Source organism: Trichomycterus rosablanca, chromosome 9 (genome assembly GCF_030014385.1).
Source record: "Trichomycterus rosablanca isolate fTriRos1 chromosome 9, fTriRos1.hap1, whole genome shotgun sequence".
Lineage (NCBI taxonomy): Eukaryota > Metazoa > Chordata > Actinopteri > Siluriformes > Trichomycteridae > Trichomycterus > Trichomycterus rosablanca.
The window spans coordinates 32,879,144-32,991,189 of record NC_085996.1 but is presented as its reverse complement, the minus strand read 5'-3'; the positions used below and the strand labels follow the sequence as shown (position 1 = coordinate 32,991,189).

Below are 112,046 nucleotides of genomic sequence, written 5' to 3'. Positions count from 1 at the left end.
ATTATTTTATCTAGGCATCATCTAGCTTATCTATTGCGGTCATCGCTAAAGGAGCCATTTCTTTTCGGGACCCGGTGATGTTGTAACAGGAAAAAGCGGGATTTGGTGGAAAGAGGGGCGGTGTGCCACAAGAAACAAGCCTTAGATCATTTAGCAAGGTAAACTGATTTAAAATCTCTGCAGCTTTATGATCTTCACGATTAAACCTCCCTTTTGCTGTACCAAGTTCTGATGGCTGTTATTTTCTGGTTGAAATTGTTGAAATATGATAGGATCAGGATGTAGCCAGGACATGTACGTAGTACACTGCAAGGTCACATATTATATTTTACCTTAAGGATTGAAATGTTTACTGCGTTTGTACTTATAATTCGTGGAATAATGTTAGATACATTGCCTATATGCCAATCAATTATGCTTTTGTATTCCCTTTCACACCATGGCTATGATGATTTCATTCATAGGTTTGGTTGGTGTTTTTAAAGACAGTGCATCATTTTTTTTTATATCTAGCGATTTATAGCATAAGCAGATATTTAAAATCTCATAATTTTGCTTGTATGCATGCATGCCTATATGAATCGTGTACCTATCCTAGTAAACCAGTAGTTTCCAACTGGTCTTGCCTCAGAACCCACATTTGTCTATCAGCAGTGCGGTGTAGATTTCTGACTATTTCTTCTGTAGACTACCTGATGGGAAAAGCCACTCAGGCATGAAAAAGTCAAGATGCTGCTGGATGTGCTGGGTATTGGTATCTGGGCTGACCTAAAACACTATTAATATGGGATCTGATTTTCCAGTCAATCCAATAATATATTTTATGCTGTGATATTGACTGGTATGGCATCGATCATCTAACTGAATGTAGGAGACTAACAATCTTAAATGTTTTCTTGCATTACTTGCCAGCCTGGTTACTGTGAGGATGTCAGTATTAAATCATTATCAGTATCGTCTGATAGTCAGCAGCTATAATAATCACATGAAAATAGAAATATTGGATGGAGACATTAATAATAGTCATATTTGTGTACTAAATAACATTCACTTACCAAAGTTTACACACACTTGTAAGGGACATGTATGTCATGAAAGTCTTTGAAAGGATTTATGTGATTTTGGAAACTATTAATTTGCTGTGAGTGGATATTTCTTTGTCTTTTACAATTGACAAATCCCTTTTATTATTTTGGTGGTGTAAAAAGTATGTTTTAAAGCCATGCGACAATGTTGAATGTACAGCTATAAAGTTCATTATGCCTTTAACATTATGCTTTTTTGAACAACTTATAGAGAACGCTCAGTTTGTATGACTTCAGTATCCAATGCCTGAGTATTGGTATGGTATCAAGTATACAGGGCTGTAATACCAGAGTCTTACAGAAAAAAGGAGGAATGGGATAGATAGATCCAAATTAGTCATTGCAGGCAGTGCTTATGTATTATTTTTTAGATTCTTTAAACTCATTGTAAATAATACTTTAACTTTTTGACTGATGAAGATAATCATTGATGATGCTGCTGATGATAATTCTTTCATTTCATTTTCATAAACCATTTTATCCTGGTTATGTTTGCATTGGGTCTGATTCCAACCAGAATCAATGGGTGGATGTCCTTGATAGGGCTTCGGCTATTTCTCTCCTCAGCCACTCATGTCTGTGTAGATGCTCAGCCAGCCGATAGCACTGCTGAAATTCAAACCAGGATCTCAGCAGTGGTAGGCTAGCATAACAGACTGCTGTGCCACCCATCATGGTGATGATGATTGTTATTATTGCCAATGCAGACTAATGCAATATTTAATAACTATATGGAAAGAACTTTATAGTTCATGTGGAACTTTACAGTCAGCTAGTGTGAACTGAATAAGACTGGATCTGTATGATCTGGTTTCTCTTTCTAGTAAGGATGTAAACTTCAAAACATACTCTGTACCTGTATGTGACCCAGTTTGGTGGGACAGGTTAAGTGGTGAATGTTCTCTTTGTGTCTGTGTGTTTTTTGAGTACTTCACCTTCCTTTCAACTTCCAAAAACATGCAGTAGGTGAACTGGCTGCTTTAAACTACTCTTAGGTATGAATAAGTAAGTGAATTTGTGAATTTTGTTCTGAGATGGGATGTATTCATGTGGAACCATTCCACTCTAACAGGATAAAACAGTTAATGTAAATGAAGGAAAATTAATAAAACCACTATTTTAAACTATGTTAACTCATTAGCTATTTGTAATGGTTTTACAAACTGCTGTAAAAAAAACTTGTACAAAAGACCCAGAATATTAAAGTTATTTATGCAAGATAATGTTCTAATTGTTCATTAATATATTATACTCTGCCATCCCAGTGTAAAGAGTGTATGAATGAACTATCAGTTCTCGACAGAGAGAAAGTTTAAATGCACGTGTTCATCAAAAAGTCCTGAGACACAGCAGGTAGAATGAATACATAGGTTTATTTAATTTAATTGACCTGATTTTAGTGAGTGTTAATGTGCCAGTATTTATCAGTACCGGAATGAATGACAATTTATAAGAAAAAATAGCCTTCAAAACCTGGCAGCTATTTTTCCTGTCAGTGAAAGCCCACTGTGGCCAGTGTGTCTAACTTTTCCCTTTAAATCTTTTATGTTTATCTGTTAGTCAGCAGCTGGATGGCATCAGTCAATAGACACATTCTTACACTTAGAATCAATGGTTGGACCCTTTATCTTTTAGCTCAGGGGTAACCACAAAGGAAGGGATTCTGTCGGAACCTTTCTTTCCCATCTGATAATCCAAAACGTCACACTGCTACAGTTAAAAACCTGATCTCAGATGACCTGCTACACGATAATATGGCTCTATGACAAGACACTTGCAGGAGAATCAGGTTCTTTTCAATACTTCTGACATAATTCATTTTTAAATGAGCAGTTTGTCAAATGATCAATTTGATCAGTAATCTTACATTGTCAGACAATGTAAAGATTAATGGTATGAGGCAGACGTTTCTTTTTTTCTCCAGATTTTCATTTCTTTATTCTCTTTGTGTGAAGATATTCATCCGTTCTGAAAGGCACTCATGTTTGGAATGTTCTGTTTCTGTAAAAGAAAAATTCCTGGAGATTTCTTTCTGCTGTTCTTTTCACATTTGATGTTTTTTTCCTCTGGGATAAAAAAAACAACTCTGTGAGCAATTCGATGCAGTTGTACAGTGGGGGGTAATAGCAGCTCCTCTTCTTCTCAGCAAGCAGCCAGGAGCAATGCCAGCCGATGCAGCCAGCTGGTTGGCATGCAGTACAGCGGCAGTTGGTTAATAAAGTGGCACAGGCAATTGAAGGGCATTTAACGTGCTAAAAGAATGTCACAATCAGCTTACTGAACAATTATGTTACAGGTCAGATGATGTGAGAAGAAATGTCACAGTTCATATTATGTGAAATTATCTAGTCCGCTTCAAAGAAACATGAACCACTAACTAGGGCAAGGTTTCAAATTTTATTTTTATTTCTTTGTCAGGTTTAGTATGCCTTGATTAGTTTATATTAGTTCATTTTTATAGATATTTTGGTTGTTTTTTTTCTTTAATTAACCTTTAATTGTTTTATTTTGGCAGCAAAGTGACACAGCTGGTTGAGTGGGGGTACACAGAAACATGAGTCCTGGTGAAGTGGGTTTTGATCCTCCTTTACAGTGTGTCCACATGGGTTTTCTGGGCACTTTAGTTTCCTTTCACCTCCCAAAAATATACAGATGGTGGATTGGCTAATCTAAATTACAAGGGTAGCGAAAAATGTGAGTGAGTAAATGGGTATGTCTGTGCTGTCCTGTGATTTACTGGCACCCTATTTATTGGTTTAGGGTGTGTTATTGCCTGGATTTTAATGGGGCCTAATGCAAAGTACTGACACAAATGGGCCTTGATGCAGTAAAAAATTGGAATTAAGAATGCGTTGTGAGTAACTAATAGTGCTTTTCTATATTAGTATGTTTGTATGATATAATATCTTTGGCAGCTTTGTAGCAACAGTTTGGGAAAGGCCCACTCCTGTTACAGCACCACAGGATGAGGTCAATAAAAACATTTTGACGTGTTCAGTGTGGAGGAACTTTACTGGCCTAAACTGAGCCTGGAGCTCCATTAAACATTTTAGATGAATGGAAATGTTGATTGATGAATGGAAATGTTGACTGCGAACCAAGCCTCTTTGTCCAACATTAGTACCTGACCTCACACCAGCTTGTTTGACTGAATGGGTACAAGGTGATCTATAATAACTTTGGTAAGAGCGGGATGTTTTTATCCTAATCTAAACCTGTTTAGAGTTTAGCCCTCCAAAATGTATTATTATACTGTTCTGATGTTGTGAAATAATCTCTGATAGATGACAAGTGTTGGCTGGATAGCTCTCTTGCAAGGCCTATCTTCCACCTTAATAACGTTACATTTAGCCAGATTGTCTTTTTTAACAGCACAGTGATCACAGTGATAAGTCGCTCATGATCGTTATCATGATGCATGAGAGTTATTGTCTCAGCTCCAAACTCTTAGTCAAGCTGAGATACTCTGGGCATGTGTGAACCTTGTAAAAGGCTAATTTTCTTTCAGCGCATCTCATGTAGTTAGATATTCAGATTTGAGAGATTATTTTCACATCACACATCAGGAGGATTCACACATCAGAAGGCTTTGCACATCAGGAGTGACAAAACCTCTGCATCTTCTGGAACTGTTACAGAACAGGGATTAAAATGGTTATTTAAAAAAACAAATATCTGAACCCATCTTTATTTTTAAAAAATTTAGTCACAGAATAATTATTCAGTACTGAATATCAGTCCTGGGGCTTTGTTGCTGGAAATGCTAAATCAGTACTAAACTGGATTTTTCCAGATTTTTCCGGCTGATACACTGATAAAGCATTAGATGTGCACAAACATGAAATATATAGTTCACATGTACACAAAGTGTGCAGTTGTCATGACTTGGATGGTGACAATTATTGTATAAAAAAAGTAGAAAGGCAATATGATGACAGAACTAGACTGCCACGTATCTAGTGTTTAGTAGCCACGTTGGCAAAATTGTAAGCACTTTTGTCAGTTCTTTTTAAGATAAATGTAACAAAAACATTAAGTGAGTTATCATGTGTCTCATATTAGGAAGAATAAGAAAATTGTCCTTTGAACTTTTTTACTAGTTTTACAATAACATAATAGTGTTCAATTACTTTTTTAACTGGTCTAAATTAAAATTGGCAAATAAATGTTTAGTAGGTTAATGTCTGTTCCACCCACTAACAGTTATTTATTTAAATTAAATATTATTTTGATACATTTATTAGAATAGCCTAATCTAATATCACATACATGCAGGAGACCATTAAAAAAACCTAAGTAAATGAGTGAAGACAATGAAGTGCTCTGTGACATTAATGCATTTTAAGTAGGCCAAGTTGACCTTGATTTTGTATCAAGCTGTTTAAAGTAAAAGGAAAGTAACTTTTCATGAAATACATTATTTGGACACAGATGGTGGCACCTTTATTTACAACGACTGATCAGCTGGCAGCGCTCGGGTGGCGCAGCGGTCTATTTTGTTAGCCCACCACCAATAAGATCCGGGATCTAATCTTGGCAGGTGCTATCGGTTGGCCGGGTATTAACAAACAGGTTTGGTGCCCTGTGCAGGGTGTGTTCCTGCTTTTGAAAATTATGTCACACGCTATGGCCTTTGCTGTTACCTGAACATAATCTGAATAATCATCTGTGAGAGATTTTGGACCGGCATATTAGACAGTATTAGCTACCATCATTAAAATTCAGACTGAGGAAGTATCTTTTAAATAAATGTGTTCTATACCTTATGCCAGGGCACATTAATACTGTTCTGGTCATTTACAGAAACCCAGCACAACATATGTTGTATTTTTCTCTTGACATTGTTTAGCCTCTACAGGCATTTGTTATGGTACCACTGTGAACTGGCCTTACTGTTTCATTAAAAGGAAACAGCTTTAAAAATGACTTGTTCATGAATTAAAACTAATACGGCACATCTGAGAATACATTAAAATGCAAATTTTAAGCAAGTAGTCAGATTTGCAATATGAAATCCCTGCTTAAAAATATCTATGGTTTTATTTAAGACCTGCAATGTAATCCACATAATCCAACTATAAACGTATTTATTAATACTGAATGTCATATGCTTGTCAAGGTTGCATCCCTGTATGAGATGTAAGAGTCATTAAATAAACACTAGATCTTTTGTTTTTGTCAGAAACTTTAGCAGGCGGCTGTAAAGCACAATGAAAACAGAACGGTGCCGTGCTCCTAATGTGGCACCTGCACTCATCCCTTCTTTTATCTCCACATGATCTGGAAACACCAACCTCATTTTAATGAGTAACTCGATGACTAGTGGAGTCTTTTATTTCATTTTACACCAAGATGAATGCAAAATCATAATCAAATCAAATTCTGCATGAGAGCAGCTGGTGTTCTAGTATACACTGCTGTTCTCCACTTTCTCATTTATTTTTCTGTTTTTGCATATTTTTCACAATAGTTTCAGATGTTTTATCAAAATGTAATATAGAACCTCAGCCAACCTCAGTAAACACACAAAGTACAGTTTTAATTGATCAGTAAATTTACTGGAGAACATTTATGTATCACCAGTTGGCCTGTGTAAGAGGTAATTTTTGTAAAAGGTAATTGCACAGCTTAGTTACTTAGTTAACTGGGGGCCATTATCTCCGATGTTTTTCAGGTGTTGCCACAGCGTATCTGGTGCGCAGTGCAGTTTTCATTGAGGCTTGGAACTGGCACTGAGAGAACACGTTTTTTATTTAAGGTTATATGGGTGTTGGATAACCTTTTTGCATAAATGAAATGGTTATTTAAACGTATTTTGTGTTTCCTCATGTTCTTGTCTTATATTAAGTTTGAGAATCTGAAGACTTTTTGTAACACTTCAGAGGTTTTAACAAGTTTGTGTTCATAAAATGACATGGGACATTAAGTCCCTGCAAAAATGGTAAATCCTTCACCAATCCTGGCCTTATCTCATAAATAAGTAAAGAATATCTTTGCATATTTTTGTTCCAGCTCAGCTATGCTCTATTTATTTTAAATGCAACACTGAGAAATTTCTTCTCTTGCTTTTTTCACAGGTGTTGTTACAACAATAAACCAAATGGAGACCTTATTCATTTATTTGGTGGTCATAATAATGGCAATAAAAGCCCAGAAGATCCAAATATGCCCCAAAAGATGTATTTGCCAAGTGCTGTCCCCTAATTTAGCCACCTTATGTGATAAAAAGGGGCTGCTTTTTGTCCCACTCAACATTGACAGACACACAGTCGAACTTCGACTAGGCGACAATTTTATCACAACCATTAAACGCAAAGACTTTGGCAACATGACCAGGCTTGTAGATCTGACACTCTCCCGGAACACGATAGGTTCTATTGTACCCCACGCTTTCAATGACCTGGAGAACCTGCGAGCCCTGCACTTGGACAGCAACCGCCTGACACGAATCACAAACGACACATTTAGCGGCATGTCTAAGCTTCATCATCTAATTCTAAACAACAACCAGCTGACATACATCCACATAGGAGCCTTTAATGATCTCCTTGCTCTTGAAGAACTTGACCTTTCCTACAACAATCTAGAAAGTGCCCCCTGGGTGGCTATCCAGCTTATGACCAGCCTGCATACTTTAAGTCTGGATCACAACATGATTGAGTATATACCAGAGGGGACATTTTCAGGCCTCATGAAGCTCAAGCGCCTAGATGTCACATCCAACAAGCTCCAGAAACTCCCACCAGATCCAGTCTTCCACCGTGCAGGTGTTTTGGCCACATCAGGTGTTCTTGGTCCAACATCATTTGCCCTGAGTTTTGGTGGGAACCCATTGCGCTGTAACTGTGAGTTGCTGTGGTTGAGGCGTCTGCGGCGGGAGGACGACCTCGAGACCTGCGCTGCTCCACAGCACCTTGCTGGTCGGTACTTCTGGACTGTGTCTGAGGAAGAGTTCCTGTGTGAGCCACCCCTCATTACACGTTACTCCCAAGAGACACGTGCACTAGAGGGCCAACAAGTTACGCTGCGCTGCAAAGCCCGAGGTGATCCAGATCCAATTATTCATTGGATTGCTCCTGATGGAAGACTGGTCTCCAACTCAACCCGAACAGTGGTGCACAATGATGGGACACTAGATATCCTTATCAGCACAGTGAAAGACTCTGGGTCATTTACCTGCGTAGCATCCAACCCTTCCGGTGAGGCTCAGCAGACTGTTCATCTGCAAATCACCAAACTGCCACATTTCAGTAACGACACAAGCTTGGTACAGGAACCCGACCCTGGCTCCTCAGACATTGCTACATCCACCAGGACAGGTGGGGAAGGAGGATCTGCTATTGGAAGCACAAAATCTGGACAGGAAAAACGGGTGCTGGTGTCTGAAATCACGTCCTCCTCAGCGCTGGTCAAATTTAACCTGCAACGGAAGATTCCAGGGATTCGGATGTTTCAGATCCAGTACAATGGAACGTATGATGATTCTCTAGTTTACAGGTAAGACAAAAAATGTTCCACATATTTTATGCATTGACATACATACACCGATCAGCCATAACATTAAAACCACCTCCTTGTTTCTATACTTACTGTCCATTTTATCAGCTCCACTTACCATATAGGAGCACTTTGTAGTTCTACAATTACTGACTGTAGTCCATCTGTTTCTCTGCATGCTTTGTTAGCCCTCTTTCATGCTGTTTTTTAATGGTCAGGACTCTCCCAGGACCACTTCAGAGCAGGTATTATTTGGGTGGGGGATCATTCTCAGCACTGCAGTGACACTGACATGGTGGTGGTGTGTTAGTGTGTGTTGTGCTGGTAGGAGTGGATAAGACACAGCAGTGCTGATGGAGTTTTTAAACACTCCACTTTCACTGCTGGACTGAGAATAGTCCACCAACCAAAAATATCCAGCCAACAGCTCCCTGTGGGCAGCGTCCTGTGACCACTGATGAAGGTCTAGAAGATGACCAACTCAAACAGCATCAATAGATGAGCGATCGTCTTTGACTTTACATCTACAAGGTGGACCATCTAGGTAGGAGTGTCTAATAAAGTGGACATTGAGTGGACACGGTATTTAAAAACTCCAGCAGCACTGCTGTGTCTGATCCACTCTTACCAGCACAACACACACTAACACACCACCACCATGTCATTGTCACTGCAGTGCTGAGAATCATCCACCACCTACATAATGCCTGCTCTGTAGTGGTCCTGTGGGGGTCTTGCAGAATTGCAGAACTTCAAAATGCTTCTATTTGATAAATGGAGCTGATAAAATGGACAGTGAGTGTAGAAACAAGGAGGTGGTTTTAATGTTATGGCTGATCGGTGTAAATCTATTTATTTTAATGTATTCATTTATTATTTGCTTTTTAATTCTTCTGTTTTAGTCATGTTTTATGCAGCCTTGTAATAATTTAAGCACCAGGGATAAACTACATCCAGATTTAGTAAGATTTAAAAACAAACAAAAACATACAAATATGTATGTACAACCTGGTAGTACATGTAGTGAAATTGAGCTTGTAAAAAATTATTTTCTTCCAATAAGCCATTAATAAATACAATTTTTTTGTAAATGCGCAACTGAAAAACCTCCTCTGTTACAAAAGCCTCACATATGTGCTATTATGGCAAAATGTGGAGTTGGAGGAAACAGTAAGGCGGGAAAATAAATCACTGAAAGGCAATTACAGGGCATAAAATGTAACAAATGGGGGATCCAACATTGGTAAATATGTGAAACAAGTTTCTTTTTCTGTGGGCAGAAAACTATATAAACAAATTCATATTGTGTGGAAGTGGGACTTCAGAAATGTGTCTAAATTGTACTGATTCTACTCTGTTTGTTAAGTATAAACCCAGCACTGTATATTCCATATTGTATAATCAAAACCAGAACTCATGACCCGTAACGTGGGACAGAAAAACTGAATTTTACCTCTGCTGTTTATTTATTCACATTTTAAACACCTCATTCCTTCAGTACTTTCAGTATATTATATTATTTAAATTTTAGTTGCATGTTCTCCCTGTGTCTGTGTGGGTTTCCTCCCACAGTCCAAAAACATGCAGTCAGGTTAATTGGAGACACTGAATTGCCCTATAGGTGAATGAGTGTGTGTGTGTGATGTATCCATTAATAACCATATTATCAAGAAATAAAAACATGATGTTTAATTGCTTTATTACCCGAAATACCGCAGTGGTAAATTGCGCTAACCCACTACTGCTGGAATCCCCAGAGGTGCTATCAGCTGGTCGGGCAGACCTACTGCAACCCATGAAATTACCCCAAATAGTCCACAGATGTAAAGTGGTTCATAAAAGATTATTTGGCTGTTTCATGGATTTGAGGTTTATCTTCTCCAGCTGGGAGCTGCTGTGTTATAGACCAGTGCCATTTTATTAGCAGATGGATTGCACAACATCAGATGAATAAACTGTAGATGCTGGAATACTGCTAATTTCCAACAATAATATGTCTTTACAGGATGATTCCACCAACCAACCAAAACATCCTGGTCAACAACTTGGCAGCTGGGACGTTTTACGACCTCTGTGTGCTTGCAATTTACGATGATGCGATGACCGCTCTGACGGCTACCCGCGTGGTGGGTTGTGTTCACTTTTCCACTGAACCTCAGTACCTTCGATGCCACTTCATGCAATCTCAGTTCCTCGGAGGAACCATTGTTGTCATCATTGGCGGCATAATCGTGGCCTCAGTCCTGTCCTTCATCATCTTCCTTATCGTACGTTATCGAGTGTGCAACCAGGATGGAGAGGACAAAAGGGTGGAGCTTGGAGAAATCCGCGCTCAGTCAAGAAACGAGCAGCTGCAGGTCTGCGGCATCATTAAGTCCATGTCTAAGCAGGTTCTGGGGGTGGAAATGGACGCTTGTCGTAAGGTTTCCCCACAGATGGAGACAGGGGGGCCCATGTCAGCACCCACACCTGGGCCTCGATCCTCCAAACCTGCCCTTCCTGACTGCACTGTTACTACCTCTGCTGCCAGTCACAGCTGGCATCCTGCCTCCCCCAACACTCGCCGCACCACACATGCTGCCTCTCATAAACCTGCAGTCGCCCACAAAGCAGACCAGATCAGCGTGGACCTAGACAACTCCAACAAAAACAACTCGGCCAAGGTGCGCCCCAAATCTGCACAAATCCGGTCCTATAATACTATGGTGACGCCCGTGTCCAGGAGGGCACAGATTGACTCTTCACACTATATGACTGTTCCAGTGGGGTGTATAAGAGTGAGCCGGAGGCACTCTCTGAATGTAGACTCCTCCAAGCAGCCCAGCTATGGGAGTGTCCAGCAGCAGATTGGCAGCCTTCGATCTAAACGTAGCCTGTCAATGAGCGGTGGAGATCTGCCCCAGCTGGAAAGTTTAGCCAAGATCCATGGGAAAGGATCACTGTCCAGGTCAGAGTGGGTTCTGGAAAGCACACTATAATGCAGCTTTTTATAACCTTATTACAATGGTTTTTGGTAGACTTACGGACCATTTTATGATTAGAGATCAGACTGCAGACTTTTTTAAAGTATTCAGTTTCTGTCTTGGATGTGGCTCTCTTGCACAGTATGAAAAATGGTAACATAACAGACTGATAAATGGATTTTAAATACAAACATAATAGCATTTTCTGCATATATTAAAATAATGAAATCGATAATGTATATTACTTTGTTATATGGAGTAATCCGCACAGTACATCCTGTACAAACATGTTGCGTTGTGTAAAATAAAATGTGAAAATCCCCTTTTGTTTTTATCTTATATTTAAATGAGTATGCTTACCAGTGTAATTAATTTGCCAGTTTGTGGACTATGTATCAACCCTAGCTGTGAACAGGGGTAAACACCTTATACATTTAAAAACTAACTAACCAATCAAGATAATTCTCTACTTTGCTTGCTCACCTATGCTGTGATTGCCTGGACATAATTAACTATGCTAAAAATGTAGCATAAGGTAATCCATCTGCTGATATGCTATTAACAAATATGCACTACATGGCCAAATGTTTGTGAACGCATGACCATAAGCTAGTTGAAAACCAGTCCAAAACCATTGGCATTAATTTAGAATTGGCCCCTTTTTGTAGCCATATTAGCCTCCACAGCACTCAGTGACAGCAATGCCAAAATTCAAGTCCAAATAGAAAGCTGGTAGTAAACACAAAATCTGTTTGTACCAAGTGTCCAGACTACTAATTTGTCCACCCCTGGTAAATAAATGAGTGTGTGTGTGTGTGGCTGCCCTTCTTTAGACCGCCCAGTCTTTCCAGGATTTGCTCCCAACCCATGGCAACTCTAATCATAATGAAGCATTAACTGGATTAATTTGTATTAAATATAAACAGGATTTGTTATCAGTTTGTAGATCAACCCTGTAATCATTGTTTTTCTGTTATTGTGACCAATCAGTGGTTTGGCCAGATCAGTGTGATGTTTCTGGTCTAGTAATTATTAATGAAAAAAATCTAATACACAAACACATCACACTGGCTACACTGCAAGATCAAGTGTTCAGAATTTGAATGTGTATTTAGGCTGTTTATACACTTTTTTATTTTACTAAATATGTTGTTATTTTATACAATTGATTCTAAACGTGTTAACAATGGGTGAGGCTGAAACACCGGAGCCCAATATTTAAATGGCCACATACTTCTGGCCATATGGCATATCATTAGTTTAATGTGGTCTGCACCTGACATTAGATTAATAGATTGCTCTTCTGAACTGAAATGATGCACAAAGGACAACAGTCTATCTGACCAGATTTTTAACCTTTTGTTTACTGGGTACTTTACTGGGTAGTACCTACAGAGCAAACAGAGAAAAAAAATGATTACAAATCAGATTCCTTCCCACGCAGTAACAACACTAGCTCTGAACAGGTCTACCACAAATCAGATGAGTTCCTGCCAAAACCAGAAATCCTGGAGCAAATCTATCACCTTTAAATTTCATTCCTGCGTAGTGCATCATTGTCTGTGCAGTCAATATGACGAGAAGTTTGTTGTTTGCGATTGCTGCTCTCTGTTCATGGAAGTTTTACACAACAACAATATGAGTTTTTTTTTTTCATCTCTAGTGGGAACTGTTATTTACAAACTAAAAAAGAAGCATACCGTTTCACAAAGGTGGACATAATGCACATATAACTGGTTGCACCACCTTTAGCACCACTGACTAAATTTTTTTTTATTATTTGATGTTTGGGGCGGCACGGTGGCTCAGTGGTTAGCACTGTCGCCTCACAGCAAGAAGGTCCTGGGTTCGATCCCCAGGTGGGGAGGTCCGGGTCCTTTCTGTGTGGAGTTTGCATGTTCTCCCTGTGTCTGTGTGGGTTTCCTCTGGGAGCTCCGGTTTCCTCCCACAGTCCAAAAACGTGCAGTCAGGTTAATTGGAGACACTGAATTGCCCTATAGGTGAATAGGTGTATGTGTGTGTGTGTGTCTGCCCTGCGATGGACTGGCACCCCGTCCAGGGTGTTGCTGTGTGCCTTGCACCCATTGAAAGGCTGGGATAGGCTTCAGCACCCCCCTGCGACCCTAATTGGATAAGCGGTTAAGACAGTGAGTGAGTGAGTGAGTTTTGATGTTTGTTCTTTACATCACTGTGGACAAATTTTAGCCCACTTTTCTTTGCAGAACTGTTTCTAATCTGATACCTTGCTAGATTTTCAGGCTGGAACTACTTTTGGTAGAGGCACGTATAAAATATGACATACAGGAGCAGCTTGTCTGTGGCCACCACCTGCAAAACCATTCCCTTATTGAGGGTTGTCTTACTGTTGCCTCTTCAGTTTAGCTGTTGTCACTTCCTTTTGCACCAAAGCAGGTAAAATTGATTCACTGTCGCTTATGCTCCCTAATTGGACAGATTGATCTGGTGATGATTAAGTGTACTCTTGATTTTTTGTGCAGTGTATATACAGTATATATATATACAGTGTATCACGAAAGTGAGTACACCCCTCACATTTCTGCAAATATTTCATTATATCTTTTCATGGGACAACACTATAGACATGAAACTTGGATATAACTAAGAGTAGTCAGTGTACAACTTGTATAGCAGTGTAGATTTACTGTCTTCTGAAAATAACTCAACACACAGCCATTAATGTCTAAATAGCTGGCAACATAAGTGAGTACACCCCACAGTGAACATGTCCAAATTGTGCCTAAAGTGTCAATATTTTGTGTGACCACCATTATTATCACTGCCTTAACTCTCCTGGGCATGGAATTCACCAGAGCTGCACAGGTTGCTACTGGAATCCTCTTCCACTCCTCCGTGATGACATCACGGAGCTGGTGGATGTTAGACACCTTAAACTCCTCCACCTTCCACTTGAGGATGCGCCACAGGTGCTCAATTGGGTTTAGTCCATCACCTTTACCTTCAGCTTCCTCAGCAAGGCAGTTGTCATCTTGGAGGTTGTGTTTGGGGTCGTTATCCTGTTGGAAAACTGCCATGAGGCCCAGTTTTCGAAGGGAGGGGATCATGCTCTGTTTCAGAATGTCACAGTACATGTTGGAATTCATGTTTCCCTCAATGAACTGCAGCTCCCCAGTGCCAGCAACACTCATGCAGCCCAAGACCATGATGCTACCACCACCATGCTTGACTGTAGGCAAGATACAGTTGTCTTGGTACTTCTCACCAGGGCGCCGCCACACATGCTGGACACCATCTGAGCCAAACAAGTTTATCTTGGTCTCGTCAGACCACAGGGCATTCCAGTAATCCATGTTCTTGGACTGCTTGTCTTCAGCAAACTGTTTGCTGGCTTTCTTGTGCGTCAGCTTCCTTCTGGGATGACGACCATGCAGACCGAGTTGATGCAGTGTGCGGCGTATGGTCTGAGCACTGACAGGCTGACCTCCCACGTCTTCAACCTCTGCAGCAATGCTGGCAGCACTCATGTGTCTATTTTTTAAAGCCAACCTCTGGATATGACGCCGAACACGTGGACTCAACTTCTTTGGTCGACCCTGGCGAAGCCTGTTCCGAGTGGAACCTGTCCTGGAAAACCGCTGTATGACCTTGGCCACCATGCTGTAGCTCAGTTTCAGGGTGTTAGCAATCTTCTTATAGCCCAGGCCATCTTTGTGGAGAGCAACAATTATATTTCTCACATCCTCAGAGAGTTCTTTGCCATGAGGTGCCATGTTGAATATCCAGTGGCCAGTATGAGAGAATTGTACCCAAAACACCAAATTTAACAGCCCTGCTCCCCATTTACACCTGGGACCTTGACACATGGCACCAGGGAGGGACAACGACACATTTGGGCACAATTTGGACATGTTCACTGTGGGGTGTACTCACTTATGTTGCCAGCTATTTAGACATTAATGGCTGTGTGTTGAGTTATTTTCAGAAGACAGTAAATCTACACTGCTATACAAGCTGTACACTGACTACTCTAAGTTATATCCAAGTTTCATGTCTATAGTGTTGTCCCATGAAAAGATATAATGAAATATTTGCAGAAATGTGAGGGGTGTACTCACTTTCGTGATACACTGTATATATACAGTATATATATATGAGGCACTAGATCAATTGCAGGATCAGGATAAAACTACAGCCCAAATTTGGTATGCTTGCCAGAGCGCATTTCCCCTGTCAAAACCTACATAAGCGGTGCAATTGGGCAGAAAATCTCATTTCAATTTTCTAGTCGTTTTCTACTCAGTCATATAAAGTCTGTCAGTTCTGCAATATCATTTCGTATTTACAGTTCTGGTGTCCTATTACAAGCCTTATGTTATGTGTCTGTCACATGACCCTGGGCAGGTCCTGAGTTTACAGATTACAAGACAGGCATCAATATGTCCTACTGTCTAACAAAGAGGTGATCAGAAAACTGCTGTGTGAGTCAATACTCTTTCATTTTCCTTATGTTTCTTTGCTTGGGTGGAGGTAATATTTTTATGGCTGAATAAGCCTGCAGCGGTGAAAGCTGTGCTGTAATTATTTTTAGAAGTGTTAATCTTCAGTTCCCTCAGCAGCACAGAGTAGAAGAGAGGATCTCTCACAAGCCTAGGCTCTCCGAGGTCTTCTGTTTGTTCAAAGAAATGGCAAAAAAGCTATGAAAGAGGCCATTCTAGTCCCAGGAGACTCTGCTTCCCTCCCCTTTCCACCAGCTCTAATGCTTGTACAAGCAGCCGTTAAATTTCACACCAGCAAACGAGTCTGCATCCACTATTGCTCAGATTACTGAGCTTCATATTATTAACAAACTGTTCTTAAGACAAATTGGTTTTATAATTGCAGTGATTAGCTTTAACACCCAAAAAAGGTTGTGTATTGCTTTTTATGTACATGTAACAATTAGGAGTGTTAATTTTAAAGAGACCAAGTGTAGCAAATGCCTATCATTAGACAAATGCTACCAGTGAAAGTGGTTTTGAACAGATTAGAGTTGTTAAAATGAGTTGCTGAAAGCCGTGATGTCAATTAAGAATTGATTAATCCATGAACATGAGGAGAGCTAGGTCATTGTTCTTTCTGCTCATTATCAGTATTAAAATGCTGGAAAGTTTTACCGTGGCTCAAATGAGTCCCGTAAGGGCATATAAATTAAAGATGAGTATTGGGGCAAGAGCATCTCTTGAGATCTGACAAGGAGATCCTTAGCTTTTAGCCTATGATTCAGTCAGCTGCAGATAAACAGAGCTCGCCCTGTTTGCAAAGGGTCAGTAATTACTGCTCCTGCCATATGGTGTGCTGCCATTTCAGCACTGTTCTACCAAGCCAAGGTAATGAGAACTTCACGTTAATTATCCTCATATAGGAGTCAACCATTTGGGACATCTCACCTAAATGCTGTCTGTGTTAATTTTCTTCATCTTTGTTTGTTACATTTAGGGGCTATATTAAATGGGTGAACTTCACTGACATCACTGCGACACAAAGTGTTGTATTTGTGCTGCATAGCACCAGTATTCAAGGTTCAATCCTGACCTGCACTTAATGTCTGTGTGCATGTTTATAATGTGTGATATGGGTTTCTTCCAGGCATCAGATTTATTTTGCACCTCTTTAAAACATGCTGGTAGAGCTGTGGAGAAGTATGTATATGGGTACTGGCATTTTAGAAGCAAAAAATGTATTTTTAAAACAAGGTATAATACAACCGGGCATTAATTATATATTAATTAAAGTAACAAAATTACTTCACCTAAAATGTTTACAGATGGTGCAAAATAAAAGTAATGGTGTAAAATGAAGTAATCAGGTTTGTAATAGGTCTAAAGGCTACATGGAAAGGCAGGTAAGCAATAAATAGGGCACTTATTTATTTACCCATGTAGTTACTAACTCACTTACCTAGCTACTTAAACCTAGCGGTCAGTTAAATTAAATGACCCACTTATTGGCATGTTGTTGGAAGATAAAAGAAAACCAATTAAAATGGGGGAAAAACTGACCGAAGACAAGAATCAAACCCAGGTCCCCAGAACCCTGAAGCTGTGTAGCACCCATGCTACCTGCTGTGTCACCATGCCACTCCCTTGGAGGGGGGCTCATAGCTTGGTAAGCTTTATGTTGAATGAAGCTTTAGTTAAAACTTTTATGTAATATGTCAATAACATGCCATTTGGCTTGCAAAGCTTTCAAACACTCAATCATTTTACTCTATGATACTGTACATGAAGCCTTTAAACATAATCATATGGTTATTTGTCTAACATATAAAGAGCACAGACTTTGTGTTTTCTAAATTATTCATTTTCCAATTAAATGTATTTAATAACAAAAGAAAAGAAATGGTTTTGACGTGTCTGATGATACGTCAAAGAACTAGACTCTGAGTACCTTTGGAGGGGGATTACAAACAGATTTGTAATATAATATATGCAAAGGCAATTTCAGGCATATGCATTATTAATGTAGGAAAATGTGCACTGAATGAACATCCTTGTTAATTTTGAATGTGATTACTCCTTCTGGGTAAGTGCTGTCCTGAATACAGTTGAGTAATTGCAATTGTAAATCCTAAAGAACACTCAAGATTAGACTAACATGGCCTGCCATGCAACCTGCGCAAAGCATTTCAAACACAATGTCATATCTAATGCATGAATTGATTTGCAAAAACATCAGGCCTTAGGGCTGACTTGTCATTTCCTCAAGTTGAATAAAGGGAAAACAGATGTGCTGATTTAGGTCCTGAAAATGTTGCCAGAGATTTAAGGAAGGATCTTTGTTTACTGGATTCAAGAATACATCCATATTAAAAAAAATGTGGGCATCATTTTTAATTCTCAATTAAATTTCATAATGCATATAAACAAGCTGGTACAGATATGTTATTTTTAAGTGAGAAATATTGCTAAAATGTAGAAAATGCCTTCCTTTCATCATACAGGAAAATATTTATGCTTTATATCACTGTGTTTAGATTACTGGAATGCTTTATTTACATGTTTTAGTCAGGGAGCTATGACACAGGTCCAAGTGATCCAAAATGCTGCAGCTCGCATTCTAACAAGGACCAAAAGAAGGGAGCATATTACATCAGTACTGGCATCACTGCATTGGACACCTGAGGCTTTTAGGGTACATTTGAAGATATTGGTCTTAACATATTAGGTGGTGCATGTAGATGGTTTGGAAGTTATTTGTTCCATATTTTACAGCTAAGGCAGTGAGGTCCTCCAGCCAAGGTTAAGTGAAAATAGGGGCAATTGTGGGCAATTCCACTAAGTGGATATGAAAGGGTAATTGTGCTTTTGCGGTTTGTGCTCCTAAGATATGGAATAGTTCGCCCTTGGATATTAGACTCACTGGGTCTAACAAGCTCTTTAAAATAAGCCTTAAGACACATCTGTATGCATTAGCCATTATGGATGGACACATCTACTTTTTTTGCTATTGTTTGTGATTTGTATTATGCTTATTACATTTTATTGTTGGAAGCACTTTGTAGTGTATCTTTGACAATGTGATATAAATAAATCTTTACTTATTACAACAGGTCAGACATAATAAGGTAATAATGCAAGGTCTAATCCCAGGTCCTCAAAAACCTGAAGTTGTGTAGCGCTCACAGATTAATACATCCAAAACCATTACATTCACATAAACTTAGTCCCCATTGCTGCTCTTACAGAATCCCCTTTCCTAGAAAGACTTTCTACGAGATGTTGGAAACTGTCTATGGGGATTCAGGTTTATTCTAAACACAACATTACTAGTGCAGTATGACACAAAAGTAGGGCAGTAAGGCCTGTCTCCAGTCCGCAAAACCATTTTCCTTGGATGATGCATTTTGCAGGGGCATTTTTGAGCTGAAAAGGTATTTTCTGCTGCCATAAGTGGAAGTACATATTTTTCCTGAATTTCTGTCTATGCTGTAATAGATTATTATTTTTTTCTTGAACAAACTTCACACTTGGCACTATGCATCAGACACCTAGCATCTGCCAAACTCCAAATTCCACTGCAAGACATCATCTAACAAAATCCTAAAAAAACTTCAGTATATCCAGAATTCAGCTGCTCGCCTCCTTACTCATACTCGCTCCCGTGATCATATTACACCTGTTCTACAAAAACTTCATTGGCTTCCCGTTGCTCAACGCATTCAATTCAAAATTCTTCTATTCACTCACAAAGCTCTCCATAATCAGGCCCCATCCTACCTCACCGACCTGCTCCATCAGCACATTCCCTCCCGTAGCCTTCGCTCTTCTGAGGCTAACCTACTGTCCATACCCTCTAGGACCAAGCACCGGACCTGGGGTGACAGGGCCTTTTCCATAGCTGCTCCATCTTTATGGAATGCTCTCCCCAAACACCTACGAGATTGTCCTGACCTGTCCAAATTCAAGTCACTTCTCAAAACTCATCTATTCAGAGTGGCATTTAACTTGTAACAACACAAAATAAATGCTTTTATTTTTGCTATTCTTTTTAATAGTTTTTATACTTAGATCACGACAGAAATGTGAAGTCCTAGATCCTAAAACTTGTAAAGTTTTCAGTTTCCTGATTGCATGTAAATCTGTCCTGTTTCTGTCTAATTTTAAGAAATTGTTCTATATTTGTTGTTCTCTCTCATAATTTAGCTAATTTTTAATGAACTGTCTTATGCTGCTCTCTTTGTTTTTATCTTAATTATTCTTGATGTTGATGTACTATTTTGATTTTGTACTATGATTTGTATGGTGTATGTACGTATTTGTTTTGATTATTTGTCTTATGTAAAGCGTCTTTGAGTATCTTGAAAAGCGCTATATAAATAAAATGTATTATTATTATTATTATTATTCACTTACACATTCAATCAGTTACTCACACCTTGCCTGGTTTGATATGCAACTAAATCTACAGTGCTGTAAAAAGTATTTGCTTTTCTTTGTTCTTTTTATTGATCTCCACTTTAAAACCCTTAAATTATCATTCAAATTATTAAAGATAAAAAAATATTCAAAACCTATATCACACATGTAAAAAAGTAATCCCCCGTCCTCCCCGACTAAAAAAATTACTAACTGGTTGTGCCACCCATGGTAGTAAGAACTGCAATCATATGTTTGCAATAACTTAAATCTTTTACATCACTGTGGAGAAATGTTGGCACACTCTTCTTTGAGGAATTGTTTTAATTTGGCTACACTGGAGAGGTTTCGAGCCTCTTTAACATCTTACCACAGAATCTCAATCAGATTTAAGTCAGGACTTTGTCTTAGCCACTCCCAAACCACAATTTAGATTCTTTTAAGCTATTCATAGGTAAACGGATTGTTGTCCTGCTGCATAACTGAACTAAGCTAACCAGGATTTTCTGATAGAAAGCAAAATTCATGGTTCCAGGCTTAGGTCCTACAGAAGCAAAGCAGTACCAGACCATCACACAACCACCACCATGTTTAATTGTTGGTGTGATATTCCTATGGTGGAATGCCATTTTAGCTTTACGCCAGATGAAATAGGACTCATGTCTTCCAAATGTTTTACCTTTGTAGCAATAGGAGAATTGTAGCTATGAATTGTTGCTCTGTTCAGGGTGTATTCCTGCCCTGTGCATAGTGTTTTGACATGGAGTAAGACCCACTTGTCTATATGTCTATATGTGTTATTACAGAACTATATAATTAAGAACAGTATAATGAAATACACTGCCTGGCCAAAAAAAAGGTCACACACTCTAATATTTCGTTGGACCGCCTTTAGCTTTGATTACGGCACACATTCGCTGTGGCATCGTTTCCACAAGCTTCTGCATTGTCACAACGTTTATTTCTGTCCAGAGTTGCATTAATTTCCCCCAAGATCTTGTACTGATGATGGGACCTTTGGACCACTGCGCAAAGTCTTTTCCAGCACATCCCAAAGATTCTCAATGGGGTTCAGGTCTGGACTCTGTGGTGTCCAATCCATGTGTGAAAATGATGTCTCACGCTCCCTGAACCACTTTTTCACAATTTGAGCCCGATGAATCCTGGCATTGTCATCTTGAAATATGCCCGTGCCATCAGGGAAGAAAAAATCCATTTATGAAATAACCTGGTCGTTCAGTATATTCAGGTAGTCAGCTGACCTCATTCTTTGGGCACATAACGTTGCTGAACCTAGACCTGACCAACTGCAGCAGCCCCAGATCATAGCACTGCCCCCACAGGCTTGTACGGTAGGCACTAGGCATGATGGGTGCATCACTTCACCGCCTCTCTTCTTACCCTGATGCGCCCATCACTCTGGAACAGGGTAAATCTGGACTCATCAGACCACATGACCTTCTTCCATTGCTCCAGAGTCCAATCTTTATGCTCCCTAGCAAATTGAAGCCATTTTTGCCGGTTAGCCTCACTGACAAGTGGTGTTCTTAAGGCTACACAGCTGTTTAGTCCCAATCTCTTGAGTTCCCTTCGCATTGTGCGTGTGGAAATGCTCTTACTTTCACCATTAAACATTTCCCTGAGTTCTACTGGAGTTTTTCTACCATTTGATTTCAGCAAACGTTTAAGTGATCGCCGATCACGATCATTCAAGATTTTTTTCCGACCACATTCCTTCCTCGAAGATGTTTCCCTCCCCCCAGTGTCCTTCCACTTTTTAATAATGCGCTGGACAGTTCTTAACCCAATTTTAGTAGCATCAGCAATGTCCTTAGATGTTTTCTCTGCTTGATGCATGCTAATAATTTGACCCTTCTGAAACAGATTAACATCTTTTCCATGACCACAGGATGTGTCTTTCGACATGGTTGTTTAACAAATGAGAAGCTACTCACTGCATCAGTTAGGGTTAAATAACTTGTTGCCAGCTGAAACATAATCACCCATGCAGTAATTATCCAATGGGAGGCTCTTACCTATTTGCTCAGTTAAATCCAGGTGGTGACCTTTTTTTTGGCCAGGCAGTGTATAATTGTATTGTATAAAAGCAATCAGCTAAAATTAAATCATGAAAGGGTTTTTTTTATTCATTTTTTACTTTGGACTTAAGGTTTGCTATTTTAAAATTGTATTCTGACATTTGAAATGCATGATGATTAACACAAGTGGCAGTAATTTATATAATTATAATTATGATAATTATCAGCTTCTGGTGCATTTTTATAGGGTTGGCATTGAAAGTGAATACAGATACAATAAAGTAAATTAGAAGCCTTGGCATCCACACGTGTTAAAGCCAAGTGCTAAAGGACATAGAAACATCCATCAATGTGATAATCAATCATGACTACATACATGCTGTTCCGCACCCTCACCACCTCCATGGTTTTCAAGGGGATGTGTATGCAGCCCTTCATGACTCAGTTACCTTGGCAACATATTTCTGCATAAATATATGTGAAATACAAGCATTGCTTGCTGCAAAGACACATAGGATACATGCTGTCCAGAGTGTCTTTCCTTAATCATATCACCTGTTGTAATGTCAGACACCCACAGAATGAAGTGAGTGGTGCAACATAATTTTATTCAAAGTCCCATTAAATGAAATATTCAGTTACGCTAAAAGATTAATGCAGCTATTATGAATAGACTAAACAACAGAACAAACCTGCTATTAATGTACGAAGGCAAACAAACAGCTCTGCCAAAACCTACTTTTCTATTTCATTACAGTGACAAATCGCAGTGGCACATGCTCAAAAACATGATGAAGCGGGCGGGTGATTTGGCTTGAGGGGAAACGCTTAACAATCAGCCAGAAAAACATCTACGTTTCAGGTGCATACAGCAGGCGGGAGGCATGACTGATGGCAACTGCATAATAAGCAGTGCATTTGCTCTCCAATGCCTTGGTCAACTGCAACATCCAGCTGCCCTAATGGACGCTACAGGACTGAACAAATGCATGAGCTGTCACGTTGAGTTTTCTTTTAGTGCAGAATTGCAAATTCCACCCACGTGTAACACACTAACATGTTTTTCCCCTGCACAAGATATTCCCTGTTGGCACTTCTTAAAAGACATAATAGGACATTTGTGATGCAGTTGGTTACACATCTGAGCTTCAATGTCAGAATTTTAAAACTTAGTTCCACAGCACTGAACTAATCTGACAGGACTTCATGTTTTGTTTGTTTTGTTTTTTAGGATTTTAAAATCATGTTTTACACTTTGGTTCCATTTTTGACAGGACAGGTAGTCACACAAGATTCATCAGTTGAAGTTCAATATCAAACACAGTCACGGGCAATTTTGTATTTCCAATTTACACATCTTTGTACTGTAGGAGGTAACCAGAGCTCCCAAGGGAAACCCACACAGACACAGGGAAAACATGCAAACTCCACATGGGAAGGACCTGCATCACTCCACCTGGAATTCAAACCCAGGACCTTCTTGCTGTGAGGACATTAAAAAAGCTATTTGCAAATAATTAGGTGCATAAACGAATATAAACTTTCTCCTGGTACACTTGTATTTATCTATCTAGTCAGGTGGTCAATCTGTGTGGTTATCTCTCAGGCATAATGACTGAAAACAAAAGAAGCTCAGTAAAGAATACCAAGAATCAATATCATGGGTACACCACAAACCCAAATTAATGGGATCATTGTGGGCTTTTCTTTTAATAAAATTCAACAAATGACAAACTGCTCTGCATATATTGACCTTAATGTCAGGCAGTTTAATTAAGAGTCTTCACTGACAATAAGTTTATCAATAAGAGCTTGTAAAGATACGCTCAATGTTGCTTTTACAAACAATAGAACGTGCATTGCTTTTTCTTTAGTAAAGAATGTCCTAATTAGGGTCTTGGAGAATGTAAAACCTGTCCATAAATACTAACTCAAAATGGGAAACCAATCATGACATGGTTCCATGGTTCCAGTCCATCACATGGCATTAAACCCTCCCCACATTCACTCATTCCAACTTTCTGGAGTATCCAGAATAAACTACATGAAAACATTAAGGACATGGACTGCTGTCTTAATGCTACAACAGTATTCAAGTTTAGGAAGACCTTTCCTTGATCAGCATCTCAGTGCCTCCATTTAAGAAAGGTCCATTAGGAAGTATTTGTATAAAAGTACACACATGACCTACATTATGACCTGACCTCAGTCCCATCCAGCATCCTTGGACTAATTGAAGTGGTGGCAGTGCGCCAATGTTAATGCTCAATCCCAGCAGACATATTCCAAAATCTAGTAGAAAGCTTTCCTCTAAGTAAAAGTGATGTAGTTTGGGTCCAAAGATCAGGTGTCCATAAATTTAAAATCAGTATTTCACTCAAATCCCATAGTGAAACCATGTTTCATGAGATGAGAGCGTAAGGATGATATAATGAGCACTTTATTAATCCCGAGGTGCTCTGTCTGAATGACCTTCCAGTCACAATTTGCACACAGCTAGGACTTTATGAGCTATTGTCAAAACCCATGTGACTAGTTCAAGTGCTGCTAATAAGAAAATCTGTGTCTGGTTATAGTATAAAGAATAGTGGAAGAGTTTCTCTGTGTAAAAATGTATTCTATGTACAGTATTATTATTACTTATTTAAAAATATCATAAACGAATGATTGCTATTAATGTTCTGAAATGCTGTTTTTAGAAGGGGCACAGTATTATGCTTTGTTTATATTCTTTTTTTATATATATTTTCTTTATGCATTTTCTCCCCTTTTTCTCCCTTTTAGCATGTCCAGTTGCCCGACTGCGTCATGCTTTCTCTCCACCAATGCCGATCCCTGCTCTGATTGAGAAGAACGAAGCTAACCCATGCCCCCTCCGACATGTGGGCAGCATGCCGTATGCATCTTATCACCTACACTTTGACGAGTGCAGCTCAGCACTGTGTACGGAGAGACACACACTGAGAGCACTCTTTTCTCATCTCTGTGCAGGCGCCATCAATCAGCCAGCAGAGGTCATAATTGCACCAGTCATGAGAGAGACCCCATCCGGCTTAGTGCTGCCCATATCTGAACAACAGGCCAATTGTTGTTCATGTGGCCGCTCAGCCTAGCCTAGATTGATACGATGTATTCGAGATCCCAGCTCTGGTTCCAGCATGTGTTTTTAATCACTGTGCCACCTGAGCGTCCCTTTATTTATATTCTTTCAATGAATCATAATAGTGGGTCATATTGACAGACAACGAATCAATAATACTCAAAGACATTAATCAGGAGTGGCAGCACTGTCGCCTGACCGCAAGAAGGGCATGGGTTCAATTTCCTGGCTGGGCAGAGTCCCTTTCTAAGTGACGTTTGCATGTTCTCCCTGTGTCTGCATGGGTTTTTTTTCCCAGATGCTGTGGTTTCCTCCAAATACATAGTCAGGCCAGTTCAAGTTACTAAAATCTGCCCTAAGTGTGTGTGAGTGTTTGCCCTGTGATGGACTGGCAACCTGTCTCAGTTGTTTCCTGCCTTTCATCAAATGAGTCAGACCCACTGCAAGCCTGACCAAGATAATGTAGTGTTAAATCAGACAATGAATGAATGAATGGTTAGTCAAGCTGGATGTTACCACAGTGAGCTTTCTGTTCATATCAAATAGCAGTTTGTAAACACACTGAAACACAAAGGCATTTATCATGTGAGTCAGACTAAAATGACACAGAAAACAGCAGCAGCCAGACCATCATTAAAATAAACACTAAGACGACAGATGTTTCATAAATACATGGAATACTTTTCTCTTTGTCTGTATATAAGCAGGGCAGCACTCACCTCTTACCTCATAATATAACCACAAGAGGTCAGCACATGTTTCTAATCAGTCAGAAATCAAATCCAAAGTCATTATAAAACAACTGAAGACAAATGAACTGATTTGGAGCATTGGTGCAGTTGCATTTACCTGAATGTCTATTCAGGCATATTAATACCTCATAAGATGTTTAATCTTTAGTTCATATTAAGTGACATTCTGCCTCAACCAGCAACAAATACCTGTCCATTATTATTTCTTTATTTAATAAATGAATCATTTAGCCAAGGCTGAAGAAAGTATGTAAACATCTTTGCTCACAGCAAAAAGACAAACCAAAGCATAAAAGCAAAAGACTCACAGAAATTTCAAGGACTTGCTAAACCATCTGGTTATTAACCGAAAGCACAATAGTCTAAATATTTTGATGTGTTTTGACTATATTATAAATTAAGCATGTCTCCAATTTTCCTTTCAACTTAATAATTACCAATTCCCCTATTGCAATTTTCTTGCCACTCCTACGGAGAATATCTGAGACTACCACACGCCCCCTCTAAAATGTGTGCAGCTGCCAGCTCCATCTTTTCACATATTAGTGGTGGAGAGTCACAGAGGGCCACATCTCATACAGAAACGCTATACACTCAGCAAACTGTCCATCACTACTGCAGGTGCCTCACTACAGGCACTAGAATTCACAAATGTACTGTGGAAATGAAATCCTGTCAACCCTCCTCTATTAGGCACAGCCTATTATGCCTGTTTGGACACCTGGCCAGGTTGACAACACTGGCTGGGATTTGAACTCCAGGGATGTGAGATCTAGCACATTAGACCACTGAGCAACCCAAGTGTTACATTTTAGCACAAATTTAAAAAAGGACTGTTTATGCAAAGATGCATGGAATGGCCAGAAAAACATCCGACTTATACTGTTGGTCTGGTCAGCAGTTCCTAACACTACCACTCCCATCAGCTACTACTAATATACATCGATCAGCCATAACATTAAAACCACCTCCTTGTTTCTACACTCATTGTATATTTTTATCAGCTTCACTTACCATATAGAAGCACTTTGTAGATCTACAGTCACTGACTGTAGTCCATCTGTTTCTCTGCATGCTTTGTTAGCCCCCTTTCATGCTATTCTATTAATGGTCAGGACTCTCCCAGGACCACTACAGAGCAGGTATTATTTGGGTGGTGGATCATTCTCAGCACTGTAGTGACACCGACATGGTGGTGGTGTGTTAGTGTGTGTTGTGCTGGTATGAGTGGATAAGACTGACAGAGTTTTTAAACATCTCACTGTCACTGCTGGATGAGAACAGTCCACCAACCAAAAATATCCAGCCAACAGCTCCCTGTGGGCAGCGTCCTGTGACCACTGATGAAGGTCTAGAAGATGACCAACTCAAACATCAGCAATAGATGAGCGATCATCTCTGACTTTACATCTACAAGGTGGACCAACTAGGTAAGAGTGTCTAATAAAATGGACAGTGAGTGGACACTGCATTTAAAAACTCCAGCAGCACTGCTAGGTCTGATCCACCCATACCAGCACAACACACACTAACACACCACCACCATGTCATTGTCACTGCAGTGCTGAGAATAATCCACTGCCTAAATAATACCTGCTCTGTGGGGGTCCCGACTCCTTGTTTCTACAGTGAGTGTAGAAACAAGGAGGTGGTTTTAATGTTATGGCTGATCAGTGTAAAATTTCCCTTTTTCCCAAAATGTTTAACAATGTCTCTGGAAAAGCAGTGCATCTCTTACATCATCGCACAGTGTACTCTTGGTCTCTTAGTAATACATTTTATGAAAACCAGCCAAATGACCTCTGCCTGTAGACATTATTTATCTTAGCGGGAATTTAAGTACAGCCAGATGTGAAGTTGTTTTGTGTTCCAGCATGGAACAGAAAAACTAGTAAAAACTGTGTTCAGGCAAAATGTTTGAATGAACGATTCATTTTGGCTGCTATAATATTCAATTTGGCAGTTTTTTTTTTTTTTTACACAAAATGCCCTTCCAGACACAACCCTCCAATTTTTCAAGGCTTGGGACCTGCCCTAAGTGTGTACCTACATGTGCCCAATCCTAATGTCTAGGATTAAGTAACACCATGCACCTTCTCTATTTGTAAGTTCAGCCCATGATTTAATACCCAGAATTCAGTCACCAGCTTACAGTTGTGAGTAAAGGCAGAAAGCAATTTAATTTTAAAGGGTTCACAAACTTTCTTTAAACCAGTATGGCTATGCTTCAACAGAACTGTCAATGATTTACATCTAGCAGGCAGACAGGCACAAAATTATGGGATTTTGTTTTTAATTGTATACTGAAATACATGGTGTAAATATTAACAAAGAACACTTCAAGGCTGAAGCCTTCACAATACATAAACAAAGGAAATGAGCTCACACTCTGATTTATTTGGAGACATGTTTTAACAGATTGCTTTAAAGGTGAATTAATGCATCTATGCTACAGGATGTGAAACTATGTGACAAATGACAAAAGCAAACTAATGCTTTAAAGCAGTACACACTTGCAATCACACTGCCATTCTGTTCTACACAATTTTCTTAACAGCCTTCCAGTACACTTCTACACACGTTTTCAATGGTTAGAATACAACCAAAACCAAATAAAATAGAAAATATAACATTTTTACATAAAATACTTTTAAAGTATCATCTTACAGTAAGTAGTATCAACCCTTTAATGAACAACACATCCTTAGCAAAACCTTAAACCCTCATACATTCAAACATAAGTGTACAATATGCACACTAAGAAAAATACAAAATTAAAACCTTTGTCTGTGGTGAAATTTAGTACTTATGAAAAGAAATGGAGCATATATCCAATATTTTTGCTCACCATTGTGGTAAAAAGCAGTGTCTACAGATGAGTGTCGAGAAGTTCCATCATTTAACAGGCTTCATTAAGCCGTCGCAACGTGGATGGTCAGCTGGGCCGGACACGGCTGGGCTCTGCTCCTCAGTAAAGGCCACACACTTATCAGGCTTATTTAAGGATACAGGGGTTCCCAATAATTTACTTTTACAGTATACCCTAATTCAGCTCTTTAAGTCCATTGGGGTCTTTTACCCCCCACTCTTTAGAAGAACCACAGAGGAGCGGAGTTCATGCCTCCGGTGTTAAGATGCTGACACGTTGAGGTTGAGTTCAGGAAAAAGAAAAACAGAACACGGGAGCTCACTGGTTGTTTTTGGCTTTTGCATGTGTAAGGATGTGGGACTTGAGGTTGGTAGACTGAGCAAACTTTTTATTGCAGCCGTCGAATGGACAGACGTACGGGCGGTCCCCGGTGTGAATTCGCACATGTGTGCGGAGGTTAAAGTCCAGAGAGAAGCGTTTTCCACAGCCTTCAAACGTACACTAGTCAGGAGAAATAAAAATAGGATTTAATGCTATATTATATATGCTATATTAACAAATGGTAATAATAGAAAGTGTTTAACCGATAGACTATTCAACCCCCCTCCCAAAAAAACGATATTAAGGTGAAGTGTATCAATCTGAATGAAAATGTACAACAGCAAGTCTCAGTAAACAGAGAAAAACAATTTATTAATACAGAATTTGACTTTTTTTTTTTTTTAGTTTAAATTTTTTTTTTTTAATCTAGTCCATGTGCACTAGTATTCAACCCTCAGCGTCAGTTCCACCCTCAGTAGAACATCTTTTTATCTTGATAACCTCTAATAAGCGATTTCGGTAAGTGCTAGCAAGCTTTTTAGACCTCTCTTGTGGAATCTTTACCCGTTCTTCTCGTGCAAAAGCTTTCAGCTCATTGAGGTTTGATTGCTTTTGTGCTGCAACTGCTTTCTTTAAATCCCACTAAAGATTTTCTATGGGATTTAAATCTGGAGACTGATAAGACCACTCCAGGATACTCCAGGACTGATTCATGACTTGGAAGTGTGCTTAGGATATTACCAAAATTTAATTTTATCACTAAAGGCAGAACCATTCCTTTTCAAAATGCATTGGTATTTCTGTGCATCTATGATGCCAGTCACATGCTCAAGATTGCCAGTTCCTTGACTGGGAGGATAGTATTCTTCTGGTCATAAACACAGATGAATCGCTGATCCATATGAAAAACAGCTTTGATTTCAGCTTTGATTGGTCACTCCATAATATTGTGTTAGGAACATTTCCAGATTCCTTCTGGTGTATTCCCGTCAATTCTTTCTGTGCTCCTTGGTCAAAAGTGGCATGAATCATCATAGGGTCTGGCCATGATTTAATTGATATTCTTATGGTTGCCACTAACACATTAGTACCAACCTTTGACAGGTCATTCAGTAAGTCTAAACTTATTTTACCTGACACAGTAAAATTATCTTCTTGCTCCGCTTTTGTGACAGTTTCTTAGTTTTCACCATGATTGCAACACATCTTGAAGCCATCATTAAGTGGTGTTTACATAACATCACATCATTTAGGTTCAAATGGTTTAATCATGTTGTAACCCAACTTTAGGACATAAAAATATACATTAGCAGTAGGTTTTAAGATCAGCACTATTATGTAGGGGATGAATATCTGTAACATGGAAGTATAAACAAAATGTCCTGCTACTCTAAAATATATAATTTATTTGCTTTGTTTATTTGCTGTGCATGTAAATGAGAATTCATTTAAAACAAAATGTAGATCTGCAGAGAAGTTTAGAATTATAAATTCTTATTTTCTTTGGGGACTTGAATATTTCTTATTGCAACTTAATATGGTACTAAATTACTTTCAGGCTTTTCGTTTGTTGCACCCATATTTAAAAGCTACAGTAATGGTTGTCTGGAGTCTGTATGTATAAAATCTCCCTTTCCTTCATTATGCATTTTTATTTCTTTCACAAAGCAGCAGTCGTGCTTCAATTGAGGGTAATCTGCAATGTTTTGTGATGCTTTAAAGCACAGCTCTAATGACCCATCTCTATCACAGAATAAAGGATTTAACAAAGCTTCTACCAGTAGACACAATTTTACCATCAAACTGTCTAAATGATCACATCTCCCAGCCCCACCTGAGTCATTTACTTGTTTGATGGGGCTTGTTAGGTAGATGAGAACAAAAGATTTGTGCTATGAAGCAGAAACCTTTAAAAGCCCCAAATGCATATTCAGCAGGTATTCCACTATCATTTTACCACCACTTTATCCTGGTCAGGGTCGGTCAGACTTCCCCGGAATCACTGGGTGAAACGCAGAAACACAACCCAAACAGGACGCCAATCCATCACAGGGGCTCAGCTACCCTCTCCCCAGACATACCAAACATCCCTCTATGTAGACCCCCCGGATGATATCACCACTGGGGATTTGAACTCAGATCCCAGTGGAAGTGGGTTAGCGCAATTTACATTTGTGTCACCCGACAAAAAGGTTTGTTTAACAAGAAGTCACAGCTATTGGTTCATTCCAAGTTTTTTGTGATGGAACTGACAGACTGATTAAATCATTATCAATCTCTCCTAGCAATTTCTTTATAAATTCTATAATTTATAAAATATCATGGTACACACTAAACACATTCTCTTACACTATTTCTGTTTGTAACCAGTCCACCTTGTGCAAGTTTTTGAATGGAAAAAATAAGAAAAGAAACTCATGCAGGCATTGGAAGAATGTACAAAACTTCCCAGCCAGTGACTAAAAGCAAGAATAAATAAAACCTTAGTGTAGCACCTAATCATTAAAATCTCTAACTGGGGGCAAGAGACAAAGCAATGTATACAAATGCATACAAATGATCGATATCATTTATTGGTTATTTCCATCTAAGTGTTACACACACATGGTAGATTTTAGTATTTGCTATTGTTGCTGGTTGCTAGCCTATAACAAATTAGGAATTGCTTAGCTAGTTGTTAAGCTATGCATTAATCATAGAGCTCTGAACACGGTTACCCGGGACGATAAATCAATCACTTTGCTGAGTGTTTGAATGAGAACGTTAGTACAAAACAAAAAGTAAAAACCATGTGGAACTAGGCTGGACTTACTGCAAGAATGTGGACTTAATCAAAAAAGTAAAGCCAACACTTGGACTACCTGACATCATCAATGTTCATGCGAAAAACCCTGACCTGATCTCGTCACTATGTATCACGTTAATAATATTTTATTTATTTTTTTATTTACAGATTTTCACCCTGCACTTCATATCCCTGAGCAAATATTGTGTTTACCACTAATTTCACCCTAAAATAGTCAAATAGATTTCCAGGTTTAAAATGTGTCTCTAGTAAAAGTGTTTAAGTAAATGGTTGTTCTAACCTGGAAAGGCTTTTCCCCAGTGTGAACAAGTTGATGGCGCTTTAGTTTTGAACTCTCCACAAAGGCTTTTCCACATTCAGCGCACACGTGAACTCTCGGCCCGTGAGTGTGGAGGTGCTTCCTCATCGCAGAGTTATCCCTGAACATCTTAGTGCAACCCTGCAGTAAACAGAAACCAGTTTATTTCAAGAACCTTCCAATAAAACAAGTAAAAATACATTTGCCCAGAGATTTTGGCTTGAAAAACTGAAATAAAAATTATTAAGACCATTTATTCACTGCTTTGTATAAGCCCTTTTGGCAACAATTAAAGCTGCATGTCTTCTTTAATAAACACAGGTGAAAAGTCAAGGGGTCTGAAATTTTTTTTAATTATCTGTATAAATTGTAAGTTACTATTCCAAAAAGCCTGTATTAAAAGACCAGATGAAAGACCTGAGCTAGATTCATTAATCTACTTACTTTGTGGGGACAAGCTATCGTCCTAGGTGCATCATCCTCCTTGACCTTCCGTGGTTTCATTCTGAAAAAATAAAACAAATTAGAGCTAAATAACAAAACTACAAACAATACATAGCAATGCACATACAAGCAAAACTTCATTTTACATCCACGTGTACACAAACGTCAGGATTCACTACATGCAAAGTGCAAACTTTGACCATGACACACCACCAATTTCCCCTTCAAATAGCTTAGCCCCTTATAGACCCATTATTGATTACACAAGCTGTGAGACCAGTGTGTTAACAATGTGTCATAAGTTCCTATCTTACCGTACTGTGCTGCGACCAACATGGCCGCCACTGTTACTGTAAGAACCAAGAAAGACCGCCAATTAATAATTGGTAAATCAAAATGTGAAAAATGCCTACAGGGAATTAATCTCAACTAACTGTGAGGTGCACTCCCTGTAAACATTGTATCCAGAATTAGCAGTGCATTACAGACATCCTGCAGTGTCTCTGTACCAATTTTCCATTTACTCAAAGATTTAGTTTTGCACTGTTCACATAATTTAAACATCATATGCACTGATGAGCCAGATCATTAGGACCGCCTGCCTAGTATTCTGTCAGAAAAGATCAGTGACATTGGTCTGAGGAGGGACAAGCCATGAATCACTAACACGTTATTTGGTAGCCACGACGTGATTTCAGAGGACACGAGGGCTAGATTGTCTGGTACTGTTTAAAATATGGGCTACTGTCACTCAAACTGGTGAGACCAGGATGCACTGTAGGACGATTCACCTTGCAATGTACAGACGTTAAAGAACCTGCTCGTAATGTCCTGGTACAACATGATACAGGACTCCTCCAGACTCATTCTAGTGTAGTCCATGTCTCTGAGTGAGAGCGTTTCTGACAGCATATGAGGCAGGTGGTCCTAATGTTTGGGCTCATCAGTGTTAACGGGTCTACATATACCATACATAATATACATACATATAACGTTTCATGTATCATTTGAATGTTGTTTACACTGTTTTTGAGATCAGCTTGACTATCTTTGGATAAGTAAAAGAAATCAACTAGGAATTCTGCAAGGTACAAATGGAAGCACATTTCTAATGGAAGGTTACCTGAGCAATTAACAAGGACTAATGCAATCAGAGTGCACTCTACACTCAGCACGGCTAATATATGGACACCACATCAAATGATTGCATTCAATAGTACAGCTACACTTATTACACTCTTATAGGTGTATAAAATCATTTTTACAAAATAAATTATCTGCTTCAAAATTGCAGCCACTGTATAGACAAGGAAATTTCCTCTGTCAGCATGAGCATGCCCCTGTGCACAAATGAGTGATGAGTAACTTTTAAAAACAAAAAGGTGTGCAATGTACACATATACACTGATGAAAGTGGTCTTATCCATGATAGCACTGTTCCTATCCACACTACATTAATTTATTTTACCACTGCCATGTGACTGTTTCCTCTTGTCTGATTAGATAAGCATGTTGGTGATTAGCCTTACCTGGCAAACTCTGCCAGCTGTTTAGGGTCAGAGAGGTCGATGCCAGGTATGCCACCAGGAGGAAGCTTCTTTCCAGTCATGTATTCAGAATAATCTGGAGGAGAGTTCTCTCCAATAATCTGCTCCTCAATCACCGTTTCATGGTCAATGTCCTTTTTGTCATCTGAAAAATAAAACTACATTTAAAAAAAAAATAATAATAAAATAATAAAAAACCCACATAATATTTAGGATACACAAATTGTTCACACACATACCAACATAAATATTTATAATGTATTACAATTCAAAATGAAGCTCAAGGACCAAATATGTGACTGGAATGTGTTTACTTTGTTTAAAAATCCTATTAATTATTAACAGGAGAATGTTTAATCCACATTTGTCCAATGTCAAAAAGGAAACTGTATTTACAGACATAAAAAAACCTGACACCATCTTCTACTGTGCTCACCACAAGCCTACATCTACAGGCCAGATGAATTTCTGAAACAACTGCCATGGATGGATCAAATAAAATCGGTACTCTTTGGCCATACTTGGGAGCAAAATGGCAACATTTATATATTTAAAAAAAATAAATAAAAAAAAACACGCAACCATTCGGACAGCAGACAGTGTTTTTCCGGTGTTTTCATTATATTTTGTAAAATTCAATATTACAGTGTCCCCAAAGAAGGTGCAGAGGAAGCACAGTGGTGAGAAAATTAATAAATCACTATTTGTTGTTGTATAATTACTCCTGCCAGTAGCTGTCACTGTGTATCAGACAGAGGGGACAGTGAGTGAGAGAGAAGAAGGAAGTCGGCTCAGTAAAGTATTCTTTCTTTCGTGCAATTACAAAATACAACATTATTGAAATAAAGAAGTAAATAATAGAGAAATATGAGAGTTATTGTTTCTGGTAGGTACATTTTATAAAAAAGAAAGGAATATATTACAGTGTAAGGTACAGCACACGTACTGTACTGTAATGTGATGTTTTATGTACAGCACTACTGTGTATTGTTGTTTATTATTGTTTATTACAGTAATGACTATTCTATAATTTAAGATTAAGTATATTAAGTATATTAAATATACTTGTATTCATAACAAAAAAGACCATTTAAGACATTAGAAAGGTTAGGTAAGGGGGTGGTCTGGGAGGTCTGGCACGGATTAATTATATTTACATAATTTCTTATGGGAAAAATAGGTTTAACTAACGAACATTACAGACAGACAGACGAACAGACAAGGGTCCACTGTATTTAGCACATGGTTGGTCTGATTATGCTTCAGGAGTGTGTGGCAGCCAACTGCCCAAAAACATGACAAGTAGATAGAAGAATGGATTCCACTAAATATTTACAAATTCTGCAAGCAAATGACAGTCAAGAAACTAAAAAGAAGCTTCCTCTACAACTGGGCAATGTTCTGGAAGATAACTCAATGTGAACTTTTGAAATACTTCTCACATGTGCATACAAGACAAATGAGGAATATTTAGTAGTAAGAATGTATAAAAATTATTTAAACTTCTAGATGGCTACAAAAAGCATTTGCAAGCCTCAATATCTTCCAAATGAGGTATTACTGACTAAGTAAGATGTGTTTTAATACTAATTAATTTTATTTCAGCAAATGAAAGTCATTATTTCATTATTAAACAATTGTATTTTAGTGTTTGCAGCAAAGGTTGAGTTTATGTTTTGGAGAAAAAAAAAATCATGATTTGGCCAGAGGTGCAAAAACATTATATAGACTGATTAATGTATGTTTCTTTAGTAATTAGTCAGTCAATCTTATCTGGGAGTTAATGAACAGGCATGTGGAGTATGCAGCATTATTTTAAACTAAATGTTTAAGTGCTAAAAAAAAACACAAACGTTTAAATAAAACGTCTGCACGTTAAATAGTGATTAAGAAGCAAGAACATATTTTGTGGAAAAACTGACTGTAAACTGGTTTAGAGCATAAACGTGTCAGAAAAATTCGAAAAATATATTAACTAGTAAATAAATTAAATATAAACCTGAAACTTGGTTATTCAATATACTGTACAAGAACGCACACACTTCACAACAGCTGTTGTTGCTAATTTAGCTAGCTTACCATATATGGTACTTAAGCTAGCTAGCTACAAGCTAATGGTAAATACAAATTGAAGAAAGACCTAATACGATATTTTTATTTGTGGTACAATTTAAAACATGATTTCATGTTTTCTAAAATGTTAATATTAGAGATATAATGTTAAGGACGTTTAAAACGAGTGCGTATTACTATGAAAGCTTAGCTCCGAGCTAAGGGCCTAGCTTGTAGCCGAGCAGCGCGGCAGCTACACTCAACGGCCGACAGACCATCGCCATGTTTACGGTCCGCCATACTGGAGTCGGGGAACATGGCGGCGCCCAGCAACACCTAAAACATGGCTTCCTTTCAAAACAAAAACATTCAGCTCTAACTAGGTGCATGTTTGCTATCAGAAGTGTGAGAATATCTAAAGGAACGGGTGATTATTCGGTAATGGGTGCAGATGCAACCAGACAACGCCCGTCTGCTTCTGCTCCCATTGGCATTCCAGGATAGAACACACAAACAAGCTGCATAGATAAATTAAGATAAATGAACCGTCCACATTCAAACATACCTGATGCCCACATCGTCACTGAAAATTCTCCCTCCAGTGTTTTGATCTGAACCTGTTTCTGCTCCCATTTCCTCCCTGTACCCTCAGAGCCGCTCAGGTAGCTCTTTTTAGCCGCTTTCTTCCCGCTGCTTGTGCTCCTCTTCACCCGCCCTACAGAGCTCTTCCCCGCTACAGTCACCAGAGTCTGTCCGATATAGTCCTCATCCACCCCCGGTGCCTGGACCGGGATCAGAATCTGATCCTCAAAGCTATCATCCGCCCGCAGATCATCTCCTCCGACCACCTCCTCCCGGGTCTGCACCAGAATCACCTCCTGATGGTGGTGGTGGTGGTGGACCTGATCTGTATCTAAAGGCTGTAAAGCAATCATGGGCTGTTCATCATCATCATCATCATCATCATCATCCTCGTCCTCGTCCTCGTCCTCGTCCTCCTCATCATCCTCGTCCTCATCAGTCCCGACCACTGTGGTCTCTATGCTCTCCACCTCGATCTCATGCAGCTCCACGATCTCAGTCGGCATCTCCGAGCCGTCCGTCTCTATATACAGCGTCTCCCCGGATGCCATGTTAAAGTCCGCCAGCTTGCTTGCTTTCATGCGCTCACATACACACAGAGCTGGTTGCCCCACAAACACACAACACACCCCCTCAGTGAAAGGAAACGACGGCCGCCCTCCCTCTTCCCCTCTCCACCTCTCCACGCGAATACAAATAACTCCACTTCTCCGTCTTCTCCTCCCGGCTCCAGATCACGCTCCACTTTCACTTCTCGCGAGAATACGTTAGCAGAAGAGAACAGACCCGTTTCCACGCACATCTGTGCATTCATTTTTTACGGACTGCTTATTACTGGTCGGGGTCGCAGCGGGTCTGGCGTAATCCAGAAAAAAAGTGGAATACACTCTGGACAAGGTGCCAATCCAGGGCACGTTTACATTTCTTTGTTCCTTAATTACCTTCCGTATTAATAAAGTTTGTCTGTCTGTCTGTCTGTCTGTCTGTCTATCTATCTGTCTGTTTATCTATCTATCTATCTATCTATCTATCTATCTATCTATCTATCTATCTATATATCTATCTATATATCTATCTATCTATCTATCTATCTATCTGCATGCCTATCTATCTATCTATCTATCTATCTATCTATCTATCTATCTATCTATCTATCTATCTATCTATATATCTGCATGCCTATCTATCTATCTATCTATCTATCTATCTATCTATCTATCTATCTATCTATCTATCTATCTATCTATCTATCTATCTGCATGCCTATCTATCTATCTATCTATCTATCTATCTATCTATCTATCTATCTATCTATATATCTATCTATCTATCTATCTGCATGCCTATCTATCTATCTATCTATCTATCTATCTATCTATCTATCTATCTATCTATCTATCTATCTATCTATCTATCTATCTATCTATCTATCTATCTATCTATCTATCTATCTATCTATCTAGGGCCAGTGATAGCTCAGTGGTTAAGGTACTGGACTAGTAAACAGAAGGTTGCCGGTTCAAGCCCTGCCACCACCAAGTTGCCACTGTTGGGTCCCTGAGCAAGGCCCTTAACCCTCAGTTGCTCATTGTGTAAGTCGCTTTGGATAAAAGTGTCTGCTAAAAATGTAAATCTATCTACATAATTATTTACACTCAGTGGCAGTTGAGTTGCCTTTCTGCTTTTTTACCATACACCAGAGTACACAGAGAATAAAAATTTGGAAAACGTTCTTTTAAATGTAGTTACATTTTCAACAACCACTGGTCAGTGGGCTCAGTTTTGGTGCCAAACTTGGTTCAAATCCAACACTGGGCTTTAGCCATGGGAACTGAGGGTACTACTAACTGATGCAGTTTTGCAAGTGTTTTTTGTCTATGCTTGCTAAATACAAAACTTCACCTCTTCCTGGTGCATCATACATTCTACCTGGACTTTTCAAAGCCACCTTGTTATATAGCAGGTGCAGAATTAGGCCATTGTTCGGCAGCATCTGTCTCTCTGAAATCCCAATATACGTACACCCTAGTGGCAAGAAAATATGTGGCAAAGAAACCATACACAATATCCAAGGAATTAACGAGGTTAATTAACGGTTCATTTATTTTCTGAATCACTTTTTCCTTCTAGCTTGTCTTTTAAGTAATGTTTAAATGAGCATGTTTTACTTAATAATTTAGCATATTTTGTGCATAGTATAGCCTCATTTTTACAAATGGTGACAAGTTTGAACCACTTTCTTTAGCCCTCCTTATATTGATGAGTCAATGCTCTTCCAGTTTTTTCAATGCATGACAGTGTGCTGACATTTTTGTTTCAACAAGGTAGATAGAAATAATGTAGAGAAGTTTTGCATACAATACAATTACAGTCTAATAATACTGGAAGTGTTTGATTCAACCTTTGCTAATATTTGCAAATACTGTGTACAAACAGCAGATCAGGGTAGTGGGAGCTGTTTCAGTACTTTTTCACAAAGAAAGTAATAATACCACCTCATTTAGTCAAGACATTTCACGGTTTTATTTTAATGTATTTGAAATGTAGTGTAGATCTTTTTTTCCAAACAAGGAAGCACTTGATCAAAAAAGGAAATAAACAACAGCTCACTGTATCAATGAAGCCAATAAACATTTTATTAACAACATGATCACAAATACTCTGGTGTACTGGTGTTTTCTTTCTTTTTCTTTCATATGAACATAATATTAAAAGCCACAGTTTGTCACCTGTCCCTCTTGTTAGGTTCCATATTGGTTTGAAAATCTTCCTGTCAGTGGTTACACATCTGTGCTGCTGAGAGGATTTTGAAAATATTCTTACAAAACCACGGTGAGAAATAAACTGGTATTGTATATTAACTTAAACCAAGCAAAAATAAGGGACAAAAATACAAAACATCAATATTTTAAGATGCACAATGATCACTGTCATTATTATTACTTATTTTTTCATTTTCATCAACTGCTTTATCCTAGTCAGGGTCGCAGCGAGTCCGATTCCACCGGGAAACACTGTGCCCAAGGCAGAAACACCTTGGAGATGGCACCAGTCTATCGCAAGGCTTCGGCCATCCTTCCTCCTCAGACATATCTTGTTTGTGCTGATGTCCGGCTGGCCAATAGCCAAACCTGGATCTCAGCAATGGTGGGATGGTGTAGTAGACTGCTGTGCCACCAGGGCACCTATGTTATTATTATAAGTAGTGGTATCTTATTACAACTTGCATAAACATTACTGCCACACCATTACCTTTAAAAATAATAATAATAATAATAATACAAAAAGGAAAAACAAATCATAAAACAATTTCTGTTAAAGACTTTAAAAAGACAGTCTGCCAAATATTTTTAAACCAGGTAAAGAAATCAGTGCAGGTGTCCTTTATTCTTTTTTCATCTGAGGGTTAACACAACGTAGCCTTCATGTTGGAGCAATTTAATCAGTTTGCTTTAACATGGCGGGAACACTGTTTGGCTCCATCCCTCTTCAGCTACAACAGTTCCTGTCACGGGTCGGGTCTCAGAAAAGAGGGATCACATGGGTTGTGGAGATTATGTCGTACTAATTCTACTAAGTTCATTTCTAATGGCTGGGAAATAAAATAAAATACATGTTACAAAATGATTCATGATTTATTTAAAACATATTGTTTTGTTTACAGAATTCTTAGTCTAATTATGGAATTATTTTTATTTATAAAGACTGAACATACCATTAATGATTTCATCCTTCACCTTGTGCAATTCACGAACAACTTCTTCCAAAATTTCCTATAAATGCAGGTAAACAGCAAATATGTTTATTAATAATAACTTTCAGAGTTAATAACTTTTATAGTAAACAAATGTTTTACTAGCATCAGCGTAAAAATCTTTTTCATTAGGCTAAAATCCTACCTGTTTCATCCTGTCCAAGTCTAAGGCATCTGAGTCACCGCCACTGCCCACTGGTCGAACCCTAAAAACACCACAAAATTATAATCTATTACACATTTCCCTGCAAGCTTTTTACTACAGTAAAGCTGCAATCTATGAATTTAAGATGTTGTAAAAGTGCATTATTATTATTATATTGTTGTTTTAATTATTATTAGTCATTTCATTTAAATGTTTTACCAATACTCTATCCTGGTTAGGGTCATGGCAAGTCTGCAGTAACAAACTCAAACAAAACACCACTCTGCAGATATAGCCAAATGTTTGTATGTAGACACCTAACTGACTAATAGCCAAACCCCTGGATTCCACAGCAGTAGTGGGTTAGCGTAATTTACCACTGTGCCACCCGAGCACGCTATTATTATTATTTTATTAATACAGTAAAACACACACAGACTTCTCACAATACAGTGATAATAATAATAATAATAATCATATTCTTCAAAAACCACTTCATCATGATCTGGATCGTGGTAGGTCCATCATAGCCTGGAAAAGCTGGACAAGGTGCTTATTCAACTTACTCATTTACTTTCTCACATCTAGGGGCAGTCACCAATTCACCATTATTATTATTGTTATTATTATTACTTACTTTTTAAAATTTAACTTAACAAATCAAATAAAACCAAAAACAAAGAAATGCTAAATATTTTTGTGGAATAAATTAAACTTTTTATTAGGGGCGTAACTACCGGGGGGCAGGTGCACTGGGGTCCCCATTGGCTGCACTCGCCAAGTCTTTATTATTGTATTACAATATTTTCCTTAAGTAAAATATTAAAATAACAGAATACATGTATCTACAGCATTTATATATACATGAAATTTGTTGAGGTGGCCCATGAGCTCCTAGTTACGCCACTGTTTTTCATTGTTATATATTTATATATAAACTATTTTTATGTAATATGTTAGATGATTTAATTAAAGAAAACAGTTGAGAAATTACCAGGCATAGCTAAGTGCTAGTAATTAATTGTTGATAACTGAAAGCTGATGGTGGTAACTGATGGTTAGGTTTACAAACAAATTAAATGTTTTGTAATTGCTTTTATTTCTGCTGATAATCACTGGCACTTAAAAGCCTATTGCTCCTTTTAAAACATTAACGCTCAAAACACATGATATACTAGATATAAGAAATCAAGTAAGAGTTAGTAAGGGCGTCTGAATCTGTCAGAATCTTACCTGGATACTAGTGATGATCTCTCAGCAGAGTTGGCTCGATCCCATGGCTTTTTTGCACCATCTACAGGTCAGAACAGAAAGTGCACGTTACAGGTTACATCGCAGTGTGCTGTGTCACATCCCCAGAAAAAACTGAGTTACAATAATATAAGTTCTTTCACTTATTAATTTGATTTATCGTGATGTCACGGTGGGTCCAAATACAAGTACATTATGTAATGAAATAGTTACTGAAAATTAGCCTAAAACCGGCTTGGAATGCCAACTGGAATGCCAATAACAAAATAATTTATAATACTCATTAAAATGTAGTGTGCTAATGTTGTACATACCTAAGGCATTCTGTCCTCTAGACATGGGTGAGGAATCATCCTAAAAATTCAATAATAGAATTAGCCATTTATCCTGCTACATGCAATGCAAAATAAAAGCGACAGAAACAGAAATAAAACTTCTATTATTGGTAATTATGGTTGCTTAGTTTATAGTTGTCACAAAAACATAGCAGTACTTACACTGTCTCCATCTCTTTCAGACTGATTTGCAGCTTTCCGTCTGATAAAGAAAGTGAAATAATGATTATTATTGCCAAAGCTGATTATTTAGCAGTTTTACAAACACTAGCTTTTCTAAAAAAAAATGTGGTTTTGCTTTTTTTGTTTTTGAAATCGTCATAGCTGACCTTCTCGCCAGGAGTGCATTCATCTCCTCCATCAGACCACCGCTGCCTCCACTCGACCGATTGGCATCGTTTTTGGCTCCAGGTGCTGCACTTTCCTCAGACTGTAAATACATGATTTAGTCAGAAAAGAGGCTACATGCATGCAGACTTGACTAAATGAAAGTCCATAAACCTAACATCTGCTCATTTTGTACATCTTAGTTTAGAACAAGCAGTTTTACAATGATGAAGCGTTTGATCTTACAGAATGACTATGTTGTGCATTAGAATATTGCATGGAAACACAGAAAAAACAGCCTCAGTGGAGAGAACAAAGTGCACTTGAGTGCAGCTACAGTGGGGCCAAAAAGTATTTAGTCAGTCACTGATTGTGCAGGTTCTCCTACTTAGAATGATGAGAGAGGTCTGTAATTTTCATCATAGAGAGACAAACTATGAGAGACAAAATGAGAAAACAAAAATCCAGGAAATCACATTGTAGGATTTTTAAAGAATTTATTTGTAAATTATGGTGGAAAATAAGTATTTGGTCACCCACAAACAAGCAAGATTTCTGGCTCTCACAGACCTGTAACTTCTTCTTTAAGAAGCTCTTCTGTCCTCCACTCGTTACCTGTATTAATGGCACCTGTTTCACCTCGTTATCTGTATAAAAGACACCTGTTCACAGCCTCAAACAGTTAGACTCCAAACTCAACCATGGCCAAGACCAAAGAGCTGTCGAAGGACACCAGGAAGAAAATTGTAGACCTGCACCAGGCTGGGAAGAGTGAATCTACTATAGGCAAGCAGGTTGGTGTGAATAAATCAACTGTGGGAGCAACTGTAAGAAAATGGAAGACATACAAGACCATTGATAATCTCCCTCAATCTGGGGCCCCACGCAAGATTTCATCCCGTGGGGTCAAAATGATCATGAGAACGGTGAGCAAAAATCCCAGAACTACACGGAGGGACCTGATGAATGACCTGCAGAGAGCTGGGACCAAAGTAACAAAGGTACCATCAGTAACACACTGTGCCGAGAGGGACTCAAATCCTGCAGTGCCAGGCGTGTCCCCCTGCTTAAGCCAGTACATGTCCAGGCCCGTCTGAAGTTTGCCAGAGAGCATATGGATGATCCAGAAGAGGATTGGGAGAATATCATGTGTTCAGATGAAACCAAAATGGAACTTTTTGGTAAAAACTCAACTCGTCGTGTTTGGAGGAAGAAGAAGAACCCAAGAACACCATATCTACTGTGAAGCATGGGGGTGGAAACATCATGCTTTGGGGCTGTTTTTCTGCAAAGGGGACAGGACGACTGATCCGTGTTAAGGGAAGAATGAACGGGGCCATGTATCACGAGATTTTAAGCCAAAACCTCCTTCCATCAGTGAGAGAATTGAAGATGGAACGTGGCTGGGTCTTCCAGCATGACAATGATCCCAAACACACCGCTCGGGCAACGAAGGAGTGGCTCCGTAAAAAGCATTTCAAGGTCCTGGAGTGGCCTAGCCAGTCTCCAGACCTCAACCCCATAGAAAATTTGTGGAGTCCGTGTTGCCCAGCGACAGCTCCAAAACATCACTGCTCTAGAGGAGATCTGCATGGAGGAATGGGCCAAAATACCAGCTACAGTGTGTTTGACCTCTGTCATTGCCAACAAAGGTTATGTTACAAAGTATTGAGTTGAACTTTTGTATTTGACCAAATACTTATTTTCCACCATAATTTACAAATAAATTCTTAAAAAATCCTATAATGTGATTTCCTGGATTTTTTTTTTTCATTTTGTCTCTAATAGTTGAAGTGTACCTATGATGAAAATGACAGACCTCTCTCATCTTTCTAAGTAGGAGAACTTGCACAGTCAGTGGCTGACTAAATACTTTTTGGCCCCACTGTACACCAGTTACTCAGTCCGCAAGCGAGTTACAACCCAAATGCTCACAAGAGAACAAGACTGGAGAACCAGGCAAACTGGTACTGTCAAAAAACACAAAATGCTTCCTGCCACCAATAGAAAACTCAAGAACATAAAGGATGCCCATGACAACTACACACAGGAATGCCTCCACTGACTTTCAGTCAAGCATCAAAATATATGCTTTTTGCAGCAAGACTTGCAAATATAATATAATATAATATTTATAAATCATAATTTGTTTTAATGTATCACAATAAACAACAAAGACATCAAAGTTCAAACCCACCCTTTGCACTCGCCGCAGTTTGGCTCCAGCAATCATCGCGGCAAGCCCGGTGGGTGCTTGTGCTTCCTCGTGATGATGGTGACCCCCATAACCCCCTCCACCCAGAGGTAATGGGGGTGGAGGAGGTGGAGGAGCGCCTGCCGAGGGAGGTGGAGGTCCAGGTGGTGCAGGAGGAGGAGGCGGTGGTGGACACTGCCCTCCCATTGACATGGCGGGTTGTGCTACACTTGGAGGTGCCACTGAGAGCACCACAGGGTGTCCCTGAAATGGGGAACCTGCCAAGAGAAAAAAATAGGAGACAGATGGTAAAGCAAAGAAAGAAAACAAAAGAATATGAGAGAAAAATGCACTCCTCGTGCACTATTATATTACTTTGTGATCGTTTTTAACTGTGAGAGATTTTCTACCTGAGTTGGATGTCCGTCGCTCTCTCTCAATATGTGCCTGCATTTGTTGCTGCTGCTGTTGTTGCTGTTGTTGCATCTCCATCTGCCTGCAAAGTTACACACAGAGCAGAGCACAGAATGCACATTATAATAAAGAATAAAGATCATTACAGTGGAATTACTGTCATGAAATCAGACCTCAGCATTAAGAAGAAACACTGGGATGGAACATGCTCCTGACATTGACTTTCCAGTTGCCTCATATTTGTCAAACATAAAAAGAATGATGTAGTTTTACATATTTTGTGTAAGAAATGTGTGGATCAGCAGTTGTTTTTATAGAAAAGGTTTATCAGTATGGTAGACACTGTCCAGAGAACAACTAAAATTTAAGTCATAAAGGAGTTCAAAACATGTCAGGCATTTGGTCTTATTACAGAACAGATGTTAAGAAGAATACTAGACCATCTTATAGGTAGCAAACTTCCCTTACAGCACAGTCCATCATAAAAATCAAGAAATTTTTAAATTACAGCCACACTGCCTGGGAATCTAATTGACTTACAAACTTTTAGGCCAATAACTAAAGAGGCTTTTGTGACAGCAAAACTCAGGGGCTATGACTGAAGGCAGTGTTCACCAATCAGCCATTTCAACATACAAGTTAAAGAATTAAACATTCATTCATTCATTTATTTTTTTATTCATTCATTTATTTTTTTATTCATTCATTCATTCATTCATTCATTCATTCATTCATTCATTCATTTTTTCATTCATTGTCTGTTTTACCACTGGTTTATCCTGGTCAGGACAGACTGCTTTATCAAGTTAAGGAAATATAAATGAAAATAATCAAGAAGAAAACCACTGGTTGTAGGTTGTTCAGGTGGCACGAACAACAGTAAATTTCACTAGCCTAATAACATTGGGATCCATGGTTCAAATCCTCAGCATTGTTATTGGCTGGTTGAGCATCTAAATACAGACATGTTTGGCTATGTGTTGTTACATTGTGCTCAGTGATTCCAATGAAACTGGAGAACTCTGACCAGGGTAAACAGCTGGTAAAATTTGGCTGGCTTTAGGATAAGGCTAAACTTTAACATCAAAAATAATTTACTTTGCTTGTTATAGGATAACTTTTATTATTTATTGTTTTATATGAAAAAATACATGTAATTTATTTGGGGTATGTATGACTTGGTAAACTAATAATTGGTAGACAAAAGATGGTACTAAAGATTGTTGATTGTTATTATTTTTTCAAGAAATACAGTTGTCTTCCTTTCAGTCTTTACTGAAAAAATTCTGTTTTAAAAATGAATGTTTAAATTGATTAAACAAAGGTTGTGACTATGATTCATGTAAAGTAGGGTGTAAAGCTTTTAAAGAGTAATGTATCAAGGACACTGCCAACATTATTAAACAGTCGTTTTTGCAATCAGTTTTAAACAGATGTTATTTTGTATCATACCCCCTGAGGCCCTTACTAAATCATTTTTCTAACAACTGAGATGATAAAAATAGAGACATGGAATTTTCCAGTTACACGCTGCTACTGCTAAAAAGATGACACAGCAGACTTTGTGGAAATATGCCACATCTTAGATCTACATCTTTGCGCTGTCATCATGTTTTCTATTTTGGTGCTTCTGTGTTGTAGCCAAGGAACTAATAATCAAGTCTCAGTCAAGACAAAACTCAGCGATTCTCAACTCCAAGGTCATGTTTATAATAAATTTTTATTATACATTTTATGGATTTGAACATCGTAAAACTGACATACAAAATGAGAAAATGTTTTCATACATATGCACACAAAAAATGACACTCAGGTGCATTTATACAGTGGGGCCAAAAAGTATTTAGTCAGTCACTGATTGTGCAAGTTCTCCTACTTAGAAAGATGAGAGAGGTCTGTAATTTTCATCATAGGTACACTTCAACTATGAGAGACAAAATGAAAAAACAATGAAATCACATTGTAGGATTTTTAAAGAATTTATTTGTAAATTATGGTGGAAAATAAGTATTTGGTCAATAACAAAAGTTCAACTCAATACTTTGTAACATAACCTTTGTTGGCAATGACAGAGGTCAAACGTTTCCTGTAAGTCTTCACCAGGTTTGCACACACTGTAGCTGGTATTTTGGCCCATTCCTCCATGCAGATCTCCTCTAGAGCAGTGATGTTTTGGGGCTGTCGCTGGGCAACACGGACTCCACAAATTTTCTATGGGGTTGAGGTCTATAGACTGGCTAGGCCACTCCAGGACCTTGAAATGCTTTTCATGGAGCCACTCCTTCGTTGCCCGAGCGGTGTGTTTGGGATCATTGTCATGCTGGAAAACCCAGCCACGTTCCATCTTCAATGCTCTCACTGATGGAAGGAGGTTTTGGCTTAAAATCTCACGATACATGGTCCCGTTCATTCTTCCCTTAACACGGATCAGTCGTCCTGTCCCCTTTGCAGAAAAACAGCCCCAAAGCATGATGTTTCCACCCCCATGCTTCACAGTAGGTATGGTGTTCTTGGGTTCTTCTTCTTCCTCCAAACACGACAAGTTGAGTTTTTACCAAAAAGTTCAATTTTGGTTTCATCTGAACACATGATATTCTCCCAATCCTCTTCTGGATCATCCATAAGCTCTCTGGCAAACCTCAGACGGGCCTGGACATGTACTGGCTTAAGCAGGGGGACACGCCTGGCACTGCAGGATTTGAGTCCCTCTCGGTGTAGTGTGTTACTGATGGTAGCCTTTGTTACTTTGGTCCCAGCTCTCTGCAGGTCATTCATCAGGTCCCTCCGTGTAGTTCTGGGATATTTTGCTCACCGTTCTCATGATCATTTTGACCCCAAGGGATCGAGGGAGATTATCAATGGTCTTGTATGTCTTCCATTTTCTTACATTGCTCCCACAGTTGATTTATTCACACCAACCTGCTTGCCTATAGTAGATTCACTCTTCCCAGCCTGGTGCAGGTCTACAATTTTCTTCCTGGTGTCCTTCGACAGCTCTTTGGTCTTGGCCATGGTTGACTGTTTGAGGCTGTGGACAGGTGTCTTTTATACAGATAACGATGTCAAACAGGTGCCATTAATACAGGTAACGAGTGGAGGACAGAAGAGCTTCTTAAAGAAGAAGTTACAGGTCTGTGAGAGCCAGAAATCTTGCTTGTTTGTGGGTGACCAAATACTTATTTTCCACCATAATTTACAAATAAATTCTTTAAAAATACTACAATGTGATTTCCTGGATTTTTTTTCTCATTTTGTCTCTCATAGTTGAAGTGTACCTATGATGAAATTACAGACCTCTCTCATCTTTCTAAGTAGGAGAACTTGTACAATCAGTGGCTGACTAAATACTTTTTGGCCCCACTGTATGTGCCAGTGCACAAGTGTGTTTATGCATGCTTCATTTGTTTTGCTCAGTCAGTGACTTTTAATCAGTAATATTATTTAATAAGTAACTAAATACACTCAGTATATTGTGTATTAAAGAGAATATACAAATGTCTCCATAAATACTCCACTCCCACCTTCTTAAAAAAACTCAATCATCAATTATTCATCATTTTATACGCTATTGAAACAAAAACATCTTGATTTACAACTGAACATAATCGTAACAGGCCCAGCTTCTGTTTAGCATAGCAGGGGGAGCAGATGACATTATCATGCCTACCTGCCATGAAGGCACAGATCTTTTTTTTAGAACCTGTTTGGAACGCCGGTGGACTGACTAGCTGGACCGTTAGTGAGAACTAGTTTTAGTTCTCTTTCATTTGCCCATTCACTCTTTTCTGGAGGTTTGATTTCAGATTCCCTTCAATACGTTTGATAGTTTCTTTTATTTTAGCCACCTTTTACCTTTGTCATATTTTTTTTGTGGTGTTTAGCTCTTTAGCTACAGTATTGTTCTTCCTTGGTTAAGCATCCTGCATAATCAGTTATTTGCTCAAAACCTTCCAGGTGCGGGGCTCTATCTAGCACCTATATACAGTGATGCTGATGTAAATCCAGAGACATTGTTTGTGAACACACTAGGACTTTACAATTAAGCGTATTTTATTTGTGATTAATTGGCTTGCTCAATGTTTTATAACATTATAACATTATATAACATTAACGTTAAGTTAATTAAACACATTAAATTAATTAATAAAACTAGAGAGCAGTCTTACTCTGATTTCAAGAACTACATACATACATTCAAACATACAGTACATACATAAAATATTATAGACTTATAAGGTTCACCAAGGGGGGAAAGGCTGCTTTCTGTGTATTTAAAACCAATGTTAAAATTATATATGAAATAATATAAAGCTGTGATGGACTGGCAACCTGAATGAATGTTTCTAAACTGCCTGAATAATTGTAATACTCGTTATTATGTGTAGCAAAATAATCTTTAGCCGTCATTGTGCAGCCATTAACACTGACCATATTTGTAGATGGTAATGTCTCTTAATTTGCATTAATCGTGATATTTGGCCCCACAGAAGTCTTACACAGGGATAAAGCACTAAGCCTTTTAAGTTTAATTTTACCTCCTTTGCACCTCCAGTTCTTCTGAGGTGGGGCCGTTCTGTACTTGCCGCTGAACTATTGGACCTGAATAAAGATAAAAGAAAGAGAATTGTGATCACTGCAGTTTGTTGTGTAGAAGAAAAAAATAGACATCACAGCAAGTCCTTTGTGTCTTGTTATGAAGAAAGAATGCCAACCATAACAATTAGGCTTGGCATTTAAAGCAAAACATGATAAAACAGAATGATTAAAACAATGTGATCAAAGCGGTGCTTATATGAGACAATAAGAAAACAGCATCTGAAAAACACAAAGCTAAACTGGTTTGATCACATTTCTTCTGTTAGTGATGTTATAAACATATCTTCACTCCACTACACATTCTAAATGAAAACACTGCCCTACTAAATGGCCAACAACTTTTGATACTATTGTTGTGGTAAGAAAACATGATCCATTTAGTAGTTTATCTTCTAACCGAGTCAGAATTCTTCCTTTAATTAACAGTTTAATTACCATCTTAACTTCAGAACAAATATAATTTTAAGTTTAAATGAAAAACATTTAGTGTGCTTGACAAACATCCATGCACAATATTTTCAACCCCCAGCCTCAGTACTTGGGAAACATCCATGCCTATAACATTTCATTTTCTAGTATTAGTTATTTTTGTCTTTGATATAATTACACTTTCATTTAATACAAATTAAGAAAATTGCAGATAATTTTTGTACTTAAAAATTATAGTACAACAGCCGCTCAGGTTGCGCAGCACACCAGATCCGAGATTTTGAATACATCATATCGAATCTCAGCTCTGCCATCTGGCTGGGCTGGGCGGCTGCATGATCAACGATTGGCTATTGTTCATAGGGTAGGACAAGCCGGATACGGACTCCTCATAACTGAGCAAATTATGACCTCTGCTGGCTGATTGATGGCGTCTGCACAGACTCGAGGAATAATGCTGATCAGGGTGTGGCTCTCGGTGCACAAAGCTGATCGGCATATGAGCTCGCCTCATGCAGGTAAAAAGATACAGTCGGCTACTGCACACGTGTCGGGGTCAGCACCAGTAAAGAGGAAGCATTACGCAATTGGGTATAAATTGGACGCGCTAAAATCTGGAGGAAAATGGGGAAGTGCATTAAAAAAAAATTATGGTACAACAAAGAAGTATCAGCTTTCTAATAACATCTATGATATTGGAAGTCATGTTAAGGGTCTTAACAGACTTTTGGCAATACAGTTGTGGTTAATAATATATTTTTTGCAAATCTAAAAATCTATTTTTAAAATTATTTCTAGATTAAAGAAGAATATTTTCAATTAAACATGTTTTGTTTATAAAATAAACTTTTCACATCAACACATAAAACAATGGAACCTGATCTGACCTCTCAGTACTCAATATCACCAATTACAAACTCACTTTCATTATGACAAATGCAAGCATGTGCTACATACTGTACTGTCTATAGCTTAAGAAGTTTGATTTCTTTAACACAGACAGAACAGAAACATTATGTAAACAGAGCTGCTACCAGCATGTTAATGTGATCTAATTATATTTTCATTATCTTTTTCACTTCCAAATTATTCAGGTGTGTTAACCATTCTTTAAATGTTTCAGTTCAAAAACCTGCTAGGTGCAATTAAAGCATGGCACAAAATTATACTTATAGCATATATTGTTAATTTATTTAACAATAATGCAAGACATAATGCAAGACATACACCTATACGATTATTAATAAAATATACATATGATATCATTGCTGCTGTTTGCTAATAAAACTGCTTATTTTTTCCTGGACAACTGTTGTACTAGGCAGTGTAGATTGTCCTATATTAGTTCCAGAATAATAAATATATATCCTACACAGAATGCCTCTCGCCATCAAAACTCAACAGCCACGATCCATCAGTACACATCATTCTGCTACACTGTCAGGACCAGAGAAATGGGGATGTAGAGGTAGAAAAGAAGAGCAGTACCTACAGGACATCTTGAAGAAGAAAATCCGACCTTGACAAATACAGAGACAACCGCAGATCAACTCACTGCTGATCATAGTGTACTTGGGTCCTTCATCCCTTCTCTTTCTCTTTTCTTTTCTCCTTCTTTTCCTCTCTGGGTCCCTACTCTTCTCCCTGCAGGTTTCCTGTTTCTCGGTGGGGTAACCTCACACCAGCAGTGTAGCAGCAGTGTAGCAGCAGGGTAGTGAACCCTGACTGGTTCATGTTTCTCTGAGCCTCTTACTTATATCTTTAGAATATATACCTATCTTAAATTATATCTTTTCTTTCATGAAAAACCACTTGCAGCACAAATGGAGGTCAACCTGGACAGGGCACCAACCCATTACAGATCATGCAAACTCCACACAGAAAGGACCCGGACCGCCCAACCCAGGGTCGAACCCAGGACCTTCTTGCTGTGAGGCGACAGTGCTACCCACTTAGCCACCGTGCCGCCCCCATGTGCTTTTAAAGGGAGGTGAAAATTGTATCTCCAGCCCTGTATATATTCAAAAAGAGACAGGCAACCTGGAAAGAATAGCAGGAACTTGGTTTCTCTCTATTCAATGTTCATGACCTGATTTCCAAAAAGGACAAATTTGGATAACCTTGAGAATACGCTACATACAGAAATCAGCATGTGTTCCTATCTTTCTAAAATGTATTACACCCTATTGCATATTGCACCCTAATTATTCATAATTATTCTCTTACAGCTCTTACAAGTGTCTTTCTTCTGTCTTTAGATCTTTGTCTTCATTTTTATCTTTTATTCTGTTCTAACAAGAGAAAGAAAAAAAGTCATGCAGAGTCTAGTACAGAGCCCAGGGGAGCACTCCTCCAAGCACTCAGTTTAATTAAGATTAGCTCTGTACTGGGAAAACACTCCTCCGTTAATAACTTAGAAGGGCCACCTCCAATTTATCTCTATACAGCCTCACTGTGGCTGTCGTCCTTATTACTGTCATTAACTGGTATTAAATTTGGAAGAAGTGTGAAAATAAACATGACAAATAGCAGGTGCCTGAGGCTCTGTCCTCATAAATATGATTATTTTTGAAATGTAGTTTCCCTTCTTCTTAATGTCACCCCATAAGCATTTTTGAGAATATCTTCAGCTATGCACAAGTGAGGTGCCAAGGAAACGCTGACATGAGCATGCCAGCCCAACACGCAGTAATACATCAGATTTAATTAAAAACATCTGAAGATCATTACAATCATGCAAACTGGGCAAAATATAAACATCTAGGTGGAGTAATACTGAGTGTGGTACATTGTAAAGATTATATCTGAAGTGTACAAGGTAAATATGTTCAAATATAAACATGAAATTAAACACAGAATTAGAGAGCACAAAATATCATTCAGTGGCCTGTCTGTTTGTTTAGCTGCATTCTCATTACTTACCAAACAGCAATAGGGGTACACAAAGTCATGCCATTATATCAGCAATTTTAAAAAGGTGTGGGCACTGGTAGGTCAGTGGCTAAAGTACTGGACTAATAATCAGAAGGCTGCCAGTTCAAGCCCCCCCACTGCCACGCTGCCACTGTTAGGCCCTTGAGGAAGGCCCTTGACCCTCAATTGCTTGAATTGTATTGTCATAACTGCAAATCGCTTTCAATAAAAGCATCTCTGCCATAAATGTAAATGTGTATTTTATTTATGCTTACAAAAACATTTTTCATGTCTGTAAAGATGCCCGAACATCCAACAGCACTGCTGATACTCAGACTGATGATAATAAATGTAATACCTAATTTTTAGGAACATTACTGTTCAACCCTGTATAATACAGTATAATACACCGATCAGCCATAACATTAAAACCACCTCCTTGTTTCTATACACATTGTCCATTTGATCAGCTCCACTTACCATATAGAAGCACTTTGTAGTTCTACAATTACTGACTGTAGTCCATCTGTTTCTCTATATGCTTTATTAGCCCCCTTTCATGCTCTTCATCAATGGTCAGGACCACCACAGAGCAGGTATTATTTAGGTGGTGGATTATTCTCAGCACTGCAGTGACACTGACATGGTGGTGGTGTGTTAGTGTGTGTTGTGCTGGCATGAGTGGATAAGACACAGCAGCGCTGCTGGAGTTTTTAAAAACCTCATTGTCACTGCTGGACTGAGAATAGTCCACCAACCAAAAATATATCCAGCCAACAGAGCTCCCCGTGGGCAGCATCCTGTGACCACTGATGAAGGTCTAAAAGAAGACCAACTCAAACAGCAGCAATAGATGAGCGATCGTCTTTGACTTTACATCTACAAGGTGGACCAACTAGGTCGGAGTGTCTAATAGAGTGGACAGTGAGTGGACATGGTATTTAAAAACTCCAGCAGCACTGCTGTGTCTGATCCACTCATACCAGCACAACACACACTAACAAACCACCACCATGTCATTGTCACTGCAGTGCTGAGAATGATCCACCACCTAAATAATACCTGCTCTGTGGTGGTCCTGTAGGGGTCCTGGCCATTGAAGAACAGAGTAAAAGCAGGTTAAAAAGTATGTAGAGAAACAGATGGACTACAGTCAGTAATTGTAGAACTACAAAGTGCTTCTATATGGTAAGTGGAGCTGATAAAATGGACAGTGAGTGTAGAAACAAGGAGATGGTTTTAATGTTTTGGCTGATCAGTGTATCTTTATTCAAACCTTTTAATTCTCTCTTTTATACACAACAAACCTTCATGTTTTGATGTTTTTTTCTAAAATTAGTTCACTAATACCACATGTAATGTAGTTTACAATGGCTGCTATTTGAGGGCCCTGTGATTCCCAGGTGGCTGTGTAGGCTCAATGCCCAGACTAAGGGTTAGTAGGCATGTATGTATTGCTCTGCATTAAACTGCAGATCTACACAAGTATTTGCTGGGATAATAGCATTCAACTATTTATAGGGAAGAGAAGTTCTCCAGTATTTTTAAGGTAAAAGATGATTCAGTTTGAACATCCCAATGTACACAGAGAAGCATTACAAATTATTATAAAACCATCCCAGAAGAGTTGAGGCTGTTATAGCTGCAATGGAGGAAAGGGGACAATTTCATATTTATGCCCATGGTTTTGGAATGGAATTTCCAACAAACTTATGTTTAGGTGTCCACATAATTTCAGCCATATAGTGTCTTTATGTGAACGTGACACGTTTCATTTCTGGGAAGATTATGTAAGGTCACATAATTCCAACTGATTATGTAAGAAAACAAGTGGGATTTATTGCATGTGTGTAATGTGCAGTGCGTGTGCTCAGGTAATCCTCAAGGACTAGACCTACGTCATTCTTTAAATGACCATTGAGCCCCCCGAAATAGGTAATGGAAAGATTGAATAAAAGTTAAGTCTTAATACATGAACATTTTGACCAGTGTAGTACCACTGGATATAACAATTTTTTGCCTCCTCCAGACCACCCATTACCAATGACCATAATCAATAAGATCACTGATTACTCAGACTTAATTGTTACTATATGTCTATATTCTAATTAATGACATTAAATACTTATGATGAAGGGATGCTCATGTTGTCATGCTTTACACCATGCAAGCTCACCTCCATCCTGGGTGCTGAGTACATTAAGGGCAAAGAGCATGGCATTGGAGAAAGTTGTGGCCTCCTCCTTACTGGCAAAGTTGAGTCCGTATACCTGCCGGGCATCACGCCATTGGTGAAACGTAGGAGTAGCCTGGTTGTACTTCAGCCCCTTTACAATAGAGTAGTTAATAACGACCTGGAAGAAAATTATTGAGAAATATTAGTGCCGTTTCAGTATTCAGTAAGTAGCAGATGCTATGTGTAACATGGCAGAAGCCGTCAAAAGAGCTGCTCCGTGTTAGGAGTCATGTTCCTCTACATTGCCTAGTTGGTCTAGCAGATGGGGTTAGAGATCTCAGTTGCATGTTATCTGTCGCTCTTTCCTGATTGACAGTCACCTGTACTTCATAAGTATTAATTTGCTTCAGGTAGAAGGTTTACTACATATCCCGGCCTCTCTCTGTCTTCTTCACTAGCGCCTTGGCAGACTTGCATTTCTTTAAAACTGTGATGCCAAACTGCTTGAGCATTCTGTTTTTTTCCTGAGTTGAATTCACCTGAAAACCATGGTTATGTGCAGGGGAAGTGCGAACTAATCTGGTAGGGGTTCCACTCTCATATTGCAGGTTCAACGTTCCCTGTCTTTTCTGTGTTGTAACAGCCAGAGTAGCCTATCATATTGCACCATTTAGTTGTCATTTCTCTGTTGTCTATTTTCTATACACTTTCTCTGATGGGGGTTGTGGAAGTTTATGACAATAGGCAAATAGACCTACAGAGTTTTATTAATGCACCTTTTTATGAGGCACTAACCTGCTGGTCTTGTAGTTTGACCCCCACCACACGGAAGGTGTTGTTGGCAGTGTTGTGGTAGATGTTAATGCGGCTAAAGCCTTGTTGTCCTGGTTTGATTGGCACCCATTTCTTGCTAGTGTCATCATAGACCATGACTGAGGCACGGGCCTGGCATATGCTCTGCTCACTGCAACACAAATAAGCAGACAAGAAAGTCAGAACATTTACTAAAGATGCTTCAACCATTCAATGTAATGAGTTCACCCTGATGTAATTCCCAGCTTCCTTGCAAAACTGAAAGTCCAAAAGAGAATGATTAGCCTTGCACTCAGTATGGTATTTTGTTTCCTCAAGCCATAACTAAAGCTGGTCAACCACCCAGACTGGATTTAATGAACACATTAAGTCACCCATTGACTACATCTGACATCTGAATGGCCACCATGCTGGTATTCCTCTGCATGATTTTTAATCAACTTATCTAAGAAACTAATTCATCCATAATTAAAAATGCAAAGAATAAAATGTACCTGTCATTGTTGCTTGAGTGCTACCTTTATTGGTACACCTTTTGAACCTGTCGGAACTGTCCACAAATAGTAAAGATCTTTCATTAACATTAATTAAAATTAATTACAGTTCAAATGTCTATGTCTAGAAAACCACGGCATTTGTACAAAAAGGGCATTAAGGGGACTCCCTTGCATAGAGTGGAAATTAAACTTAAAAGAGATAAAGGGAATATTATAAAAAGATAAATGGTAATGGGTGACAGGGAAAGAGATTTGAGCACTAATATGAGCTTTCACTAAAAACACAAAATCCATCTGTGCGCTGGACCCTGAGGCAGCTCGAGCCAAAATAGTCTGAGAGCAAACAAGCGAACATAATGAAAAGGAAAATAGATGAAAATAGGGTCATAAGAGACATTCTTTGACGATTTAAATATGACAGCTTTATTTTTGTACAGTCATTCTGCATTCTACAGACATTAACTGTGACAAAGGGTTCAGTTTAAGATGATGTATCACCGAGGTAAAATACAAATGCAAGTAAATCAGAATTTCTATAGACAAAAACACACGTTAAACAGGGCACCAGTCCATTACATGCTTACACTTACTCACAGTGTAATCCACACCTTTGAATATTTAAGAAGCAAATCCATCTTTTGGCATGTTTACAGAAATAAGGTAGAACATGAAGCAGCACTGGTAAAGCTGGGGCCCTATGATGAATGAGCACTGTTGAAAAGGTATTCTTACCCCACACCTAGTGTTTCCTGTTGGTGTTAGACCCAACATGACCCTGACCAAGATAAATCAGTTAACAAAATAAAAAACAAATGACATCTGTACCCACAGAAGCCCATGTGCACGCTGGAAGAAAATGGCAAACTCTTTGACAGTAAACAGAGGAAATAATTAATGTTAGAAGTTAGAACCCTAGAACCCTGGAGCTATGTGGCATCCACATTATCTGCTGTGCCATCATGCTGACTGCAATAATTCTCCAATAACTTCCATAATTATTCTCTCTTTTTATGTTGAAGAATTACATTTTAAGTTTGCTTAGAGATGAGACAATGGATTTTTTAAGTTGCATTTGTTGTAAAGAAAAAAACATTTAAATTGCATTTGTTGTTTTAAAATGTGACACTTATTAACAGTACTAAATTACAAAAACTAAATAATTCTTATTTATTATTACTAAATAATATTACAAAATAATAAAAATATTTTATAACACTAACATATATATATATATATATATATATATATATATACAGTGTATCACAAAAGTGAGTACACCCCTCACATTTCTGCAGATATTTAAGTATATCTTTTCATGGGACAACACTGACAAAATGACACTTTGACACAATGAAAAGTAGTCTGTGTGCAGCTTATATAACAGTGTAAATTTATTCTTCCCTCAAAATAACTCAATATACAGCCATTAATGTCTAAACCACCGGCAACAAAAGTGAGTACACCCCTTAGTGAAAGTTCCTGAAGTGTCAATATTTTGTGTGGCCACCATTATTTCCCAGAACTGCCTTAACTCTCCTGGGCATGGAGTTTACCAGAGCTTCACAGGTTGCCACTGGAATGCTTTTCCACTCCTCCATGACGACATCACGGAGCTGGCGGATATTCGAGACTTTGCGCTCCTCCACCTTCCGCTTGATGATGCCCCAAAGATGTTCTATTGGGTTTAGGTCTGGAGACATGCTTGGCCAGTCCATCACCTTTACCCTCAGCCTCTTCAATAAAGCAGTGGTCATCTTAGAGGTGTGTTTGGGGTCATTATCATGCTGGAACACTGCCCTGCGACCCAGTTTCCGGAGGGAGGGGATCATGCTCTGCTTCAGTATTTCACAGTACATATTGGAGTTCATGTGTCCCTCAATGAAATGTAACTCCCCAACACCTGCTGCACTCATGCAGCCCCAGACCATGGCATTCCCACCACCATGCATGACTGTAGGCATGACACACTTATCTTTGTACTCCTCACCTGATTGCCGCCACACATGCTTGAGACCATCTGAACCAAACAAATTAATCTTGGTCTCATCAGACCATAGGACATAGTTCCAGTAATCCATGTCCTTTGTTGACATGTCTTCAGCAAACTGTTTGTGGGCTTTCTTGTGTAGAGACTTCAGAAGAGGCTTCCTTCTGGGGTGACAGCCATGCAGACCAATTTGATGTAGTGTGCGGCGTATGGTCTGAGCACTGACAGGCTGACCCCCCACCTTTTCAATCTCTGCAGCAATGCTGACAGCACTCCTGCGCCTATCTTTCAAAGACAGCAGTTGGATGTGACGCTGAGCACGTGCACTCAGCTTCTTTGGACGACCAACGCGAGGTCTGTTCTGAGTGGACCCTGCTCTTTTAAAACGCTGGATGATCTTGGCCACTGTGCTGCAGCTCAGTTTCAGGGTGTTGGCAATCTTCTTGTAGCCTTGGCCATCTTCATGTAGCGCAACAATTCGTCTTTTAAGATCCTCAGAGAGTTCTTTGCCATGAGGTGCCATGTTGGAACTTTCAGTGACCAGTATAAGAGAGTGTGAGAGCTGTACTACTAAATTGAACACACCTGCTCCCTATGCACACCTGAGACCTAGTAACAGTAACAAATCACATGACATTTTGGAGGGAAAATGACAAGCAGTGCTCAATTTGGACATTTAGGGGTGTAGTCTCTTAGGGGTGTACTCACTTTTGTTGCCGGTGGTTTAGACATTAATGGCTGTATATTGAGTTATTTTGAGGGAAGAATAAATTTACACTGTTATATAAGCTGCACACAGACTACTTTTCATTGTGTCAAAGTGTCATTTTGTCAGTGTTGTCCCATGAAAAGATATACTTAAATATCTGCAGAAATGTGAGGGGTGTACTCACTTTTGTGATACACTGTATATATATATATATATATATATATATATATACAGTATATATACTGTATATATATATATATATATATATATATATATATATATATACAGTGTATCACAAAAGTGAGTACACCCCTCACATTTCTGCAGATATTTAAGTATATCTTTTCATGGGACAACACTGACAAAATGACACTTTGACACAATGAAAAGTAGTCTGTGTGCAGCTTATATAACAGTGTAATTTTATTCTTCCCTCAAAATAACTCAATATACAGCCATTAATGTCTAAACCACCAGCAACAAAAGTGAGTACACCCCTTAGTGAAAGTTCCTGAAGTGTCAATATTTTGTGTGGCCACCATTATTTCCCAGAACTGCCTTAACTCTCCTGGGCATGGAGTTTACCAGAGCTTCACAGGTTGCCACTGGAATGCTTTTCCACTCCTCCATGACGACATCACGGAGCTGGCGGATATTCGAGACTTTGCGCTCCTCCACCTTCCGCTTGAGGATGCCCCAAAGATGTTCTATTGGGTTTAGGTCTGGAGACATGCTTGGCCAGTCCATCACCTTTACCTTCAGCCTCTTCAATGAAGCAGTGGTCGTCTTAGAGGTGTGTTTGGGGTCATTATCATGCTGGAACACTGCCCTGCGACCCAGTTTCCGGAGGGAGGGGATCATGCTCTGCTTCAGTATTTCACAGTACATATTGGAGTTCATGTGTCCCTCAATGAAATGTAACTCCCCAACACCTGCTGCACTCATGCAGCCCCAGACCATGGCATTCCCACCACCATGCTTGACTGTAGGCATGACACACTTATCTTTGTACTCCTCACCTGATTGCCGCCACACATCCTTGAGACCATCTGAACCAAACAAATTAATCTTGGTCTCATCAGACCATAGGACATGGTTCCAGTAATCCATGTCCTTTGTTTACATGACTTCAGCAAACTGTTTGCGGGCTTTCTTGTGTAGAGACTTCGGAAAAGGCTTCCTTCTGGGGTGACAGCCATGCAGACCAATTTGATGTAGTGTGTGGCGTATGGTCTGAGCACTGACAGGCTGACCCCCCACCTTTTCAATCTCTGCAGCAATGCTGACAGCACTCCTGCGCCTATATTTCAAAGACAGCAGTTGGATGTGATGCTGAGCACGTCCACTCAGCTTCTTTGGACGACCAACGCGAGGTCTGTTCTGAGTGGACCCTGCTCTTTTAAAACGCTGGATGATCTTGGCCACTGTGCTGCAGCTCAGTTTCAGGGTGTTGGCAATCTTCTTGTAGCCTTGGCCATCTTCATGTAGCGCAACAATTCGTCTTTTAAGATCCTCAGAGAGTTCTTTGCCATGAGGTGCCATGTTGGAACTTTCAGTGACCAGTATGAGAGAGTGTGAGAGCTGTACTACTAAATTGAACACACCTGCTCCCTATGCACACCTGAGACCTAGTAACACTAACAAATCACATGACATTTTGGAGGGAAAATGACAAGCAGTGCTCAATTTGGACATTTAGGGGTGTAGTCTCTTAGGGGTGTACTCACTTTTGTTGCCGGTGTATATATACAGTGTATCACAAAAGTGAGTACACCCCTCACATTTCTGCAGATATTTAAGTATATCTTTTCATGGGACAACACTGACAAAATGACACTTTGACACAATGAAAAGTAGTCTGTGTGCAGCTTATATAACAGTGTAAATTTATTCTTCCCTCAAAATAACTCAATATACAGCCATTAATGTCTAAACCACCGGCAACAAAAGTGAGTACACCCCTAAGAGATTACACCCCTAAATGTCCAAATTGAGCACTGCTTGTCATTTTCCCTCCAAAATGTCATGTGATTTGTTAGTGTTACTAGGTCTCAGGTGTGCATAGGGAGCAGGTGTGTTCAATTTAGTAGTACAGCTCTCACACTCTCTCATACTGGTCACTGAAAGTTCCAACATGGCACCTCATTGCAAATAACTCTCTGAGGATCTTAAAAGACGAATTGTTGCGCTACATGAAGATGGCCAAGACTACAAGAAGATTGCCAACACCCTGAAACTGAGCTGCAGCACAGTGGCCAAGATCATCCAGCGTTTTAAAAGAGCAGGATCCACTCAGAACAGACCTTGCGTTGGTTGTCCAAAGAAGCTGAGTGCACATGCTCAGCGTCACATCCAACTGCTGTCTTTGAAAGATAGGCGCAGGAGTGCTGTCAGCATTGCTGCAGAGATTGAAAAGGTGGGGGGTCAGCCTGTCAGTGCTCAGACCATACGCCGCACACTACATCAAATTGGTCTGCATGGCTGTCACCCCAGAAGGAAGCCTCTTCTGAAGTCTCTACACAAGAAAGCCCGCAAACAGTTTGCTGAAGACATGTCAACAAAGGACATGGATTACTGGAACCATGTCCTATGGTCTGATGAGACCAAGATTAATTTGTTTGGTTCAGATGGTCTCAAGCATGTGTGGCGGCAATCAGGTGAGGAGTACAAAGATAAGTGTGTCATGCCTACAGTCAAGCATGGTGGTGGGAATGCCATGGTCTGGGGCTGCATGAGTGCAGCAGGTGTTGGGGAGTTACATTTCATTGAGGGACACATGAACTCCAATATGTACTGTGAAATACTGAAGCAGAGCATGATCCCCTCCCTCCGGAAACTGGGTCGCAGGGCAGTGTTCCAGCATGATAATGACCCCAAACACACCTCTAAGACGACCACTGCTTTATTGAAGAGGCTGAGGGTAAAGGTGATGGACTGGCCAAGCATGTCTCCAGACCTAAACCCAATAGAACATCTTTGGGGCATCCTCAAGCGGAAGGTGGAGGAGCACAAAGTCTCGAATATCCGCCAGCTCCGTGATGTCGTCATGGAGGAGTGGAAAAGCATTCCAGTGGCAACCTGTGAAGCTCTGGTAAACTCCATGCCCAGGAGAGTTAAGGCAGTTCTGGGAAATAATGGTGGCCACACAAAATATTGACACTTCAGGAACTTTCAATAAGGGGTGTACTCACTTTTGTTACCAGTGGTTTAGACATTAATGGCTGTATATTGAGTTATTTTGAGGGAAGAATAAATTTACACTGTTATATAAGCTGCACACAGACTACTTTTCATTGTGTCAAAGTGTCATTTTGTCAGTGTTGTCCCATGAAAAGATATACTTAAATATCTGCAGAAATGTGAGGGGTGTACTCACTTCTGTGATACACTGTATATATATATTTGTTAGCCTCCTTTCATGCTGTTCTTCAATTGTCAGGACTCTCCCAGGACCACTACAGAGCAGGTATTATTTGGGTGGTGGATCATTCATAGCACTGCAGTGACACTGACATGGTGGTGGTGTATTAGTGCATGTTGTGCTGGTATGAGTGGATAAGACACAGCAGCGCTGATAGAGTTTTAAAACACCTCACTGTCAGTGCTGGACTGAGAATAGTCCACCAAACAATAATATATCCAGCCAACAGCGCCCTGTGGGCAGCATCCTGTGACCACTGATGAAGATCTAAAAGATGACCAACTCAAACAGCAGCAATAAATGAGTTTTGAGCTTGACTTTACATCTACAAGGTGGACCAACTAGATAGGAGTGTCTAATAGAGTGGACAGTGAGTGGACACGGTATTTTAAAACTCCAGTAGCACTGCTGTGTATGATCCACTCATACCTGTACAACACACACTAACACACCACCACCATGTCAGTGTCACTGCAGTGCTGAGAATGATCCGCCACCTAAATAATACCTGCTCTGTAGTGGTCCTGGGAGAGTCCTGACCATTGAAGAACAGGTGAAAGGGGGATAACAAAGCATGCAGAGAAACAGATGGACTGCAGTCAGTAATTGTAGAACTACAAAGTGCTTCTATATGTTAAGTGGAGCTTACAAAATGGACAGTGAGTGTACAAACAAGGATGTTATGGCTGATCGGTGTAGTCCTGATTTTTTGTCCTATTTGTGAAAGAAGTGTAATTTGTCTATGAATATAAATTTCACTAGATAAAAAGTATTGTTTTCCTAAAAACACATTCCCTAAGAATTTTCTCAAGATCTAGTCATTTGATAACCAACAAGTCAACAAACAAAAGAATTCTGAAGCTATATCCTAAGGTTATATAAAATACAGGTCAACATATAACAAAATCAGATCAAACATCTCCATGTGCAATGCTGTCAGAGTAGCAGAAATATTTAATCAGCTTGTCCCATTTTTATTTAATCACAGTCCTACAAATCAAAATTGCTTCATGCCTTGCTGGAAAAAACACATAAATTAATGTATTATAGGAAAAAACATTTCTAGAGAAACTGTTTCTGTTATGAAGTGATCATGGCCTAACTCAAGACTATGAGAAAACAAATATAATCGTTATATATTCTGTATCTATAGGATATCTGCCAAGTTGCAGTGATGTTAAAGTCTAATTGCACTGCCAATACGTGTGAGCTACAGATCTGTCATCTGCGTGTGTCATCTCAGTTTGTCCTTCTGGTCCTGATTCTCTCATTCAAGTTTTTGTTTCTATCCATTTGGATTAATCCTCAGTGGTGAAAGCAGTAAGTATGTCCAAAAACTCCAGATTGTTAAGACTTTAGCTGTGTGGCTTCTTACCAGCATTCAGTCCTGGCACTGTATCACATTTTATAATCAACTCCAATTTATAATCTTCACTGACCTCCAGAGATCATGTCAAAGCAAATCTAAAACATGTGGCAAGCATTAAAAAAGAAGCTTTCTGAACATCAAACACACACATGCATTAACACTATCTCCAAATACTGTAATTGCTCATGTGTGGCTGTACACTTACTGTGCACATCAAAGCGCCACAACACTGTGTACTTTTGGACACCCTTAGTCACTTTTTATGTTTTATTGATTATCAACATCAAAAAAAGTGAGCACATCCTCTGTATGTAGACACCTGACTGACCGATAACACCGCTGAGGATTCAAACACAGTGGGCTACCGTAATTTACACCACACAAGCTCTCCATTAATAATTGATATTTAAGTACATAATTTTTAAAAATCTTTTTAAAACACACAGCAACCTAGATACATTTTAAAAACAATACACATCCTTTCTGTACATGTTCGACATTTAGCAGACACCTTTATCCAGAGCAACTTACATTACAGTTACAGTCTGAGCAAATGAGGGTTAAGGGCCTTGATCAAGGGCCCAACAGTAGCAACCTGGCAGTGGTGGGGCTTGAACCAGCGACCTTCTGATTACTAGTCCAGTACTTTAACTAGGCTACGGCTTGCCCACACTGTGCAATAAATGATGCACTCTCTAAAAAATTCATAAGTGTTCTGTGAGATAATGAATAAGTCAAACAGATTTAAATACACCATGGCACATGGTTAAATAATAAAAGAGTTTTTGGCTGTACACAGATTTTATCTGTCACAAAGCAACAAGAGCATGAAGTATCTTTTACTGTATATACTCCATTTTTAGAAAAGTTTGAACATGCAATAAAAACAAGAATCTGTGATTTAATCATTCTGTTGATTCTTTATTTAACTGAGAGAAATTACTTTTAATGTATTAGCTAGGGTACGGTACCACCCAAAAATACCAGTCACGAGGCAGAAATACTCTCTGGGCAGTTTTTTCAATCCATTATGGGAGAGCACACACTCATTACTGGGACCCTACTGAATTCACAAATAAATGTGCTTAATTTCACAGACCTCATTTTTCAAACATAATAAATTTCACGGATTTTTAAAGAAAGGTGCCACAATTCACAGCAGTCATTAAATAACATACATACATTGACAGAATGTCAGTGGAAGCTACAATACACAGCACAGACTATCTTATTAGTTCAAAGACGAAAATTCTCATTTGTGTTCTCACTAACTTAATTACCGTGTGATTGCTAGGTTGTCTCATATTGCATATTGCGCCTCACATTGCATACACTATGCGAATAAAAAATGTTAAATGGCTAAGCACAAACCTTAAATTTTGAATTTCATGGCAAACTGCATATTACATGTGAAACGGCTCATTTTACAGTCCGTGAATTAGGTGGGGCCTTACTCATTACTCATATATTCACACTTAACTTACACTCAAAACATGAACATTTTACTGTCATATTTACGCTTTTATAATTATACAATATCATAAGCTGTAGTCTAAAACAGCAGTTAGCTATATGAAACTCTACTGCACTGAATGATGACTCACACATTGGGATAATGCATGTGATTCAGAGCATGGCTATTTTTACCAAGAGGAGATGTGTACCATGAAGAGCGAGTTTATGTAGGAAAAACCTGCATGCAATGACTGCAATGAGCTGGTCTGTTTTATTTTATTTTTAACAGGTTTAGCTTTGCATTTCTGCCCATGAAGTATTTCAAAAAGGATTTATCTTTTTGTAAATTATTTTATTGTAAATCATGTTCATGAAATAAAGACATACAGAAAGCAAGGATGTGCATACAGTAAAGTGGATCTTACTAAATCGCTCAGTTACTATTTATATAGCACTGTTATACACAGCCAAAATCAATATTTTATTGGCTTTTAATGTGGAAAAAAGTAAACACATCATCTACAGCAAAGTATTCAAAGGATAGTTAGATTTACAAATACTAAAAGCACAGTTATATTATATTTGATAACTTTCTGTTAAATATTGGAAATCCTTCCAATTGTAAAGTCTTGTAAAGTTCTTACTAACTGTCAGCTGATAGTTTCAAAGCATAATAAATGACAGACTCTTTAAATCCTGTCCTACAACTCAACAGTTATTTGTTTCTTTAAGCAGCTAACTTGGAATCTGAAAAAGAAGCTAAATGATGCTTACAGAACACAGGGGAAAGATATCAAGACAGCTCAAGCTCAACAGCACATATGGAGAGCTGTAAAAGCTGAGGCAAAATCTAAAAGACAACTAACTAGAACTCATATTCTCTCTAGAAATGCACAGCAAAACCACCATGTAACATTAAAACCATGCAAAAAAGTGTCATCTGCACGGAAGTGTCATTCAACAGAATAACCTGTAACCTCATTAGAAAAATCAATGTCTGAAGAATGCAACACAACATCTAAATAAGACAGAGGCATTTTGGAAACTAGTCAGTGGACCAATCAGGTAAAATGTAACTTTTGGTCACAATCACCAAAAAACATTTGGCAAATCTGGCACAACAGCCTACTGAGCTCGCCCACCACTGCTGAGATTCTAAGCTCTTAAGTTTGAATCTCAGCTGTGTTGTCGACCAGGCTAGATATCCAGCAGGCATGTTCATTGCACATATTTCTTATTGCTCCTGCAATTGTGGCTTCTGCTGGCTGGTCAAGTCACCTGCAAGAGGATGGATTTTGCACGGATAGCAGTACAGATCTTTGGAAGTCTGCGACTCCGCATGATAGTCTGCGTCTTTCTATAACTCAGTGACAATCGGAGACTTGGACACGACCAAATTGGAAGAGAATGGGTAAAAATGATTTTAAAGTACATGAGCACATCAAGTATTTCAACATCTGCCCTGCAATAACTGCCCTGGTCAATTATAAGTGCTGTTATTGTAAAGTGAAAGCATGTTTTTCTGTAACATTTATAAGTCTGTAAAATGTGACAAAAACCCAGAAAACTTGTGCTTTCAGTGGATATACAGATCAGCCCACAGTCCCTGTGGAAAATATGAACTCTCCTCCATACATTAATATTCATTTTATGCTGAATTCCGTCCAGCACACACATAATTACACGGCCTGATGGAAACATACAGAGAAGCAATGCAAAACTATAACTTTAAGTTATAACTTTTAGTCGGTCTGTATATCATTCTCCATCTGCCAAAAAGACACATGTAACCAGGCCAGGATAAAAAAATGGCATTTCATATGATATGATTCCAATAATAATCTGTCTTTACTCCCAGTGGTAAGTTTATAAAGCCACAGCTATTCCAATTCTTTTAGAGCATGTACCAGTCAATGAAAATCAACCAGTCAATGAAGACCATATTCAAATATCTCGTGCAATCTAACAAATAGATTTAGAGTCTTTATCCAATTTAAACAGCATTAGAGGCCATTTAGACCACACAACTAAGCCTTTGAAAATTGTCCTGCCAAGTAAAACAATTCAGCCTTCCAGTACAAGAAACCATGCAGTTCAAATTATCTCTTCTTCTACATAGCAGAATACATAGTGGTTTTATTTATGGCACTATGTGTATAATTATAAATAATGATGCACTAGGTAGGTAATACAATGGTTATGATGATACTACAAAACAAACAATAATGTATATTTCTCAAAACTGTAATTTTCATGTGATCACACAGCTAGGTATAGCTAACTCACGGTATATTTTGCACATTTATAGCATTTTAGATATTTCAGTACATCCTCAGTGTATCTGAGTGCAGTGTTTAATTTATAAGTAATGAATTATGCATGAATGATAAATGTGTGTGTGTGTGTGTGTGTGTGTGTGTGCAGAGTGGCAGTATGTATTCAAGAAAGCTGCTGAAATCTCTAAAATGCACTAGTGCTTATAGAGTTTACTGTATACACTGCATTAACACACTAATCTATTTGTGGTAAATGCACCTCGCCTAAAAAATGCTGAGAAGAAAAAAACAGTGTAATAGCACTCTGCATGGCTTTAAATATTCACACTCTAATCAATTCCTGCATACCGTGTAAAAGCTGCTTAAGTGCTTTGATTCAAGGTCCTGTATTGAGCTGAAGTGTAATGGGATGAATGCTGAACAGATCAAGCTAAACAAAATACAGATGGATTTATTGAGAAGTATTTATTGTGATTTATTGTGAATTCCTATAATGGAAACACCGGGCACAAGACTGTACAACCAGATTCCAATATATTACAGGGCAGAGAGAGAAACAAAGTCATAAGGAGAACGTGCCATACTCTGCACAGACAGTGGCTAAAGAATTGGGCCCAAATCCCAAGGGCCCTAAAGCTGGATTGCATTTGTCCCATCTGCAAATATCACATCCATCCCCATATAAAAGTCTGCTCATATGGGACTACAATACACAAAGACAGCACAGAACTAGGAAAATCACATGAATGGAATACATTAATTAACATTAATTAATTACTTAATATATATGATCTACACTGAACTTTATCTTACAGATAGCTTTATTATAAATATAATTATTACAACAATAGAATGATCAGACCATTATAAAAAACATGCCTCAGGTGGAATGACAAATTATAAATCTGAGATTATATCTGAGTCTTATATTTTACACCAGGGCTGTTCAATTAGTTTAGAGTGGCCGCCAAATGACAGGAGTAATAACAGATGAGCCACAAAGACCAGACTAACCTCTGAATTTTGTGACATCAATTATCAGTCCACTGGAAAGTTTGTGCTGGAAAGCTACGCTTAAAATATCTCAACACCCGAGATTCTGAACTCCTCAGGTTGAAACTCGGCTGGGCGCCATCTAGCGGGCATAATTGGCAATGCCTGCAGCAGACACTAATTGGCTATCGTGTCTGCTAGGGCGGGATGACCAGACTATGTGGGTGGGGTCTTTAAACACTGTGTAAAGGACCCTGGTTAGCAGATAGAGATGCCTGTGCAGTAAGCATGGGCGAAAAGAAGGGGTCCACTAAGACTGCGCACGGGTCAGAGGAGGCGTGAGGAGGAAATATACCCTCCGCGAAAGCAATCAGGGATCCCCAGCAGCAGAAGACAAATTAAATTAAATAAATAGGCAAGCCATAGCCTAGTGGTTAAGGTACTGGACTAGTAATGAGAAGGTTGCTGGTTCAAGTCCCACCACTGCCAGGTTGCTGCTGTTGGGCCCCTAAGCAAGGCCCTTAACCCTCAATTGCTCAGACTGTATACTGTATCTGTAATGTAAGTCGCTTTGGATAAAAGCGTCTACTAAATGCTGAAAATATAAATATATAAATAGAAATAGAAAAAAAAATTTGTCAACATATCACTTAAATACATTTTTTTGTCCAAAAACTAGTACAGTCGACCCTTGACTTACGAATTTAATTGGTTCTGAAGGGCTGTTCTTAAGTCAAAATGTTGGTTAGTTAAACCTATTTTTCCCATAAGAAATAATGTAAATAGAATTAATCCGTGCCAGACCTCCCAAACCACCCCCTTACCTAACCTCTCTAATGTCTTAGTCTTTTTAGTTATAAATACAAGTATATTATCCCTTAATCTTAAATTATAGAATAGACATTCCTGTAATAAACAATAATAAACAACAATACACAGTAGTGCTGTACATAAAACACACACAACATTTCAGTACAGTATGTGTGCTGTACCATACACCATAATACATTTCCTTCTTTTTTTTATAAAATGTATCTACCAGAAACAACAATAACTCTCATATTTCTCTATTATTTCCTTCTTTATTTTAATAGTGTTGTATGTTGTAGGTGTAATTGCACGAAAGAAAGAATACTTTACTCAGCCGAATTCCTTCTTCTCTCTCACTCACTGTCCCCTCTGTCTGATACACAGTGACAGCTACTGGCAGGAGTAATTATACAACAAATGTAATAGATTTTTTCATTTTCTCACCACTGCTCTTTCTTTGCACATTCTTTGGGGACATTTTAATATAGAATTTTACAAAATATAAAGAAAACACCGGAAAAACACTGTCCGAATGTTCGCTCACTGTATATACATATATATAGAGAGAGACGGTCAGAGTAAACTTGTTCGTGACGTCACATTTTTTGCGAATTCCGGTTCGTAATCTGAAATTTGTTCGTACTTTAAGTTGAAAAAGATCGTTCGTAACCCAAAATGATCGTATGGTAAACCGTTCAAAACTTAAGGGTCTACTGTATAGCTAATATAGCTAGACATTTGGCCCTAAAACTAAAAGAGACTGAAACATTAGTTTGACTAATTAAACTTTTGCTAATTAATAGCTCTTTTCTTTTCTTAGCATTATTGTCTGCCATACTTAGAAAAGATTCTCTTGTGCAGAAACATGAGCCCACTGAGCCATGTGAGTGTCAAAATATTTTTAGCAGTAGCTAATTTTGCACCCCCTGTTATAGTCATGGGATGAAATGAAATAAAACCCCAAACAAAGCATGCTTGTAATCTGTTATCATTTAAAGTTTTACTCTGGTTTTCTTTCATTAGCAATCATGACAGTCATGAGAGTTTACACAATGAGCACATTTGGTTTAATTTTATTTATTTTGTGTTTTAGCAAACTTCAGCTAAAACCTGCTCTGCTAGGAACAGCGTAAATCTGTTCTTTTGCGGAAATAAAAGTATGCACAGACATCAGGAAAGATCATGTTGTGTCTCTCAGGCTCTCACCAGCCAAGCAGACAGGATACAGCGAGTGCTCTCCTGTGGCGTGGTTGCCATAGCACCTCGTCCAATTGTATTATGGGATGCTGGGGTGCGCAATGTATCCATGGTATCCGGAATTTTTCCTGCAGTACAAAGGCTTTGCTGGAGCACCGATTTCCTTATATTCTCTAGCCATATAACTACACACATGCTTTACTCATTTTCTTTGTTGTGCCTTGCTGTTTCATATGCAAGCATTTTATGCATTGCTCCAAGATAATCTTTCCCAATTTCTCTTTTCTCTTTTTTTCCAGTATTTTAATACACCCTTGTTGCCTCATCCCCTTTATTCTGGGTTTAATCTCAGTTCTGAAGTAAACAGTACTAATTTGCATACACAGTCTATATTGTACATGTATTTAGTATGCATATTACAAGTGATTAATATTTTCACAATTTGCAAGTGACAACACATCCAAAGAGCAAACAAAAACAATATATAAAATTGTGTGCATGTAAGACTAAATTGGCACATATGCTGTGCTTCTATAACCAACAAGACTGTGTAAAAAAAAAAAGAGAATTACTGTGTGTGTGCAAGCAGAGACCCCTTCTGTTAGTCAGCCATTTATATCTGAGAAAAATGAATATCAAAGAAAATGTTAACCAAAAAAAATTCCACATTTGAATAAAACACATTTTATAGAACAGAAGTGGAAGAAAGCTTAGAGTGGGGTTAAAAAACAGCAACAGAGCAAAAGAGAGTATTTTATTAAGTATCATTGCTGATTAACACAAATTGTTATTGAGCTTGAATTTGAAGATGTTAATTCTTTGTGTAACTGCACCCATTGTGTAAATTTTACATCAAAATCTGCCATCTGGCAGACTGGGTGCCTACACAAACAACGATTGGCTGTTGTTCCTAGGGGGTGTCGGAAGGGGATTCCCTATAACTGATGCAATTACGACCTCTGCTGGCTAATTGATGGTGCCTGCACAGAGGCGAAGGATAATGAGAATCAGGGTGTGTCTCTCCGAACACGCTGATCCTCATATAAACTCACCTTGTGCAGGTGAAAAGATGCAGTCGGCTACTGCACACGTGTCGGAGGGGGCGTGTGTTAGTTTCAGTTCTCCTCAGTCAGGATGAAGATCAACATCAGTAAAGAGGAAGCGTAATGCAATCGGGTAATTGGATACGACTAGATTGGGAGGAAAATTGGAGGAAAATGCAAAAAAAAAACCACGTGACAAAGAAGTTGGCAGCATGCTAACTACATCAGATTAGTACCCACTCTTTAATTTACTGTTGTACTTGAAATGCCTTTTTAAATTTATTTTACCCAGGATGGAGGGTAAATGAGTTTGTTATAGTTATAAAACACTGCAAAATAAACCAGACAAGATATATTGCACAATTAAAATATGCAATCCTTTATAAATACAGTTAGATACATTACCTATTTTTCCATTCATATGTTCTAATAGCTTCAGTATTGATCATCCTGTATTCCAGTGTTTGTGACCTCATTCTGACTGTCCTTTAGTTCAGTTCTGCTGATCAGCATTTCACTAACACCAGACCAATGGAAACCACCGCATAAACACCCACTACTAAACATATCATCAACCCTTTATGGCTATTTATTATTCTTAAAATGGTGTTGTGTATTATTCTGCAATTACTGTACTTAAAACTGTCACTAATATTTCATTTGTGAATTAAATGTCAATCTATAGCTTTTACAGCCAGGGTAAATAGGCATGCATGGATTATTTTCTAAACCTAAGCACTAACATAGCTGACCTAAATTAAACACATATACAGTATAAAGATATATAGATATATGATAAACAACAGCTCCAAACTGAAAATCCAGACATGAAAAGTGATCTATTATTTTCTCTGCCCAGTGGGAAGGTCACAGCAATAAAATCTGATTAGGACAATAATACTGGCAGGGTCTATAATCGTACAAGTGAGATAAAAAAATATGGTGGGAACTACAGAGGGGATTAGAGGACAGAAGGAAATCCAACACACACACACACACACACACACACACACACTCACATATTTATACATATATATCACTGCTTTATCCTAGCAGTGTCGTAGTGGGTTTGGTTTTCCTGGAAACTGCAGTAACACACCTCAAACGAGATGCCAATCAATTACGGGCTCTCGGCCACCCCCCTCAGACACAGCCATGTCTGTACATAGATTTTTGATTGGCCATTGTATCAGCTATGTATTTCTAATAGCAGAACTGCTATTCACTTGATGTTCTGCACTTGTATGTGTAAACTCTAGAGACTGTTATGTGTGAAATTCCTAGGAGATATTCTGCATTTTCTGTCATGTTCAAAGTCATCTAGATCAAATATCATGTGCTGCCACATGTCTGGAGCATCAAAACAAACAAATGTAAGAAAAATCATATAAAGGTACATCGTTGCTGAGACACCATGATTTCTGTTTTTTGAAAGTTTTAAAAAAGCAAACTAAAATGTTAATGTTAGCCAAAACACAAACGCTTTATTGTGTAATTGCTCCATACTTGTAATGCAGACTTTAATTTTAAATAAATTGAATGGATGTTTTTGTTTATACATATAAGTGTAAAGACAATATTCTTGCCGTAAGCCACAAGAAGGATTCTTTACCTTCATGTTGGGCCTCAATTTAACAAGAATCATGGTATTGCTTTACCTTTACAAGCAGCAGAAAGCAATAAAGACTGTGAGAATTGTGTTGAACAAAAGAGCCACAGTTGTTGGCTTTAATCACATTAAAAGCCTTAGCACAGCCACTCTCCACAGCCTGGCAAGCTGAAGTAAAAGCATAAATCAACCTTCAGTCTCGCATTTTTAATAAAATGCTTAATTAGAATTCCACTCAACGCCTTCGAGCAGCCACAGAGAACAGAGGACGGTCAGCTGTACCTACCTGGGCTTATACTCAGTGACCTGAGCTCCAACATCACAGTAGATCTGAGGGAAGTAAAAGCGGTGTGACTGCAGATTAATATCCATCCTCTTGGCTTACAGAGAGGAACAGGTGCTCTCACTGACACGTTTCTACACTCGTCAGGCAATCAGCTGGCCTCCCCCCGCCTGTACTCTCCAATAAAGCACTCGTTAAAGAATTAGAGACTGGAATAGCAGCGGCATCTTATCCGAGCAGGAGTCGAACAAAGGGCAGATGCTCTCACATCATCGTCCGTAACCCATTTACATCAACAGCTGATCAAAGCCTCCATCTGAACAATGACCTGAGAAAGAATTTGCTCAGCCAAGGGTTGAACAAAAATGAATTAAAATGACTTTAAGGTTATGCTTTTAGTAAGCAGAAAAAAGATAGATGTATTTGTGAATGAATCAATCCTGACAAAGAGTGTAACTAAGGAGCAGCACATTAACAAAAAGAGAGATCGCTCTCTCCAGCGTAATGAGAGGACTGAATGAAATGATGCTCCCAGTGAGGCGTTACCCACAGTCTGCCTCTCAGTGTCTCACACCATCCACTGGATTAGCTCCCTCCCACATCTCTCCATCCTTTGCTTCATCTAGCTGTAATATGAAAGAAGGGCTACAAACCCCCTCCCCTTCCCTAACACACACCCACCCACCCCCATTTACCACCATTGCTTCTGCTTCTGGGTTTTTTCTCCCTTCCTTCTTTTTTTTACTCTTCTTCTGCTTATATTTATATTTTAAATTATCTATTTTAAACTATCTTTATTGACTTACTGATGTTTTGCCACAAATATAATATTTAATGCATTGACATTAAGGACTTCTGCAGATGGGAATCCATGTTACTTACTGTAAATGCATGTTGCAAAATGCACATGACTATAAATGCATGTTATGGAATGGATATAATTGTAAATGCATGTTGAGAAATGCAGCTAAATGCATGTTTTTTGCAAAATATAAAACAGTGTTGGCAGAAAAGACAAGAATGCATGCAACTGTAAATGTGATTCTACATGCACGTTGATAAATAGATGATTGAAGTGTGATTAAATGAATGCTGGGGAACATATGTAACTGTGAATGCATGTTACAGACTGCATATAATTGTAAATAAATGTTGGCAATGTATGTTCTACATGAATGCTTAGGAGGACATGTAACTGTATGTTGAGGATGCAAGTGATTGCAAATTCATGTTTGTGAATGCATGCAATTGTGAATGCATGTGGGGGGAAACATGTCAGTATACATTTATGTTGTGGAATGCATGAGATTATAAATGCATGTGGCAGATGAATGACCTTGTGCCCCTAATCAGAGGTCATAAATAAGAGCAATTCATTTATTGTCTCTTTTACCACCGCATTATCCTACTCAGGGTCAATTTACTGTGGGTACTGTGGGTACAATTTACTGGACGAAATGTGGGAAACACCCTGGACAGGGCACACACACATACACACATTCACACCTAGGGCAATTTTAGTATCTCCAATAACCTGACTGCATGTCTTTGGAGGAAAATCACACAGACACAGGGAGAACATGCAAACTCCACACAGAAAGGAAACAGACTGCTCCACCCAGGAATTGCACCCAGGACTTTATTGCTGTGAGGTGACAGTGCTACCCACCGAGCCACATTGCAACAAGGGATACCTGACTTAACAATATGTATAATGAATTAATGATCAAAGAATTAGGTTTTGCCATGGTTAACCATGGTTATCTGAGACCTCTGGCCCAAATCCTATTACAACCCAGAGGAGTCCTGAAATGTCTGGACAATGTATGAACTGGGAAAAGAGCTAAAACACTAGCTGAATCTAGTCTTTAGTTAATCGTGGCCTATGGTTTTTAATCAATTCAAGCCTTTTAACTTAAAGTATCTGTATAGATCATTCTGTTAAACATGATTATATTTCATGCAGGAAGCCGTGCGGATTACCTGCAGATTACAGGTCAAAGGACTCATGTGAACTCTGCTTCTGGTACAACAATCTAACTCATACTTTTTCTAAATTCATGCCAGAACAGAATAAACAATTCTTTTGGAATTCACAAAGCAGAGACAGAGAGTGAGACCAGCTGAGGAATAATAACCATAAACACAGGGTGACCCACTCGCATACTGTATACATGAAAGCATAATATTATGTCTGTGTTCAGCTGTGTGAGAACCTCCAATAGTAATGAAACATATTATACTATATACCAGGGAACTGACATATAGAGCTAAATAAAGATGCAAGAGTAGAGGCTGTATATGCAGAGGTAGCATGCAGCCCTTCCCCCCTCATCATTCTCTCAGCTGCACTCTCTGCAGGTTCCTGCATGGCTGCAGACTGCATTCTAATCCTTAAAGGGAAACACCTCCTATACAGTAGAACCTAGCCAAGAGCCAACAGTAACTGCACTGCCATTACCACACAGCAGGGGTTACGGCCTTCTGCGAGACGTCCAACCGAACACTAACCTAGTCACCCAGGATGAAGAATGTAAAGACACCAAAAACATGAAGGCAGAAATATGAGACAAAGGCACAAAATGCAGTTCATGTATATGACAGTGTGTGTGTGTGTGTGTGTGTGTGTGTGTGTGTGTGTGTGTGTGTCTTTGTGGGTGAGTGTAAAAGAACAGGAGGAAAAAGACTAAATAGTAAAGCAAAAGGAAAACGTAAGACAGTAAAAACAAAACAATAAGACAGAAAGTAGTACATGTTTGACATAAAAGTGCTATTAACTTGATTGACTTGAATGATAACTGGAATTTACAGCTGACATTGCTGGTCTGGCCAAATAAGTTGGACTATATTATTGAAATGTAAATGTAAAAACTGTGGAAAACCAAATGGTGGCTCTTCCACCTCAATTACAATGATTTGTGGTATTATTATTAATGCTGCTTCTTTAATAATTGTAAGCAAGCAAGGAAAAAAGCAGTCTGCTTTGCGCAGCTGTTTAAAAGCTTTGGACTTTTAGTTTGGACACAGTGAACAATGTTACTTAGTATATATACAGTGTATCACAAAAGTGAGTACACCCCTCACATTTCTGCAAATATTTCATTATATCTTTTCATGGGACAACACTATAGACATGAAACTTGGATATAACTTAGAGTAGTCAGTGTACAGCTTGTATAGCAGTGTAGATTTACTGTCTTCTGAAAATAACTCAACACACAGCCATTAATGTCTAAATAGCTGGCAACATAAGTGAGTACACCCCACAGTGAACATGTCCAAATTGTGCCCAAATGTGTCGTTGTCCCTCCCTGGTGTCATGTGTCAAGGTCCCAGGTGTAAATGGGGAGCAGGGCTGTTAAATTTGGTGTTTTGGGTACAATTCTCTCATACTGGCCACTGGATATTCAACATCCACCTCATGGCAAAGAACTCTCTGAGGATGTGAGAAATAGAATTGTTGCTCTCCACAAAGATGGCCTGGGCTATAAGAAGATTGCTAACACCCTGAAACTGAGCTACAGCATGGTGGCCAAGGTCATACAGCGGTTTTCCAGGACAGGTTCCACTCGGAACAGGCTTCGCCAGGGTCGACCAAAGAAGTTGAGTCCACGTGTTCGGCGTCATATCCAGAGGTTGGCTTTAAAAAATAGACACATGAGTGCTGCCAGCATTGCTGCAGAGGTTGAAGACGTGGGAGGTCAGCCTGTCAGTGCTCAGACCATACGCCGCACACTGCATCAACTCGGTCTGCACGGTCGTCATCCCAGAAGGAAGCTGACGCACAAGAAAGCCCGCAAACAGTTTGCTGAAGACAAGCAGTCCAAGAACATGGATTACTGGAATGCCCTGTGGTCTGACGAGACCAAGATAAACTTGTTTGGCTCAGATGGTGTCCAGCATGTGTGGCGGCGCCCTGGTGAGAAGTACCAAGACAACTGTATCTTGCCTACAGTCAAGCATGGTGGTGGTAGCATCATGGTCTTGGGCTGCGTGAGTGTTGCTGGCACTGGGGAGCTGCAGTTCATTGAGGGAAACATGAATTCCAACATGTACTGTGACATTCTGAAACAGAGCATGATCCCCTCCCTTCGAAAACTGGGCCTCATGGCAGTTTTCCAACAGGATAACGACCCCAAACACAACCTCCAAGATGACAACTGCCTTGCTGAGGAAGCTGAAGGTAAAGGTGATGGACTAAACCCAATTGAGCACCTGTGGCGCATCCTCAAGTGGAAGGTGGAGGAGTTCAAGGTGTCCAACATCCACCAGCTCCGTGATGTCATCATGGAGGAGTGGAAGAGGATTCCAGTAGCAACCTGTGCAGCTCTGGTGAATTCCATGCCCAGGAGGGTTAAGGCAGTGCTGGATAATAATGGTGGTCACACAAAATATTGACACTTTGGGCACAATTTGGACATGTTCACTGTGGGGTGTACTCACTAATGTTGCCAGCTATTTAGACATTAATGGCTGTGTGTTGAGTTATTTTCAGAAGACAGTAAATCTACACTGCTATACAAGTTGTACACTGACTACTCTAACTTATATCCAAGTTTTATTTCTATAGTGTTGTCTAATGAAAAGATATAATAAAATATTTGCAGAAATGTGAGGGGTGTACTCACTTTTGTGATACACTGTATATATATACTATATATATATATATATATACAGTGGGGTCAAAAAGTATTTAGTCAGCCACTGATTGTGCAAGTTCTTCTACTTAGAAAGATGAGAGAGGTCTGTAATTTTCATCATAGGTACACTTCAACTATGAGAGACAAAATGAGAAAAAAAAATCCAGGAAATCACATTGTAGGTTTTTTAAAGAATTTATTCATAAATTATGGTGGAAAATAAGTATTTGGTCAATAACAAACAAGCAAGATTTCTGGCTCTCACAGACCTGTAACTTCTTCTTTAAGAAGCTCTTCTGTCCTCCACTCGTTACCTGTATTAATGGCACCTGTTTGACCTCGTTATCTGTATAAAAGACACCTGTCCACAGCCTCAAACAGTCAGACTCCAAACTCAACCATGGCCAAGACCAAAGAGCTGTCGAAGGACACCAGGAAGAAAATTGTAGACCTGCACCAGGCTGGGAAGAGTGAATCTACAATAGGCAAGCAGGTTGGTGTGAATAAATCAACTGTGGGAGCAATTGTAAGAAAATGGAAAACATACAAGACCATTGTATAACAATTGTATGACCATTGTTAGACCAAGATAATCTCCCTTGGGGTCAAGATCTCATCCCGTGGGGTCAAAATGATCATGAGAACGGTGAGCAAAAATCCCAGAACTACACGGAGGGACCTGATGAATGACCTGCAGAGAGCTGGGACCAAGTAACAAAAGCTACCATCAGTAACACACTACGCCGAGAGGGACTCAAATCCTGCAGTGCCAGGCGTGTCCCCCTGCTTAAGCCAGTACATGTCCAGGCCCGTCTGAAGTTTGCCAGAGAGCATATGGATGATCCAGAAGAGGATTGGGAGAATATCATGTGTTCAGATGAAACCAAAATGGAACTTTCTGGTAAAAACTCAACTCGTCGTGTTTGGAGGAAGAAGAAAAACCCAAGAACACCATACCTACTGTGAAGCATGGGGGTGGAAACATCACGCTTTGGGGCTGTTTTTCTGCAAAGGGGACAGGACGACTGATCCGTGTTAAGGGAAGAATGAACGGGACCATGTATCGTGAGATTTTAAACCAAAACCTCCTTCCATCAGTGAGAGCATTGAAGATGGAACGTGGCTGGGTCTTCCAGCATGACAATGATCCCAAACACACCGCTCGGGCAACGAAGGAGTGGCTCCGTAAAAAGCATTTCAAGGTCCTGAAGTGGCCTAGCCAGTCTCCAGACCTCAACCCCATAGAAAATTTGTGGAGTCCGTGTTGCCCAGCGACAGCCCCAAAACATCACTGCTCTAGAGGAGATCTGCATGGAGGAATGGGCCAAAATACCAGCTACAGTGTGTGCAAACCTGGTGAAGACTTACAGGAAACGTTTGACCTCTGTCATTGCCAACAAAGGTTATGTTACAAAGTATTGAGTTGAACTTTTGTTATTGACCAAATACTTATTTTCCACCATAATTTACAAATAAATTCTTTAAAAATCCTAAAATGTGATTTCCTGGATTTTTTTTTTCTCATTTTGTCTCTCATAGTTGAAGTGTATCTATGATGAAAATTACAGACCTCTCTCATCTTTCTAAGTAGGAGAACCTGCACAATCAGTGGCTGACTAAATACTTTTTGGCCCCACTGTATATATATACAGTATATATATATATATATATATATATATATATATATATATATATATATATATATATATTTTGTCTAGTAACGTTACACAGATTAATTACTGGCTGTGCACTCACTCTATATTTTGATTACATGTATTCTGATATTTCATTGTCTTAGTTATTTTTATATATTACTTAATGAAAATATTGTTGTGTTTTTACTTTCGTTAGCCACTTGCTACTGTAGAGGGTCGGCTCACCTAGCCACTGCGAGTGCTGCTCATCCGGCGGGGATGCTACAGGTTTTTTGCTGTGTGCGGTGGTGGAGGTGTGGGAATAAAGACACTCGACAAGGTACAGTTCACTGTAACTGTTTAGTTAGGACTTCAACAAGCATTACAACACTTTAGACTGCCTAGCTCCAGCACCCGAACTACCTACTGGGTTCAATGCTGGGGCCATACGGCAAGTTTCATATACAAAACTAACTAACTGCAGAACGTCCAAACGCACATGTAAAAACCGGGTGCTGCATTCTAATTGGCTGAGCTGAATATCACTCACATATCACCGCTACAATATTGTAATATAATAATAACGACCTGGTGAGTGCAGCAAATGGGGGGGGGCAGTGCGGTGGGGGGTTGAGTTCATGTCGTGGAGGGCCCCTCCACGTCATGGTCCCCAGTGCACTTGCCCCCCGGTAGCTACGCCCCTGGTTATATGAACATGCTAGACCTATAAATAAAGAAAGTTAGACCCATATAACGTGAGACAGATTTTACAGTGACTGAAGTGGTGAACATGGGGAGTAAGTGTGTCTGACTCAGCAGCTCTGAGAGAAATTAAAATAGAGCTGAAACTGCTTACACTGTCTGTTTAAGCAAAGTTAAATCAGAACACTTTACTGCAGGGCCCCACTGGTTTAAAGAAGGTCAGTAAAATTCACATGCTGTTCATGATCGTAAACTTTCTTAAGTGTTCCAGTAAAGTAAATTACAATTGTCAAATACATCAGTCAATTGATGGCAAAATAATTGGGTTAACACATACAATCAGCCTCTGTAGGTTATCCAAAACAGCTACAGATTGTAGTCTACACCAGGAGACGGGTGAATACAGTCAGGCATTAAAGTAAAAATAGCATCATTTGTCTTTGTTAGGTATTGGGTCACCACAATTCATTAAAACAGCTACATTGTCCTTTGGTACAAATTCTACAGGTTTCTGTAATTGTACTGGAGTTATGGATCACTAATATTTTAAAATATATAACCTCACTTGGTGTATGAGATGCATTAATAAGAAAGAAAGCACTGACAGCTGGTGGTTAAAAGAGGCAGAACAATAATGTGTCTAAAAAACAGCCCACCAAAAAATATAGGAAATAAAGGCATAAAAATAAACAACCTAGTAAAACTAAATAAACACAGAACCTGACCAAAACCAAAAGCTGCAGCTCAAGTGGCATTAAGAAATAGCTCAGGCGGGCAAACACACTATTAGCAGTACGACTAAACTTTCTGCAAAAACAACAAAAGGCAGACAATCACTGTACATGAGTCTAATCAATACTTGCCCAAAAACCTCAAAAATGCGATAGACTAGAGAGGAAATAAAGATGAGCTGGATTCCCAGGTACTTGATCCAATAATTAGTACCAATCAAGCTTAAAAAAGACTGTTCTAGCGCCCAGGTGGCGCAGCGGGATATTCTACTAGCACACCAGCACCAAGATTTATACCTCCTCGGTTTGAAACTCGGCGTTACCAGGTTGGCTGGGCACCATCTAGCAGGCATAATTGCCAGTGCCTGCAGCAGACACAGTTCTGCTAGGGCGGGATGACCGGACTATGTGGGTGGGGTCTTCAAAAGCTGTGTAAGGACCCTGACTGGCAGATAGAAAGGCGCCTGTGCAGAGTGCATAGGTGAATAAGGGTTCAGCTAAGGGCTGCACATGGGTCGGAGGAGGAGTGAGCAGCAATATACCGACCTCGACTGCAATCAGGGATCCCCCAGCAGCGGAAGGCAAACTGACTACGATAAAATTGGGAGAAAAATGGGAGAAAATGCATAAATAAAATAGAAAAATAAAGATTGCTCTGTAATAACCACACACAAAATATTCTGTGTAGGCAGCTCAAATCCGGAATGATTCTTTTGTGATGGCTTCATTCAGAAATGCCAAGCACAATACACAAGAATGGTACCACGTCACCTGCCAAATTCCCAGACACAAGATCAAAAAGACGACAAAAGAATAGGCAGACATAGCAGTCTGACAAACCACCAATGAGACACACAGACAAACAAGCAGTCACTGAGCACAGGACTGAGCCACGTTAAAGGGCCATCCTACAGCTGAAGCAAATCATGCTTAATTAGGTGCAGAAGACATTTGCGAAAGTGCAAAGAGAACTGCACTTTCAGTTAATCTGCAGCTCCATGCCCCCTACCGGCTAACATAGTCCCGCCAGGTGGGCATGTTTACATTTACATTTGCAGATGCTTTTATCCAAGCGACTTACCATCATGACTGAAAACAATTCACGGAATTGAGGGTTAAGAGCCTGGCTCAGGGACCCAACAGTGGCAACCTGGGGTGGTGGGGCTTGAAGCAGCAACCTTTTGTTTACTAGTCCAGTATCTTAACCACTGAGCTTCCACTGTCATGTGCCCTATATTTCAGCTGAGCTTTAAACTCGAGCGTTCAGCATCCCAGCAGTGGTGGGTTAGCGCATTAGACCACTGTGTCACCCAAGCACCAAAGTATATTGCTAATATTTTATTTTTATTGTCCATCTATTTTTGGCACATTGGCACAATTTCAGATAGGTGCTATTAATCTATCCCTTTTATACACCTTATTTTTAGTGTGCCAATTTCTAGACGTTCTGGCTATGACTTTCAGTTAGCATTTGGATTTCTGTATCTATCAGTGCTATCAGTGTTGTTTTAAAAATAACTGTATTTAATGAATCATGGATTTACCTAAAACTGGAATGGTGGAACTCTCACACAAAACTGGAAGACCAGGCCAAGTTACTTACTGCTGCATCTAAAAATTAAGTTGAATAGACACAAACAAGCAGATGCCAGGAGTTAATTTGCATGATTTCGATGAACACAGGACACCCAGAAAAGGCCAATAATACTCTTTCAAACAACCACAGACAGCTAATGTGCAGTGAATGTGCATTGAAGCATTAATTACAGCTATGGTATTAGATCAGCCAGTGTGTGTACTGACCGGCTGGACAGTGATGCCGGGCACATTTGGCAGCCTCTGTCCCTGAACAAGGGCAAGAAGCAAATCTTCTCACTGTCTGTTACAGGAACTGCCATATATATTTAGCCTCAATCTGACACCTACACACCCCTCTGTAACCCTAGGCTTGACGTTAAAATTAAATAAGGCTTAAAAAAGATTTCAGATGAATGTAGTTTCAAAGTCATAATGAAATTTTATCAATGAGATTTTTACGTTTTTACTATCTTACAAATGTTTATTTATATAAATAAAAAATGTATATTTTATAAACCAGCTGTTTCAGTAAGTGTTTATCAAACATCTAGTATTAACGTGTCCATAAAACGAATGATTTCAATTTCTTACTGTAGTCAAAAAGACCAGATTTACTAAAGTTACTGTTTTGTCAAATTTATGAATTTTTGGTTTCATATCCCATGTGTTATTAATGACTGATGCCACAACATACTGAAATCGTTATCATCAAGTATTACCACTGCTTTATCTTGGCCGGGGTCACGGTGGGTCCTGTTTTCCTGGAATCACTGGGTGTAATGCAGTAACATACCCCAGACATGATCCATCGCGGGGCCTCAGGCATTTCCCTTTCAGAGCTAGCCAATCATGTCTGTAGCACTGCTGGGGATTCAAACTCTGGATTCCAGCTTTAATGTGCTAGTGTTATTTACTACTGTGCCACCCGAGCACCCTACAAACTGTTTAACAAGTTGCTTGCAGTTCTAAAATGTTTCCAGATAGCTCTTTAAACACCCAAATACCAAAAATTTTGGTATGTCAACTTCTAAAATAATGAATGAAACAGGGAAGTTTAAGTTTGACAAGTTAAAAACAATAACAAATATCAAAACACTCCACTCATCAGTGCTGTCCAGTGTACTTTCTAAATGCCATAAACTAATCCAGTGAAGATTGAAGGGTAATATTTACACTTTAGTAATTTAATCTAACAAACTCTGCATCCCTAAATCACTGCAAGTGTACCAGTATGTGAAAACTGACTGTCTGCAAGTGTAATAAGGTTTATAGTTCGTAATCAAACACACAGTAATGCTTTGAGGACCAAGTTTGCATTGCTTTTAAGCCCTCTAGATCGCTCAAAATTATTTATCTTTTATAAAGCACACTTTTGCAGCTATTAGAGTAGAATTGGGATCCCGCTATTCTCACTGTCAAGAGAGTTTTGCATGTTTTCCCTGTGTTTTTAAGGGTTTTCCTCAGACCTCTCAAAAACATGCAGACGGTCGACTAGCTAGTCTTAATTTAATTCATGAAATAGTGCCCTGTGCGTTGTGTATTTCTGCTCCACACCCAATTTTGCCTGATGAATGTATGTAGTTTATCTATATATTTTTTTTCCTCTTTGAGTGGATGGCTGTTCTTTATCCAGTTTCATGTAAAAAATTTTAGTGCTTCATATAATGCATAAGGAAAACCAAAATAATCTGCTGTGATGACCCCTAAAAAAAAAAACAGACTGTAAACAAACAACAGTATCCAATCTTTTCCATCACAAAAGTATTCAATCTTTTCCAATCCAATCTTTTCATCACAAAAATCCAATCATATAAGTCGCAGCAAGCATTCCAGTACTCCAGTACTGCCATATATGATCCCTACAGACGTATGTATGTAAACTTTTGACCTCAGGTATCCACGCAGTGTGTTGCTGATGTTGCTACATGAGCCTCTATGACGGCTGCAATAGGCGGATTCCACACGCAACACGTGCACGCCGGTCTCCATGGCAACGTCTTCTCTCTACATTTCCTGCGCATCCCTCAGAATCATTTATCCACATTTTTCTTTCATTTAAACGACTATGTTTAGCACAACTTTTATAAATCGAGTAATACAGTGGTAACGTGTAAAGAGAAATTCAGAACAACCCTGTAAACACACACACACACACCGGACAGACCGGAATGTTGGTGTGCTGCCCCACCTCAGGCCTTCAACATGAGGTAAAAGCCGGTCAGTGAATCACCACGTCTTTTTATATTTAGGAATGATTTATTAAGAATTAAAATGCACATCGGGCAGATAGATGGGATGAGTTGATCTCATTCATACAATCTTTCCAGTTTATGCATCACATAATATGAAATGCATGTGGATGAAGCAGAATAACGCTTCATTGTGCGCGTGTCATAGCTGGTGCAGGGGTTTGCTTACCTCATCTTTCCCCTCTGTCCGGGGGGACTGCAACCAAATCTTCCCCTAGTGCTCTTCCAATATGTGCCCCAGTCTCTTTTACCTATCTTATTCTTCTGATTCTGATCTCAGGTTAAACAGTCCGACTCGATCACAGACGCTCGCAGGAACGTGCAGATGCTGCGACAAACGATTCAGTGTGTCGCGTGCAGTTCGCGAGCCGCTCTCCTGTTTGCTTTTCCACGCGAACCGTTCCTCCGCTTTCTCCCTCACTTCCATTTTACATCGACCTCCACCGCGGTCTGTCTGTCATCGGTAAATGTGCGAGGAGTCAGGGTCTGCGGGGCTGCCATCTTATATCCTCCTCCAGGCCAGCAGCGGACAAACACAGCAGACGAGCGAAAGAGAAGAGCGGTCTGCTCTGACAGTCCAGAGATGGACTAATGAATCGGTTCGTTTCAAACGACACTTGTGAACGAGTCTAATGAATCGAATCGTCTGCACAAGCGAATCTAACATTTTCACACAAATGTTGTTTCATTAACTAATTAACATGAAATTATTTATTCATTAAGTTGTAATAACTTGTTCATTCCGATCGGGGTCGCAGTTGGTCCGATGCCACCCAGCAGGAAACAAGCACAGAATACATCCTGGGCAGACTGCATTGCAGAGTATCACTCGCTCACTTATATACTCATTCACTCAGTCATTATGAAATAGAAGCAGTTTAAAGTAGCATGTTTTGAGAGGTGGGAGGAATCCCAGGCAGACATGGGAAGAACATGCAAAACTTCTAATTGAAGACAAAAATCAAGCACAGGTCCCCAAGACCCATGCTGATGTTGAGCACCCACTTCAGCAAATACACCATAATGCATTTCTTTAATTTCAGTGTCTTTTTAGATGCAAAGCATCTCTGGGCATTGTGATTCACTGACTTGGGGTTGGAGCTACTCCACAAAGCGAAGATATTGACTCTATAGTCAGCCTGGTGCTTCACATCAGTGACATTGTTTGTCCTTTTCTCTAACACACATTTTAAAGTAATTTTTACAAGTGTAATCTCCTAAACTCTGGTCTCATTTTTTATTTTCATTTTTTTCATAACATCACATCTGGATAATTATAGGGTGGATATTGACACAGAGGTAACCGCAGCTCCTGCCAAATCTCTCAGGGGGGGCAATTGTTGCAATGATGGCCAAGGTGACCCGTTCAATAAGTAAATTAAAGCTTAAATAATTAACATCTTAAGTCATCTATCAGTTTGCCCTCACAAATAACTTTGAACATGGAGAGAGACCAGCTTTACCATTAATCATAACATTAAGTAAAGCCTTCACCCTAACAATTTAATTCAGTCTTCATCAGATAGCATTTTATTTTAGGTGCAGCAGATCCAGAATAAAGATCGGGGCATCGGGGCTGATGTGCAATGAATAAAGAAGTACAATTAAACAATTGGGGAGATACAATAAGTGCAATCACAATTCACAATTTAAAAATTACATTACTTACTTGTAATTTACTTGTTACTTATATGATTTTCCCCCCTTTGTAGATACTTGATGTTTAAATTTGGTCTGGGTGGCCCTAATTCCTTAGTTGCTAATTTATCCTGATTACTACGACGACTGAATGGCATTTCCCTTAATGACACGATGGAGTTGCTCCGAACTGAGGTGATGGTAGTCATAGTGACGAGATCGCGACACCAGGTTACGTGTGACGCAAGCACGTAAGTGCGAGTCCTCCCGGAAGCCATTCAGAATGTATTGCAGCGCCTGCAGTTAAAAAAAAAGAGCCTTAACATGAGAGTCTATGAGAGCAATCTGGGGCGATTTTCAGTCAGACTGAAATCGCTCCAAAAGGGGCGGTACTGTACGGAACACAACTCGACGCTGATTGGACTACGATATTCAGAGGCAAGACAGACTCCAGAACAGTCACAGCTGTGATAGAAAAATTTCTTCCCTTTCGTCCTTTGGTGGTGCGTCGCCCGATCGCCCTAAGGAACGAGCCGCCCCTGGGTAACTGTTTACAGCATTTTTTACCTTTTACTATATTAACTATTTTAACTTGTGTTATTCACAGGGATGAGTTAAGGAAAATACTGAAATTATGAGTAGCACATAAGTAGTACAACTATAGATGGGGATTGCATACACCTTGGACATTTATGGAAAACCAGTTTTTGTGGTTCCTGTGTTCCTCAGCATCTGGAGTAGATGTGCATTTTATGGGAACATGTGTTGCATCTATGACTCCTGAAAAGTTCCCATAATTATAGAATTGTAGTTCATCTGGGCTGTGGCATCAGGGACATTTATAAACCGTCCTCTTAGTTTACAAATGGCCCTGCATACTCTGTGAATGACATTACATACTGTTGGTTCACTGACACCACAGGAAGCTTCAGTTTCTCGATTAAATGTGCCACATATCAAAAAGTTATGAGCACCTGGAGACCAACAGGCGAGATAATCTCCACTACATATATGCATTCTAAAATGATCTCGAAAACAAATGTCATCAAAATGTCGCACTGGGTCACTTCTGTCAGCAATAACATGTCTACCTGGTGGTACTCGTTGATCTTCATTAACATAGCCCAAGTCTACAACATTAATCTGAAGTTAAATCTGCCTCCCCTCGATTTAGTCCTGTAATAGCTTTAATCTTAGCAAAATAGCTTAATCTTCAGCAAATTATCTTAGATAATTTCGAACTAGGGTAAATTTAGGACTATTTCAAGCCATGACTGAGAAAGCAAATTTCTGGTAATCTGATTTAAAAGGCTGCTTTAGTCCAGGACTAGGCATAATCTCTATCTTGCAAACCACCCCTTAATGTTTAAAATTAAGACCTGGATGTAATGTGCCCACAAATACATTTACAATATGGACCTTCTATATCATACATCTAAAATCGGCTAGCAATACTACAGTAAACTAGCATATCACAAGATTCTCATCTTATTTAATTACTGATTTTTCTGTACACATACCTCTATTATAATTTAAGGAAACACTATATGTCCAATTTGGCAGACCACAATTTTACATCCTACATATCAGTTGTTTCATATTCTGTTTGCTGTATATTTAATGTTAATTACATGGCATTTAGCAGATACATCCAAAGTGACTTACAACTGTGACTAAATACGAAGCAAGCAATTCAGGGTTAAGGGCCTTGCTCAGGGGCCCAACAGTGGCAACTTGGCCGTGGTGGGGACTAAACCTGCAACCTTACAATTACTAGGTCAATACTCAACTGCTGAGCTATCAATATTCTAATGTTATGCATTCAAAGGAATGACACCCAGTCTATTGTGAAATTCGTCTTTTAGCTTAGTATTTCACTTAAAATGTTTATGGGTTCTAAACTCTAAAGATTTAAAGATGATTTAACTCTAAATACTACGAAAGATAAATAAATGACTACTTGAATAATTACATTAATCAAAGAATGAATTATGATCATTTATGCATTGATTTGGAAAATACACTGGCACGAGACTCATCTACTGGGTTACAGTGATATGAACATTGTTTTGATAAAACATACTGTAAATATTTACAAAGCAGAGAAATCAGAGAAATAAAAAAAACACATTTATCAAAGCAGTTTTACACAAATAATACAATTAAGAGACACTGTAAAACAATAGGTTTATAAATGACAAACAAAAAGGTGATTAATCACTGGTAAATAAATGTTTTTGTTTCACAAAAAAAGATCCTAGAACTTCTTCATAAATTGGTTGAGTAATAAACTTTTAACATATGGTAACCTTTTAAATAGAACTATATTAATTAAAGAAACAGTTTGTATATTTTTTGAACATTTTTGGGACATAAGGATTAGGGTAGTGGTTCTCCTTTTTATGAACTGGGCCAAAACAGGCTGTGACCAAAAACTGCCCACATGCAATAAACTAGACTTGTTTGGTCAAACCTGTAATGTTGTGAGCTTCAAATGGCCTGCAGAGTTCCCTGGATTAATTGGATGCAAACAAGTAGCAGGTCAATTACTATTTAAGTTTGTGGCTTCTGATGCAGCACAAGAAAACTTTTAACAACAATGGTGGTTCTAAAACAAAATAATTATTAATAATATTAAATTAAATATCAGGGGTGGCCAAGGCCACTTTAGGGGACATAAAGTACATTTAATATAAGTGTGTAGAAGTTGGGTACACATATTTTAATACAAGTATTCTACCTAGTTAGGTCTATGTGTAAGAAATATGTATTGTTAAGGTGGCCTAAGGTCTCCAGATAGATGTTATAGGTTGCCAGTGCTAACCCAATCACCAATTTGGATCTGCATTTGGTCCCAACAGCTTTTATGTGTAATTTATTTACAGAAAATCAGGCTGCTTCTACTTATGTATCATTAGTAACATATCTGGAAATACTGGCTGGGGGATTTGATGGGGCTCTTGTAGGTGGGGGTGTCAGCAGGAGAGAATGGGCTCTGGCATCGCCTCTTGTGCAGGGAGAGAGTGCAGGGAGGTTTTTTTCCAGATCCTGCTTTACTTTTTCTGGAGGATGCATTATCTGGAGGGGGGCCACTCGCAGGCGGGTACACATTCGGCTGCACAGCTGTGGCAACTGGTGTGTTAGTGGGTCCAATCCTTTTTGACTGGGGGCTCAGATAAATCTGCATAGTCACTAAGTGAAGAGGCGTGTGGTGATGGGACAGACCAGGGAGGAGTGAAAGTAAGTAAGAAAGAGAAAAAAATTGCAATTAGAAATGGGTTTCTAAAGAAGAAGAATAAAAAGTAAAGCAACAAAAGGAGTCATAACTATTACAATTACTGTGGAAGTTTCAATGTCTAAGGCTTGATGTTTTAGTGACATTTTAATATGTTGCTATTAGCTCAAATTAGTATGAAAAGCAAATGTAAGGTGGCATGAGGTCTACCTTTGCAGTGAGTCACTCGTCGTGTTCCTAAAAAACAGAAAATAATGTGATCACATTCTGACAGTACTTATAAATGTAGACTTATTCAAATTAAAATAGTAAACTTGTGCTTTTAAAATAGATAGACAAACACATGTTTCCAAAGGTAAAGTGGTTGAATTTGAAGTCTATGTAAATCTTTTAAAAACCACACTCTCAAGCTCCAGCCCATTTCATCAACGCCTGCATGCTTCCATACAGCACCAGCTTTGTCACGCTGCATCCTGCTTACAGTGCAAAAATCTGTTCCATTTCTGCCCACATAATCCCACACTATATTATTCCAAACATTTACCAATATCTAAATCTAAATTGTCTTTAGTCAGACTTAATTTTAATGGCTTGTATTTATTTTTAGTGATTTAGTAGGTTGGTGGGATATGCATGTTGCATTCAATTCTCATTCAGCCATCATAACTAGCTAAACAGAACAAACTTATACAGCTCTGTTGGTTTTGGGTGTCAGTGAAATATCAGTGAGCAAAAGGATTTGGATCTCTTTTTTGTGGTTAGAAAAACAGTGCAGTCTTTTTTTTTTTTTTTTTTTTGCATTTTTCCCCTTATTTTCCTCCCAATCTAGTCGTATCCAATTACCCTATTGCAATACACTTTCTGTCTACTGATGCTGGCCTCATTCCTGACTAAGGAGAGCTGTGACTAACACACTCCCCCTCCGACACGTGTGAAGTAGCCGACTGCATCTTGTTTCATCTGCATGAGGCGAGTTCATATGTGGATCAGCTTTGCGCACAGAGAAACACAACCTAATCCCAGTATCCCTCATCTCTGTTCAGGCACCATCAATCAGCTAGCAGAGGTTGTAGTTGTATCAGTTATGAGGAACCCCCTCCAGCACCCTCCTGAACAACAAACCATTTTAGTGTTTTAGTGCTGTGCCTCTGGAGTTCTTTTGACATAGATATAATTCATACAAAACACTATAATAAAGGTTAACTAACGGTAAAGAAAACAGTACTACATAAATGACAAACAAATAATTTTTACCTACAACACTTTCACTGGTCTCCTTCGGTTTGTTGCTGATTAAGGGGGGACAAACAAAATGTCAAAATATGTTACACAGCATTTCAGAATAGATTTCAATAACTATAATATCACTATAAATAAATTGCTTTAAGAAGCCTGACCTTTCTTGGAGTTTCCTACAGGTGGTCGTAGTGGTACTGGTGGTCGCAGGCATGCGCTTGGTGGGAGTGCCTGAACTGTCTTTCACACCACCTGCAGGACTTCTAAATAAGAAAGCGAGAACAAGCTTTTCATTTAGTCCAAAACAGTTATCTACGATGGCGTATTAGGGCCACTGAAAATATTTTAAAGTTTTGATTTTGAGAATAAAGTCAAAATATTATGAGAATTAAGTCGAAATATTATGAAAATAAAGTCGAAATATTATGGCCATAGAGTGTGCAGCCGTTGTAGGCTTGTCAGTTCAGAGAAGCACGGGTCTCAGTACCTGGATCGGCACGCAAGTGCCGAGGGCAGCTTATAATTGTTACTGTGGTTATTCAATAACCTGTGACTATTTTTGGGTGGCTGTTTGTATTGTACACTTCCATCCACATGACATGATGATTAAACATGTCAATGCAATTATTTATAGCGATGCCATACGGCTTTAGTTTGTCATACGAGTCCATAAGGCTCGGTTGAAGTGCTGCTGACGACGCAGATGCCGAGCGCACCATTGGCGCACATTCTTCTAAATAAACCCAGTTTACTGCAAAGCCATTTTATTGTCCTTATACTAATAACAAACTGGTGCTGATGTGCAGGAGATTGGGGATTTCTTTATTTGTGAAACCGATATGAAAGTATAACAAATCATGAACATCCCTCATTTGAACACAAGGAGGTTGCTATGGTCATAATATTTCCACTTTAATATCGTAATTATTTCGACTTTAATCTCGTATTTGTTTCGACTTTAATCTCGTAATTGTTTCGACTTAAATCTCATCATATTTTGACTTTAATCTCAAAATCAAAACTTATACCACTTTATTCTCAAAATCGAAACTTTTTTCTTTGAGATGGCCCTAATACGGCATCGTAGTTATCAAAATTGAACTGAGTAAAAAAATAATCTAAGTCACTGGCAGTTGTGTGTGTACCTTTTGCTGGCCAGTATTGGGCTGTAGTTCCTGGAGAATGTGGAAGAGGGCAGTGTGTTGCAGGAGCCTTTCTTTAAAGAAACAGCTGTATTGCTGGCAGTTTTGCATGGTGAGGCCAAAGAAACAGGCTTGGCTGTTAAAGAAAAAAAACAGCACACTATAGTTTTACAGGTTAAGCTTTACGTCTATTCTAATCTGGAACGTTTAATATGGCATACATGTTTAACTCTGCTAAAACATTGTACAATACTTTAAATCTGCTTTACTTACAAACATGTTTTACATAATTGGGAACTGGGACTTGTACTAATCCTGATACAAACTTTAAAAAAAAATTTTAAATAAGACACTCATGTGCTTGGTAAAGTTTTGTTGTAATATTGGGGTGGTGGTTTATATAAAAGAATGAAATAAAATCCCTCTATTTATTATGTTTTACCTTTAGCAGGTCCTCTCTTAGTGAGAGCAGCAGTTTGTGCCTCTGAAATGTTGAGTCTCTTGAGAACATCAGCCAGTGCTATTTTCAGCAGCTGGATCTCATCCTCCTGCATCTGCATTCGCTGCTCCAGGTACGTGAGCCGGTCTCCTACATCCATGTGACTGTGTACTGAGCTGTGCTCATCTGTCATCACATACAAAATGGCATTGTTACTTTTGGCACAGTTTGTACACTGGATGCCAAGACACTTACCATTATGCCACACAAGCTCATGCATAACATCCCTTTTTGGATGTATCTAAATCCTATGCACTCTGGCAACCCCTGCTACATCTTTACTAGCTAAAGAAGGCCCCAGAGTAGCACAGGCCTCATCTGATATGTGTGAAGCTGCTGATTACTTTCCCCGCTCATGTTGGTGCCTTAATCAAACAGTAGGAGTCGCAAACATGACCAACTGTGTCTGTTGTAAGCATAACCAAACTGGGGGCACTATCAAGACTCAGAAAATTACACTTTAATAAAAAACTTTATAAGGAAATACTGCATGTATCAAGTATGTACGATAGTCTACGTGAGCTATGAACGAATATCTGAGTTCTCAGACTGGATTTTACATCTTGGTAAGGGAAGTCATGCACACTGACACTGTACAGGAGATTAAATACTTAACACAGATGCACACGAATATGTGGCTCTCCTATAACCATCATCACACAAGAGCGAAAAGGTAATTAGGAACAATTCTGTGCCCTTTATTGCAAGCATATAGATCCTAATGAACTTTTTATACTCAAAGCACCAACTGTGCTTTTTTGACTTTTTTTTGTCACTAATAAAAGACAATTTTGTAAACATTTGTCTAACAGAATATGATCTAGTTTTATAGAGGTGAGATAATATTTATCTTCTTCTTTCTTTATCTTTTGCTTCACTTAAATACCACAGAAGGCAGTTCTATCATGAGATGACCCATATGCAGACTAGGATTAGAATAGAGCTTAATCCCAGGGCAGGAAAAGGGGAATTAGTGAGATTGCATCCAGTTGCAGCAAAAATCCAAACAACCCTGGCTTTACTTTCAATCCACTTACATAACATTTAAAGCAAAAACAAAAACAGGGTATCAGTAGTACTTACCTCATAGCATTTTATAATAGAAATGCAGTTGAAAATCCTCATATATTTTATATATATATCAAACATTGCAGGATGTATCTTTGTCTCATCTTTGTTTCAAAAAGGTATTTTGACTGTGACATTAATTAAATTCCATTTACAGTTTAGTTATTTTGAATGCCAGTTATGCACTATTATTATTATTATTATTATTACTGCAATAATTATACAATTACAATGATAATATTATATTAATTATTATGCATTTTATTATTTACTTATAGTATATTTTTGTATATTTACAGTATTCTGTAAAATCAAAAGCTTTTAAAAAGACAAAGCACATCTGGTTATAAATTAGATGCAGCACAGTGTATTACCTAAAATGTGCTTTCTTACAGTTAAATCTAAAAGAATGACTGAAAGAATTACAGAAACAACCACTGACCTACTAAAAAGTCTGCTAGAAGCTCTCCATCATGGTAGGGTTCTCTGAGCTGAGCTCCTCCACCTTCTCCTGCTTCAGATATTTCCACCAGTTCCTTCCTGTGCATGTCGGCCTCTGCTACCTCCATATTTACCTTCCTTCACCTAAAAGTGTCTCCGAGAGTGTATCAGCTTGAAGGTAGCCTGTGTGTCTGTGTTTGTGTAAGTGCATACAAAAAGAAGTGTATAAGCGTATAACAGGCCACATGACTGCACCCGCCACCTCCCCGTACGACCTTCTTAATCCTCAGAAACAAACATTTTCAGATGAATGATGTCACTGCTGCCAGATTACTGACTCTGCTAAGCCATCTAAAGAGATCATCCGAGTGTGGGCGGTCTACGTGCATGAGTATGTGATGGGTTTTAAGGGCTCGCTTATGAGACTTTACTCATCTCTCAAAAACATACAGAATGTGGATCAGTTGCTTTAAAAATCAAGGGAAAGAGTAAATGATTTGATGCCCTGCAATGATTTGCCACACTGTCTTGTGTTTTCCATGATCTAGCTATATATACTGAATTATTGAGAAATAAAAAAACTTACATTTTGTTGGTTCTCTACATGAAACCTATAAAGATCAGTTTAAATTCATGGCCATGGCTAGAAACTTATTCCTTTACGTTTACAAGTTTTACCACAAGGGGGCGCTGCAGGCAATGTACATAGTTCTGTTTTGTGCTGTGTCCACATATAACAATCTATCCTCCCTAATTAAATCCAATTAAGTAACTATAAATGGAGAGTTGTGGTTGGTGGCTAACTCACCTAATCTAAGTATAAATAATCAGCCAACCTGATAAATATTGAGTAAGCCCTAAAATATAATGACTACATTGAGATAGTCTTGCACACACAGTGGACAATTCGACTTAGCTCGTAGGATAATAACCTGAGTAAATTATGATTACTATTTGCTTAAAATGTCAGATAAACATGTCAGTGTCGGATTTTACTGATAGTTCAACAATACTGTAATAATGGGGGGCAAAAAAGACAAAAAAGTCTTTATCGCCAACATTTCTCATTTCTCAGTTGTAGCCTAGTGGTTAAGGTACTGGACTAGTAAGCAGAAGGTTGCTGGTTCAAACCCCACCGCTGCCAGGTTGCCACTGTTGGGCCCTTGAGCAAGGCCCTTAACCCTCAATTTCTTAGACTGTATAATGTAAGTCGCTTTGGATAAAAGCGTCTGCTAAATGCTGAAAATATAAATGTAAAATGATTTAAGTTAGATTTTGATTTGTCATTTAATAACAAACACACATTTACCCATTACACAGTAATTAACTTGTAAGTAAATACTAGCTAATAATGGATTGGTGCAGTAAATAATAGTATTGCGTCCACTCGATATTAAAGCATGAGAACAGGGGAAATTATATTCAAACTCATTTCTGTACAGCAATTGAGACAAATTTTTTTCCCACAAATCTGTACTACTTCTGAGCTGCAGATCAGAAGTCACTATTATCACTGAAATGATCACTAAAATATACAGTATCTATTATGTACATTTCAACTACAAGTGTAATTTAGTACATTGTTGCATGTGTAGTATTTCTAAAACAATCAAAAATTGGCTTGTCCTATTAGTCAATTAATATTTGTATTTGTTGGCATATACAGTTAATAACAGGAACGTTTACTGTTTGGTCATTCCCATTAAAACACTTTATAAAAAAGTGATGAACCTACAACCATTAGTTAACAGTACTTTCTGTCAGGGGTTGCACTGGTGTGCCAGATGGTGGGAAGCTCACCAGTAGGGGGCTGGACCCATTTGCAGGGAAGGAACGTGCTTATGCAATAACAAAAGTGAACTTATTAAGCGGATGAGAGGTAAACTCCACCAACCTCTCACCGTGGTAGGCCACGAAGACAGAATAAGAGAAATCAGAGAGCGCTAGGTGGAACCATAACCATGGTCAGTACCCCAGCTACTCAATCCACCAGGATACCAACACACAGTCGTGGTCCCAGTGCTTCTCTTCTATTCTAATCAGAAAACAAAAGTAAAAAGCGCGAGGGAGTCGATTAGGGAATCGACTCCGAATCGATTCGTGCGAAACGACTCCGAACCAAGAGTCGATTCAGCAGCGGAATCGCTTGCGCAGAAAAGGACTTCCTAAATGCGGAAGTGAACGCTAAACGCGTTCGTATTTTAGAGCGTTAACAAAACCGCTGGCTTAAGAATAGAGTTAGGAAGTAAGGAGGAACGCACACCGGCCAACTACCTTACCGACTGAGTATGTCTCAGCACTGATCGCGTGGCTAAGGATCTCTTAAATAGAGCGCGATCAGGTGCTGCCAATTAGCGCAGATTGGCGCTGCCGCAGCTCCTGGGATTTGCAGTTCCTTTTGGACTACAACGAGTCGACCTGCGCTTCCGACTACGTGTGGAAATGGCCGCAGGTAATCGACCCGTTACACTTTCTCCTGACAGCACCACACAGTTAATGTGTTTAAAGAGGATCAGAGTCAAAAGCTAAATTCACCTACGGAAACAACACATAAGGACATCAGGCTTTACTGTGGTGTAACACAGACATTCATTGTCCTTTCAGACAGAGTAGAACAGACAGGATTTACAGCTTACAGCCACACCAGCAGAAGGATTTAACAAAGCAACTACGTATATACCAACTGCAAATAACATTTGTATACTAGATACATACTATGTACATTTATTTATTTTTTTACTTAAAAATAGTTTGAGCTCATTTTAGTAAGCTTTCGTTACTTTTTTATATGTTTTTAGTTTAGTTTTTTTCTAATGTGTAATGTAATGTTTTAGTGTATTTAGTGTGTTTAGAAATTTTTTAATTAATATTTCATTTTCATTTCATTTTTATCAACCACTGTATCCTGGGGTTCCCCTCTCCTCAGACAAGGTCAGTCAATAGCACCACTGAGATTAAAATTTTTCATTGTAGTTTCATGTTTTACAATGTTCTACTCCCACTCCATCCTGGTCAGCACAATGCAGTAACACTCTCAGACATGATGCTAATCAGTCCAGTTTAGTAATGATAGAATTTACTCACTCACTCACTCTTTCACTCACTCACTCACTCACTTTCTTAACCGCTTATCCAATTAGGGTTACCGAGGGGCAGATACACATACACACATGCACACACACATACACACACCCATTCACCTATCAGGTAATTCAGTGTCTATAATTATCCTGCCTGCATGTTTTTGAACTGTGGGAGGAAACCAGAGCTCCTGGAGGACCCGGACTGCCCCGCCTGGGGATCGAACCCAGGACCTTCTTGCTGTGAGACAACAGTGCTACCCACCGAGCCACCTTGCCGCCCTTATAGAATTTATTTTTAAAAATCCATTTAATAAATTGAAAATAAATTAAAAACAAGAAAAGGAGCCACTCAGGTGGCGCAGCGGTAAAAGACACGCGCTGCAACCAGGGCTGGATCTCGAAAGTGCGTCGTTTCGAGTCCAGCTCTGCCTTCACCGGTCGAGGCTGGGCGGCTATATGAACAACGATTGGCCTGTTGTTCAGGTGGGGGGGATTTGAGACCGGAGGGGATGCTCTCTCAGGACTGGGGCGATTGCGCCCTCTGCTGGCTGGTTGGTGGCGCCTGCATGGAGACGGGAGGGGGTGCGGCGGAGTGTGTGATCCTCCGTGCACAGTGCTCTGCCACACTGCACTCGTCAAGTGTGGGTGATAAGACGGTCGATTGGCTGTGCACGTGTCGGAGGAGGCGTGGAACGGCCTCGTCAGCCCCAATCAGGAGCAGGGACCGGCATTAGTGAGAGGTTAATTGACTAGATGAAATTGGTCGTGCTAAATTATTTAAAAATATATATATATTAAAAAAAAAAAAAACAAGAAAAGGGAAAAAAACGGCACCACAGTCATATTTGTTCATACACCCCACTTTACAGAGATGTACTTCTAAATGTACACACTAGAATTTAGAAGAATTAAACCACTTTTGGAACTTTCATCAGACAAAGCAAAAAATGACTATTCAACAATAAACAATAACTGTGCATAAAACCTTAAAAACATAATCTCAAAAAATGCACCCAGACATACAGTATAAGAAGGGGACGATTTTAATCTAATCTAAACAAATCCTAATATAAGACAAGAAGCTAATGGAGATAAGATGGCTGGTTAACAAGCTAATGATTCCAAACATAAAGCCAAAATAATCTAATACTGGTTTCAAAAACAGATGGTAAATGTGGCTGCATGGTCTAGCTAATCTACTGAAATATATTCCAGAAGGCATTTGGTGAAATTTAAACCAATTTGCCTCAAGAAGCTAATTATTTCTTACATCGATGTCTTACCGCTATAACTGTGAACTACAGCTTTGCATTTATTAAGTACTTATTATTTTGTGGTGTTCAATTTCATATAAATGTTGTAAACATATCCATAGTGATTAAAATATCTTTAAAAAAAACTAAGCTTTAAGATTTTAAAGATTTCTGCTAGCACACCTTGGTTACATGAGGCACGTATAATTTTGCTTTCTCAATTGATCCTCTACAACACTTCTTTTACTTTAACTGTGGTGGTTTTAATAGGGATCTTTTACCTCCCCCCAATTTCATGCTAAAGTGTCAAGCATGAAATTACACTAAATTGCTTCTAGGCATGAGTGAGTAACTGTATAGTAGGTCAAGCTAGATATTTTATCAATTTGTAGAAATCTATGTTATATGAATGTGCTTTGTGCATTACCCTATTAAATACACTAATCAGCCATAATATTAAAACCACCTCATTTCTACACTCACTGTCCATTTTATCAGCTCCACTTACCATATAGAAGCACTTTGTAGTTCTACAATTACTGACTGTAGTCCATCTATTTCTCTACATACTTTTTTTTAGCTTTCACCCTGTTCTTTAATTGTCAGGACCCCCACAGGACCACCACAGAGTAGGTATTATTTAGGTGGTGGATGATTCCACCACCTAATCAATGACATGGTGGTGGTGTGTTAGTGTGTGTTGTGCTGGTATGAGTGGATCAGACACAGCAGCGCTGCTGGAGTTTTTAAATACTGCGTCCACTCATTGTCCACTCTATTAGACACTCCTACCTAGTAGGTCCACCTTGTAGATGTAAAGTCAGAGACGATCGCTCATCTATTGCTGTTTGAGTTGGTCATCTTCTAGTCCTTCATCGTGGTCACAGGACGCTGCCCACGGGGTGCTGTTGGCTGGAGATTTTTGGTTGGTGGACCAGCAATGACAGTGAGGTGTTTAAAACTCCATCAGCGATGCTGTGTCTGATCCACTCATACCAGCACAACACACACTAACACACCACCACCATGTCTGTGTCACTGCAGTGCTGAGAATGATCCACCACCCAAAAAATACCTACTCTGTGGTGGTCCTGGGAGAGTCCTGACCATTGAAGAACAGCATGAAAGGGGGCTAACAAAGCATGCAGAGAAACAGATGGACTACAGTCAGTAATTGTAGACCTACAAAGTGCTCCTATTTGGTAAGTGGAGCTGATAAAATGGGACAGTGCGTGTAGAAACAAGGAGGTGGTTTTAATGTTATGGCTGATCGGTGAACACTCAAAAGATTGACTACTACTAACTATTCCTGCTTTGATATTTCTGCCACCATTTTAATATCCAACAACAATGAAAAACAATTGTTTGCTTATATACTGTACTTTAGTCCTGGCTGAATTTACAGCTACCTGTTTATATAGAAAATATGTAGACAAAAACATGTTCTAAAAACTTTCATTATAAAAATGGCTCAGTATAAGTTATGCAAAAAATACATAAAATGTTTCATTTATTAATTTGTCAAACTAAAAATTCATTAACACTGGAAAGAGAAAAGCAGTAAGAACACTTCAAACTTGTTTTAACGAAAAGACTTTTATAAATACTCTTGACAAAAATCAGCAAGGATCTTCATGTTATTGAAAAAAAGTGTGCATGACTAAGCGACACTGATACAAATATCTCTGCCCAGCCACAGTTAAAAAATAACTTCTATTAGCCATTGTTTCACTGTATTAAAAAATATGTTAGCAAAAGACATTAAAGGAACCAATGGAAATGAATAGTATTGGTCAAGGTAAACCAAAACACCTTTTTTTTGGTCATTGTGGTTAGAAATTTTCTACAATAAAAAAAGGAATCCAACCCTCTAGAGCAGTTATCCTCAACTTTTTTTTTACAGCTAGACGACAAGCTTTGAAATGAGCAATTCTTATAGAACGAATACATTCATTAATGTAACAATGGGTCTCATACTGTATAGGAAAGGAAGGATCTGAGTCACAATTCATATGTGTTGTAGCACTTGGACTACAGGTTAAGCACTACTGCTCTAGAGGCCGCCCATGAGGAGCACATGATCTAGGCTGTGGTCCATTCTAAAGTTATAATGACTATACATTAACTTCCTCAAAAGATGCACCTGATTAGACACTAAAGGGTCAAATCTTTATGGGTTAAATACAGATTTGACTTGATTTTTATAAAAACAAAAAGTAAATTACAGATTATTTATAGCATTGCTATGGATTATCAGGTAATGCGGGAGCTATATATTACCAGGGTTAATTTGACATATTCGCATGGTTTACTTCTGGGTACTCCCACCTCACAAAACTAAGCATTAAGTAGATTGGCTGCACTACATTGCCCTTAAGTAAGAATTAATGAGTGAACAGGGTGTATTCCTGCCTTGTGGCCAGTGTTTTTAGGTCCAGACCCACAATGACCCTGATTGAAATAAAGCAGTTACCAAAGATAATTAGCACTTAAACTGCCGTTAAATGCCTATAGCATATAACTTAACCTGCTTGTTACTGCAACTAGTATTGACTGATTCGAAGGGCTGTTTAAAGCCAACAATCTTCTTCAATTCATTTCGGAATGACCTCTGTGGCTTGTTACTCTGTTGATCACTTTGGAAAGGACCACAACCCTAAAGTTTAAAAAACACAAGAGGCACAGGAATAATTCTGAAACAATCATCCATTATAAGAAACAAGATTGTTAATATACATTCTATACAGTTTCTATAAAAAATAAAATAAAAAGCAGAAACAGCAGACTTACATCCCACAATGACCAATTAAACAGTAGTGCAGTGACACTGTTGTTACCTGCTGTTCTCAAAGGGTTATTCAGAGTACAACATTCTCTCACTTTCCCTGACATGTTTGTAACAAGTAACAAGTGTAACAACTGCATTTTCCTCGTACGAGAGTAATTAAGTGGCATTTGGTGACCCAAACAAAGACAAACTCCAGTAAATAGGAAAAGGCCACACAGACATGGAATATATGTGATTCACAAAAACTGAGCATTCAAGTACATATCTGAAAGGTTGCTGTGACAGCAGCATCGTTGTCACTGTACAGTTAGTAGCTGCTGGGCTGCCCCACATAGTTGATATATACACACAAAAAGGTGCCAATAAAATAGTGTGCTTTGGTCTTGATGCCCAGTACTCCAAAAATACAACCAACTTAATTATTTCACTGAAGACTTCATAACTTAAAAAGCAAACTATCGCAGCAGCACAAAACTGAGCATAATGTGTTGAACTAAGATATAGCTAATTATATAATTTATATACTTCATTGAACTTCTTTAAACAAGAGTTACATGTAAGTACTAAAATGCATCGTTCAACATTATATCTCATTACATTAAGATCAGGTGATAGATCAATAATCAAGAAGCTTATTTCATTACTTTTTTAATCAGTGGCTGTCAAATACTCCAAACCTTTGGATTCCAACCCATTGAAATGAACACTGCCCATATTGTACATTATATATTATTAATTTTTATTCTTTTGAATTTATAACCAACTATAAAACAATTTTAATTAGATAGAACAATATAAGCATTTTATTTAAATAGATTTCTTTCAAATAGTCCCAAAATATATTGCATATTCTACCCAGAAATAGACATAATAAAATATTTTATGATTTAGGAAAAATTCAAAAACAGAAAAGATCTCTAAACATCCTAAGAGATAAAAAAAAAAAACATTAATTTAATTTAAACCACAATATTACTTTTGTAAAGAAGACCTGCTGATTAACGTAACATTGCAGCGATATGTGTGCCAATGATGCAATGGAATGAAAGGTTCTATCACAAAAGGTTTTTTTTACACAAGGTAAATTTACACGTATATTTTATTTATATAATAGCGCTTTAAAGCCATCTAAGCTACCTTAAAGAAGAAATTTTGATCCCACAGTACAACAGCTTAACATCACAACTAATATACGATTATGGACATGGTTATAACTACAATATGGGAATCAGTTTAAATAACCAGATTCTTTGCTAGTCTTTGTTGAAGGTGCTAATAATTAGATGTGTTTGTTCAAAGCTTAATGACTGAGATTTGTCACATGTAACAAGTTCATGCAGGCTGAGCTCTGATTTAATCAACACAAAAGAGTATACAGTAGATTAAACTGTATGGAAATATGTTGGTTTAAACTTAGCAAAATAAAAACAACTAAAATACACAACACTTAGTTGCAGTGTAATAATAGTTTAGATTTTATACTACCATTTAACTTTGTAATTACTTGCTATGTGAAAGGGAAGACAGTGGCTAAAACTTTGCAATGAATAAACTGGAAGAAAACTTGAACTAAAGTCACACTTACAGTGAAAAATAAAACCAGAATTCATTTCATTTAATTTTTACCATATTCTGTCATATTAGCACTCTGTACTGAGTGATACTTACACGCCCACCAGATTAATGGCTTAACTGTAGCAGTTTGGAATTATTTTACATGTCTTAGTAAAATACATGTTACAAATTTTAATAGATTTTAATACATCCAATTGAATGAAATGTTAAAAAATAAACCATCCTAAAGAGCAGAGAAACTTTATCCAATCAATAAATTTTTTTTTTTACTTCAAAACCTAATGTGAAGTTAAAACATGAAGGACACTCATTGCAGCTTAATTTCATAATTGTCCACACTGGCAGGTGGAGGGGCACAGATTGACTGAAAAGAGTAGTGCCCTCCGACCTACAGGGGTTGGACAATGAAACTGAAACACCTGTCATTTTAGTGTGGGAGGTTTCATGGCTAAATCGTGCCAATGCCAAACGTCGGTTTCAATGGTGCAAGGAGCGCAAATCTTGGGCTGTGGACAATGTGAAACATGTATTGTTCTCTGATGAGTCCACCTTTACTGTTTTCCCCACATCCGGGAGAGTTACGGTGTGGAGAAGCCCCAAAGAAGCGTACCACCCAGACTGTTGCATGCCCAGAGTGAAGCATGGGGGTGGATCAGTGATGGTTTGGGCTGCCATATCATGGCATTCCCTTGGCCCAATACTTGTGCTAGATGGGCGCGTCACTGCCAAGGACTACCGAACCATTCTGGAGGACCATGTGCATCCAATGGTTCAAACATTGTATCCTGAAGGCGGTGCCATGTATCAGGATGACAATGCACCAATACACACAGCAAGACTGGTGAAAGATTGGTTTGATGAACATGAAAGTGAAGTTGAACATCTCCCATGGCCTGCACAGTCACCAGATCTAAATATTATTGAGCCACTTTGGGGTGTTTTGGAGAAGCGAGTCAGGAAACGTTTTCCTCCACCAGCATCACGTAGTGACCTGGCCACTATCCTGCAAGAAGAATGGCTTAAAATCCCTCTGACCACTGTGCAGGACTTGTATATGTCATTTCCAAGACGAATTGACGCTGTATTGGCCGCAAAAGGAGGCCCTACACCATACTAATAAATTATTGTGGTCTAAAACCAGGTGTTTCAGTTTCATTGTCCAACCCCTGTATATCCGAAGTATCCCCAGCGCCTCAAATGTTAATCACTACTACTGTGGGCAACACTTCATAGCTAGTAGAGTTAGCAATTTTGTTTCTTCTCAAATCTGTTTCTTTATTCTCAGATTTTCCTGATGATCATGTTTATGCTTTATTGCACAATTCAAGGTGGGGTGTGATGTGGGTCTGGGAGTAATATGACTATAGCATTGCGTTTATAAAAACGTCATCTGTATATGTTTATTCTGATAAAAATAAAACCCGCTATGTGACATTTTCATGTGAACTACCAAGCCAAATGAAAACCTAGCCAAATGAAAAGTAGTGTTGACAGAATCAGAGCCAGATGACAGAACTAATTCGAAAATAATTAACTGGATTAGTGCAATTAAACTAGAGTAACTAAAAGCAAGAAAAATAGTCTTCATTCAGTACATAAACTAATTTGCTAGAGGAACATCCATTATCTTCTTTAATTAAATATATTAGAGGGTGCACGCAGATATTAGTGGTGTACATAGTAAAAATTAGCACTGCACTGACCTTTGGTTTTTCATTATACGGAACTGAGTCAGACTAGCTGTGTATGAAGCTACCTGCAAATGTAAAAGTAAGATATTAAGAAAAACAAAGAGCATCTAGTCTCACTGTCATTTCATCTGTGGATTGATGGTCAGTTACAGGCCCTTTAAAGAAAGAATACTTCTACATCTAGCCAGACAAAAAACCCATCACATATGAACACATCTGTTTACTTTCTTATGTTAAAGCCAAAGCCTACTCAACTCAAGTTCTAAATTAATTCCAGATATAGTCTAGATATGTCACATTATGATTTTTTTAGAATATAAAGGGGCAGCTTTGCCTAATGTCTCTGCCAGTATCACTGTCCAGTGTACAAGACAAATCACTAAAACTAAAACATTTTATTTCTAAATTTCCTCTTCTATCTCAGATAAAAAACTGCACTGCTGAAAAAAGAAAACTGTTTACCTATAATCTTGCTCCAGAACCACTATTTTTTAAGTATTGTGGATTGATTCTTCAGTTGCAGACCACCATTCTTTAAAATTACAAAAAATAAATGGTTTGTGTTTTTAATAATAAATGATGACGCTCAGAACTAAAGACGACAGTAGGTTGCACATGAATCTTCCAGTAAAGAGGCTTTCCATCAGAAGTGAGATGCAGGTGTATGTTGGCTGCTTTACTGTGGGTTCTTCAGTATTCGGCCAGAGCGGAAGTCGTAGACATGGCGGCATACATAAACCAGTTCAGGATCAACATCTTCGGGCACAAGTCGGTAAGAGGGGATGGCACTGTCAGAGGGTTGGGGCACCATGGGTGTACCGTTGGGCAAACCCTCTGAGCGGCGCTTTACCAAGGCACAAAATCTGCAACACGAAGATAGTAGACTTAACATCTGGATTAGATTAAAGGTACAGCTGCCTTGTAGATTAAATGAACATTAAATATATTATCTTACCTACAGTACTCTGCTAAAGGTAAAACATAACATTTGTCCTCAATACAGGCCACACTGTTTTCATCTTGATGTCGAGAAGCGAATATCTCATTCTGAAAAACATTAACAAAATATATTAATGTATTTATTTATTTACTGTTCATAGTTATATCAAACCAGAGAAAAAGCATGTGGCACATTTCAATCAGCAGCTCTGCATTGATCCTTTAGTGTAACTACATAGACAAAGAACTTGAAGGTAAATAGCAGTACAAAAATAATGCAGACTAAGCTAATGGATGCATTTCTAAGTATGATGCATTTGTTCGCTGTCCATTAGGCCTGTCTGGTACAAGGGAATGTCTGACCTCACAGTGCATGCTGGGATCTCTGCCTCCCTGTGTGTGTTCAGGTCGATAATACCAGAACAGACTCATCATCAGCTCTCCTGGAGGAAGGAAACATAAGGTTACAAATTTGGTGGTTGCAAATTAAGGCAATGTTCATGGATCAACCATATTCAGGGTGTTAAACCAAATGGTAATTGTAGCATCATTCAGACAAGGCATATCAGCCAGGTATAACATTTCAAGCTGTAAAATATGGTGGTGGTGTTCTGCTTTTAGCTGTAAGAAATCTGGTCAGAATTAATGGAACAAATAATGGCACACACTATATAGTGTAGATAGAGTTTGTTATATCATTCATATTTACAAAAATGTAAATATGAGTTATTTTTACTATTTTATATTTACTAAATTAAGTTTGGTTCAAAAGTTGAAGTTACTAGTAAAATAATACAAATACTTAACTTCTGCAAAGACCCAGACTAATAAGGCTATTATCTTGGTTACCACTAAAAGAATTTTACAAGGTTTCAAGATTACGAAAGAGCTATTTCTACGTATATTAAATGATCAGCCAAAAGATTAAAACCATCTCCCTGTTTCTACACTTACTGTCCATTTTATCAGCTCCACTTACCATATAGAAGCACTTTATAGTTCTACAATTACTGACTGTAGTCCATCTATTTCTCTACATACTTTTTTAGCCAGCTTTCACCCTATTCTTCAATGGTCAGGACCCCCACAGGACCACCACAGAGTAGGTATTATTTGGGTGGTGGATCATTCTCAGCACTGCAGTGACACTGACATGGTGGTGATGTGTTAGTGTGTGTTGTGCTGGTATGAGTGGATCAGACACAGCAGTGCTCATGTAGTTTTTAAATACCATGTCCACTCACTGTCCACTCTATTAGACACTCCTACCTAGTTGATCCACCTTGTAGATGTAAAGTCAAAGACGATCACTCATCTATTGCTGCTGTTTGAGTTGGTCATCTTCTAGACCTTCATCAGTGGTCACAAGACGCTGCCCACGGGGGGCTGTTGGCTGGCCCTTAACCCTCAATTGCTTAGACAATATACTGTCACAATACCGTAAGTCGCTTTGGATAAAGGTGTCTGCTAAATGCCAAAAATGTAAATGTAATGTAAATGTCAAAACTGTTTTCCTAACAAGTAGCTTGTAAAGATGCAGAATAAAATAGCTGTGTCTGTATATAAGAAAAGCTAAAATTCACCCATATCCAGACATGTTCTCACCTGTTTTAGGGTCATCCCACAAAGCTGATATTTTGGCCACATAAGGTAAGGTTTTTTTTCGTGGTCCAGAGCGTAGCAGCACTGTATCTCTAACTCGAATCACTTCTCCATCTCGCTGTACTCCTTCATAACACTGTCGCAATGCAGTCTCAACTTCACCCTGCAAAATAATGCATTTTAGTGAAAAATTGTTTGCCGTGCAAGCAATGCTAAGCAGTAGTGGAAGGAAATTTACCGCAATATAGACTTCTTTCTCTGTGGGTTCTCCAAATCGGCGCCAGCCATTTGTGGTGTGTGAACGATTCACTTTTTTTTGCTGTTTGGCACTTTCTTGGCTGGGAACAGATCGTTTCTGAGACAGTTTTTTGGTACTCACACCGATGGAGCTATTGGTAGGTTTGCTGCTTTGAGGGCATTTCTTAGCTCCTTGAAGCTTGACCTCTTTGTCTTTCTTTTCTATAACAGTGGATAGAAGATGTGGCAGAACTGTGGATTGGTTTAGCCTGGGTAATGGGCACCCAGGAAGGGGCAGGGATGGTGGCACAAGCAGTGAGGAACTTTGATCTGATTGGGGTGACATGTAGCCTTCTGTTGGAAGAAAATATGGTGCATTATAAAGGATTCAGTGTTACGAGCAGTAATAAGAATAATAATTTATAATTCTAAGATTATTTTTACACTTTATTCAGATACCATGTTCTGTCTCCAGTATCCATTTTGGACTTGTTTAAGAAAGAGGGCATCATCAATTGTCTTCACACTGACAAATTGAACTTAAAAGGGCCTCCCCTAACCTGTTGCTGCAAAGTTGGAAGCATATCATTTCCTTTATATAATTGATTTAGTATAGCTATTTGCAACTGATAGAGCCAAAACACATGAATTCAATAATTATATGGGGTGTCCCAATTCTTTTGTCCATATAGAGTATCTCTTACTGAAAGCTTCCATTTGCATGCACTTTTCCTCTTTGCTGATGGCACAGCGTTAGTTGTCTCATGTGGCTTTGAAATCTCACAGCACTTACTGACTCAGCTTTCTAAAAGCTGAAGTGTAATTGCAATCAACCCAATTTTATCTACTTGTGCTGCTGTGTTTGTAATGTTAAGTGTCTATTTAAAAACTTCAAAAGTCAAACTTCTAAAGTTGTTTTTCCACATCTGTGTGTGTGTCCTGTAGGATAGCATTTCGCCAAAGAAATTGAGAATGGGACCCTAAAAAAGTTCTGCCTTGAGTAGGTGAGTTATTAATCACACAAATGCAAAATTGGCCAATAATTGTGGTAGATTCTTGCTGAGCAATAACCTTGTTAACAGAAAAAAGCATAAAGCAGATCAGATTTTTCCCAGATTTATGATCTCTTACCTGTTTTGATTTGATGGCTGCAGTTGGTGCAACCTGTGTTATAGGTGCAAGCTCTGTCAGCGAAGGCGTAGCTGCCAACCCTGCAGCCCTCACTGTAGCAAGGCGAACAAACCGTATGACAAAAGGCAGGGTGTGAGAGTCCTGAGGCATGGGAGGACAGCAGATTTGCCCCAGGGACCCTACTGGGACACACTGCGCTGTGTGGACAAGGTAGTGGCTTCGTACTTAGGCTAGCAGAATGAGGCCCATGATGTGCAATGTGAACATAATAACCAGAGTAGCAGGGGTCTGCACACAGACATGGGTGGGCACTAAGCGTGAGGGCTGGATGAGCGACTGAAGATGAAGCAACCAGGCATTCATGCTTTACTGAGGCCACAGAATGATCGTCTGTCTCACTATAAGCCTTCCTCCTCAGTAAGAGTGCCACCCTGTGGCAATATTCTACTGGACCCTCAGCAGCACAGCAAAAGCAAGGACTAATCTCTGTCTCCACCGGCTCATCTTTCACAACCTTGAGGGGGTATCCCATCACACTGCACGACTGGTACCCTGTTTTGTTTAGGCCATGAGTACCATGAGTTAGGCCATGAGTACCTCTTTCCATCCTTAGTTTGGATTCACTTTCTCTGCTCTTACGCTCTGCAGCACCACCCCGAGTTAAAGCCTGTTTGAGTCTCTGCTTTTTAGGCCGTTGCACTTTGGATCTACTACATGCTGCTTGCTTTCCTACCACGCCAACACCTTTTCTGTCCACCTTGGATCGCAGCTTTTTTTCTGTAGTGGAGCTTGTCAGCTTTAGCAGAGCAGCCGCATTGAGTCCAGCAAGGCGCCTAGGTGTGGGAATAAACAGACTCATCTCATTAACGTCTTTTACATCCAGTTTGCTTTTTATAGTATGCTTCTGGCCTTGGCACATTTCTGTCTTGTCGGCTTCAGCAGCATTTTTTAAAACAGAAGCATTTTTTTTATTAATTGGTGCAGTAGGAACAGGTGCTGCCTCGTGCAGCTGTTTTTTAGCAAGTTTGCTGCCTGGTGTTGCATCCTTTTTTTCCAGTAGCAGGCTGTTAACAGCCTCGGCATTGAGAGAAGCAAGTCGACGTTTACGAGGCTCCTGAGATAAAGTTTTATTAATAGTTGCTTCAGATTTGAATTTTGTATGTAATGAATCCTTGGCTTTTTTTAGCTTTTGGTTGGGTTTAAAGCTCTTCTTGTGCCAATGTTTTCTTAGATTTGTATTTCCATCCTCCTCCTGCAAGTTACTGTCCTGTTCCAAAGCATCCTTCTCCAATCTGGCCAGTAAAACACTGCAACTCAAGTCCTCATCTTTTGATGAGCTACTCCTCCCTCGTAATGGATAAAGCTTTCTTTTCGGCTCAGTTCTTCCTTTTTTCTTGCCTTTTTCGGACACAACCTTCATAGTTGTGCCCTGTATTGCAGAACAATCTAGCCTGGCTCTTTTCTCATATTCATTATTAATCGATCCTTCCTTGTGTTCTTGTCTCTTTTGCTTGCCTCTGTTGGTCACACCCTTTCGAGCCAGAACCCTGACCTCTTTCAAACAATGGTCAGGCCAAGTTTTGGTTTTACAATAGGACCAGTCATCTACACGGTTCTGGCTTTCTTCACAGTGGTGGCTACAAGAGCCCTTTTTCCGAGCCTGGCTCATCACATGCTTTCCAAGATAATCTACAGGGAAAACAAATATTATGTTATGAAATGTGACAACAAGAATTAACAAGTCACAGAAACCATTCAGCATTACTGCTGACATAGTAATAAAATATTTGTGTTTAATAGTACAAGCCCGTTTATTCAGGGAAATTTTAAAGTGTTTCTGGTTATTCTATTGTGGAACCTTTTTAATTACATTCAGTTAAAATCAAAAGTTTATATTATATATTAGTCATGCTGAGCTATTTAATTAATCTTGTTTGATTGGTTTATCGCAAAAAGCTGAATTTACAAAGTAGTTTGTAAATTTTGCTAATAAATTTAATTTGCCATGAGGTAAATAATTTAGATGTCAGTGTCACCTATCTTCCAGCAGCTTTTAATAAATGGCAGACCATTTTTGGTTGGATTAAATCAAAACATCTGCACAATTTCTTCTTACCATTTTTATTACCAGCATTGATAGGAGACCACTGTTGTATGTGAATTTTAATAGATGTAGTTGCTAATTTAGTTTAAAACAAAAAAAAAATTCTTTTACTGCTGCTTTATGTTCATGTCTGTATTTAGACACCTGACTGGCCAATAGCAACACTGGGGATTCGAACGCTGGATCCCAACAGTAGTGGGCTTGCATAATTTACCACTGCGCCACCCGAGCACCCCAGATTTTATTTATGAGAGGACAAATAAATTGTTCCCTTGATTGTTATTTAATCAACTAGGGAAGGCAGTTGTAGCCTAGCGATTAAGGTACTGGACTAGTAATCAAAAGGTTGCTGGTTCAAGCCCCACCACTGCCAGATTGCTGCTGTTGGGCCCTTGAGTAAGGCCCTTAACCCTCGATTGCTCAGATTGTACACTGTACTGTAAGTCGCTTTGGATAAAGGCGTCTGCTAAATGCAGAAAATGTAAATGTAAAACTAATTAACCAAATTTGCTTAATAACTGTGTTTAATTAGACTAAACAGCTATAATTATTATTACTATATTACTGGGAAACATGTTTTACTTACATGGAACCTTTCCAGCTATGCAAATTAGGCTTAAAAGTCC

The 112,046-nt window shown here is 38.9% G+C and overlaps 5 protein-coding genes across 6 annotated transcripts; 1 reads left to right on the top strand and 4 right to left on the bottom strand.

Annotated features, from left to right (window-relative positions):
* Nucleotides 1-7,185: 7,185 nt before the first annotated feature.
* On the top strand, nt 7,186-11,866 carry lrfn5b (leucine rich repeat and fibronectin type III domain containing 5b). Its single transcript, XM_063001379.1, has 2 exons — nt 7,186-8,582; nt 10,588-11,866. The coding sequence occupies exons 1-2, from the start codon at nt 7,186-7,188 to the stop codon at nt 11,558-11,560; spliced, it is 2,370 nt and encodes a 789-aa protein (XP_062857449.1). The 3' UTR covers nt 11,561-11,866.
* A 16,719-nt stretch (nt 11,867-28,585) lies between these two features.
* Nucleotides 28,586-37,894, bottom strand: yy1b (YY1 transcription factor b). Its single transcript, XM_063002269.1, has 5 exons — nt 37,212-37,894; nt 34,577-34,739; nt 33,048-33,108; nt 32,586-32,744; nt 28,586-29,679 (listed from the first exon to the last, which is right to left on the bottom strand). Exons 1-5 carry the CDS (start codon nt 37,807-37,809, stop codon nt 29,497-29,499), a joined length of 1,164 nt encoding a protein of 387 aa, XP_062858339.1. The 5' UTR covers nt 37,810-37,894; the 3' UTR covers nt 28,586-29,496.
* A 2,654-nt stretch (nt 37,895-40,548) lies between these two features.
* Nucleotides 40,549-86,238, bottom strand: evlb (Enah/Vasp-like b). Of its 2 annotated transcripts, none has more exons than XM_063002268.1 (13): nt 85,928-86,238; nt 56,558-56,726; nt 55,763-55,940; nt 50,184-50,247; nt 45,645-45,730; nt 45,238-45,512; nt 43,043-43,143; nt 42,876-42,915; nt 42,693-42,732; nt 42,361-42,421; nt 41,128-41,188; nt 40,944-41,001; nt 40,549-40,820 (listed from the first exon to the last, which is right to left on the bottom strand). In XM_063002268.1, exons 1-13 carry the CDS (start codon nt 85,930-85,932, stop codon nt 40,783-40,785), a joined length of 1,176 nt encoding a protein of 391 aa, XP_062858338.1. In that variant the 5' UTR covers nt 85,933-86,238; the 3' UTR covers nt 40,549-40,782. The 2 variants fall into 2 exon arrangements, with proteins under 2 accessions (XP_062858338.1, XP_062858337.1); XM_063002267.1 differs by having other exon boundaries at nt 40,966-41,001.
* Nucleotides 86,239-89,706: 3,468 nt separating this feature from the next.
* On the bottom strand, nt 89,707-95,145 carry LOC134320882 (echinoderm microtubule-associated protein-like 1). The gene is made up of 7 exons (XM_063002521.1): nt 95,019-95,145; nt 93,452-93,634; nt 93,013-93,145; nt 92,029-92,130; nt 91,886-91,920; nt 90,842-90,868; nt 89,707-90,588 (listed from the first exon to the last, which is right to left on the bottom strand). The coding sequence occupies exons 1-7, from the start codon at nt 95,143-95,145 to the stop codon at nt 90,311-90,313; spliced, it is 885 nt and encodes a 294-aa protein (XP_062858591.1). The 3' UTR covers nt 89,707-90,310.
* A 10,186-nt stretch (nt 95,146-105,331) lies between these two features.
* Nucleotides 105,332-110,985, bottom strand: LOC134320078 (bromo adjacent homology domain-containing 1 protein). The gene is made up of 6 exons (XM_063001377.1): nt 109,317-110,985; nt 108,187-108,539; nt 107,952-108,111; nt 106,710-106,789; nt 106,363-106,454; nt 105,332-106,270 (listed from the first exon to the last, which is right to left on the bottom strand). The coding sequence occupies exons 1-6, from the start codon at nt 110,983-110,985 to the stop codon at nt 106,084-106,086; spliced, it is 2,541 nt and encodes an 846-aa protein (XP_062857447.1). The 3' UTR covers nt 105,332-106,083.
* Nucleotides 110,986-112,046: the final 1,061 nt, after the last annotated feature.

What these genes read in the sequence shown, in the direction of transcription:
- evlb (XM_063002267.1), bottom strand. An exon ending in GCGACGGACATCCAACTCAG is followed by an intron (nt 45,513 to 45,644) that starts GTAGAAAATCTC and finishes TTCTCTTGGCAG; the next exon opens with GTTCCCCATTTCAGGGACAC. An exon ending in TTGTTCGTGAATTGCACAAG is followed by an intron (nt 40,821 to 40,965) that starts GTGAAGGATGAA and finishes TTTATTTCCCAG; the next exon opens with CCATTAGAAATGAACTTAGT.
- LOC134320078 (XM_063001377.1), bottom strand. Translation starts at nt 110,985, where the DNA reads ATGAGCCAGGCTCGGAAAAAGGGCTCTTGTAGCCACCACTGTGAAGAA. An exon ending in CAGCCATCAAATCAAAACAG is followed by an intron (nt 108,540 to 109,316) that starts GTAAGAGATCAT and finishes TTCTTCCAACAG; the next exon opens with AAGGCTACATGTCACCCCAA. An exon ending in CCTTTAGCAGAGTACTGTAG is followed by an intron (nt 106,271 to 106,362) that starts GTAAGATAATAT and finishes TTCGTGTTGCAG; the next exon opens with ATTTTGTGCCTTGGTAAAGC.
- LOC134320882 (XM_063002521.1), bottom strand. Translation starts at nt 95,145, where the DNA reads ATGGAGGTAGCAGAGGCCGACATGCACAGGAAGGAACTGGTGGAAATA. An exon ending in TAAGAGAGGACCTGCTAAAG is followed by an intron (nt 93,146 to 93,451) that starts GTAAAACATAAT and finishes TTTCTTTAACAG; the next exon opens with CCAAGCCTGTTTCTTTGGCC. An exon ending in TGTAGGAAACTCCAAGAAAG is followed by an intron (nt 91,921 to 92,028) that starts GTCAGGCTTCTT and finishes CCCCTTAATCAG; the next exon opens with CAACAAACCGAAGGAGACCA.
- yy1b (XM_063002269.1), bottom strand. Translation starts at nt 37,809, where the DNA reads ATGAAAGCAAGCAAGCTGGCGGACTTTAACATGGCATCCGGGGAGACG. An exon ending in AGTGACGATGTGGGCATCAG is followed by an intron (nt 34,740 to 37,211) that starts GTATGTTTGAAT and finishes TTTATTTTTCAG; the next exon opens with ATGACAAAAAGGACATTGAC. An exon ending in CTGGGGAAAAGCCTTTCCAG is followed by an intron (nt 29,680 to 32,585) that starts GTTAGAACAACC and finishes TCTCCTGACTAG; the next exon opens with TGTACGTTTGAAGGCTGTGG.
- lrfn5b (XM_063001379.1), top strand. Translation starts at nt 7,186, where the DNA reads ATGGAGACCTTATTCATTTATTTGGTGGTCATAATAATGGCAATAAAA. An exon ending in GATGATTCTCTAGTTTACAG is followed by an intron (nt 8,583 to 10,587) that starts GTAAGACAAAAA and finishes ATGTCTTTACAG; the next exon opens with GATGATTCCACCAACCAACC.